Source organism: Rhinoderma darwinii, chromosome 12 (assembly GCF_050947455.1).
Source record: "Rhinoderma darwinii isolate aRhiDar2 chromosome 12, aRhiDar2.hap1, whole genome shotgun sequence".
Classification (NCBI taxonomy): domain Eukaryota; kingdom Metazoa; phylum Chordata; class Amphibia; order Anura; family Rhinodermatidae; genus Rhinoderma; species Rhinoderma darwinii.
In genome coordinates, this window is record NC_134698.1 from 53,421,117 (window position 1) to 53,565,295 (window position 144,179).

The 144,179-nt window shown below is 43.3% G+C and overlaps 1 protein-coding gene across 1 annotated transcript; it reads left to right on the plus strand.

The window, feature by feature from the left end:
- Window positions 1-4,498: 4,498 nt before the first annotated feature.
- Window positions 4,499-83,557, plus strand: CFL2 (cofilin 2). The gene is made up of 4 exons (XM_075843420.1): window positions 4,499-4,650; window positions 57,912-58,219; window positions 69,607-69,683; window positions 83,320-83,557. Exons 1-4 carry the CDS (start codon window positions 4,648-4,650, stop codon window positions 83,433-83,435), a joined length of 504 nt encoding a protein of 167 aa, XP_075699535.1. The 5' UTR covers window positions 4,499-4,647; the 3' UTR covers window positions 83,436-83,557.
- The last annotated feature ends 60,622 nt before the right edge of the window (window positions 83,558-144,179 follow it).

The window sequence follows — 144,179 nt, forward strand, 5'->3', positions numbered from 1 at the left end:
GTGTTGGAGCAGTGGACTCCCACTCATATGGCAAACATGCATGAATAACAAATAAAATGTAAGTTTGAAAAATTTCAATAAAGTTAATAGTATTAAACATGTATTGAAATCTCTTTCTCATACGATTTTGCATTTTTTGCAGATAGCGTACTTGTAATATATTTTGAAACAACCAGATTACCTTGTATACACATTTGTTATAGTATAATAGCATGGTTACATCTGCTGTTTATTTTTTGGAGAATTTCTGTATTTAGTTTACTTGATATGCAGCATATTCTTCTATTTAATTAATGTCATTTCGGTACATGTATTTTATGCATCTTTGTGATTATGAAAAATATTCTATACTGCTTATGTTACCTTTTTTGAAAAACAATAAAAACAGTTTATAATAAAAAAAAAAAAGAAAACACAATGAAAAATAGACTTATTAAAATAAAAAAGAAATCTATTAACCTAATTTCCAAAGGCACATGATATATTACATGTGTAAGCACCTAAAACGTCAATAAGTCATCAATATATCACTCCTAAATAAATTCTATGGGTTGTGCAGGAAATAACTACAATCTCTTGTGCTCTTTTAATGCTTCTGTCATCATGTAGTTATCTAGTTTTATTATTCTTCCCTGGGTCTGTTTCACTGAAGAGTGTCAGGGCTGAAATGAACCATCGGCTGACTCGTGGAGGAGTGGGGAACCTATGAGATGGAGGGAGGATTGGCATGGACAGCTGCATGACCAGCAAGGATTATTACCAATACATAACATTCCCCACACTCATCCTCTCCTACTGTACTGCACAGTACTTCTCTGGGCAAAACTTGCGGGAAGGGCTGTGTTTCTGCGAATCTGGATCTCTTAGGGTATATTTACACACGGCGGATTTGTTACTGAAATTTCTTTGAAGGTCTCATTCATTTGAATGAGTTTGCAGAAATCCATGTGCCTGCTGCAAAAACAACCCAATTAAGATGTATAGAATGGATTTTTCAGCCCCAGAAATGTCTTCAAAGAATCTGCCATGTGTGAACATGCCCACTCTGTAAATAAATACAGTATATATGTGTGATGAGATATTGGGCTAAAAAAAAAAAAATTGTGGTAGACATGTAACTAGCCATATGAACAGTATTATGTTCCGTTTATTTTGTTTCTAATTATTTGTTCAGAATTTTGCTTATACTCACCACATTCTCTATGATACTTTTATATGTGTATCATCCTACAGGAAACTATATACCAATTTTATACAAAGTATAAAATCCCCCCCCCCCCCCAAAAAAATACTATTTTAGCACATTTTATCTTATTATAATTACATAGTTAATAAGATTGAAAAAAAGACACAGGTCCATCAAGTCGAACGTATAATCCTATATGTGCTGTCAGGATTTGCAGTTTTCTCTGATCTCAGTTGCATTGTTGCTGGCTTAACAAGGCACAGAAACTGAAGAATCTTCTATGTTTCACAAGGAAGTATGGGCTTTTCCTATGCCCCTGGAGGTGCCTGTGATCACCGGTGTCAAAGTAGGTAGTCAGGATAAGGTACAGGTGGCCATGTCACCCGCGGGCTGCTCACAAATCACGGACCGTGCACAAACCATGGTCGTGTGCATGGGCCCGTAGAAATGAATGGGACCGAAATTTACCCGCAGATATGCGGGTGAATTTCCCGCCGCAAAAACACATTCGTGTGCATGAGGGCTAGAAAAAATAATAATCATAATAAAAAAAATATACCAAATTGCCAGGGAAGGTTGTGAAGAGAATGAAAAGCTTAAGTTTGGGCTGACCAAGTTCAAGCAATGCAGGTCATTATCATAACATAAAGTATAGGGTTGGAGGTGGTTAAGAAAGGATGGGTCCAAAGCTTAGGCTTGGGCAGGCAATGATCAAATGCAGAGGCAGAGCAGATCAGAAACAATGTTGTGGAATGGCAAAAATCACCAAAATACAGCGGAGTGTGCAAGGAATGTCTTTGCTCAGGCACTGCGATATGACTTTTAGGCCTCATGCCCACTTCAGTTATTTTCTTCAGTATGCTATCCGGTTAATTTAACGAATAGCACACTGACACATTAATTTCTATGGGGCCATGCACCCTCCCATTGTTTTAACGGAACTGTGTGGCCGTTCCAACAAAAATAGGACAGGTCCTACAGCTGTCCATTTTTGACAGAACAGTCTCGGCCATGTCATTAATTTGGTCCGTTGAAACATTGGACTGCAAATAGAAGCCATCCTTGTGTGGTCCGTGTTTCAGGGATCCGTCGTTAGCGGCCGTACGCCGGCCAACGGAAGTGTGCATGACGCCTAAGGCACAGACATTTAGTGACACCAGCAGAAGCCTAAGAACTAGTGCCTCTAAAAGGCCCTGAACTCAGTCCCGTCCCCCCCTTCCTCTGTTATTGAACAGGTTTTATGCAGGATTTCCACTCTAAATAGCTAAACTACTTGCATAAAAAAATTGACCAGGTGAAATTTTATTTGTCCATTTAAAATATATAGCGTTGGTTTAATCCTAGTGACCCCTCCTTAGCGGCATAAATAAAGGGATACTGGATAGCTGAAGCCACGTGCCCAGACCATACCAGTGGTTTATTGCATCATGATTTCATTGGGATCAGATGTGTTCATGTTTCTAGATGTGAATGTTCTGATAATACTCAGAATAATGTTTGTCTTTCAGCAGCATGATAAAAACCAATGTGATGAGGCAATTGTCAACTATAAGCAATCGTGTTAATGTTTCAGCAATCTACTAAGTGATCAGTTTTGAACACTAAAGTTCGAGGCAAAAACACCTCTGAATTTAAAGTGATAGTCTGGAATTAGAAAAACATGCCTGCTTTTTTTTTCTCTCCAAAAAAGTGATGAGCTACAAAACCAGACAGAACCCATAGACAAGAATGGTGCTGTTTCAGAGGAAAAAAAGCAGCCCATGAACTAGGGCAGTGTGGTTTTGGATAAAAGAAAGCAGACTATTTTGTAATTTTGTACAACTCTTTTAGGCTGGATTCACACACAGAGTTTACTTGCATTTCCAGTGGTGTTTTTTGCAGCTTTTTTGGGCATTTTTTTTTTTGCCCAAGTACGCTGCAGCCAGATGTAACTTGGAAGGCTATGTACACTTTTGCAGGCATTTAAAAAATAAATAAATTATATTTTATGTTTTGAACAGTTTTTTACTAAAAACGTTTTGACGTTTTTAAAATACAGCTTCTATGTATCCTGTATACATAGAAGTTGTATCTTGCGGTCAAAGCCAAATCCGTCAGATCAATGGGACTGATGGCTTCAGTGAGCTTAATTGTGATCGATAACAGGTGGATCCTGCGTATCAAAAACACGCAGAATTTGCGCTCACCGAAGTCGTCAGTTCTGCTGACCTGATGGATTCAGCTTTGACCGCAAGATACAGCTTCTATGTGTACAGGATACATAAAAGCAGGTATACCAAGTAATGGAGCTTCAATGTAAGAAAGGCCTAAATGGCGGGTGCTCGCTTCCAGGAAAAAGACCACTTCACATATAGCATAAATCCAATTCCAGGATATAATCCAATAAAAAGCTTTTATTCACCCAGTGTCCACTTTTCAAGCCCTTCAAAATGAAAATGCTCTCATTGAGAGGGTGAAATGTTGCTTCAGTGGACACTGGGCGAATAAAAGTTTGTTATTGGATTATATTCAGTGCAGCTTTCATTTGTGGATTGGATACATAGAAGCTGTATCTAAAAAACGTTAACATTATTTTCATTTAAAAAAATTCAAACGTTCAAAATGAAATAAAACATTGGTAAAGAAAATTGCCTTCAGAAGTTTACATAGCCTTTATAGTCTTTAGTCAAAATATGAGAACGTTGTGAGCTTTTTGTAGCATTTATGTCGTCGCGGGTGGTATTTTTTTCCGGTGTTTTTTTATTTTTTTTAAATTCAACAGGCTCTAGGTATGGTGTTTTTTGCATAGGTCTCCCTATATAAGTTCAAAATATGCATGGAAAAATATCACAAAATAAAAAACGCCATTAAAAATGTTTGAAACGCATGGTGGTTTTTACATGCGTTTACAAATTATATTTAGCTATTTCTTGGTTTTGTCTGTTTCTAGAAAAGCTGGGTATTGTAAGATAGGCCGTATTGGTTGTTTCCCATCTACTAAACTGCCTAGTTATGCAGCCAGACATCCTTCAACCACTTGACTGCATAGATTTACATTCAGTACTGTATATGGATTTTAAAATAAAAAATTTTGATACAGGAGGGACATGCTCTTTTAATGATAACCTGCCTATAAAGAGTTAAGTATGTCTTGGTGTAGATGACCTAGGCACAGTGCAGCTGTCAGTACAGCATGTGTGCTATGAGCATGAGCAGGGCATTGAGTGACTGGCTGCCTGCCTTCTCCAATGACCCACCCTCCTCTGAACTATATTACACTTGTGTTCATCAGACTACCCTCTCTTTGCCTTTCCTACTCTTTGTGACTCTCCACGTTTTACTTCTGCTCTCCTTTCCTGGTCGCCTTTTCTTTACTGCCATTATCTAACAATTGTTTTGGCATCATTTGCTGGAGTTCTTGGAAAATTTGGAAATAGGAGCAAGTCTCGGACACATAGAGCTCCCCTTACACAAAGCCCAGCATGGTAAGCAACTCAACATACAATTTGTTACTCTTAATTTTTTTGTTTGAGTCGTTTTTTGGGAATAAAATATGGCGAGATGATCAAAAACTCATCATCACCATTACGTATTATTTCGATGAAGTCTTGAACTATTTGTTGACTGACCTAAAGTGATTTTACCTCCATTTATAGAAGCATTCTACATGCAGAGGTGACGTAAAACGTATATTTGGTGTTACATGGATTAGACATTACCCCATGACTTTCTTTGAAATGTTTACATAATCTACATTAAATATCAATGCCATTTTTCCCTCTATTACCATAAAAGCTTCTGCCGAAATAGTTCTTTAGGGGGAACATTTAGAAGGGAACATTTTCCGGGTCCCTCTACTCCCATCAGTTACATAAAATTATTAGCTATAAACTTCTAGAATATGTATCTCATCTCGAGAGATGTTATCTTGAATATTTGTTTTACTTGCATTAATACAAATGCTAGCATTAATTATACCTTGAAAATCAGGTTGTAATAAAACAAATATTCGTTTATGAAGTTCACTTAGAAATCACAATATGCTGACCCTGAATGCATATTGCAAACTTTCCTAATTCAGTGAGTAGCAGGATAATGTATTAAGTTGACCCTTACATTAGTTTTACTCTCACAATGACTACAGCATATGTGAGAACGCCTTAAATGGTCAAGTAATGGAGAATAATCCTTACCATAGTTATTGTTTGACAGGTGGCGTAGACACAGAGAGAGGGAGGATCTTCATTTCCTTTCTCCTATGTGTGAGATTTATAGTGCATTTGTATTAAAGCCGATGTTATTCTGATATATATGTGCGGTTTAATATATATATATATATATATATATATATATATATATATATATATATATTTGTACTTGTGTGATTGTTTTGTATTTGAGTTACGTTAACTTTAAACACAGCTTATTTTATCGCTTGCCATCTGTAGTAAATGCACACTGAAGAATGGTGAATTTGTGAAATCATATTAATAACATTAATATATTTGTGTGTGTATGTGGAAGGGAAATTAGATGGTAATCTGCAGTGGCACAGTGGATGATGTACATTTTCTGTACAGCAACACAGAGTATACTCATAAATGTACGCTCATTCTATTACAATCATCTACTATGGTAAAAGAAAATGGCAATATGAAACCTTTGATTTTAACAGAATTGAAAAAGTACCAAAGTACCTTGTTCATATAGCGGTGATAATGTTTCACTTATTAAAAGGTTTTTACACTAAAAAAAACTTTTAAGGCAAGCCAATTAGACGTGGCATTAAAGTAGTTTTCCAGTCACTAAAAATGTATGGCCTATCCTCAGGATAGGCCATCAATAGCTGATGGGTCGGAATCCGACTCCCAGGACCCCCGCCGATCAGCTGTTTTGAAGGGGCTGCAGTGCGCGTACAAGCGCTGCTTCCCCTTAATTTCTTCTTGCTCACTGTCGTCAACACGCATTTAGCGGCAATTCACAGGTATTGGAAGAATGGGAGAAAAGGCTGCAATACCTGTGAATCGCCGCTAAATGCGTTTCAAATTCACAGTGAGCAAGAAGAAATTAACGGGAAACAGCCATCGTATAAGCGCTGCGGCCGCTTCAAAACAGCTGATTGGCGGGGGTCCCGGGAGTTGGATCCCGACTCATTAGCTATTGATGGCCTATCCTGAGGATAGGCCATTAATTTTTAGTGGCTGGAAAACCCCTTTAAAGTGTGACTGATAGGGTCCAACTGCTGAGACCTCCGCCAATCCCCAAGACAAAGTGACGTTCACTTGACCATTTCTGCAAATCCCATTCATTTTTAATGAAGACTGATCATGAATGCAGGGCTCCTCTCCAACGTCTAATTGAAAACCCCTTTAACCTTACAGAAAAAACATTTGTACAGTTGACCGTTGCAGCAACTATGATAACATGACTTTGCTTTTTTTTTATTTTTGAGATACACGTCTATTAGTTGTTCCTGCAACAGTTTCTATTGAAATTGCATGTTTAATACAGTTTTCATAATTGAGGGTAAACCCAATAGAAGTTTATTGGGGACTAAATGAAACCAATTGGAGATTGTTGGAGTTTCATGTTCTAGGCTACTTAACTAATGCACTGTATGAATGATGACTGACATTGCACACAAGGCCAATACAGCAAGATACCACAGTTGAAAAATGACTACAAAGTTGTCCTGTGTGAGTGTAGCCTATGAGTAAATATAGGAATCTATCTATAGCGGAGGCTTTGAGATTTTACAAGAGCAAATCATCCACACAGATGGCCATGAGATGTGCAAATACCTTTTTATATCAGCTTTATCATTTCTTCTAGGACCTGCACTTTCTTATACTACACTTCTTGACATAAATACACTACCCCACCAGGATCCCATTTCTAGTATATGTATATTGACTAAGGCTTCGTTCACATCTGTGTCAGGGCTCTGTTCCGTCTGAGCTTTCTGTCGGAACAGAGCCCTGACTGACACAAACTGAAACCAAAGGTTTCCGTTTCCATCAACATTGATTTCAATGGTGACGGATCTGGTGCAAATGGTTTCAGTTTGTCTCCGTTGTGCAAGGGTTCCGTCGTTTTGGCAGGATGAATACCGTAGTCGACTATGCTATTCATCCCGTCAAAACGGGAGACAAACTGAAACCATTGGCACCGTATCCGTCACCATTGAAATCCAAGGTGATGGAAACGGAAACCTTTGGTTTCCGTTTGTGTCAGACAGTGCTCCGTTCCAACGGAAAGCTCAGACGGAACGTCGAAACAGAGCCCTGACGCAGATGTGAACATAGCCTAAATTTTTTTTTATTATTCATGGGCACGTTTACAAATATTCTTAAAGTCTACATGCAAACCTTGCAATGTTGCAGAAAGTGTTAATTAGATATCTCCTACAATTTTGTGTATACAGCTCCCATACAAGCCTATGCGTCCTAGGTTGATGCTGCTCAATTAAGAAAATGCAAACAAAACCATGTTTATAGTCATATTACACCCCATACTGCAGTCATACAATGCTCTCCTTTTTTTCTTAACCTGCTACTAAGCATTGTCGAGTGCAGGTCGGTATTATTCAACGCATTTTATTTATCCCTAAGAAGAATTCAGCATTTTGTTAAAGAGATAACAGCTTGCACAGCCATATCAGTGTGAGAGAGGTAGGATGAGTAGATACTGGCACATAGGCCACAGTATTTGTAGAAGGGAGGGAAGGAAAGAGTGTAAGCTTCAAAAGAAACCCCCACTGAGCTCTGAACTTCCAGCTCCACAAGCAAGCATGTTCGAAAAATCCTTGGGAAGAAGAAGAAAAAAAAAAGAAGAAAAGCAATACAGAAATCAGCCAACAGCAAAGTGCATCTCCAGATGCATATTATATATGTGTATATATGTGTATATATATATAATATATATATTGTGAGACAGTGACAGGTAAAGTCATTGAGGGAAGGTACATTTCCCCTAGAATCCTGTCATATGTATCCTAGGCTCCAGGGAATGAGTAATTTTTTGCAATAGAAAGCTCTAGCTTTCCAATCTCGGCTTAAGGAAAAGCCGGGAAAAGGGCCTGGAGTTGGATTGGGAAAGAGCAGGACGGGTTCCCCAATCCCTAGTCCATTTCTGTTTGTAGGATAAGCCTGCTGCTCAATTAGCTGCACCTGCAGCCGGTATATAAAAAGGTGCAGACACAGTGTGTGAAGGCCCCCTCCCACCGACTCAGATCGGTGACTACTAAGTCTGGAGTAGTCTGTATTCTATGTGAGTACAGACCTGTGCTATTTTGTGTCCAGTGCCTGGTAGGAAGGCACTTGGTATAGTTAGATAATATCTTGTTTAGTTAGTGCTCAGACGAGCAGGATTTATTTAGTATTTTGCCTTGTTGTACAAGAGGCTGTTTTTCTTTGACAAGAATAAAACACAGGCAAAGCCCTGTTATGAACTTTAATGCACTGTGTCCCTATCTCTGACTGCTAAGAAACCGTTGTACCAACCTCTCCGGATGCTAAACCCTCACATATGGTGGAAGATGCGGGCACAGTCTTAAAGAGACATACACCTATTTAAAAGGACTTTTGCAGCTCCAAGCGGAAAATCGTTGCTAGGGGCAACAACACAATTTTTTTTTCTCCCCCCCACGGGAGTGCTTGGAAGTGTATGTCTTGGGTGACGGCGGCAACAGGGCTAGAAAAAGAGACTGTTAAAATGGATGAAATAATTAAACAGCTGATTCAGGGGAAGATAAGCACAACTCTGCAAGAAGCCAGCGCGACTCAGCGAATGGTGCATGAGGAAGCCATGCGTGCACAGGCTGAAACCAATATTCTGCTGGGTGAAGCCCACAGACTGGCCTTAAAAGAACAGCAGCAAATTAATCGCCATTTGCAAGACCAAATTCAGGCCTCAGTGGAGAGGTCAGCGGGGCCTCATGGTTTGCGCCAAACCACTCGTGCAGCGGTACAGACATCTCTGCAGAAGATGACACCCACCGACGACGTTGAGGCCTATCTCATGGTGTTTGAGCAAGTGGCAGAACGAGAGAAGTTATCTTCAGATCAGTGGGCAGCAGTGGTGGCACCTTTCCTAACCGGAGAGCCGCAAAAGGCGTACTTTGATCTCAATGAGCAGGATGCCAAGGATTACTCCAAGCTGAAGGGTGAGATCCTTGCCCGTCTGGATGTTAATATGAATGTGCGTGCTCGACAGGTGCACAACTGGACTTTTGTGGAACACCTACCTGCCCGGTCACAAATGTATGATCTTGTCCATCTTGCAAGGAAATGGCTACAGCCAGAGGAATCAACCCCTGTGCAGATCGTGGAGAGAGTGGTGCTTGACAAATACATCCGCTCCTTACCACCGAAGGTTCAGCGTTGGGTCGGTCAAGGAAATCCTACAGATGCGGAACAGCTGGTGAACCTGATTGAAAGGTACAGAGCTACTCAGGATCTACTCCAAGAAGTACCGCCTGGATGTTCTAACCCCAGGAACAGCAAATCGTGAGGAGCACCCGGTAAGACTGTTCCATTTACTAGAGGGGTGAGAAATGTCTTTAAGGGAGGTGGCTCAGAAGGGGAGCAGACGGAGCGAAGAAATCCCAGAGAGACACTGAAGGCCAGACCAGGGTCTCAAGTTGGGGACCGGGGGCCGCATACAGTGCTGGCGGTGTTATGGACCGGGGCATATTGCTGCCAATTGTCCCCTGACTACTGAGCCAATGGAGTGTGATGCAGCAAGGCGAATATCCTTGTTTGCACGTCCTGTTTGTTCTGCTGAGACGGTTTACGAGACTGAACAACAAATGTGTGTCATAAAAGTGGAAGGGTGTACTGTGAGTGCCTTGCTGGATTCTGGGAGTCTGGTTACCCTGGTGCATGCCAGCCTGATAGACCCTGGAACATTCAGAGGACATAGTATAGGGGTCCTGTGCATTCATGGGGACACTAAAGAATACCCCACCGCTTTGGTCACTCTAGAGACTTCCTGTGGAACCGCTTGCCATGAAGTGGGTGTGGTCAAGTCCCTGATGCACAGTGTGATTCTGGGGAGAGACTTCCCAGTGTTCTGGGACTTGTGGAGGAAGAAAGATGTAACCTCCACTGTAAATGTTAATGATGGTATTAATGGGTGCGCTGTGATTAGCCCAGAACCCTTTAACAAGGATGCTGAGGTGCCAGCAGTAGGGGTGACCACTGAGCCTGATAAATTTTCCCTGGCTGTTTTTGCTGGTGAAACGGATGAGCAGGAGGAAATTTCTGATATACCAGAGTTAAATGTATCACGTGACAATTTTGGGACTGCTCAACTTAGAGATCCCACATTGTTAAAAGCCAGGGAAAATACTAAGGTATTAAATGGAGTGCCTCAACATCCAGGGGCTGATAAGGTGTTTCCACACATGGCGGTTAACCAGGATTTGCTGTATCGGATAGATAACATACGTGGGGAGGTTGTTGAACAGCTGGTGATACCCCAACCGTATCGTACAACGGTGTTGGACCTGGCTCATAAACACGTACTGGGTGGACATCTAGGATGCGAAAAGACCAGAGAGCATATCTTACAACGATTCTTCTGGCCGGGGGTATATACGGAAGTTCAGAGGTATTGCGAGCCCTGCCCGGAGTGTCAGATAACGGCTCCTATGCCACATTTTAGGAGTCCGCTGGTGCCTTTGCCTATCATTGGGGTCCCTTTTGAAAGAATTGCCATGGATCTGGTCGGCCATTTAGTCAAATTCTCTAGAGGACATCAATATATCCTAGTGGTGTTGGACTATGCCACACGCTACCCTGAGGCAGTCCCTTTGCGAAATTCCTCTTCAAAAGCCATTGCAAGAGAGTTGTTTTACATGTTTTCCCGTACTGGTTTACCTAAGGAAATCCTTACCGATTAGGGAACTCCCTTCATGTCCAAAATCACCAAGGAATTATGTAAACTGCTGAAAATTAAACACCTGCGTACCTCTATATATCACCCTCAAACTGATGGTCTTGTCGAAAGATTCAATAAGACATTAAAAGGCATGTTGAGGAGGGTGGTTAGTAGGGATGGGAAGGATTGGGACTGTCTTCTGCCCTATTTGATGTTTGCTGTACGTGAAGTTCCTCAATCATCCACAGGGTTTTCTCCTTTTGAGCTTGTATACGGCAGACAACCCCGTGGTCTCCTTGACATAGCCAAGGAAACCTGGGAGCAAGAGTGCACACCTTATAGGAGTGTAATTGAGCATGTCACGTTGATGCAAGACCGAATCGCTGTGGTCATGCCTATAGTTAAGGAACACTTGGAGCAAGCTCAGGATGCTCAGAGCAGGGTGTATAACCGAACTGCTAAAGTTAGAAATTTTAACCCTGGTGATCGAGTGTTGGTCTTCGTGCCAACCGTAGAAAGCAAATTTCTTGCTAGATGGCAAGGGCCGTATGAGATAATTGAAAAAGTGAGGGATGTAAATTATAAAGTTTACCAACCAGGTAAAAGGAAGACAGTGCAGTTATACCATGTAAACGTAATTAAGCCATGGAAAGACAGAGAGACCCTCATGGCAGTAAGTACCCCCTATAGTCTTAACCCAGATGTGTATGCGTCAGAATCCCTCGCAAAGCCACAGAAACAGGAGACAAAAGAGTTTGTGCAGAGAAACACAGATGTGTTTTCAGAACTGCCAGGACAGACTAGTATAATAAAACATGACATTGTGACCGAGCCTCAGGGTCGGGTCCACTTGAAACCCTACAGAGTCCCTGAAGCTTGCAGACAAGCCATATCTGAGGAGGTCAAGAAAATGCTAGACCTTGGGATTATTGAAGAGTCAAAAAGTGAGTGGTCAAGTCCCATTGTATTGATTCCGAAACCAGATGGGTCATTACGTTTCTGTAACGACTTCAGCAAGTTAAATGAGATGTCAAAGTTTGACGCATACCCAATGCCAAGAGTTGACGAGTTAATAGAGAGACTGGGCCATTCAAGGTATTTTTCAACACTTGATTTAACCAAGGGCGGCAGGGAGAAAACTGCGTTCATCACCCCGGATGGTCTGTTTCAATATATTTGTTTACCATTTGGGCTACATGGGGCTCCAGCGACCTTTCAAAGGTTAATGGACATAGTCCTCAAACCCCATCGTCGGTATGCTTCGGCATATCTGGACGACATTATAATCTTTAGTGATGACTGGAAAAGCCACTTACCAAAAGTACAAGCAGTACTAAACTCCCTCAGAGCCGCGGGGTTAACAGCAAACCCAAAGAAATGCTCCTTAGGCTTGGAGGAAGCACGGTATCTGGGGTACATAATTGGGAGAGGGGTGATAAAGCCACAGGTCAACAAAGTTGAGGCTATCCAAAACTGGCCCCAGCCCTCAACCAAAAAGCAGGTCAGAGCTTTCCTAGGAATTGTAGGTTACTACCGCAGGTTCATTCCAAACTTTGCCAGCACAGCAGCGCCCCTGACAGATCTTACCAAGGGAAGTAAGTCTGTCATGGTCAAGTGGGACACGAAGGCTGAAAGCGCCTTTCAAGAGTTGAAACTGGCCCTGTGTAACCAACCAGTCTTAGTCACTCCTGACTTCAAAAAGGAGTTTGTTGTCCAAACTGATGCTTCTGATGTGGGGCTCAGAGCAGTTTTGTCACAAGAGGTGGGTGGTGAGGAACATCCTGTGACCTATTTAAGCAGAAAACTTACCCCGGCTGAGAAAAACTATAGCATAGTTGAACGTGGGTGCTTGGCAATTAAGTGGGCACTTGAGTCCCTGAGATATTATTTATTGGGTCGTCGGTTTAGGTTGGTTACAGACCACTCTCCTCTTATGTGGATGTGTCAAGCTAAAGAGAGAAATTCAAGAGTTACACGGTGGTTTCTTACTTTGCAGAACTTCAAATATACTGTGGAACACAGGTCAGGAAAACTGCAGGGCAATGCTGACGCTTTGTCTAGGACACACTGCCTTGTAGCTAAATGTGTCCGATCCCACGGGCTCGAACAGAGGAAGAGGGTATGTGAGACAGTGACAGGTAAAGTCATTGAGGGAAGGTACATTTCCCCTAGAATCCTGTCATATGTATCCTAGGCTCCAAGGAATGAGTAATTTTTTGCAATAGAAAGCTCTAGCTTTCCAATCTCGGCTTAAGGAAAAGCCGGGAAAATTAGCTGCACCTGCAGCCGGTATATAAAAAGGTGCAGACACAGTGTGTGAAGGCCCCCTCCCCCCGACTCAGACCGGTGACTACTAAGTCTGGAGTAGTCTGTATTCTATGTGAGTAAAGACCTGTGTTACTTTGTGTCCAGTGCCTGGTAGGAAAGCACTTGGTATAACAGGATTTATTTTGTATTTTGCCTTGTTGTACAAGAGGCTGTTTTTTCTTTGACAAGAATAAAACACAGGCAAAGCCCTGTTATGAACTTTAATGCACTGTGTCCCTGTCTCTGACTGCTAAGAAACCGTTGTACCAACCTCTCCTGATGCTAAACCCTCACAATATATATATATATATATATATATATATATATATATATATATATATATATATATACACATACACCTTAAAACCATTAGGCCAGTTAACACAGAGTTTTTTGACGCTGAAACGACCGAAAATGCCTCCCATTTATTTCAATGAGAGGCGGAGGCGTTTTTTTCCCGCAAGCGGAAAAACCAGCTCGCAGGAGAAAGAAGGGACATGCCCTATCTTCGGGCGTTTACGCCTCTGACCTCCCATTGACATCAATGGGAGGCAGAGAAAGCGTATTTCGCAAGGTTTTATGCCCGCGGCGCTTAATGGCCGTGGGTGAAAAACGCAGCGAAAATCGTTGTGAAGGCAGAGGAAAATCTTTCTTTGATAAATAAGATTGTGTTATTGTGGCTGATTGTAAGGCTGGGTTCACACGTAACGTAAATACTGCAGATTTTCTACAACAGATTTCCTTGCGAAAAATCCGCAGTATATTACAGTAGCAGCAAAGTGGATGAGATTTGAATCAATCTCATCCACACGCTGCGTAAAAAAACAGCCGAAAAAAAAGTTACAAAATTAACCTGTGGTGTGGTTTTTTAATCCGCAGCATGTCTATTTATGCTACGGGATCGCTGGTTTTCAGTTGCAGGTTTTCCCCATTGAATTCAATGGGGAGGTAAAATCTCTGCAACAAAAAGCAGATGTTGCGATTTTTGGGGCAGAAAACCTGCGATTCCACTGCAGAATCGCAACTCAGACAAAAAAAAGGTCTATACTTACCCAGATCTCTCTGCTCCTGCTTCGAGCCTGGCCTCCAGATATAACGTTTCATCCCATGTGACTGCTGCAGCCAATCACAGGCTGCTGCAGTCACATGGGATGAAACGTCATCCCAAGAGGCCGGGCTGCAGGATGTCAGAGGGACGGGTCGCCATGGCTACAGGTAAGTATAGATTTTTTTTACGTGCTGCTTTCCGCAGTGGACATTCAGGCCGAAAAATATCACCACAATTTGGTGCGGTTTATCGGACCTAATTCCCTCCGGCGTCCAGGGCAGATACGCTGTGTAGCTTTACGCAGTGTATCCGCCATGTGTGAACATACCCTTAGTGTCATCTTTCATTTCCTTGTACAGAATTAAATATTAATATAAAACTAAATAAGAAAAATAAATGATAAAATATACCTTAATTTGCATTAAAGAAAATGTATTTAAATTAAACTGTTTTTACTCAGGATTAGGTAATCCCAACACTGAAATCTTAGGACACAAGGTTTGTATTTTTAATTTCAAAATAACAGATTACACCTTCAAATAAAATAATTTTGGGAGGATAAGATGTTCAAGCCATAATAGACATGGTATGGTCTGGATATAACTTGTAATAGAATCGGTTATTACAGATCGCATTTTTTATGTCATTGAATGCTGTCAACAGTGATTTTTATGGTCTAGTTGAAGTGGTTTTCCTGCCAGTAAAAATGGATGGCCTATTCTCAGGATAGGCCTTCTATAGCTGATGGGTCGGGGTCCGACTCCCGGCATCCCCACCGATCAGCTGTTTTGAAGGGGGTGCAGCGCTTTTACGGATGCTGCTTCCCCTTCTTTTTTACTTGCTCACTGTGAATCTTCGACACACATTTAGTGGCGATTCACAGGTATTGTAGATTTTTCTCCCATTGAAGTGAATGGGAGATAAGGCTGCATTACCCGTGAAATGCCGTTAAACAGCTGATCAAACCCCTTTAACCCCTTAAGGACACGGTCAATTTTTTTTTTTTTGTATGGCGTAGTTGTATGAGACTAATTATTTTTTTTGCGGGACGAGTTGTACTTTATGTAGGTGAATTTTTTTTTGTACAAATACATTATTGTTTAATTTATATAAATTTATATTTTCGCGAAAATGCAGAAAAAAAGCAGTTCCGCTGCAGTTAATTTTTTTTTTTTTGCACCGTACACCGATCATGATAAGTTGATCATCATATAATGTTAAAAAAAGACAGCAACACGAATCAGAAATACATTCATATGCAACTCTTGACTGGGGCCCCCCAGGTGCCACACGCAGTCCCCCTTATAGATAGTGCCGCCTGTAAATTGTGCCTTACAGTCCCCTGTAGACAGTGTCACACCCCACTTGTAGATAATGCCCCACACCTCCCCATTATAAAAAGTGCCATACAGCCCCCTGTAGATAACGCTATATAGCTCCCACTGTATATAGTGCCACACAGCCCCCTCCCTTGGATATAGTGCCAAACAGCCCCCCTTAGTAGATAGTGCCATACAGCCCACCTTAGTAGATAGTGCCACACACAGACCCTTGTAGATTGCGCCACACACAGCCCCCTGTAGATAGAGCCAAAGCCCTCCGTCTTGTAAATAGTGCCATACAGCCACCCTGGTAGATAGTGCCACACAGCTCCCCATGTGTATAGTGCCACACAGCTCCCCATGTGTATAGTGCCACACAGCTCCCCATGTGTATAGTGCAACACAGCTCCCCATGTGTATAGTGCAACACAGCTCCCCCTTGTGTATAGTGCCACATAGCCCCCCTTGTGGATAGTGCCACACAGCCCCACAAGTAGTACAAGGCAATGGCGCATCCGAGAAAGTTGTTTCAGCCAGTGGGATGTCAATCAAACATGGAAAGGTGGGTTTGGAGGCAGGACTATGTGACTCTTCAGGATAGCGGCACTGCCCCATCACCCTTTAGTGAGTAATTAGCATATAGTGTGAGACATTTTAAAAGTTGATTTTAAAGATTTTGCTGCATCTAAAACAAAACTATACATTTGGAAATATTGTCAGGTCATGTATTACTGCATGGTGGCGGTTCAAGGGGTTAAAACGACCAGACAGGTTCCCATGAAATATACAATGAATTGAAAACAATTCCATCTGCCCTGCAATGTTGTTATTATAAATATATCCTATATAATTACAGCTCCAGAACCAAGCTCACACATATATACAGTACCACAACCAAGCTCAGTACATAAATACAGCACGAGAACCAAGCTCAATACATATATACAGCACCAGAACAAATCTCAGTACATAAATACAGCACTAGAACCAAGCTCTGACATATATACAATACCAGAATAAAGGTCAGTACATATATACAATACCAGAACAAAGATCAGTACTTAAATACAGCCCCAGAACCAAGCTCAGTACATAAATACAGCACCAGAACAAAGCTCAGTACATGAGTACAGCCCCAGAACCAAGCTCAGTACATGAGTACAGCACCAGAACCAAGCTCAATACATAAATACAGCCCCAGAACAAAGCTTAGTACATATATACAGTACCAGAACCAAGCTCAGTACTTAAATGCAGCATCAAAACCAAGCTCAGTACATATATACAGCACCAGAACAAAGCTCAGTACATATATACAGCCCCAGAACAAAGCTCAGTACATATATATATATACAACCAGGGCTGGCCTTAGGAGTGTGCGAGCGCACAGGGCGCTGCCTCCTCCAAGCATGTAGGGGGCGCCACTGGGCTCTGTCTGTGCTCTTTTCTTAGTTACACACACAACGTAAATAGGAGCAGAGGAGGAAGCTCCGCCCACAGCTGTCCTGCACGAAGCCTGTGATCCTATCAGCATGGAGAGATGGTGAGTGTCTGTGTGTCTCTGTGTATTTGTGTGTGTGTGTGTGTGTGTCTGTACAGTATGTGTCTCTGTGTTTGTATGTGTATGTTACAGTGTGTGTGTCTCTGCATGTGTTTATGTCTCTTTGTAAAAGTGTGTGCAATATTAAAGTAGAACAGATAAAACAAATATCTGTGCTGCCCCTTATATACCATGCTGCCCCCTATATACCATGCTGGCCCCTATATATCCTGCTGACCCTTATATAACCTGCTGCCTCCTATATACCCTGCTGGCCACTATATATCCTGCTGCCCCTTATATACTCTCCTGCCGCCTATATACCCTGCTGCCCCCTATATACCCTGCTGCCCCCTATATACCCTGCTGCCCCTTATATACCCTGCTTCCCCTTATAAACCCTGCTGCTCCTTATATACTCTGCTGCCCTTATATATATGCCTCTGTGTGTGTGTTTATATGTGTCTGTGGGTATAGTTATCATCTACGAAATTATCTGTATCACTGTTATCAGAGGTGTTACATAGGACTGCAGGTAACATCTACGACATTATCTGTACTCAGAGAATTATCACTGTGTTATCTGTGGTGTTACATAGGACTGCAGATAACATCTTCTACATTATCTGTACTCAGAGAACTATCACTGTGTTATCTGTGGTGAAACATAGGACTGCAGGCAACGTCTACTACATTATCTGTACTCAGAGAGTTATCACTGTGTTATCTGTGGTGGTGTTACATAGGACTGAAGGTAACATCTACATTATCTGTACTCAGAGAGTTATCACTGTGTTATCAGTGGTGTTACATAGGACTGCAGGCAACATCTACTAGATTATCTGTACTCAGTTATTACTGTGTGTTATCTGTGGTGTTACATAGGGCTTCACTTGAAATCTACGACATTATCTGTACTGGGTACATATGTGCCTGTGTGGGTATACATTACCGTTCAAAAGTTTAGGGTCACTTAGAAATTTCCTTATTTTTGAAAGAAAAGCACAGTTTTTTTCAATGAAGATAATATTAAATTAATCAGAAATACACTCTATACATTGTTAATGTGCTAAATGACTATTCTAGCTGCAAACGTCTGGTTTTTAATGCAATATCTACATAGGTGTATAGAGGCCCATTTCCAGCAACCATCACTCCAGTGTTCTAATGGTACATTGTGTTTGCTAACTGTGTTAGAAGGCTAATGGATGATTAGAAAACACTTGAAAACCCTTGTGCAATTATGTTAGCACCGCTGTAAACAGTTTTGCTGTTTAGAGGAGCTATATAACTGACCTTCCTTTGAGCTAGTTGAGAATCTGGAGCATTACATTGGTGGGTTCGATTAAACTCTCAAAATGGCTAGAAAAAGAGAGCTTTCATGTGAAACTCGACAGTCTATTATTGTTCTTAGAAATGAAGGCTATTCCATGCGAGAAATTGCCAAGAAACTGAAGATTTCCTACAACGGTGTGTACTACTCCCTTCAGAGGACAGCAAAAACAGGCTCGAATCAGAGTAGAAAGAGAAGTGGGAGGTCCCGCTGCACAACTGAGCAACAAGACAAGTACATTAGAGTCTCTAGTTTGAGAAATAGACGCCTCACAGCTCCTCAACTGGCAGCCTCATTAAATAGTACCCGCAAAACGCCAGTGTCAACGTCTACAGTGAAGAGGCGACTCAGGGATGCTGGCCTTCAGGGCAGAGTGGCAAAGAAAAAGCCATATCTGAGACTGGCTAATAAAAGGAAAAGATTAATATGGGCAAAAGCACACAGACATTGGACAGAGGAAGATTGGAAAAAAGTGTTATGGACAGATGAATCGAAGTTTGAGGTGTTTGGATCACACAGAAGAACATTTGTGAGATGCAGAACAACTGAAAAGATGTTAGAAGAGTGCCTGACGCCATCTGTAAAGCATCGTGGAGGTAATGTGATGGTCTGGGGTTGCTTTGGTGCTGGTAAAGTGGGAGATTTGTACAAGGTAAAAGGGATTTTGAATAAGGAAGGCTATCACTCCATTTTGCAACGCCATGTCATATCCTGTGGACAGCGCTTGATTGGAGCCAATTTCATCCTACAACAGGACAATGACCCAAAGCACACCTCCAAATTATGCAAGACCTATTAAGGGAAGAAGCAGGCAGCTGGTATTCTATCTGTAATAGAGTGGCCAGCGCAGTCACCAGATCTCAACCCCATAGAGCTGTTGTGGGAGCAGCTTGACCGTATGGTACGCAAGAAGTGCCTATCAAGCCAATCCAACTTGTGGGAGGGGCTTCTGGAAGCATGGGGTGAAATTTCTCCCGATTACCTCAGCAAATTAACAGCTAGAATGCCAAAGGTCTGCAATGCTGTAATTGCTGCAAATGGAGCATTCTTTGACGAAAGCAAAGTTTGAAGGAGAAAATTTATTAGTTCAAATAAAAATCATTATTTCTAACCTTGTCAATGTCTTGACTATATTTTCTAGTCATTATGCAACTCATTTGATAAATATAAGTGTGAGTTTTCATGGAAAACACAAAATTGTCTGGGTGACCCCAAACTTTTGAACGGTAGTGTATAGTGTATGTTATGTATTCATGTGTATATATAGTGTATGTGATGTGTACATGTGTGTGATGTGTTCATGTGTGTATATAAAGTGAGTGATATGTTCATGTGTGTATATATAGTGTATGTGATGTGTTCATGTGTATATATAATGTATGTGATCTGTACATGTGTGTGTATATATAGTGTATGTGATGTGTACATGTGTATATATAGTGTGTGATGTGTACATGTGTATATATAGTGTGTGATGTGTACATGTGTGTGTATATATAGTGTGTGATGTGTTCATGTGTGTATATATAGTGTGGGATGTGTTCATGTGTGTATATATAGTGTGGGATGTGTTCATGTGTGTATATATAGTGTGGGATGTGTTCATGTGTGTATATATAGTGTGTGATGTGTTCATGTGTGCATATATAGTGTGTGTGATGTGTTCGTGTGTGTGTGTATATATATATATATATATATATATATATATATATATATAGTGTATGCGATGTGTTCATGTGTATATATAGTATGTGATATGTACATGTGTATATATAGTGTGTGATGTGTTCATGTGTGTATATATAGTGTGTGATGTGTGCATGTGTGTATATATAGTGTGTACATGTGTGTGTATATATAGTGTGTGATGTGTACATGTTCATGTGTGCCTGTATATATAGTGTGTGATGTGTACGTGTTCATGTGTGCCTATGTCTTTCAACGATATTTGCTGCAGAAATTTTCTGCAGCAATTCTGTTGTGTGTGTGGACAAACCCTATATCCACAGTGTTAGGGTATGTGCACACGAGAACTGGCTTTTACGTCTGAAAAGACAGACTGTTTTCAGGAGAAAACAGCTGCGTCGTTTCAGATGTAAAATCTCCTCCTCGCATTATGCGAGGCGTCTTTGACGGCCGATCATTTGAGCTGTTCTTCATTGAATTCAATGAAGAATGGCTCAAATTACGTTTCAAAGAAGTGTCCTGCACTTCTTTGACGAGGCAGTCAAACGACGACGCGTAAATGACAGGTCGTCGGCACAGTACGTCGGCAAACCCATTCAAATGAATGGGCAGATGTTTGCCGATGTATTGGAGCCGTATTTTCAGACGTAAAACGAGGCATAATACGCCTCGTTTACGTCTGAAAATAGGTTGTGTGAACCCAGCCTAAGGGCTTCTCCACACGTATTGGAATTGCTACAGAAAGTTTCTGCAGCAACTAGCAGAAATTCTGCTGTGGAAAAACAGCACCATTTCTTGTGTTTTTGCTACATAAAATGGTGCGGAATTTGCTGCGTTTTTCACAATGCTGGGGGATGGTGACATCTCTGAAAAACACAGCAATTCAGTCCACTTTCCGGAGCAGGAATTCACATGCTGCGGTACGAAAAATACGTACCGCAGGTCAATTTCTGGTTAGAAATTTTACGCAGCGTGTGGATGGGATTTGATAAGTATCACCCACTTTTAAGTACGCAGCAATTCCATTACGTGTGGACAAGCCCAAATGCAGTAGCAACAAAATGGGTGAGATTTGAAAAATTCTCACCCACACGATGAGCGGGAAAAAGGCTCAGTAATTGACCTGCGGTCTCTTTTTTTAAGCCGCAGCATGTTACTTGTATTTGCGTAAATGCTGCTTATTTGTTTCGGGTTTTCCCCATTTAATTCAATGGGGAAGTAAAACTCGCAACAAATAGCAGATGATGTGTTTTTTTGTGGTGAAAATGCAGCGATTCCGCTCCAAAAAACGCAACTCAGGAAAAGTTTTAATCTTATACTTACCTAAAATTCTCTTTCTTTTTCCGGGCCGGCCTCCTGGAACAACGTTTCATCCCATGTGACCGCTGCAGTCAATCGCAGGCTGCAGCGGTCACATGGGATGAAACATCATCCCAGGGCTGCAGGATGTAGGAGGGAAGCGTCGCCATGGTAAGTATCCATTTTTTTTTCTGCTCATTTTTCCGCAGCGGCCATTCCTGGCCGAAAAACTGCACCACAGGGCAGTGCTTTTACACAGCGTATCTGCCCTGTGTGAACATACCCGTACAGTATATGCACATATAGTAGCTGCTGTCTTACAACGACACAGCTGCAAACCACGTCAAAATGCTGCATTCCCACGAGTCAGCGCAGTTGTCAAATGATTGTAAGGCTGGGTTCACACGTGGCGGAATTTCACTTGAATTCCGCTGCGGACACTCCGCAGCGTTAATCCGCAGCGGAGCCGTTTCTGCATTGACTTCCACTTCTATTTAGAAGTGTTCGCTTAGACGATGCGTAAAATTCCGCTGCGGAGCATAGGCTGCGGAGCGGAATTTGGTGTCCGCAGCATGCTCTGTCTGTTGCGGAGCAGTGGCGGACTGGTTGCGGACTCATGGCGGAATTTATCCATTGACTTCAATGGAGATTCTAAGTTCCGCAATGAAGTCCGCAGCTGTCATGCACATGTTATGTGTGCTGCGGATGCGTCTTGCTTTTTTGCCATGACATTTCTTCATTCTGGCTGGACCTATGTATTTCTAGGTCTACAGCCAGACTGAGGAAGTCAATGGGGCTCCCGTAATTACGGGAGCGTTGCTAGGCGACGTCAGTAAATAGTCACTGTCCAGGGTGCTGAAAGAGTTAAGCGATCGGCAGTAACTGTTTCTGCCCCCTGGACAGTGACTACCGATCCCAATATACAGCAACCTGTAAAAAAATAGAAGTTCATACTTACCGAGAACTCCCTGCTTCTGTCTCCAGTCCGGCTTCCCAGGATGACGTTTCTGTCTAAGTGACGGCTGCAGCCAATCACAGGCTGCAGCGGTCACATGGACTGCCGCGTCATCCAGGGAGGTCGGGCTGGATGCCGAAAGAGGGACGCGTCACCAAGACAACGGCCGGTAAGTATGAAATTCGTTTATTTTCACTAGGGAAAGTGCTGTCCCTTCTCTCTATCCTGCACTGATAGAGAGAAGGGAAGCACTTTTCCCGCAGTCCGCAGCAGCTAGTCCGCATCAATTTACTGCACATTTTGGGCAGATCCGCAGCCGTAATCCGCAACCCGGATTAGGTGCGGCATTGATGCGGACAGTTGCGGAGGAAATCCGCCACGTGGGGGCATGCCCTTAATGTCCATGGAGTTTTTTGCAGACATTAACAATCATTTAAAAACTGCACAGACTTTTGGTAAAACTGCATGTTCTACATGTTGTACAGGACAATGGTGGTTACGATCTGATTGTTTGCATTAAAGATTAAGTACACCTTTGAAAGAGATTTTTTTTAACCCCTTAACGACCGGCGTATAGTGTTTTTACGTCGGCCGTTCAGGGTAGTTCTTCTGAAGTGTCGGCTTTTCACGTCAGCACTTCAGAAGAACTTTTCTGTCATTGTGCGGGGAACTCCTGAAGACCGGACTGTTAGTAACAGCCTCGGGCTTCAGGGCAACGACCAGAGACCACTAGCAGTGGTCTCCGATCATTTTTAACCCCTCAGATGCGGTGCTGAATAGCAAGTGCCGCATCTGAGTGGTTTGGGAGGGAAGGGGCCGCATCGGAGCGGTTTTCACGGGGATCTCCTGTAGTCCGGGCTGCTGGTAACAGCCTCAGGCTTCAGGGCAATGATCGGAGACCACTAGCAGTGGTCTCCGATCGTATTTAACCCCTCAGATGCGGCACTCAATAGCAAGTGCCGCATCTGAGTGGTTTGCGAGGGAGGGGGCCGCATCGGAGTGGTTTTCCCGGTCATCGGGTAATCTGCCTCTGAAGCCAAGGCTGTTAGCAACCGCCTTGGCTTCAGAGTGATGATCGGAGACCAATAACAGTGGTCTCCGTTCATTTGATCACTGTGAGAACCATTCACAGTGATCACAAAATAAAAAACGAAGTGTTTCTCCTACCTATCTCTCTGTCTCTCCTCACACTTGTTACTTTGTATGAGAAGAGACAGAGGGAGAATTTTACTGTGACACCAAAGACACTAAATTACAAAAAATCTAATATATAAACTTTATATAAACTTCAATTGTATACTTAGGCTAGGGTTATCCTTAGGGCCCGTTCACACCTGGCTGAGTTTTTCCGCTGCAAATGTTGGTGCAGATTCTGCGAATCTGCACCAGCATTTGCGTATTTGACAGGTAGTTCAAACATTGCCGAAATCACAGCGGACTTGCCACAGATTTCAGTTTTTGCATTGTAAAGGCTGAAATACGCTGTGAAATTCCGCTTCTTCTCCGCAACAGACAGTGCATGCTGCGGACTGAAAATTACGCACCGCAGCCTATGGTCTGCAGCAGAGATTTCCGCAACGTCTGAACTAACTTTCCTAAAAATGGATAAAACAAATTAAAAAACGGGCGCTGGAGAATTCCACTGCGGACTGTCCACAGCGGAATTCCACAGCAATTCCGCCACGTGTAAACGTGCCTTTAGGGTTAGTCTAGGGTTATTCTAGGTTGTATTCTAGAGTTAGTCTAGGGTTAGTCTAGGGTTATTCTAGGTTCTATTCTAGGGTTAGTCTAGGGTTAGTCTAGGTTTAGCCTAGGGTTTTTGTGTAGCGTACGTGTGTGACGTCTGTGTATTTTGTTTTTGTGCAAAATAAAAGTTAAAAAAAAAGTTGTATAGTCTACGTGTTTGTTCGACATCAGTTTTTTGTGGAGCGTGCTTTTGTGACGTCCGTGTATTTTTGTGAAGTAAAGAAAAAATAATAAAATGTGTCTTCGTGTGCGTCTGGTTACAGTCTTTGTTGTACGTGTGTGTAAATTACAATGAGCCATAGAAGGTTCATGGTGGAAGAGGCATACGCCATGTTAATGTCTGACTCTGATGAAAGCGATGCAGAAACCGCGTCCGAGGTAAAAAGTTGTCTACCAGTGATAGCGACGACAATGATACGCTTTCTGCAATTCAAGTGTCGCTGCAGAGTCCACAAGCACAGGGCATGTCGCAGAAGTACCACAAAACACGACCCACTCTATTCCCCCAGAATATATTGAGTCATTTTCCCCTAATATCCCAGAATTTATTGCCACATCAGGGATAAATATTAATGTGGAAAATTTTACAGCCCCCGATTTTTTCAAAATATTCATTACAGATGAATTATTGGAGCTGGTTGTTAACCAAACCAATCTGTATGCTCGCCAATTCTTTGCTGAAAAGCCAACTTCCTCCTATGCAAAGCAGTGGCACCCCACAAATACTGGCAAACTTTAAAAAAAATTGGGGCTCATCCTCAACATGGGGTTAGTGAAAAAGCCCTCAATCAGGTCATATTGGGCAACAAGCCCTACACATGCCACACCTGTTTTTCCAGCCGTTATGACCAGAAGCAGATATGAAGTGCTAATGCGCTTACTTCATTTTAACGGCAATCACCAGCCCCCCCCCCCGTAGTGATCCAGGCCGTGACCGCCTGTATAAAATAAGGCCCCTGATAAAAACGTTGGAGAAGTCATTTATGTGTACAACCCCGAAAAAAACCTAGTGGTGGATGAATCGCTGATGAGTTACAAAGGCAGGCTCTCATTCCGCCAGTACAGCCCCTCAAAGAGAGCAAAATATGGGGTTAAAAATCGACAAGCTCTGTGAGAGCGGTGCAGGCTACACATCTACCTTTAGAATCTATGAAGGCAAAGACCGTGATATTACCCACATTATTAACTCATTTATTTTCACACTGTTTTTGTAGGGAGAACCAAAAGGGAGGGTTGCTTATTGGATAATGTTTCACTGTAAAAACACAGCAATACTGTATTTTCTGGAAAAACCTATTTTTTATTTATTTCCACCTATTAAAAGTACTCACTATACCACTAGATGAATATTAGCAGGACATTTATACTTGTCAAAATGACCTGCAGTACCACGGAAAATATAGCGTGGTTCCCTAAAATCAGCTCTGGCGAAAAAAGGCCTCCAAAAGCCAAAATGGACTCCTTCTATGATATGCACTATAACGGATCCATATAATAGATTAGACACACATATTTGGCACCACCGTACACGGGAGAAATAGCAGAATGTGGAAGGGTGTCACTTTTACCAATATGTCATATGGTGTTTCGAAATGGCTTAAGAAAATTTACACTTTTGTAAAAAAAAAAAAAATGCAATTTACATTTTTTTGGCCCAAGTTTGGACAAATTCGGTAAAAAGTGTGAAGGGTTAAAACAGAAATTGAACCGCTAGAAATAGACTTTAGAGTGTCTAGTTTGTAGAACACAATGTTTTTTTTACCATTATTTATTGGACTTCAAGTCCATTACCCATACATTAATACTATGGTGTAAAAAACAAAATGAAGACATTTTAGTGCGCAATTGAAAAAAGGGGCACTTGTGTTTTATACTATATTTCTGGTCAAAAAAAATAAACTACACCTCCAAGTCAGGTGTCCTTATGATCAGGATAAATGAAAAAATATATTTCAATACATTTGTATGATACAATTACTTTTATTTTCAAACTGTTACATTTTAAATGATGAAAAATCCCCAAAAAATTCTGTCTGTCCGCGGCTATAAAAAAAAGTAACAAAAATGTTACCTATACATATATACCACAAAAAGGAAGCATTACATGTCCCAAGAAAACAGTGCAAAATTCAGATCGATACATAAAACACATACAGAATTATACTGCGTTACATCTGTGAATAGCAAAACTGCGAAAATTGCTCTGGTCACTAAGGTTTAAAACACCTTCGGTATTAAGGCATTAAATGTCAGTCAGTGTGTTTTGTGCAACTTTATAATTAGTTTTTATTAAAAAATTGTTTTACTTTTTGAGATACAGCTCAGAGCAGCTGTATCTTACGCTGAATCCTGAACACGTCAGGTCTGTGGGACTGATGGGTTCAGTGTCAGCGGGTCCTGTGTGTCTCTGACACGCTGGGTCCACCTCTAATACATCACATCTAAGTTAGATGTGATAGATTACAGGTGGATACAGTCGACTACTCTATTGATACCGCCAATAAAACGGAAACCTTGTGAAACGGAGACAAACAAACCATTAGTAACGGAAGCGTTACCATTGAAATGGTAATGGAAAGCTATGGTTTCTGTTTGGTTTCCGTTCGTGGGTTCCCCTGACGGAAAGGTCTGATGGAAACCATGAACAGAATCACGACGCAGGTGAGAATGAAGCCTAATTATTAACTGTATGATCTTTACAGATGGTGAAGGGTACTATTTTTTGGGGTATAAGCAACTCCCAGTATATGATTACCATTATTCAGGTCATACTGGAAGCTGCTAACCTTACTTTGCAAATGATCTCTGTACTGAAATGTATTTGTACTGAGCTTTGTTCTGGTGTTGTATTCATGTACTGAGCTTGGTTCTGGTGCTGTGTATATATATCATGAGCTTTTTTTCTGGCACTGTATATATGTAATGAGCTTGGTTCTGGTGTTGTATATATGTACTGAGCTTTGTTTTGGTGCCGCATATATGTAAGGAGCTTGGTTCTGGTGTTGTGCATAGAACTATATTGCTTGTAAAATGTACAAATGTTTTTATGCTCGACACGTCATTGATTGGTAGAGAAAACAAACATGGCGACGGGGAAGGAAAGAGGTTGGGGGGGGGGGCAAACTGAATCTTTGCCCTGGGTGAACCTAGCTACGACTCTGCATAGTACTCCAGAACTGGTCTTTGTAGACAAGAAGTTGAAATCATAGTCAGACGTTTTGAGCTATGTACCCGAGTCTTCTGGTCTCATACAAACATTCAAGCACAGGGAAAATTCCCTTATATATTTTGCCCTCTGCTCATTAAGTTTGCCAATCTTTTATATGTTCTATCCATTGCCATGCCCCCTCCTAACTTGGATTAATGCACAAGGGGAAGGCACTGCTTTACTCCAGACTGGTTTAATTAAAAAAAAAAAGGGTCTCTGGGCAACAAGAAAAGAAGGCCCATTGCCACACTTTCCCTACTACCATATTTAGATCTCTAGTTGCTCTTGTAATTTTGATAAGAAAAATAAATTTAAAAAAAATCAAGAAAGATTTATCCACTGAAAGTAAACAATTACGGTTCTTATTGAATCACAGCAAACAGATATCTTGCAAACCATGAGGAATTGGTGCAGAAACTATTTTGGAAAATGTGATCATTTTTCATAATACAAAGAATACTTTTACTTCTTGAATTTGCACCACCCCTTCAACAAAAATTCAATGGATAAAAACAAAAATATGTTTTTATAGATTCCTGTTTGTGCTACTTTGTTCCAGCTGTACTTTACTGGGGCTTCTAACTTTTACAGTGTTCTGTCACCCACGTTTTATGCTGTTACAGTTTAGTTCCAGTTTTATCTTGGCTTCTTTGCACATCTACTTCATCTGCTGGCTTGTCCAGTCTATTAGCTGACAGCAAGTGTTATATTATAATATGTTTGATTAGCATTGGCTGACATACTAGTGTACAATCCATAGTCTCCCTCCTGACTACCATTGCCAAATCAGAATCCGGACACACTTCTAGCACATGGACAAGATTAGAGCAGCTCATGTCATGGCATGTCTCTATGTTGCTTTACTGTAAATGGAGTAAGTAAATGTTAAAATATCTCTTCTGTGCTCTATTGCAAGCTGCGTGCAGCCTGTATCGTGGATGCAGATTGAATACAGAACAGACACATTCACATGATGTTTTACATGCATACAAGAGCATGTCACATGACGTCCCTCAGCAGTACTGATTGACAGAGAACGCACATTAAGGTTGGGGAAGTGGCCACATTTTAACGGTCCGTTTAGTAGGTATAAATAACACACAATATGCAGCCTTGGTCATAATGGCTTGTATTCTTTAGTGAAATGCACGTGCTAAATGTTCTAAATTTCTGAGTAAATGTCTCATGTGTCAAACTGGATTCGTCTAATTTGGCGATGCTCTAAATTAGTGTTTGTCACCCTTTCTAAACCTGGTGCTTCCAAGTCAAAGAAATTTAAACCAAGACAGCAACCCCAAAGCTATGGTCCATCGCAATCTTAAGCAAATGTTCTCAGTTGGCAACAAATTACACTGCAATGTTGCCAGTAGAGCAAATGAATCAATCAATCACAAAAAATGTAAAACAATACGTGAAAACAAGCGAAATTTAATGTGGTTCACAGTTTGCCACCAACTTATACTGCCATACAGTGCCTACTTGGTATCCCAATACAGTGGTCAATCAAACTCACCAGACAATTATTCAATGAACACCACCATTCAGTGTCCAATTATTGCCATTTGCCACCAGTGCTCATTTAATTCTGCTATCAACAGTACCATAAATGCAGCTATTTAGTTATCAATTAATCTGGCCATGCATGGCTCAATTGATGCCACCACACACAGTACAATTAAGGTCACCCACTCCCAGTAGAAAAACATTTTTCCAAGAAAAAGTGTTGCTGCCTACATACAGTTCAATTAATGCCGCCAGCCACCTCCAGTACAATTCATGCCGCCAACCTCAGTTCACGTTTTTTTTTTTTTTCTTATTTCTTCCCCACTTGTGGGTTGTTAAGGAATTGGTGGAGTTATTTGGAGTTACATAAGATTATATTTTTATCTTCTTTTGTACTAGGTTTATAAAAATAAAATGTATGTGCACCTTTTGAAAATAATGTTCTTTGTGCCAATGTATGTAAAATTGAAAAAAAAGAGGAAGAAACAAGTCTTGATTAAAAAATAGCCTGTTGTTTGGTGTATACAGCTCCTATCTAGACCTATATGAACCACATTGATGCTTCGGCTACTCCCTAGTAACAGGCTACAAACAAAGCTCTGTTTTTTGGCTTAAAGTCACTAATCATGCAGGATGCCATATTTGCAACTTTTCTCATTACCTGCCAGTTTTGAGAGTGCCAGAAAAAAGTGGGCAGGGTTTACCAGGATTGGGCATGGTCTCCTACAGATTTCTTAATACTAAAGCCAGAAAATGCTACAAATTGTATGAAGCGCCAGTCTTAATAAAACTACCCTTTTGTGTTTTTCTGATCTGTCTTGTATTACTCCTCTCCCTTTGGCCCCTGCTTCTTCTAGGCTGGGGCATTGAGAGAATAAAGTGGAAGATAGTGATTCATGGTGCAGCGCTCTCAACTCTGAACTTGCAGCTGCACAAGCTGGCATGTCAGAGAAAGCAGGACTTTGTTTTTGGACGATTTCTATATGGTCCTTTTATTTTAATAGTACCTCTTCAGGTACATAGTCACATATATACATATATACATATATTTTTTCCTTGACTTTAGCATTCAACATTAAAAGACAATCTGGGACAGGCACCTTGACCATTGTGTCTGAACATAATATTTATATCTATGCTTTTGCAACCATACGTTAGTCCCCTCTATGTAGTTTCATATGTGACCATGTATTTGCACTTCCAGCATATTTTGACTTTGTTCCAAAATCCTTGTGTAACAAATATGTAATGTATTTCTTTGGTAAGCTCCGCTGTTTGTGCACCAGATCTCTCCTGCTTTCAGTTTATAGGATGTGAAGTAGCTGTCTGATATTAGCCCGATGGGTTTTTCTGTCACTCAGATGGCCCCTAAATTTTTCTGGTCTCCGTGTCAGTTTATTACAGTTAATGAACCATCCCCCTCCAATCCTCTCAGTGTGCAGAAACATTCTTGGCTGAATCTGCGCCTGTCCATTATGACATGATCTGATATCAGTGACCCCAATATTTGTCCATCAGGGAAGTATAAAAAAAGACAAAGCTATGGTCACATAGGTGAGGGAGAAAAGGCTAGTTTTTCTCCTATGTTAAAGTGAGGGTATGTTCAAATGGCTTATTTTCGGCCATTTTTCAGGCCGTAAACAGCCGAAAAATTGGAAGCAGAACGCCACCAAACTCTTGCCCATTGATTTCAATGGGAAAAATGGCGTTCTGTTCGTTCCGACAGAGCGTTTTTTTGCGTGGCCGTTTTGAAAAACAGGCGCGTAAAAAAACGTCTGTGAAAAAGAAGTGCATATCACTTCTTGAGCCGTTTTTGTAGCCGTTTTTCATTGACTCTATAGAAAAACAGCTCCAAAAATGGCCGTGAAAAATGTGACTTGCTTAAAAGACGTCTGACAATCAGGAGCTGTTTTCCCTTGAAAACAGCTTCGTATTTTCAGACGTTTTTTAGTAAACGTGTGAACATAACCTAAGAGTTGGTATAACTGCCAGGCAGGGTGGTAACGTCTAGTCCACTTGTAGATCACCCAACTACAGTATGACCAAATTATTGCTTCTAAGATGGCTGATGAAACCCCTGTGGGAGCTGTAGTAGTGGCCATTTTATGTTGTCACCAGCTTTAAAAGAAACAAAAAAACTAGTAAAAATCTGAATAGAATGTTTTAACCGTTTAACTCCTAGTGTTTGGTATTCTTATTTTAGAAGAAGTTTTTGCTTATTGTCATTTTTAATAGAAGACAATTTCTGCAATAGGTTTAGTTGCCATTACTGTACCTTACTCAACAATTATTATTAATAGTCAACAATTAACAAGCACTATTTTATTTTTTTTCATTTCATCAGATTGTGTCCTGTTTGGTATATGACATATTCAGAATGACATTCTAGAAGACTTGAATGATTTCATTCTCTATTTTTGGAGGGATTATTCAGTCGAGTTTTGAGCATAATGAAACTATTAGTCATGGTACAGTTATACTGGGATTATTACTAAAGTAGTTTTCCAGGACTTAAACATTAATGTCCTATCCTCCAGCCAGTGCCACGGCCCCTCCTCATTGTTTACACAGTCACAGACATACCTCCCAACTTTTGAATTCGGAAAAGAGGGACATTTTAAGCCACGCCCCCTAACCACGCCCAATATCCCGCATAATTCCATCAAATCACGGCCAGATTCTTCTTCAAATAACAAGCGCACATTCTAACTGCGGATCTCTAGAATGTATGGATATCACAGATATTATATTTCAGGTTATATCGTCTTTGTGTTACTTTTCCTAACTTGGGTATAACATTTGCTCATCACGGCGGCAGCAGCTGCAGGACAAACCAACAGGCTGAGAACAATGAAAGTCAAGAGGCAGACCCTGTGGTGGATGACTTTTCAGTTGACAGGTAGCAGAGTTACATGATGGGGAATTGTTTTTCCTGTTGTATAACTCTGCTACCTGTCAATGGAAAAATCATCTGCCAGAGGGAAAAATGTTTGCCCATAACTCTGCTACCTGTCAATGGAAAAATCATCTGCCAGAGGGAAAAATGTTTGCCCATGTCGGAGTACCACAAAGAAACACTGGGGAATCAGACATGGTGGGGAAACATTTTTCCCTGTGGTGGATGACTTTTCAGCTGACAGGTAGCAGAGTTACATGAAGGGGAATTATTTTTCATTGACGTCTAGTATATATCGCAGCAAAGGGAAGAAGACAGAAGTCGCTAGAGGTGAGGAGAAGTATTTTTATTCTTCATATTACGAACCTTATTTTGTTTTGCAGGTTCCGCTGGACTGTTTGGACTACCTCGTAGATTCGTTGGACTACTGCGATGATCTACGGTTTTTTAAAAATAAAATGGTCAAAGAGGGTTTTGTGGGGGAGTTCTTATTTCAATAAAAAAAATATTTTCTTATGTGTCTGTGTTTTTTTTAATCCTTTATTAGCTCCTTGGTAATGGCAGTTGTCTGATTGACTGCGTCCATTACTAAGGTGGGGCTTAGTGTGAGCCAGTAAAAAGGTTGCAACTAACCCCCCCTTATTACCCTGGTGCCCACCACCACCAGGGGTGTCGGGAAGAACCGGGTACGATCCACTACCCGACCATCTGTAGTGATGGCCGTACACTGAGGCGGCCGCAGGCTGATATTATTAGGCTGGGAAAGGCCAGAAACTGTGGCCCTTCCCACCCTGGTAATGCTAGCCTGCTGCTGCTTTGTTGAACCTGGCTGGTTAGGAAAATGGGGGGAAAGCAATGTCGTTTTTTTTTTGTTTATTTTGTTTTAAATCGACGTGGGGTCCCCCCCCATTTTCCATAACCAGCCAGATACAACACAGCAGCAGCCTGGCATTACAAGGGTGGGAAAGGCCAAGGTTTTTGGCCCTTTCCAGCCTCATAATACCAGCCTGCTGGTGCCCAGTGCCCGACCCTCACTACAATTGGTCTCGTACTGGATCACACCCGGCTCTTCCCAGCACCCCTGGTGGCGGTGGGTACAGGGGTAATAATGGGGGGTTAGTTGCAGCCATTTTACTAGCAAACATTAAGCCCCACCTTAGTAATGGACGTTGTCAATCAGACTGCTGCAATTACTAAGGCGCTATTAAAGTATTAAAGAAAACACAGACACATAAGAAAATATTTTTTGATTGAAATAAGAACTTCCCCACATAAAAAAAATACGTAGATCATCGAAGTAGTACAACGAATCTACGACCTAGTTAAAACAGTCCAGCGGAACCTGCAAAACAAAAAAAATAAAAATAAAGTTAGTCGTTTGAAAAATAACAAATATTATACTCCCCTCCAGCAGTCTTCTGTCTTCTTCCCTGCGATGCAATAGAAACTAGACATCAATGAACTTCTGAAATGTCATATATTACAAATTAAAAGGGTTTTCCCCACAAACACATGTATCCCCTATCCACAGGATAGGGGATACATGTATGATCGCTGGGGGTCCGACCACTGGGGCCCCCAGAGATGAGAACTGGGGACTGAAAGTCCCCCGAAGTGGCCAGCGGTCCATTAATTTCTAGGGACTTAGGGGACCACTATCTCCGGCAGCTCCATAGAAATTAATAAAGCAATGGTCGAGCAAGTGCACTAGTGCTCCATTCTCATGGAGCACTTCGGGGGAATTTCGGTCCCCCGATCTCATCGTTGAACCCCTGACGAAGCACCAGCGAAACGCGCGTCGGGTCCAGCAGCGGTCTCCCCCCTTGGTCTTGATCTCTTACTCACTCTCCACTGCGTAGGTATAGGTATACTGCTCTGTATGCTATATTTAAACTAGGACTGCACTTTGCATTTATTATATTTGGATATCTATCTGTGCAAATGTAGTATGCCTAGTACCTGCCTAAAATTATTGATTTATGCACTTTAGCTTTTTGAGGGATCGTTTGACCAGCTTAACATCTGGGGGGCCAGTCTGCTTGTATGTTCGGATTCCATCCTTTTTAGAGGGTCCATGTTATTTTATTGTGTATAGTTGTTATGTGTGTTTTTTCTGTATTTTATTGATTGTAATAAAGATTGTTTGTAATTTTTCAAATACTTGGTCGTGACTTGCTTCTTTTTCTGGTTTTGTTATATTAGTCACTAAGACCACTGGTATAACTTGGGGCATTGTTCGGTTTGCCAATTCACTTCAATGTTAGAAAGCTGCAATACTGTGAATCGCCACTACATCTGTGTCGAAGATTCACAGTGAACAAGAAAAAACGAAGGGAAAGCAGCGCTCGTACGAGCGCTGCACCCCCTTCAAAAATGCTGATCGGCAGGGGGTCCCGGAAGTCGGACCCCGACCCATCATCTTTTGATGGCCTATCCTGAGGATAGGTCATGAATTTTTAGGGACTGGATAACCTTTTTAACTCCATATGGAGCATCCATTTAGGCATTTTTATACTTAAAGTGTTTGGTAAACGTTTAACAAACTTCTGACGTGTCATAGTGACATGTCAGAAGTTTGCATTGGTGGGGGTCCGAGCACTGAGACCCCCACCAATCGCGAAAACGAAGACGCTGAAGCGCTCGTGAGAGCACTCAGCTGCTTCGTTTCTGTTCTTTTACTGCTTTTTGTCTATAGGGACAGTGATCAGTTCCCTAAGGCTTGCACCCCCTTTCATTTAAGCCTGTGCTGCAGGATTCTATTTTTGTAGATAGATTAGATAGATTAGATAGATAGATAGATAGATAGATAGATATGAGATAGATAAAATAGATAGATAGATAGATAGATAGATAGATAAAGATAGATGTTTAATGGAGAAGTGTGGGTATTTTTTATTACCACTATTCTCCCTCTCCTGCCAGAAGTTACAGCAGTCCAGAGAGGGGGGAGGGGCACGGGGGGGGGGGGGAGCTGCAAAAAGAATGTGCAGATTTATCTAATCTAATTTATTTTATGATTTTATAAATGCTAGTGTTCCCAGGCACTAAATAGTTTAATCTGTGTACTCACCAGTCACCCTTGTCCTGTGGCTTCGTTCTTCTCCTCTCCAGCGTTCCGCTTCAGTGTGTCTGCTGCACTCTGCTCCCTTGCTCCAAGCAGACTGCTGTGCAGGCAGCGTCGTTGCAGGGCGGCGTGGCTGGCAACAGGGAGAGTCGGGGCAGGGCGGGACATTGCTCAGACCGCCGGGACAGCAGTCAAAAACCGGGACTGTCCCGCCGGATTCGGGACGGTTGGGAGATCTGGTCACAGCGACTTGTCCATACGAGAGGATGTGCCTGATACTGCAGCTCAGTCCCATTCAGAGTGAGCTGCAGTACCAGGTACAGCCATGCTCATATGTACGAGGCCACCAATCAAACATTCAATGCCTATCCTTAGGTTTAAGTCCCTTTAAACTGTATTACCATGATAAACTCTATACCTGTTGTCACCTAGGAGACTAAAAAAAATGTCTTGCCCAGACAGAATATTTCTTATACTTGTATCATTTTGCTGACAGCAATAAATCAATGCCCTAGGCCAAATTATTTATTATCTGATGAGCTGCGGTTTGCCCCTTATTTTCTTGAAAAGCGACATTATGGTCTGTTGATTACGAAATTTCAGCAGGGGGACTCATGTATAAGCAGGGTTGGACCTGGGGAGGGCAGAAAGTGCCACAGGCGCAGTTAGGTAGAGATGTGGACAGGACACAGTACGTGGTTCTCTGGCCTCCTCTTCTTCACTTGTAAAATCCTCCACACAGTCTTCCCTCTCCTGCCTGTATTGCATTAAGTTACAACAGCCAGTGTCCGGCCCAGACTGGCCATCTGTCTGGTCTGTCACTCACAGCCTTGTGAGTACACAAGTGTCAGTGCACTGGTCAGCCCATTGAAACTTGAGCTCACTGGCGTAGCTATAGGGGTCGCAGCGGTCGCAATTGCGACCGGGCCCCGAAGCCAGGGGGGCCCACGGCCCCCCGCACTACATCAATAAAAAGTTACTATAGTAACTCGGGCCGCGGGCCCCTGTTACTATAGTAACATACTTTACTTACCTTCCTGGTTCCGGATGGCAGCGGAGGTCCTGACGTAAAGCGCTGTGCGCAGCGCATGACGTCACCACGCTATGCGCCGCGCACAGCATCGAGACTACAGAACTCCCGCCGCGGCCGAAGAGGAAGGTAAGGTTAGCCCTGACTGGCGGGGTCTGACTCCCGGGACCCGCCAATCAGCTGTTTTGAAGGGGCCGCAGCACTCGTACGAGAGCTGCTCCCCTTCATTCCTGTCACTTCATTCCGGTCACACTGTGAATCCGTGTCGGCGATTCACAGTGTGAGCGAGTAGTGAAATGAAGGGGAAGCAGCTCTCGTACGAGTGCTGCGGCCCCTTCAAAACAGCTGATTGGCGGGTCCCGGGAGACACATAAGCTATTGATGGCCTATCCTGAGGATAGGCCATCAATGTTTAGGGACTGTACAACCCCTAAGCCTACGATGTAGCAGGCTTAGGGGGCCCATGAGACAGGATCACAGATTGTGTGATCCTGTCTGCTGGGCCCTGTATCTAAGCCAATCACATGGTAGGCTTAGATACATGGCCCATGCGTGATCCTGTCTGCTGGGCCCTGTATCTAAGCCAATCACATGGTAGGCTTAGATACATGGCCCATGCGTGATCCTGTCTGCTGGGCCCTGTATCTAAGCCTACCACACTGTAGGTTTAGATACAGGGCCCCAGCACACAGTAATCTTATACTGTATAACATTACTGTCTGCTGGACCCTGAATCTAAGCCTACGTTGTGGTAGGCTTAGATACAGGGTCCCACAGACAGTATCACACATGGGCCCTGTATCTAAGCCTAACACACGTGTTACTAATCATTTTTTGTGTGTTTTCTTACAGGTTCGGTCGTTGGACTACGGCGGATTCCAGGACTACTTCGATGAAGGCTTTTTTTTTATTAATAAAATGGTTAATGAGGGTTGTGTGTGGGTTTTTTATTTCAATAAAATATTTTTTCTATGTCTGTTTTTTTTTAAACTATATTACTACCGCCTTAGTAATGGCCGCCGGCTGTTTGACAGCATCCATTGCTAAGGCGGGGCTTAGTGTTAGCGGATGCAGAGGCTAACACTAACCCCCATTATTACCCCGTTACCCACCACCACCAGGGGTGCTGGGAAGAGCCGGGTACGATCCAGTACCTGACCATCTGTAGTGATGGTCGGCCACTGGGGTGGCCGCAGGCTTGTATTATCAGGAGGGGAAAGGCCAAAAACAGTGGCCCTTCCCACCCTGGTGATGCTAGGCTGCTGCTGCTTTATTGTATCTGGCTGGATATGAAAAATGGGGGGGACCCCACATTATTTAAAAAAAAATAAAAAATTGGAAAGAACGATGTGGGGTCCCCCCCAATTTTCATAACCAGCCAGATACAACACAGCAGCAGGCAGCATTACAAGGGTGGGAAGGGCCACTGTTTTTGGCCTTCCCCAGCCTAATAATACCAGCCTGCGGCCACCCCGGTGCCTGCCCGTCACTACAAATGGTCGGGTACTGGTTCGTACCCGGCTCTTCCCAGTACTCCTGGTGGCGGTGGGTACCGGGGTAATAATGGGGGTTAGTGTAGCCTTTGCACCGGCTAACATTAAGCCCCGCCTTAGTAATGGAGCTTGTCAATCAGCCGGCGGCCATTACTAAGGCGGTGATAATAAAGTTTAAAAAGATACAAGCACATAGAAAAAATATTTTATTGAAATAAAAAAACACAACCCTCATTAACCATTTTATTGAGAATAAAAAAAACGCCGTCATTGAAGTCCTCGTATCCGAAGTCTAACAACCGAACCTGTAAAAAAAACACAAACACACAAAAATAATCAGTAACACATAAAGAAGCAAAATTATTATTCTTACCTATCCTGGGTCCAGCGCTGGAGCCGCAATGTCAGCGAGCTGGGCCCTGTATCTAATCCAATCATGTGTGATACTGTCTGCTGAGCTGTGTATCTAAGCCAATCATGTGTGATACTGTCTGCTGGGCCCTATATCTAATCGTATTTTGTGTGATACTGTCTGCTGGGCCCTATATCTAATCGTATTTTGTGTGATACTGTCTGCTGGGCCACTGTATCTAATCCAATCATGTGTGATACTGTCTGCTGGGCCCTATATCTAATCCTATCTTGTGTGATACTGTCTGCTGGGCCCTATATCTAATCGTATTTTGTGTGATACTGTCTGCTGGGCCCTATATCTAATCCTATCATGTGTGATACTGTCTGCTGGGCCCTATATCTAATCGTATTTTGTGTGATACTGTCTGCTGGGCCACTGTATCTAATCCAATCATGTGTGATACTGTCTGCTGGGCCCTATATCTAATCCTATCTTGTGTGATACTGTCTGCTGGGCCACTGTATCTAATCCTATCATGTGTGATACTGCCTTCTGAGCCACTGTATCTAATCCTATCATGTGTGATACTGTCTGCTGAGCCACTGTATCTAATGCTATCATGTGTGGTACTGTCTGCTGAGCCACTGTATCTAATCCTATCATGTGTGATACTGTCTGCTGGGCCACTGTATCTAATCCTATTATGTGTGATACTGCCTTCTGAGCCACTGTATCTAATCCTATCATGTGTGATACTGTCTGCTGAGCCACTGTATCTAATCCTATCATGTGTGGTACTGTCTGCTGAGCCACTGTATCTAATCCTATCATGTGTGATACTGTCTGCTGGGCCACTGTATCTAATCCTATTATGTGTGATACTGCCTTCTGAGCCACTGTATCTAATCCTATCATGTGTGATACTGTCTGCTGAGCCACTGTATCTAATCCTATCCATAGTTTATAGGGTCGTAGTGCTATAGATATGCTATGCTGTCTCATATACACACTTTTTTTTGGGCGGACACATATGTATTGGGGCTATTTCCCAGACATTTTAAGCCTTGAGGGTATGTCCACACGGCAGCGTCTGTTATGGCTGAAATTACTGTGCTGTTTTCAGGAGAAAACAGCACCGCAATTACAGCCGTAATGGCATATGCAGGCGTCTTTCGCTGCGTCCATTATGGACGTAATTGGAGCTGTTTTTCTATGGAGTCCATGGAAAACGGCTCCATTTACTTCTGAAGAAGTGACAGGCACTTCTTTGACGCGGGCGTCTTTTTTACACGCCGCCTTTTGACAGCGGTGCGTAAAAAAAAATGACCGTCGGCACAGAACATCGTAAGACCCATTCAAATGAATGGGCAGATGTTTGCCAACGCTTATGAGCCGCATTTTCGGACGTAATTCAATGCTAAAACGCCCGAATTACGTCCGTAAATAGGGTGTGTGAACCCAGCCATAGTGACGCCCCGGCTGCTAGTGCTGCATTGTTGGGTCACTTAGGAGACCCAGCGATGCAGCTGACAGCTGCGGACCGTCGGCCATGAGAAGTTTGCGGGGGGGGGGGGCCCAGTAAGAATTTTTGCATCGGGGCCCATGAGCCTTTAGCTACGCCCCTGCTTGAGCTGCTTATGCATATAATAGACTATGTATTGTATGCTGCAGCGCTGGGGCTGCTGGATGCAATACACATAAGAGGCTAAGCCAATCAGAAAGATTAGGAGCTGGCAGTTGCGCCAGGGCTCTGTGCAGGGCAATCAAGTTCTTCTACACCAAACTCACAACCATGTCTTTATGGACGTAATAGGTGCACAGTCATGTTTTCACACTATGTTAGTCCTGGTTTTTACTAGCGAAACAGACATTTATTTTGGGAGGTTCTCTCTCAGTAGGTTGAAATTGGAGTGCAATGTTCTACTGCCAGCAATACACCACTGCTTAACCCAGCCATACACATAAGACAATGCTAGGATGCAATGCAGCCAATCAATTGTCCATGGGATCGTTCATACGAACAACCCCACCAGCAACACGAGACTAAACTGGCCAAAAAATAAAAAATTACTCCCTTGGGCTTGCGCAAAGTGGCAAATAATCAACTGACTTTGGCCAATCATACCATACGCATGTAGTTTTGGTTCACAACATTTTCAGCAGACAGAAGTTAGCCATCGCGAAAGATTGTTTGTATACATTTTTTAAATAATAGTCAGCCAAAACAGGCAAAATCGGCCATTTCGACTGACTTTTCTCTAATGTATGGCCAGCTTTTGTCTCTTTGCTAATCAGACGACTTGTCTGAGTAGCTGTACTTTTAGATGTTCCCCTATAAATGACCTCATCGTAATTGCCTCTTACCTTTTAAAAGATCCAGTATTAAAAGTTGAAAAATCTGCAACATGCCTAGAATTCGCGGTAGTGAATGGGCTTTGTTAAAACCTTATTAACCAACATTGTTCTGTCATTTGTTGCGGAATTTCAGTGTGGATTCTGCAACTGAAGAACTAACCTCAGATTACTGTGTGATGGGGGGCCTGCGTCAACCCGAGCTACAGTGACCAGTCTGTTCACAGTCTGAGACATCGAGCTGCTTTATATCCGCCCGGGGAAGCTCCAGTGATGTAATCATCATCATCATCATATATGGACAATCACCATATATGGACAATTACGCCACTGGAGCTTCCCTAGGGAACTAGAGGACAGTGTATGTGGCCGGAGTAAGAAGTATACACAGGTGTTTGTGCAAGTACCAGAACAGAGGTAGGGGGTATTGTTTGTACAGTGGGAGATGCCATTGGGATACTAGTGATTAAGAGGCAGAGATCAGCGGGACCGCTGGCCAGAACCCATCCCAAGAGAGAGGGACATTGGAAACGAGTGGAGTTGGGGTGAAGGACAACAGAGGGGACCGTTTCTTCTTGTCTTCTGGCCAAGCCTGCAGCAAGTAGCAACTCTACAGCTACACCCTCTCTCCTGAGACACCGACTTCAACCTGGGCTTGCCTTGGGAACCCAGCTCTGCCCACCACTCACAGTCATTAACTGATGTGGGTACTAAGGTACAGTGCAGGGCTGTGGACTGGAGCCAGGGCAGGTGGGAGAACCAGTGTGTGGCCATATGTATAATAGAAACCGGCTGTGGGGAGAGAAACACCGAAGAAGAGCATCCATAGCAAGACCGCATAGTTACCACAACCCAAGTCTGGAAAACTCCTGTCATATACGTCTGACGGAGGCCTGTGACAGATGCCATACAGTGGCCACCCATAGGCTCCCGGAAAAAAAAAAGTGTATACCAGCCCAATGGAGACCAAAATGAAACTCTTTTGGCCTGTCGCGGTCTAATGGAGCCCTGAGGATATGCTTAGCGTGTATGCTGGGAGCTTTCATAGTGTACATTCGTGATGTGAACAGGGCCTTAAAGGGGTTGTCCCATGAAGACAACCCTTTTTGAAAAAGAGGCTTCCTTCTCTCACCCCCAGTGTTATTATCAGTGGAAGCTGCAGGGGAAATGTGGCATTATATGCTGGGCATTCAAATAAATGCTTGTTCATGTAATGCAAGAACTTGCCAGGTCCACCAGCACGGGAGCCTCTCTTTACAGAGTGGCTGTTCGTTCTGGCACTTAGAGACCCAGCAGGGGACCTTCCTCTCTAAAGTCCATATGCTCTAAAATGGCATATGGACAGGGTTTGTCCTCATAAGACAACCCCTTTTAGGATGTGTTCACATGAGCGTTGTCTTCCATTGAGGGGTTCTGTCAGATGTTTCCGTCGGGGGAACCCCACAACGAAAAGGCAAACGGAAACCTTAGTCGTTTGCATCGACTGCGCTATTACTTCCACCAAAAACAATGGAACCCTGTCACAACGGTGAAAAACGGAAACCAGTAGCAAAATTTTCGTCACCATTGATCTCAATGGTGACGCAAACGGAAGCTAAGGTTTACGTTTGCCTTTCCATTGAGGGGTTCCCCCGATGGAAAGCTCAGACGGAACCCTTAAACGGAAAGCAACGCTGATTTGAACAGGCCCTTATATGGCCACATTTCTGAGTGAAGTATCTGGTGTCCAGTGGTTTATTCACCACCTCCGGCTTCACGACTGCCTGATGCCCCAATTACTATTCCACAACTAGGCCTGCAGGAACTAGTAGTGCAGGGATCCTTCTATACAAACAGCCAAGAACAGGGCGTACTATCACTAACTGTCACATGGACAGTCAAGGACAGGTTCACTGTAACACTCATGTGGACAGTCAGGGATAGGCGTACACTTGCAACAAGTGCACATATACAGTATTTACACACACTTACACCATACTAGCCTACTTTTTGAGTGGTGACATCAGGGAGATTCCGAGAAACTGTGTGATAAGTGATGCATAGGATTTTTTAACATATGCCTGTCCATTTACATAGGCAATGGCCCAAATGCCGCCAACTTAATTAATTTGAATGATATATGACTGTATATGATTCATTTATTACACCCCAAAATGAAAACAAAACTCTGACTTAGACCCCAGATAAAACCCCAGAATAAATACTAACCCCAAACCTCCAAATAAAAACTGTCCCCAAAAATAGACGTGAAAATAGATCCCACACCAAGCCCTCTAAACAAATACAGACCCCAGACCAGACCCTCTAAATAAATCCAAACTCTAGACTCAAAAACACTAAATACAGACTCAAGACAAACACTTACACACACAGTACAGTACAAACTCTCTTCTCCTCTGTGGAGCCCTGGCTTCAGGACCCAAACAGATATGGTCATGAGACCATATCTGTATAGATCCTTCTAAATCTCCTGGACACATTTGTCTCTAGGAATTTGATGCACATAGCACTTTGGAGGCAGAAATGGGACTTAAACTACTACCCCTCAATAGGCTGGCGCATTCAGGGGTATATATATATATATATATATATATATATATATATATATAAAAATATATATGTACTCACATATATATATATATATATGCATACATACCATAGGATCAAGTAACGGCACCAGGACTTACTTCAAGATTGATGAAAAAGGGTGGATTTATTCACCTCAAGTGAGCAGCGACGTTTCGGTCCGTCAAAGAACCTTTCTCAAGCTGTATGTGTAAATATATATATATATATATATATATATATATATGTATATATACACACACATGTGTATAAGCATGCGAGTGTGGATGAGAGAGCTCATGTACTGATGGATAGACATGGATATCCAAATTAATGAGTAAGCGCTTTGCCCTGGGTGTTTGGACAATGGAGTACATGCCTGCCACTGTGGGTATGGAAAAATAAGCAAGTCCCTGGCCCTAGGATTTCTGAACAAGTGAGCTAAACATGGGCATAACTTTACCCGTAGCAGCCACAAGTAGCTGCTATAGGGACCAGCGGTAAGGGGATGACAGCAGTCAAGTCATTCTTTCTTGTGGGAAAAAATAAGCGAACTTCTGTGTTCATGTGGTTTTTCCTCTGATATACGACCATTTATCCCCTGTACTGTTGTCTGCAGTAAAATGTACAATCATCTATGAATCCTAGCTTGGTGTCTGGATAAGTTACTACTTGGCCCTTTGTCTGAGTGCCTGAAAGTGGGAGGATGAGTGATAGGACACCTTACTCTGAGTGTATGGGTGAGGTGGTAAATACCAGGCTTTCAGTGTCCCTATGAGTACCGTTCCTTAAATGTGCCTAGACAAGTAAGTGAGCCTCTGACCCTGGGTGTCTGCATTAGTGAGTGCCTGGCTATGGGTGTTTGGATAAGAAAGTGCCTGCCAGTGGCGTAACTACCGCTGTAACAGCCGTAGTGGGGCCTGCGGCATTAAGGCGGCCCGTGCTGCCCGCCGACATGCCCCCCATATGCCCGGTGGCGCCGCTAGCAGCCATTATGGCTGCTACAGCAGTAGCGATGCTACTACGGGGCCTGTGCCACCGAGCCTCTAACATTTATGGGCCAGACGGCACGGGCCCTCCCACGCCCAGTGGTGGTACTAGCACCGAAGGGGGCCCTGGTGCTAGCGACAGACACCCCCTCTTTCAGAAATTGTACCTCCGTCTATAGCACACAGGTACAAATACATGCATTAGCGCTGAATGGCCGGGCACGTTCTGTGCATGACCTTTCAGTGCCTTACAATGATGCTGATTGGCAGGGCAAAATGACTTGCCCTGCCAATCAGCGCCTTTCAACGATGCTTGAAAGGCGCTGATTGACGGGGCAAGTCATTCTGCCCTGCCAATTGTAATGAGAGGGGGTAGGGAAACGGACAAGTGAGCCCTAATCTACCCGCCACTCTGTCCCTGCCTACTTGCAACGACCCGCCCTAGGCGACGGGGTACAACTTGGCGGCGGTCCCTACGCTCAGTAAGTGCACGAGACAAACAGACAAGGGAACACAAAGCAAAGGGAAAGGGGCAGTTGCCCACGGCAACACCGTGAGCAACAAGAATGGTGAACGAGCCGAGTCAAAACCAGGAGTGCACGAGGTACCAAACGCAGAGCAGGAGAGTAGTCAATAAGCCAGGGTCAGTATGGAGCAGGATCAAATAGTCAGAAGCTGTAACTGGGCCAGGAAACCACACGAGAAGAATCACAAGCAAAGGAGGAACAGGAAAGGCAGGTATAAATAGACAGAGGGCGGGATCTAGCTCCGTCTGGCCAGGCTGCGATAGGCTCTCCCACTCCTAAGCCTGCCATCCTGAGTGGGGGAAGATGGAGTCAGTCTCAGAGACACAGACTCAGGTGCAGACTGATTACCTATGGGAGTATACACAGAAGTTGTGCCTGGCAGATCCTTTACAGTACCCCCCCTTTTATGAGGGGCCACCGGACCCTTTCTAAGTGGACCTGGTTTATTGGGGAAACGAAGGTGGAACTTCCTGACCAATACCCCAGCGTGAACATCCCGGGCGGGTACCCAAGTCCTCTCTTCAGGCCCGTATCCTCTCCAATGGACCAGGTACTGGAGGGAGCCTTGGACCATCCTGCTGTCCATAATCTTGGCCACCTCGAATTCCACCCCCTCAGGGGTGAGAACGGGAACAGGAGGTTTCCTCGAGGGAGCCAAGGATGGGGAGCAGCGTTTAAGGAGGGAGGCATGAAACACGTCGTGTATTCGAAAAGATGGGGGCAACTCCAGTCGGAAGGAGACAGGATTGAGGACTTCAATGACCTTATACGGCCCAATATACCGGGGAGCAAACTTCTTGGACGGGACCTTAAGGCGCAAATTCCTAGACGATAACCACACCAGATCCCCGACCATAAACAAGGGGTTAGCAGAACGTCTTCTATCAGCCTGAGTTTTTTGTACGCTCTGGGACGCCTCTAGGTTCTTCTGAACCTGGGCACAGACTGTGCACAGTTCCCGATGAACGACCTCTACCTCGGGATTGTTGGAACTACCAGGTGAAACGGAGGAGAACCATGGATTAAACCCAATATTACAGAAAAAGGGGGAGACCCCTGACGAGTTACTGACCTGGTTATTAAGGGAAAATTCGGCGAGGGGAATGAATGAGACCCAATCATATTGACAGTCAGAGATGAAACACCTTAAATATTGTTCTAGAGATTGATTAGTCCTCTCCGTTTGGCCATTAGTTTCAGGATGTAAGGCAGAGGAGAAGGACAGATCAATCTCCAACTTTTTACAGAAGGCTCTCCAAAACAATGAAACAAATTGTACCCCTCTGTCCGAAACAATATTGACAGGGACCCCATGGAGACGCAGGATGTGTTTGACAAACAAGGTAGCGAACGTCTTGGCGTTGGGTAGTTTCTTGAGGGGCACAAAGTGGCACATCTTACTGAAGCGGTCTACTACCACCCACACCACCGACTTGCCTTGAGATGGAGGCAAATCGGTGATAAAATTAATGGAGATATGGGTCCAAGGTCTCTGGGGAATGGGCAAAGAACGTAGTAAGCATGCTGGTCGGGACCTGGGAGTCTTGGACCTAGCACAAACCTCACAAGCGGCGACGTAGCCCTTAATGTCTTTAGGCAACCCAGGCCACCAATAGTTTCTGGCAATGAGGTGTTTGGTACCCAGGACGCCTGGATGACCAGATAGTGCGGAGTCATGATTTTCCCTAAGTACCCTTAGCCGGTATTGCAGGGGAACAAACAGCTTGTCCTCAGGAAGGTTCCCGGGAGCTGAACCTTGATCAGCTGCAATATCAGAGACTAAATCAGAATCAATGGAAGAAATGATTATACAAGGAGGCAAAACACAAGCAGGATCTTCCTCTGAAGGAGGGCTGGCCATGAAGCTACGCGACAGTACATCGGCCTTAATATTTTTAGACCCAGCCCTATAGGTAACCAAAAAGTTGAATCTTTATAAAAAATAGCGCCCATCGGGCTTGTCTCGGGTTGAGCCTCCGGGCAGATTCTAGGAAAACCAGATTCTTGTGGTCGGTAAGGACCGTTACCTGGTGCCTAGCCCCCTCCAGGAAGTGGCGCCACTCTTCAAATGCCCATTTAATGGCTAAGAGTTCGCGGTTGCCAATATCATAGTTACTCTCAGTGTGCGAAAACTTCCTGGAGAAGTAGGCACAGGGGCGGAGATGGGTGAGGGAACTGGTACCCTGGGACAAGACAGCCCCCACTCCCACCTCGGATGCGTCAACTTCCACGATAAATGGCTCCATTTGGTTGGGCTGAACCAGCACAGGGGCCGAGATAAAGCACTTCTTAAGGACCTCAAAAGCCTGGACAGCCTCAGGAGGCCAGTGGAGGAGATCAGCACCTTTGCGAGTGAGGTCCGTAAGAGGCTTAGCGATGACCGAGAAGTTAGCAATAAATCTCCTGTAATAATTAGCGAACCCCAAAAAACACTGTAACGCCTTCAGGGAGGCAGGTTGGACCCATTCCGCCACAGCCTGGACCTTGGCGGGGTCCATGCGGAATTCATGAGGAGTGAGGATTTGACCCAAAAATGGTATCTCCTGTACCCCAAACACACATTTTTCGGTTTCCGCAAACAGTTTGTTTTCCCGAAGGACCTGGAGCACCTTCCTGACATGCTCAATGTCGGAGGACCATTCCTTGAAAACACCAGTATGTCCTCAAGGTACACTACAAGAAATACCCCCAGGTAATCTCTCAAAATCTCATTTATGAAATTCTGGAAGACCGCAGGAGCATTACACAACCCAAAGGGCATGACGAGGTATTCGAAATGACCTTCGGGCGTGTTAAACGCAGTCTTCCACTCATCCCCCTCTTTGATGCGGATAAGGTTATACGCCCCCCGTAGATCAAACTTAGAGAACCATTGGGCCCCCTGAACCTGATTAAAGAGATCAGGAATCAAAGGAAGGGGATACTGGTTCCTTACAGTGACCTTATTCAAGTTACGGTAGTCAATGCATGGCCTAAGACCACCATCCTTCTTCCCTACGAAGAAGAAGCCAGCACCTACCAGAGAAGTAGAGGGGCGAATGTAACTCTTGGCCAGGCATTCCTGGATATACTCTCTCATGGCTTCACGTTCGGGAAAAGAAAGATTAAATATCCTACCCTTAGGGAGCTTAGCTCCTAGTACCAATTCAATTGCGCAATCGTATTCTCTATGAGGAGGTAACACTTCGGAGGCCTCCTTAGAGAAAACATCAGCGAAGTCCTGAACAAACTCAGGTAGCGTGTTCACCTCCTCAGGGGGAGAAATAGAATTAACAGAAAAACATGACGTCAAGCATTCATTACCCCATTTGGTAAGCTCCCCAGTATTCCAGTCAAACGTGGGATTATGCAACTGCAACCAGGGAAGGCCTAAAACCAAATCGGAAGTCCAAATGCATGGAGCCAACAAGGAGTTCGAAAACAGGGGTATGCTGTGTAAAATAACCATTAGCAAGAGGAGTGGAGTCGATACCCACTACCGGGACAGGTTTAGGCAAATCAATCAAAGGCATAGCTAGAGACATAGCAAATTCCACAGACATGATATTAGCAGAAGACCCTGAATCCACGAAGGCACTGCCGGTAGCAGACCTACCACCAAAAGAGACCCGAAAGGGAAGCAAAATTTTATTACGTTTCATATTTACGGGAAATACCTGTGCGCCCAAGTGACCTCCCCGATGATCACTTAGGCGCGGAAGTTTTCCGGCTGCTTATTCTTACGCCTAGGACAGGTGTTCACTGGATGCTTGTTGTCATGGGGTTCGTTACGTTAATACACAATCAACAGAGCCAGTGACGACAGGGCAACTTCAACAGGGTTTATTGTATCCAAAGTTGACAGAACAAGTCCCGTTCAATGCAGGAACAACACACAGTCCACAAGATCAGGTAGTCACAGGAACATCTTCAGAGTGCTGGCCTCAGCTTCAGCTCTCATGAAGGTCTAAATCCAGAAGATCTCCATCCTCCCCAGGACAAGCCCTTATATCCCCTCAGGGGGAGGAACATCTTTTCAGTTTCACTGTCTGTATGTGAGTCGTGGTCCTTTGTGCTATTATGTGGATTGCCACAGCCAGGATGAGGACACAATGGGGAAGATAATTGGATCTGTCTTGTTTGCTGGTCTGCACTTGATCTGAATATAACTGTGGTGCCTCCTGATGACCCCCTGTGGAGACTGGACAATGACAACACTTTATGTCTTGTGGACTTCACCTCTGACTCGTCTGATTGTCCATAGGCTGGAGACATGACCTGTGGTACTTGATTAGAGTCCTTCTTCTCTGCTCAGGACTCACAATAAACCACACAAAATGCATCATCACAACCTCTCCCCTCATATAATAAGTGAGCTGACCATGTGGCCTACACAGGCCGCTGGCCACCTCACTCATAAGCCACTTATTACAGTTCAATAAGAACAGTCCACAGGCTGTAAAGAAAGTCCAGTGCACATGTACATCCGGGGCTAAGAGCAATGTCTGGAAAATCAACCACAAAGTTCAAGACAATTCCACAAAAGTTCCACATCATCTGTTCGCTTTGGAAGAGCTGACCCGGTGGCCTCCAGGACAGTCCAGCCCGTGAGATGGAGTCTCTGGGGTCAGGGGGTTTCTTGGGACCTTTTATCCAGTTTACAGGTTTCTGCAGACTCCGTATGGTCCATGCAGACACTTTCCTCCCCACTGCATCCCACCACCATATATTGGGCAATGCAGGCCTACTATCTGACCCATCACCCAGGCAAAGATCATACCAAAAAATATAGTCACTGTTCCGAATTGTAGTGAGTCCTGAGAATTTGGTGGCAGTAGATGGGGAGATAGAAGTCAAACCGTTTTTAGAAAACAAGGGCCTTGGGCATATTTGAAAAGGGTCTGAAGTCTCACCATCATGAAGGTCACCACTGCTGTTGGGACCAGTGTCTTGTTATCCTTCGCAGACCTGCTCTTCCAATGATCCTTCTTCCACCTTAGAACTCGCTGACACTCCAGTGTCCTCCTCATCCATGTTGGAAGACTGTTTGCCTGGAGAGTCAATACTGACCGTAACATCCCCATAATCATTGGACTCAGACAAATCAGACCTCAAGGTAACAATACAGTTGGGTTCCTCAACCTCTTGGAAATCCTGGGGTGAAGGAAATGCAGGAAACACATCACCAGGAGAAGCACAAACATCATTGCTCACTAGTGGGGCTGTATCGTGTGACTTAACCTCAGTTGGGCTTTCAGAACTGGCACTGGTGATCTCAGTGCCAAAGGTTTCAGGAGGTCCAGTGCTAGCCATATTGCCTGTGTCTTCATCATCCACACCAGTGCTAGCCACATCTCCTGCATCTTCATCATCCACAGGACCCGTTTCTGCAGATACACTGACATCCCCTGTATGCACTCCTTCCGGTCCTGAATCAAGCCCAGAATCCTTTACTTCCTCCTGGTGCTCCCATGTCTTATGGTATAAGCTGCCCACAGACGTCACATCACTCACCTCAGAACACTCTGGAGCCTTCTCTGGAGATTTGCAGCGATCCGAGCCTGGAGCACCTGCACAATCCTTATACCACTGTGCTGGCCGTTCACACCATGTTTGCGGCACCTCTCGCTCCGCTGTTGCCAGACACCAATTCCAGTCCCAGTCCCAGAACTTATCATCCTTGGAGGCCAAACATCCCAGAGAATCCATGGTCTCCTGGTGCAACTCCCGAGCTCGCACAAGAACTTGTTCCTTCCTTGCCATAGTCAAAGCCTTATCCCAAGCCCAGCGTTCAATGTCTTCTGTAAACTTTGGTCCAAGGCAGTCCATTGCCTCCTGGTAAAACACAATTGCTCTCCTTACGATAGACATCCTGGTGTTCAGACCTCTGTCCATCTCTCCTGCACTCTGTTGATCCCACTTCTGACACCAGTTGTCATGGGGTTCGTTACGTTAATACACGATCAACAGAGTCAGTGACGACAGGGCAACTTCAACAGGGTTTATTTTATCCAAAGTTGACAGAACAAGTCACGTTCAATGCAGGAACAACACACAGTCCACAAGATCAGGTAGTCACAGGAACATCTTCAGAGCACTGGCCTCAGCTTCAGTTCTCCTGAAGGTCTAAATCCAGAAGATCTCCATCCTCCCCAGGACAAGACCTTATATCCCCTCAGGGGGAGGAACATCTTTTCAGTTTCACTGTCTGTATGTGAGTCGTGGTCCTTTGTGCTATTATGTGGATTGCCACAGCCAGGATGAGGACACAATGGGGAAGATAATTGGATCTGTCTTGTTTGCTGGTCTGCACTTGATCTGAATATAACTGTGGTGCCTCCTGATGACCACCTGTAGAGACTGGACAATGACAACACTTTATGTCTTGTGGACTTCACCTCTGACTCGTCTGATTGTCCATAGGCTGGAGACATGACCTGTGGTACTTGATTAGAGTCCTTCTTCTCTGCTCAGGACTCACAATAAACCACACATAATGCACAATCACACTTGTCATCCCCACAATAGAAGCAGAGACCATTCTTCCTGCGGAACTCTCTACGTTGTCGGGGGGACACGGAGGCCCCGAGTTGCATAGGTACCTCTTAGTCTTCCGTGGAAGAGCGAAGCAACGGGACCTCGGGAGGCATCATGGGGGAGTCAGAGGGGAAAACACAAAAACGTTCAAGCTGTCGTTCCCTGAGACGTCGGTCAAGTCGTACCGCTAAAGCCATAACCTGGTCTAGGGAGTCAGAAGAGGGATAGCTAACTAGCAGGTCTTTCAGGGCGTTCGAAAGACCCAACCTAAACTGGCACCTTAAGGCAGGGTCATTCCACCGAGAAGCTACGCACCACATCCTAAAGTCAGAACAATACTCCTCAACAGGTCTCTTACCCTGACGTAAGGTCACCAGCTGACTCTCGGCAAAGGCAGTCCTGTCAGTCTCGTCATAAATGAGTCCGAGAGCAGAAAAGAAACGATCAACAGGAAACCACACGAGAAGAATCACAAGCAAAGGAGGAACAGGAAAGGCAGGTATAAATAGACAGAGGGCGGGAGCTAGCTCCATCTGGCCAGGCTGCGATAGGCTCTCCCACTCCAAAGCCTGCCATCCTGAGTGGTGGAAGATGGAGTCAGTCTCAGAGACACAGACTCAGGTGCAGACTGATTACCTATGGGAGTATACACAGAAGTTGTGCCTGGCAGATGCTTTACACCAATTAGCACCTTTCAACGACGCGCCGCTTGCGTTATTCAGCTCCAGCAGACCTGCTCAGAAGAGAGCAGATCTGCATTGCCACCAGACAGCGTGGGAACGGGATCAGGGGGAGTATGTAAAGTTTTGTTTTTTTCTACTAAAACCATGAGTGGCATTGTCTACAGCGGGGCTCTATCTGCAGGGGGGTCTATATGTGGGGCACTATATATAGGGGTAGCTATATGTAGGGCACTATCTACATGGGTGCGCAATATGTTGGACAATATATATAGGGGTTGGCTATATGTGGAGTACTATCTATACGGGGAGCAATTTGCAGGGTACTATCTATAGGGGTGGGCTATATGTGGGACACTACATACAGGGGTGGGTTACCTATGGGGCACTATCTACAGGGGGCTGTATGTGGGGCACTGCCTACAGGGGTGGGCTATATGTGAAGCTCTATGTATAGAGGGAGTGATTTGTAGGGCTCTATCTACAGGGGTGGGCTATATGTGGGAAACTATATAAAGGGGTGGGTTACCTGTGGGGCAATATCTACAGGGGGGCTATATGTAGGGCACGATCTACAGGGGTGGGCTATATGTGAGGCACTATCTACAGAGGTGAGCCATATGTGGAGCACTATCTATAGGGGAAGCTGTATGTATGGCAGCACGGTGGCTCAGTGGTTATTACTATTGCCTTGAAGCTGTGGAGTCCATATGTGGGCACTATCTACAGAGGGTTGTATGGGGGGCACTATCTAGAGGGGCTTCTATGTAGGGCGCTATCTACAGAGGCTCTATGGGAGTCACTATCCACAGGGGGCTATGGGGGCACTATCTACAAGGGGCACAGTGTGTGTGTGGGACACTATATGGTACTATTATAATCAAGGACACAGCGTATGGCGCTATTATAGCTAGTGGTGCAGTGTATGGCGCTATTATATTTAGAGGTGTTGAGAGTTTTATCTTTGTTTATAGGTGCAGAAATGTTTTAAAAGCGAGAAGCTGAAGTTATCTGAGCGGAAACTGCAGAAATGGGTCGTGGCCAGGAGAAATCCAACATAGAGGTCTGGACCGGAGGGAGAAGAAAACAATTAGAATCTAAGACGTCACCAGTGAATCACTTAATGTAAATGTTCTGCTTCTAATCAGTACTGTAGTCACTGTATGATCTGCAGAGAGATGATGGACGGTATGATTTTTTTTTTTGTGAAACAGCATCTCCCAGCATATCCTTACCATTGTTCGGGCTATGCTGGGAGCTGTGGTTTTATGCCGTACAAACCTATACGGCAGGGGTTGCACTAAATTGAGCTGTATTTATTCTGGTTTTGTATACAGGGCCGGCATTAGGTAGGATAGCGCCCTGTGCGGGACTCTCTATTGCCGCCCCCTACACAAAACAAAAATGAACCACATATATAGACACGCTGGAACATATATACTGTACATACATAAAGACAGATATTTAGACATACAGGCAAATATACATACACACACATACAGGAATATATACATACAGGTAAATGTATAGACATACAGACACATATGTACACACACACCGGCAGATAAATACACAGACAGGGACATATACAAATACATAGAAGGCACATATATACAAGCGCAAAGACACATTCACAAACAGACCCATATACACTACCGTTCAAAAGTTTGGGGTCACCCAGACAATTTTGTGTTTTCCATGAAAACTCACACTTATATTTATCAAATGACTTGGCTTCAGAGGCAGATTACCTGATCACCGGGAAAACCACTCCGATGCGGCCCCCTCCCTCGCAAACCACTCCGATTCGGCACTTACTATTGAGTGCCGCATCTGAGGGGTTAAATACGATCGGAGACCACAGCTAGTGGTCTCCGATCGTTGCCCTGAAGCCTGAGGCTGTTACCAGCAGCCCGGACTTCAGGAGATCCCCGTGAAAACCGCTCCGATGCGGCCCCTTCCCTCCCAAACCACTCAGATGCGGCACTTGCTATTGAGTGCCGCATCTGAGGGGCTAAATACGATCGGAGACCACTGCTAGTGGTCTCTGATCGTTGCCCTGAAGCCCGAGGCTGTTACTAACAGTCCGGTCTTCAGGAGTTCCCCGCACAATGACAGAAAAGTTCTTCTGAAGTGCTGACGTGAAAAGCCGACACTTCAGAAGAACTACCCTGAACGGCAGACGTAAAAACACTATACGCCGGTCGTTAAGGGGTTAAAAAAAAATATCTTTCAAAGGTGTACTTAACCTTTAATGCAAACAATCAGATCGTAACCACCATTGTCCTGTACAACATGTAGCACATGCAGTTTTACCAAAAGTCTGTTCAGTTTTTAAATGATTGTTAATGTCTGCGCTGACTCGTGGGAATGCAGCATTTTGACGTGGTTTGCAGCTGTGTCGTTGTAAGACAGCAGCTACTATATGTGCATATTACGCAAATACAATTAACATGCTGCGGATTAAAAAAACAGACCGCAGGTCAATTACTGAGCCTTTTTCCCGCTCATCGTGTGGGTGAGAATTTTTCAAATCTCACCCATTTTGTTGCTACTGCATTTGGGCTTGTCCACACGTAATGGAATTGCTGCGTACTTAAAAGTGGGTGATACTTATCAAATCCCATCCACATGCTGCGTAAAATTTCTGACCAGAAATTGACCTGCGGTACAACCATATTTTTCGTACCGCAGCATGTGAATTCCTGCTTCGGAAAGTGGACTGAATTGCTGCATTTTTCAGAGATGTCACCATCCCCCAGCATTGTGAAAAACGCAGCAAAATCTGCACCATTTTATGCAGCAAAAACACAAGAAATGGTGCTGTTTTTCCACAGCAGAATTTCTGCTAGTTGCTGCAGAAACTTTCTGTAGCAATTGCAATACGTGTGGAGAAGCCCTTACACTATGGATATAGGGTTTGTCCACACACACAACAGAATTGCTGCAGAAAATTTCTGCAGCAAATATCGTTGAAAGTCATAGGCACACATGAACATACATGAACACGTACACATCACACACTATATACACACACATGAACACATCACACACTATATATACACACATGAACACATCACACACTATATATACACACATGAACACATCACAGACTATATATACATATGTACACATCACATACACTATATATACACATGTACACATCACATACACTATATATACACATGAACACATCGCATACACTATATATATAAACACACAAACACATCACACACTATATATGAACACATCACACACTATATATACACACATGAACACATCACACACATGTACACATCACATACACTATTTATACACACATAAACACATCACACACTATATATACACACATGAACACATCCCACACTATATATACACACATGAACACATCATACACTATATATATACATGTACACAACACACACTATATACACATGAACACATCACATACACTATATATACACACATGAACACATCACACACTATATATACACACATGTACACATCACACACACTATATATACACATGTATACATCACATACACTATATATACACATGAACACATCACATACACTATATATACACATGAACCCATAACATACACTATACACTACCGTTCAAAAGTTTGGGGTCACCCAGACAATTTTGTGTTTTCCATGAAAACTCACACTTATATTTATCAAATGAGTTGCAAAATGACTAGAAAATATAGTCAAGACATTGACAAGGTTAGAAATAATGATTTTTATTTGAAATAATAATTTTCTCTTTCAAACTTTGCTTTCATCAAAGAGTGCTCCATTTGCAGCAATTACAGCATTGCAGACCTTTGGCATTCTAGCTGTTAATTTGCTGAGGTAATCGGGAGAAATTTCACCCCATGCTTCCAGAAGCCCCTCCCACAAGTTGGATTGGCTTGATGGGCACTTCTTGCGTACCATACGGTCAAGCTGCTCCCACAACAGATCTATGGGGTTGAGATCTGGTGACTGCGCTGGCCACTCCATTACAGATAGAATACCAGCTGCCTGCTTCTTCCCTAAATAGTTCTTGCATAATTTGGAGGTGTGCTTTGGGTCATTGTTCTGTTGTAGGATGAAATTGGCTCCAATCAAGCGCTGTCCACAGGGTATGGCATGGCGTTGCAAAATGGAGTGATAGCCTTCCTTATTCAAAATCCCTTTTACTTTGTACAAATCTCCCACTTTACCAGCACCAAAGGAACCCCAGACCATCACATTACCTCCACGATGCTTGACAGATGGCGTCAGGCACTCTTCCAGCATCTTTTCAGTTGTTCTGGGTCTCACAAATGTTCTTCTGTGTGATCCAAACACCTCAAACTTCGATTCGTCTGTCCATAACACTTTTTTCCAATCTTCCTCTGTCCAATGTCTGTGTGCTTTTGCCCATATTAATATTTTCCTTTTATTAGCCAGTCTCAGATATGGCTTTTTCTTTGCCACTCTGCCCTGAAGGCCTGCATTCCGGAGTCGCCTCTTCACTGTAGACGTTGACACTGGCGTTTTGCGGGTACTATTTAATGAAGCTGCCAGTTGAAGACCTGTGAGGCGTCTATTTCTCAAACTAGAGACTCTAATGTACTTGTCTTGTTGCTCAGTTGTGCAGCGGGGCCTCCCACTTCTCTTTCTACTCTGGTTAGAGCCTGTTTGTTCTGTCCTCTGAAGGGAGTAGTACACACCGTTGTAGGAAATTTTCAGTTTCTTGGCAATTTCTCGCATGGAATAGCCTTCATTTCTAAGAACAAGAATAGACTGTCGAGTTTCACATGAAAGCTCTCTTTTTCTAGCCATTTGGAGAGTTTAATCGAACCCACTAATGTAATGCTCCAGATTCTCAACTAGCTCAAAGGAAGGTCAGTTTTATAGCTCCTCTAAACAGCAAAACTGTTTACAGCGGTGCTAACATAATTGCATAAGGGTTTTCAAGTGTTTTCTAATCATCCATTAGCCTTCTAACACAGTGAGGCTGGATTCACACAAGCGTGCCGTTTTTGCGCAGGCAAAAAAATTAGCGTTTTGCCTGCGCAAAAGGCACTTAACAGCTCCGTGGGGCATCAGCATATGATGCGCGGCTGCGTGTTTTTCGCGCTGCCGCCATCATTATGACACTCCATTTGGATGTTTGTAAACAGAAAAGCATGTGGTGCTTTTCTGTTTTCATTCATCCTTTTGACAGCTGTTGCGCGAATCACGCTGTTTGCACGGAAGTGCTTCCGTGTGGCATGGGTTATTTTCACGCACCCATTGACTTCAATGGGTACGTAATGCGCGAAAAACGCCCAAAGAACGGACATGTTGTGACTTTTTTTCAGCGGACTCACGCTGAGTAAAAATCACGGACATGTCTGCACGGCCCTATAGACTAATATAGGTCCGTGCAATGCGCGTGAAAATCACGCGCGTTGCACGGACGTATTTCCCGTTCGTCTGAATAAGGCCTTAGTAAACACAATGTACCTTTGGAACACTGGAGTGATGGTTCCTGGAAATGGGCCTCTATACACCTATGTAGATATTGCATTAAAAACCAGACGTTTGCAGCTAGAATAGTAATTTAGCACATTAACAATGTGTAGAGTGTATTTCTGATTAATTTAATGTTATCTTCATTGAAAAAAACTGTGCTTTTCTTTAAAAAATAAGGAAATTTCTAAGTGACCCTAAACTTTTGAACAGTAGTGTATATACACACATGAACACATCACACACTATATATATATATACACACATGAATACATCACACACTATATATACACATGTACACATCACATACCCTATATATACAGACATGAACACATCACACACTATATACACACACATGTACACATCACATACACTATATATATATATATATATATATATATATATATATATATACACACACACACACACACACACACACACACACACACACACACACACATCACAAATATGCACATTGCATTATACCACATATAAAGAACACATTGTAAACACACATGCATGTACCTTTTATGTAGGATAATTGTGAAGAGAGTTGTGCAGTTTGATGGCCTGAAACAGTGCCGCAGACAGTCTCCTCTCCCCCTCCCTCAAGTCCCGAATGATAACAGAAGCAGCCCGAGGAGAGGTGTAAAGAGTAGGGAGTAGGGAGGGGGGCTGGAGGGGGAGATTTGTTAGCAGCATAGACTACAGCTGCTATTACAGTTGGGCGCTGCTGTGCCCTGCGCCTGAGGCCAGAAGCTCACCTAGAAGTCAGGCCGCCGAGTCAGGCCGCCGACACGGATTGTTGGTGCCCCCCCTCTAAGTAGCGCCCGGGGCACATACCCCGCCTGCCCCCCCTAGTTATGCCCCTGTACTATGCAAATGGGAACATGCCTGAGTCATATGTAGGTCTTAATATTTGGGCAAAGATTCATTTTTATTTCCTATTTATGTTTTAAACAGGCATCTGGTGTGACAGTAAATGATGAAGTTATAAAAGTTTTCAATGAGATGAAAGTGAGAAAAGCCCAGTCTCCTGAAGAGGTAAAGAAAAGGAAGAAGGCTGTACTGTTTTGCCTGAGCCCTGATAAACGTGAAATAATTGTAGAGGAGGCCAAGCAAATCTTGGTGGGAGACATTGGAAATACAGTTGAGGACCCTTACAGGACCTTTGTCAATCTTCTACCCCTTGATGACTGTCGATATGGACTGTATGATGCTACTTATGAGACCAAGGAGTCTAAGAAAGAGGATCTCGTCTTCATCTTCTGGTACATTCCTTAAAATGGTGTGGTACATAATGGAGCAGATGCTCCCACTTATCCCTAAACAGTGTAATAGCAATACATAGATAATGTTCACAAAACCATCTTAATTTAAAGATCTTTTAGACTAAAGTTGATTGGGTAGTGGGGGAGGTCCCAATAGATGGAACCTTTCTGGGTAAGGTACTGTTTGAATTGAGTGGATATCCACCAATTGTGCTTCAAAGCCGAGAGCTGTGTATGATGTGGCACCACTCAAGCTAATGGGGAAGCCCACAAAGAACATCTCCTCTATGGAAAGTAGTTGTCTAAATATCACACCTGCGTCGCTGCTTTCCATTGTTCTGCTCCATCAGAGGAGCAGAACAAGGGAAAACCGGAAGCAACAGTTTTGACTTTAATGGGTTCTGTTAGTTTTCCGTCAGGGAGTCCGTGGCTTTAATGGAGCCTCCAACACAGATGTGAACAAAGTCTCACAGGCCTATTTGGGTTCCTACATTTATGCATATTACAAAATGTTCATGTAAAACTTGACCAGTACAAGCCAGCCGGCTAGTTAAATATTTATATCTATACTTGTTGTTTGCAAGTTTGTCTAATATAACCTAATGTTGATAATATATTGCCATTGTTAAGAATATTGCTATATACTACATGTTAAAATTCCTTAAGGGACATGTACCCTCACAGCAGGCGCAGACACAAGCGCCGCTGTGTGAGGGATTCACTGTCCCTTCTCTCTATTTCTTTGAGAGAAGGAAACAAACTGCCTATCTGTTACTGAGGGGTAGAGCGATGCTTCGTGATCTCCCGGTGGACAGCATCGACACATAGTGTCTATGTGTACCGCAGGATGAGCGATTCATCGCTCCCCTAACGATACATACCTCCTGACGTCATGGGGGAGTGTCAGGGAAAGGGGAGGAGTCATCGGGTTTTAAAAGGATAGGGAATTCCCTCTAGTTTTGACGTCAAACGCCAGAAACAGGCGCCAACTTTGAACCCTTGCCATTGCAAGCACGCTCTCACCGAGGAGCATCATTCCAAATAGTCAGCCACTTTATTTTGCTCCAGCATCCTTTGAATTGGATATAGCTGTTTATGGCCCATCTCCCCTGGAGAATCACTTGGCCGTGAGGAAACGCGTTGAGAGGTATTTCTACATTGAGAGAGGTTTCCTGGTTTTCACATCAACCCAAATATGGACGACATCTAAACATCTAAACGGGTAGGAGGGCATTGAGCCCTGCTCTTCAAATACTCTATGGGTATTTGTATATAAGAAACACAGGAAAAATCTCAAACTAAACTAGGATGAACACTCTCTTTTCACTAAACCATGTATGAATTGCTGTCTAAATCTGACTATTTAATCATATTGGAAATATGCTATGAACAAATGTTAAAATCCATTATGCATGATTTCTCTATACATATATGCACTATCCGTATGTCAACATTTTTCAAGAGACTTTATATGAAAATAAAGTAAAGGTTATATTTTACATACAAAACTCCGGATCAATTTTTTTCTTTATATATTTACCACGGAGAATTGCAAAAAATACATTTAGGTGGTGGACTTTAAACGACACCATCAAAATTCATTTATATCATAGCGAAATGTCAGAAGTTTTGATCGGTGTGGGACCGAGCGCTGAGGCGCCCACCGATCTCTAAAACGAAGTGGCAGAAGCGCTTTGGTGAGCGCTGAACCACTTAATTTCTGATTGGCGTTTCTCGGAAAGCCGAGCAGTTGGTGTACGGGCTCATAGACTTTCTATTGAGCCTGTACACCAATTGCTGGGCTTTCCGACAAAAGCCGATCAGAGATGAAGCCTCTTCGTTTTAGCTAAGAAGTTTTTTTAGCGCTTAGTTACCCTTTAACTAAGCAGCTAATCAGGATTCAATAAGTACATAGAGATCAACGTACACTTCATGTCCATATAGAAATATGGTATATGTATAAGGTAACAACCACTGTACTTCCTTTCTGTCTAGGCCTTCGAGATCCATGCTTGGGAACTAAATTTTAATGTATATGATAAAAGGTAGAAAATAATAGGTGAGGTTATATGAGCCATAGTTATATTTTTTAAAAATGGACTTTGGTGAGTACCTAATTGTTACATGTTACAATAGAGATATGCTATCAATTAAGTCCTAACCAGTGGTAGTTTTTAATATTTTAGCAATATAAATATCTTGATTTATACAATGAAAGAAATTACAAAATACAGTATTTACTCCCTCCCCTTTGTATTTTTCCTGTTTTGTTGCATTACAACCTGGAATTAAAATGGATTTTAAACTTGTTTTTATGTAATGTACCTGCCAAAATCATCCAAATTGTTACAGTGGAATGAAAAAGAAGAGTTGTGAGTACATATTTATTCACCCCCTTTGCTATGAAACCCCTAAACAATGTCTGATCAAACCAATTAACGTCAAGTCACATAATTAGTTGAATAATGTCCCCCTGTGTGTAATCAAAGTGTCAAATGATCTGTCACATGAAGTCAGTATAAATACACTTCTGAAAGGCCCCAGAGTCTCTAACATCACTAAGGAAACAACATGATGACCAAGGAGCTCTCCAAACAGGTCAGAGACAACGTTGTCGAGAAGTATAGTTTAGGGTTGGGCTATAAACTATACTTCTCAAACTTTAACCCGTTAGTGACCGCCAATACGCCTTTTCACGGCGGCCACTAATGGGCTTTATTCAGATGCATAAGCCTTTTTAGCCTTTTTACAGCGCTGCATCAGAATAAGTAAACAGAGCAGGGAGCTGTCAAATCTCCCTGCTCTCAGCTGCCAGATGTAGCTGAGAGCGTCCCTGCTCGAACGTGTGAGATCGATATAAGCATCGATCTCACCCGTTTAACCCCTCAGATGCAGCGCTCAATAGCGTGCGCCGCATCTGAGTTGTTTTGGAGAGAGGGTTAAGAGGGATAAGATCATCGAGTGTCTGTGTCTCCGATGGCAGCCGGGGGCCTAATAAAGGCCCCCAGGTCTGCCTGTAGTGAATGCCTACTAGGTCATGCCGGAGGCATTAATACAGGCATTAATACACTGCAATACAAAAGTATTGCAGTGTACCATAATAGCGACCGGATGATCGTATATTAAAGTCCCCTAGTGGGACTAGTAAAAAAAAAAGTTTAATAAAAGAAAAATGTGAAAAATAATGAAAAACCCACTTTTTCCCCTTACAGACGGCTTTACTATTACTATAAAGCTATTACATTATTTAACCCGCACGGTGAACGCCATAAATGAAATAGAAAACAATGGAAAAATTGCTGTTTCCTGTTAATCCTGACTTTAAAAAAATGTGATAAAAAGTGATCAAAAAGTCGCATCTAAAAAACTACAAGTCGTCCCGCAAAAAAAAAGCCCTCATACAACTGCATCGGCGGAACAATAAAAAAAGTTATGGCTCTTCAAATCTGGAGACACAAAAACAAATAATTTTGAAAAAAAAGTGTTTTTACTGTGTAAGTAGTAAAACATACAAAATCTATACAAATTTGGTATCTTTGCAATCGTAACAACCCATTGAATAAAGTTATTGTGTTATTTATACCACACGGTAAACGACGTTTATTTAGGATGCAAAAAAAGAGTGGCGAAATTTCAGGTTTTCTTCTCCCCCCCCAAAAAAAAGTTAGTAAAAGTTAATGAATACATTATATGTACCCCAAAATGGTGCTATTAAAAAGTAAAACTTGTCCCGCAAAAAACAAGACCTTACACAGCTATGTCGTTGCAAAAATAAAAAAGTTATAGCTCTTCGAATGTGTCGATGGAAAATCGTAAAAAATGGCTTTGTCATTTGGTCATTAGGACCCAGAATGCAAGCAGGGGGAAGGGGTTAATGTCCTCCTCACTGCAATCGAGTAGTGTGGAGGAACGGGGGTTTGGGACCCCAGCAATCCAAAAATCATTGCCTATTCTGTGGATAGGGGATAATTTATGATTCTGGGAAAACCCCTTTCATACAGGGTTTACTTATGCGTATTTTACATTTTAATGCGCAAACAGGTGCAGATTATCTGCTGCATATTATGGTACGTTTTTTTTAATAAACTTGTCAGATACATTTCTGAGACAGAAACGCAAGAGAGATCCGCTCAGAATACACATTGTGTGCATGTGGCCTTAGGGTTGCATAGTTACATAGTTAGTACGGTTGAAAAAAGACACATGTCCATCAAGTTCAACCAAGAGATGGGAAAAGGGAAGGGAAAAATTTCTACACATAGGAGCTAATATTTTTTTGTTCTAGGAAATTATCTAAGCCTTTTTTAAAGCCATCTACTGAAGCTACTGTGGCCAGCTCCTGCGGTAGACTATTCCATAGATTCACATTTCTCACAGTAAAGAAGGCTTGTCGCCTCTGCAGATTGAACCTTTTTTCTCCAGACTGAGGGAGTGCCTTCTTGTTTTTTGAGGGGGTTTTACATGAAACAGGATTTCACCATATATTTTGTATGTGCCATTAATATATTTATATAAGTTAATCATGTCCCCCCTTAGTTGTCTTTTTTCAAGGTTAAATAGGTTTAATTCTTTTAATCTTTTTAACTTAGATTCTCCATGTCCCTTATTAGCTTCGTTGCTCTTCTTTGTATTTTTTACAACTCCAGGGCATACTTTCAATGAACTGGAGCCCAGAACTGAACTTCAAATTCTAGATGAGGCCACACTAATGCTTTGTAAAGTGGTAATATTATATCACCTGTCCTGTGAGTTCATGCCTCTTTTAATACACAACAATATCTTGCTGGCCTTTGAAGCAGCTGATTGACATTGCATGCTGTTATTTAGTTTATAATCTAGAAGTACACCCAGATCCTTCTCAACAAGTGACTCCCTGTCACGGCGCGGGGTGTGGACCCACTGGGCCGTACCGCGTAGCGGGATAACAGCTGGCCAAACAGGTACAATACAAAGTCTATAGTCCAGAAAGGGTTCCTGAGGCAATGTAGACAGTAGCGGTGATTCAGGATTAAGATGAGGCTCCGTCAGTAGACAGACACCCGGCGGGTGTAACACAATGGATGCAGCGGAAGACACAACTCGACTCCAACTCTGGACGGCACAGAGGCACGGTAGCACGGGATACAGGGTACAGACAGCCGGAACGGGTAACACTGGGAACTGGAAAACACTAGGAGACCATTTGCAAGACAAAATTTAGGTACACAACAATGCTCAGGCAATGATCAAGAGGGCAGAGCCCTTTTTTATAGTCCAGCAGCATTCTGGGCTAATTGCAGATTTCTTGCAATTGTGCGCGCACTGGCCCTTTAAGGCGGTGCACGCGTGCCCTGCGGGAGACAGTCTCTGAACCAGGAAGTGAGTGCCGGCGTCTCCCAAAAGGGAGATGCAACCGAGGACTCACACTTCCATGGCCGCGGCCATCAGAGGGTAAGTCAGAACGACGAGCCGCAGCCATAGATGTTACATTATCCTGCCTCTTACACCCCCTCTTCTTGAGGCCAGAGCGGGAGAAAAACTTTTTCACGAGGACAGGGGCATCAATGTTCTCCTCTGGTTCCCAAGACCTCTCTTCTGGACCAAATCCCCTCCAATCCACCAAATAAAATGTCCTTCCTCCCACTTTCTTAGTGGCCAGGATCTCCCTCACTTCAAAAGTCCTGACGAGCCGCCAGGAGCCACTGCGGAACTAGGAGTCCTGGAGTAGCAGTTCAGATCCACGGGCTTCCGCAGGGAGACATGGAAGGAGTTAGGGATCTTGAGGGTAGGAGGCAACCGAAGCTTGTAAGAACCAGGATTAATTTGCAGCAGAATCTCGAAGGGTCCGAGGAACCTGGGAGCAAATTTGCAAGACGGCACCCTAAGCCGGATATTCCTGGAAGACAGCCAGACCTTCGTACCTTGAAGAAACTGGGAAGGCTCTCGTCTTCTAGTGTCTGCCTTTCTCTTCATGCAGTCCACCACCAGCAGAATAGAAGATCGGGTCTGTTGCCATATCTGCAGAAGGTAGAGTCAGCTGCAGGCACCTGGGACATAGTAGAGACAGGAAGAGGAATTCAAGGATGTTGGCCGTAGACGATGAAAAATGGACTGGAGGTGGTGGACTCAATAGTATGGTTATTATAGGAGAACTCAACCCACGGGAGCAGCTGCACCCAGTCATCATGCCGCCTGGAGACAAAGTGCCGCAGATAGTTCTCCATAATCTGGTTAACCATCTCAACTTGACCATTGGAATGGGGACGGTAGGCCGAGGAAAAGTCCAACTTTACACCGAGGAGACCGCAGAGTGCTCTCCAGAACTTCGAGGTGAACTGGACCCCTCGATCCGAGACAATATACAGAGGCAAGCCATGCAGACGGAAGATGTGTTGATCAAAGAGATCGGCCAGTCGAGCAGCAGAAGGCAGGCCAGTCAGGGTAACAAAATGAGCCATTTTGGAAAATCGATCAACCACCACCCAGACCACACTACATCCAGCAGAGAGACATCGGGCACAGGGAATAGTTGGAGCAGACCAGCTGGTTTGGAGTGGGCAACTTTATTTGCTGAGCATACTGTACAGGAGGAGACAAAGTCCATGACATCTTTGGGCAGCGTGGGCCACCAGAAATCACGGGCAATTAGGTCTCGGGTCTTACAGGCACCCGCGTGACCTGCCAGATTGGAACTGTGACCCCAGTGAAGGATTCTTCCTCTGTATTCCAGACGTACAAAATTCCGTCCCGGGAGGAAAGTCTCTACCTTGCATAGGGTTGACAGAGAAGATGCAGGAAGGATCAATAATATTCTGTGGGGACTCCACAGTGTCCTCTGTCTCAAACGACGTAGACAAGGCATTGGCCCTCACATTTTTGTCAGCAGGTCGGTAGTGGAGTTTGAACTGGAACCAAGCAAAGAACAGCGACCACCTTGCTCGACAAGGATTCAGCCGTTGAGCCGTCTGAAGATAGGTCAGGTTCTTGTGGTCCGTGAAGACCAGGATAGGATGAGCTGCACCTTCTAGTAGGTGTCTCCACTCCTGCAGGGCCAGCTTGATGGCCAGTAACTCCTGATCCCCAATCGAGTAGTTGCACTCTGCGGGAGAAAACAGCTTAGAGTAGTAGCAACATACCACAGTCTTGCCTTTTGAACCTCTCTGGAACAAAAGTGCGCCAGCACCAACAGAGGAAGCGTCCACCTCTAACGAAAACTGTAGGGATACATCAGGATGATGAAGAATAAAGGCTGACGTGAAGGCCTTTTTTAAGGTTTTGAACGCGGCTTCTGCTTCCGAAGTCCACACCTTGGCATTCATGCCCTTTTTGGTGAGGGTAGAGATGGGAGCTGTCAATGAAGAGAAGTTGGGAATGAACAGCCGGTAGAAGTTCACGAATCCCAGGAAGCGTTGTATGGCCCTTAAGCCTTGGGGGCGTGGCCATTCCAGGACAGCCTTTACCTTCTCAGGGTCCATTTTGGGGCCCTGATCGGAGATGATATAGCCCAGGAAGGATAGAGATTTTCTTTCAAACACGCACTTCTCCAGCTTGGCATAAAGATGATTCTCCCTTAATCGAAGCAGAACCTGGCAGACATGTCTGATGAGTTACAGGATCTGTGGTAAAAATAAAAATGTCATTGAGATACACCACAACACAGACATAGAGGTGATCACGAAAAATGTCATTGACAAATTCTTGAAACACCGCGGGGGCGTTACACAAGATGAAGGGCATGACCAGGTATTCGTAGTGCCCATCACGTGTATTAAATGCAGTTTTCCACTCGTCACCCTGACGAATCTGGATTAGATTGTAGGCCACCCGCAGGTCTAGTTTAGAAAAAAAAATTGCCCCCCGTATGCGATCAAACAGTTCAGAAATCAAAGGCAATGGGTATCTATTCTTCACCGTGATCTAATTGAGACCCTGATAGTCAATGCAGGGTCGGAGGGATCCATCTTTTTTCTTGACAAAGAAAAACCTGGCTCCGGCCGGGGATGAGGGTTTATGTATGAAGCCCCTCTCCAGATTCTCCTTCATGTAGGCCGACATAGACTGGGTTTCAGGTAAGGAGAGAGAGTATACTCTACCACGAGGAGGGGACGAATCAGGAACCAAGTCGATAGGACAATTATATGCTCGATGTGGTGGCAATGTCTCTGCTTCCTTCTTGTCGAAAACATCTGAGAACAGAAAGTAACAAGGAGGCATCCCTGCCAATGACTGATGCGGAGAAGACTGAGGCGGATGGATATGCCCCAGACAGCAGTTGAGACACTTGGGACCCCACTGGAGAACCTCTCCGGAGTTCCAATCCAGGACAGGGGCGTGTAGATGGAGCCAAGGCAAACCCAGCAGTACGGGGTTGATGGCCTTGGGCAGGACAAACAGGAAGATGAGCTCAGAGTGAAGGGCTCCCACTTGAAGCCTCAACGGCTTGGTCACAGACAAAATTGGGTCAGTCAGCGGCTGTCCATCTACCGAGGCAACGATCAATGGCCTTTCCAGCAGAACAGTGGGCAAATGAGCCAGAGTCCAGGTAGGCAGAGACCGGATGGGGCCTCTCGCCAGCGACGATGGTCACAGGAATGAACAGTTTGGAGGAGAGTTCTCTATTACATGCTGTAATACCCAGGGTTGTCTCTCCAACCAATCCTAGGCGTTGGAATTTTTTGGCTTCTGGTGACACAGACACACGACATAGCCAGCGAGGCCGCAATATAGACAGAGTCCAGAGGTGCGCCTGCGCTGTTTCTGCTGAACTGACAGTTTAAGCCGATCCACCTGCATTGGGACCTTGGGTGGAGCTGTAGAAGGAGGCAAGAGGGGTTGCTGGAAGTTGGGCGCCAGTCTCTTGTCGAACTTCTTGAGATCTCTCTCTGAGCCTTATGTCCACTCGAGAAGCAAGTAGAATCAGGTCGTCAAAGGTAGATGGCAGATCCCGAGCAGCAAGTTCGTCCTTGATCTCGAACGATAGGCCATGCCAGAAGGAAGCTACCAACGATCCTGAAGGCTCAAAATAGCCCGGTCCTGAACTGGTTAAATACTCCGCCACCCCAGCTGGAATTCTCTCCCCCAGCACAGCAGACCCCCTTCCATTTAGGTGCAAATCATCTGCAGAATACAGTTTGTACCCCAATGAAAAGTCAGCCCAGTGCTCTAGGAACCCAAAGTCTTCTCCTCTACACCAAGACTTAAAGAGGCTCTGTCACCAGATTTTGCAACCCCTATCTGCTATTGCAGCAGATAGGCTCTGCAATGTAGATTACAGTAACGTTTTTATTTTAAAAAAACGAGCATTTTTGGCCAAGTTCTGACCATTTTTGTAGTTATGCAAATGAGGCTTGCAAAAGTCCAAGTGGGTGTGTTTAAAAGTAAAAGTCCAAGTGGGCGTGTATTATGTGCGTACATCGGGGCGTTTTTACTACTTTTACTAGCTGGGCGTTCTGAAGAGAAGTATCATCCACTTCTCTTCAGAACGCCCAGCTTCTGCCAGATCACGCTGTGACGTCACTTCCCCAGGTCCTGCATCGTGTCAGACGAGCGAGGACACATCGGCACCAGAGGCTTCAGTTGATTCTACAGCAGCATCGGCGTTATCAGGTAAGTCGATGTAGCTACTTAACTGCAAACGCTGATGCTGCTGCAGAATCAACTGAAGCCTCTGGTGCCGATGTGTCCTCGCTCGTCTGACACGATGCAGGACCTGTGAGTGACGTCACAGCGTGATCTGGCAGAAGCTGGGCGTTCTGAAGAGAAGTGGATGATACTTCTCTTCAGAACGCCCAGCTAGTAAAAGTAGTAAAAACGCCCCGATGTACGCACATAATACACGCCCACTTGGACTTTTGCAAGCCTCATTTGCATAACTACAAAAATGGTCAGAACTTGGCCAAAAATGCTCGTTTTTTAAAAATAAAAACGTTACTGTAATCTACATTGCAGCGCCTATCTTCTGCAATAGCAGATAGGGGTTGCAAAATCTGGTGACAGAGCCTCTTTAAGCCATGCATTTAACTTCCTGAGCTCCCGCTGTCTTTCCTGTGATGCGCATACAGTATTCCTAAGAATACTACCTTGGAGGTCCTTCCCTTCACTTGTAGCCTAGTTCTTTAAAATTATTCTTAAGGCTCCTCCACCTACCATTTATTCTGTTGTTGGTTCCCACATGGACCACGACAGCTGGATCATCACCAGCCCCTCCCAGTAATTTACCACACGTTCCACCACATGCCGAACCCTGGCATCAGGGAGACAACATACCATTTGGTTGGGACGGTTTTGGCGACAAATTATTCTAACCGTCTTCCTGATTATAGAATCCCCTACAACTACCAATTCTCTTGCCTTACCTGCATTACTAGCCCGCCGACTAGTAGCTGGGCTGTTCTCCACTAGGGCTGCCATTTCTGACACGGATACCCTCGCATTATCACCCAACTTGGCAATTTTGCTTGGAATAACAGAAACAGGATTGGCTGTCCTTTTCTTGGACCCCTTTCTACTGCCCCTAACTACATTAACCCAGCTACTTGCCTGGTCCTGCTGACCCATGCCTTCACCCTCCAGTTATACCCCCCTAACTGCTTGCTCAGTGAGCACCATGCACCGCTCAAGATTGTCTATCACCCTCAGTGTTGCATTTTGCTCCTCCAGATCTCTAATGCGAGCTTCCAGATGAACAACATGCTTACATCTGTCATAGAGATATTCACCCTGGAGCTCCGACTCCAGTCGTGCATACATATGGGTACTTTCACATGTGCAGTTTTGGTGCATTTAAAATTCGCATGCAGATACTGGTTTTAAAAAACGCATGCATTTTTTTGTTGTGTCTTTTTCATTGATGCTGTTATTTAATTAATTAGGTTTTTAAAAGTATGCATTTTTCAAAGCTATGATCTGCATGTGTATTTGAAATGCACCACAATGGCACATTTGAAAGTACCTTAAAAGTGGAGCTGTTGCTGTAACTCCAGAAATTACATTGGCATGATAGAGAATTTTGCAAACCAGTGTTGGAGTGGAACTAATTCTGAGGGCTTACTCTACAGCTGTATAGATAATAGGTTACTTGTGAGATAAACCCCCCAAAAAATTATAAACCTCAGCAACATGTGATCTGTTTTTACTGTAGCTCCTAATGGGCTTAAATGTTGCAGGATACCATTGAACCCCATTATGACATATTTAGCAATCCCATTAACAGTGTCCTAGAAACTGTGCCAGTGCCCACATAACAGTGTCAAGAATGGCCTCATAAAACAGTGTTAGTCAGTAAGTTTCAATTTATAAAAAGTATTATGATGATAGACCAATTTCCTGATTTTCACGGATTCTATTTGATACACAGTCAATGATTTGTTATATTACAGCTGGCTTTTGGTTTTTATGTTGTTTTCTAGGGCGCCTGACAACGCACCTCTAAAAAGCAAGATGATATATGCCAGTTCAAAAGATGCAATTAAGAAGAAGTTCACAGGTATGTGCTATAGTACTTCCTATACTTCTGTCAGCCTAATACGTTTATATAGTAAATATATCCAAACATGTTACATTTTTGTTAATAAAATAGCTATAAATACTGTGTGCTCATCTAGCCAATTCCCAATAAGACCCACGCTCTTCTTCCCAGCATGCAAATATATAATAACATATTCATGAAGAATAAAATGGCTTTTAAAGAACTTTAAAAAAAACTCGCTGACCTGAGCACCGCTGTATGTAAACATTGAAGCAGCGTTCAGATCCGTACATGCCCTTGTATAGGACACTGTGCAATGTACGGCAAGGAAAGGGTATCCCCGATGCAGCCGTGTCACATACAGACAGTGAGAGGGGTCCCCCATGTACGGTCAACGTGCGCTGTAGGGAGGTGTTTTTTTGTTTGTTTTGTTTTTTAAACAAGTAGTTGAAAAGCACTCTTATTCTTCTTGAATAAAAAGGCCTAAAATGAATAATAATAAAAAAAAGAAGAGCCCTTTTAAATAGTTGCCTTTAGTGTGGCCATAAACATAAGCTATTCGACCAATATATATCAATGCCGACCCCCTATTAACAGCTACCTCTGGAGTTGCTTTTATCCAGGGTAACAAGGGAAAGTTTGCAACATTTGATTGGGAAGCTTAGTTTATGGCCAGCTTAGTATGTAAAATCAAAACAGATCATTAATTTTCTATAGAAAACCATGTTTTGATTGGGAAGCAAGCAACTAATATAGGGAATCTAACAGGTGCCTTAATATAAACCAGCTAGCAGGAACTTCTTCACTCATTGAGCTATCCCTCCTGTTCAGGGTACCACAAAAAAGTGTGTCTTTTAGGGGTTGTTCCACAATTAAATATAAAATTTTCTGTTAGGCACACGAACGTGCTTTTGCGTCCGCAATTCCCCCGAAAATCCACGGGAGAATTGCGGCCAATGTCATTCCTATGGGGCCATGCACACAACCGGGGTTTCTACGGTCCATGCATGGCCCAGGAGCCCGGACCGCAGAAAGAACGAGGCAAGTCTTATTACAGCCGTGTTCTGCGGTCCAGGCTCATAGCAAATAATGGCCGCGGCTATGTGCACGTCCAGCGATTTGCGGTCGGCTTGCGGGTGACACTCCGCCCCCGGCCGACCCGAAAATCACAGCCGTGTGCATGAGGCCTTAGATCATGAAAAACCAAAACATTTTCAATTGTAATAATTGTTAACAATTTGCTTGTGTCAAGATATTTATGTTACATACTTGTTATGGCACCCTTTGATGCTGTTTTAATTTCCTCTCAGAATGTCCATCCAACGTGCTCAGGATTGGTGAAAAACTGCTTCTTGCCTGACAGTTCTTATATTGAATCAAATATATACAAAAAACTGCTACCAGCAGATAAATCCCTTTAGCCCAACTATCATAAATAAACTTTATTACGCTTTATTAAGCAAAAGACTAACTACATATATTGGATTAAAAATGTTAACATATCCTCCGTTTAGAAAGTGACGCTGTTAGTTTAACAGGGGAGGGTAGGTTCAAGTGCTAGTTAATCCGGTGAGTCCAGGGTTTTGACTCTTTCCATTTGTGCCTTTTAGTTGTTTACTGTATTTGCGTGACATTGTCTTCTACATCGCTGTCTTTCTTCGCTCCCCATTAGGGTCCCGTGTCGCTGTGTCGTGGTCGGAGCGATTTTCTCTGAGGACGACATAGCCCACGTTGAGTAGTGGAGGGAATTTGTACTCCGATTTTAGAGGGATAGTGTTGCTTCTTAGCTCCTGTACTTTGGTTTTCTGTGCAGGAGCCTTTCTCTTTCCTTTATTTTTCTGTCTTTTTGCCCCTTCCCTCCTCTGTCCACCCTTCTGTCCACTATGACTGACCTTACCATTGTCTCCCTAAATGCACAGGGTCTGAACATTCCGGAAAAGAGGTCCTCCATTCTCCGACTCCTGTGGAAAAAGAGGGCACACATGGCGTTCCTGCAGGAGACCCACTTTCGGGCCGACTGCATACCAAAGCTTACGGAATCTCGCTATGCGGAAGGGTTTCATAGTGTGTCCCCTGATTCCAAGACTAAGGGCGTCTCCATCCTGATTTCTCGCTCTCTTCCCTGGGAGCATGTGGAGACTCGCACAGATGGGGCGGGACGATACCTCTTCGTGAAGGGTAAGCTGGATAACACTCTGTACACACTGGCCTCATATTATCTCCCTAACACGGGTCAGGTTGCCTTCTTGGAGAAGGTCCTTGTGGATCTGGATGACTTTCTGGAAGGCACTCTCATACTGGGGGGAGATTTGAATGCCACTTTAGGCCCTACATTAGATTCCTCCCGAGGGCATTCCTCCTTGCCTAGGTCGGCACACCGTCGCATTCGTCGGCTGCTGCATGAGCATCAACTTGTTGACACGTGGAGGCTTATGCATCCCTCGACCAAAGACTACTCATTTTTTTTTGGCCCCCCATAACTCATACTCTAGATTGGACTACTTCTTTCTACGCCATCCCCACCTCTCCAACCTCACGTCCGCCTCCATAGACGACATCACTTTCTCGGATCATGCCCTTATTACGCTTAGTCTAGCTTGCCAAACGGCCAGCCCGCGTCCCTGGCAGTGGCGACTGAATGAATCGCTTTTACAGGATCCGGCAGTGGTATCGGACATTCGCAGGGAACTAGGGGAGTACTTCGACACGAATGTCTCGCCGGGAGTTGACCCTTTTTGTATCTGGGAAGCCCATAAATGTGTAGTGCGTGGTTCCTTTATACGTATCGGTTCCAAACTAAAGAAGGAGCGGGCGGCACACCACCGGGACTTATTGACCCATAAGGTGTCTCAGGATCGGCTTGTGGGGGCAGAGTTGGGGCAGCTGAGAGAGCAGGTACGTTCGCTCTGTCTTTCTAAGGCTCGGGCCGCCATAGTTAAGTGTAGGAGGCACTTCTACGAATTTAGTAACAAACCAGGTAGGACTTTGGCGCGGGCACTTAGGAAAACACATTCAAGTACCTATGTCCCGCACATTCTCGGCTCCCACAATAGGCACCTACAGCTTCCACAGGATATCATGGAGGCCTTCCGTGCCTACTACCACTCGTTATATAATCTCCCTCAAACACCTTCCTCCCCGGGTGGCGGCAGTCACTTGGAAAAGATTGAGCAGTACCTCCGGTCCTTGGGGATGAAAAGCATCCCTTCGGAGGTGATTGAAGCCTTAGAGGCTCCCATTTCCTTGGACGAGTTGTCGTGGGCACTGAAGGACTCACCAGTGGGGAAGGCCCCGGGTCCGGATGGCCTGCCGTTACAATATTATAAGACCTGTTCAGACGTACTCTCGCCCCACTTCCTGCTTGCATCCAATTCACTCACAGAGGGAGGCACCATTCCCCGGGACACGTTGAGGGCACATATCACGGTGATACCAAAGGAGGGTAAGGACCCCTCCATGTGTCAGAATTATCACCCTATTTCCCTATTGAATGTCGACCTTAAACTCTTTGCTAAGATTCTGTCCCAAAGGCTGTCCCCGCTACTTCACAATGTGATACACAATGACCAGGTGGGCTTTATGCCCTCACGGGAAGCACGGGATAATACCACACGAGCAATTAACCTGATGAACCAAGCGGCCGCTTCAGCACTTCCCACTTGCTTTCTGTCGACGGATGCGGAAAAGGCCTTCGACAGAGTCAATTGGGAATTTATGTTGGCTACCTTGCTCCATATAGGGTTGGGGACACATATGATGAACTGGATTTCGGGTCTCTACTCCTCCCCATCAGCTCAGGTTAAGGTTAATGGACACCTCTCCTCTTCACTCGCAATCTCTAATGGAACGAGGCAAGGCTGTCCCTTGTCTCCACTGATTTTTATCTTATGCCTGGAGCCCTTCCTGTGCCACATTCGCTCCAATCCGGATATTATGGGTGTAACCCTGGGAGGTAGGTCCCATAAGGTCGCTGCCTTTGCGGACGACCTTCTCTTTTTTATCACCGCCCCCAGGATTTCCTTGCCTAACCTGATGGCGGAGCTTGGTGAATACTCGAAACTGTCCAGTTTCAAGATTAACTACTCGAAGTCACTGGCGCTTAACATATCATTGCCACAAACTCTTTTGGCCGATCTGTCAGAGTCATTCTCCATTAAATGGGCTAGGGATTCGCTCAAGTATCTGGGGGTCAGGCTTCCGAGTGCCCTATCTCGCCTTTATGCGGTGAACTACCCTTCACTTCTTCAACGGGTAAAGAGCGATTTGGACTCTTGGACGTCGGGCACCTTTACCTGGTTTGGTAGATGTGCTATATTTAAAATGAACATCTTACCACGGATCCTGTACGTTTTTCAGGCGCTGCCGATACATATATCACGCCCCTTCTTTCAGTCTCTGTTGTCCATGCTTCATAAGTTCATATGGGCGGGGAGTCCGGCGCATATTGCCCGATCTATGCTCTTTCGTGCAAAGTGTGAGGGCGGTGTTGGTCTACCGGATTTTGTGTCCTATCATCAGGCCTCCCACTTGACACGAATTATGGATTGGTTCAGACATACTGAGACTAAAGAATGGGTGTCCATGGAACAGGCCTTTATGGAAGTTCCGCTGCAGGCCTTACCATGGTTGGGCAATCATGTCCCTCTGGCGGCAAGGACACATCCGACAATTGAGCCCACTCTGGCGATTGCGGCACGGATCTTTCCTCGGAAAGAGATCTCTCCCTCCCCGATGTTCCTGGTTTTGGGAAATCCCGCATTTCTACCGGGGCGGGAAGGAGGTCCCTTCCAGCACTGGTTGAAGGCAGGTAAAGGACGTGCGGCCCATTTTTTACAGGATGAGGTGTGGATGAGTAGCACTTAGCTGGAGTCCTTGTCAGATCCGGTCTCTTTCTCTTTTTGGCAGGTTACTCAATTGAGACACTTCCTTGTGTCCCTAGCTGACCCAGCGGCGTACTCGCGAGATAACTCCCCCTTTGAACTCTTATGCACGGGCACAATTCGTCATGCACTGTCTAGACTCTATGCCCTCCTGATCTCTCCCTCCACCCTGTCCACACCTTCATACTTGCTTAGTTTGGAGCGGGACTTAGGTCTAACATTTACCTCGGAGCATAGGGATCGCCTGTTCCACATGACACATAAATCATCTCTGGCTAGCAGATTTCAAGAAGCAGGGTATAAGATTTTGTCTCGTTGGTATAGGGTGCCTTCCAGATTGCATGTGATGTTACCGGCGGTTTCGCTGTTGTGTTGGAGATGTGGCGACCACGTGGGTACTCTCTTACACATTTTTTGTGACTGCACCATGCTGACGGACTTTTGGTCTGAGGTATGGCGCATTTCCTCGAAATTTACGGATTTCCCCCTCCCGAGATCACCGGGCCTCTTCCTGCTCCATCTGTGTGAGGTGCCTTTATCTGCTTACCGACGGTCAGTGGTGCGCCATCTAGTGAATGCAGCCCGGGCATGTGTTCCCGCGTTGTGGAGACAATCCTGTCCCCCGACTGTGGGCATGTGGTTTGGTAAAGTTCAGGAAATCATGAGAATGGAGGACCTCATGGCATCAATGAAAGGATCCCATGCCGCCTTCCTCAAAATGTGGCGTGAATGGATTCGCTTTCAATCCTCAGAGGAATACAAGACCGTCATGGCTTCCTGAGCTTACCCAGTGGGTCCCATGGGTCAGGTCAGTTCTTTCTCCCATCTCTCTTTTTTCTGCCTTCTTCCCCCTCTCGTTGCTCTGCAACACTTTACTGCTCTTCCTTACGGATATATATATATATGCGGGTTCAGGGTGCATACCAGAGCTTCTCTAATCTCAATATTTTCAGAGTTTTGTGATATTTTTCTCTGTGATTATGGTGCCTATGTACTCCCAGTTGTTGGCCTGCGAGACGATGTTGGTGCAGCTTTGCTTTACACCTTAACACAATGTTCTTATGAAAACGGAAAATAAAAGAATTTGAAAAAAGAAAGTGACACTGAGCTGTGCAGGTATAATCATGTATGTATTATGTCAATACTGCCCGGCGGCTGCAGAACGCCCGGCTAAGCAGACAGTATGTCAGTGAGAGCTAACGGAGGCACACATTAATTTAAAATTGAGAGTGTCAGAGCCCCCCCGACATGTTTCGCTACACGAGGCAGCGTCCTCAGGGGTTCAGGGGCTAGCTCATTAGCCCCTGAACCCCTGAGGACGCTGCCTCGTGTAGCGAAACATGTCGGGGGGGGGGGGGGCTCTGACACTCAATTTTAAATTAATATGTGCCTCCGTTAGCTCTCACTGACATACTGTCTGCTTAGCCGGGCGTTCTGCAGCCGCCGGGCAGTATTGACATAATACATACATGATTATACCTGCACAGCTCAGTGTCACTTTCTAAACGGAGGATATGTTACAATTTTTAATCCAATATATGTAGTTAGTCTTTTACTTAATAAAGCGTAATAAAGTTTATTTATGATAGTTGGGCTAAAGGGATTTATCTGCTGGTAGCAGTTTTTTGTATATATATTGTTCTAAATTCCTGCCAACTATCAGGGTCGTTTTCTTTCTATTGTGAATCAAAGGAACACCAGGGGACGCCTTAACAAGTATCAACAGCAATATCTACACTTCTCAACATTGAAATTGCAACACCAAGAAGGAAAAGTTTGGAAATTGTGGAAAACACAGGATCGATAGACATGTTAATGATATGCAAATGATAAAAAAATGGAAACAAAATATTCCAAACATCTTTCAGTATCGAGTATGAGTGCCACACGCAGAAATACACGCACTTACATGCCTTGGCATGCTATCAATGAGGTTATTAATGGTTGTTTCAGGAATGTTATGCCACGCTGAATGCACTTGGGCACGCAAATCATCAAGATTTGCTGCTGGCAGCTCCCTTTGCAACTGCCGACCAATGACGTCTCAGATGTGCCCGAGAGTCCAGAGACGCTGCAGGCCATTCATGTTTAGTTCACACAGGCTACTCACAGTAGCACGAGCAACATGCGGCCTGGCATTGTCCTGTTGAAGAACAGCTTCTGGGACACTTTGGTTTCAACTGTATTTTTATTGAAAATTTTCTAAATATACATATGACATAAGGATGCATGGGAAGGCCATGCAATCCACTTGACATAGCAGTAAATTCCAATAGACAAACAAGACATCAGGGAAAAGACACAGGGGGGAAAGGGGGGGAGGGATAGTCAGAGCTCAATCTACAACCTAATCTTGAGATATCTGTAACCAATGCTTGTCCCACGGATCCCACACCACTTTGAACCTGTCCAGTTCATTGTCAATAGAGGCCGTCATATGCTCCATTGTGCGAATTTCCCCGATTCTAGTCATTAAGTCGATGTGAGAGGGAGGGGCGGTCTGTCTCCATTTCCAAGCTATCAACGTCTTAGCGGCGGTGAGAAAGTGTCGAAAGAGTCGGGCTAATGGTTTCCCCAAAGACCTAGGAGGGACATTCAGGAGATAATGAAGAGGGTCTAGAGGAATATCCTGCTGCAACACCGCCAACGCCAAATTCCTAACCTCCAACCAAAACTGTTGTACCAGTGAGCAGCTCCAGAAGATATGGAAGAGGTCACCTCTCTGATTTATACATCGCCAGCAATCCGAAGGAATACCCGGATTGAAGCTATGCAGAAAGGCAGGGGTATGGTACCAAAACATAAGAATTTTGTATTGATTTTCTTTATATGCAGTGCAGATGGAGGTTTTAGCTGCTTGTGACCAGATAATCTGCCACAATGAGAGAGGAATAGATTTATTCAGCAGGGTCTCCCACTTCAACATATACCTATGCCCATGCGGAGGGGAACCATCCGGGGATATCAGTATTGCGTAAATGGCGGATATAAGCCCCTTAGTGGTGGTAGTATACCTACACAACCTTTCGAAGCTTGTAGATGTAGTGACCCGCGTGGATCTGAAAGTTTGTGCATGTAATGTCTGATCTGAAGATAGTGGAAAAATGCAGAAGAGGGGACATTATGATGTCTTTGAAAGTATGAGAACGGGTGAAGCTCTAGCGTGTGGGGATCAACCATGTCAGCCAAGTGAAATACCTCAATTCCCGCCCACAATCTGACTGTTCGGGAGGTAGCCCTGCCCGGAATAGTGGGAGTGTAGAGTATTGTAGTCAAGGGCGGGCAACCCGACGCCAAATGAAAGGGCTTTTTACAGGTTTTCCACACCTCTCTTTGAAATCTCATGGGACCAAACAGAGATGAAGATGGCATTACCAGCGGGTCGCCCCTTATCAAGTAGTTTGTGTGAACTGGGGCCATCCATAGCTTCTCTATTTCGGTCCACTTGTTGTATGCCCTTAAGGACACCCAACAGGGTATGCGGCGGAGATGTGTCGCCCAGTAGTATTTCACCACATCAGGAACTGATAGCCCACCCGCAGATCGACCAGACAATAAGACTGATTTCGGGATTCGATGTCTGCCGGAGTGCCATATGAACCTGAGGATGGAAGACTGCATAGCCCGCAATTCCCTCATTGGTACTGCCACTGGCAGGGTCTCAAAGAAGTACAGTAGTTTAGGGAGCAAGGTCATTTTGACCGCTGCTATACGTCCAAAAAATGACATGGGAAGAGGATCCCACCTGGCCATTAGCTGACGTAATTCCACAAACAGAGAGGGGAAATTAGCCTTGTAGACCGACGTATAGGAGGGAGTGAGTTGGACTCCCAAGTAGGTCAGGGAGGTTTCCTTCCAGTTGTAGGTGTAGTTGTATTTGAGGAGCATGAGCTCCTGGTGTGGGTCATTGAGAGGGAGCGCTTCTGTTTTAGATGTATTAGTTTTATACCCTGATAGCCTCCCATACCTACGGAGAACAGTAGTAAGGGTAGGAAGGGAGGTATGAGGTTTAGTGATAGTCAAGAGGACGTCATCCGCAAACAAGGAGACCTTGAACTCTTTATCTTGTACCTGGACCCCCGCTATATCGATGGATTTCCGTATTTGAGCTGCTAGGCGTTCAATACAAAGCACAAACAGGAGAGGGGACAGGGGACACCCCTGACGTGTACCATTCCAGAATTGAAATGGGGGAGAAGTGGAGTGCGGAAGTTTAATTGCCGCTGTTGGGGTGGAGTAGAGACCCCGCAGCGCCGTCAAGAAAGGAACCGAAATCCCAAATGAGTTTAGAGTTTCAAACATAAATGGCCATCCCAAGCGATCAAACGCCTTCTCTGCGTCCAGGCTAAGAAGGATCGCTGATTCCTTTTGCTTGTGGAGGGCATCAATGAGATCAAGGGTCCTTCGTGTGCTATTTCCCCCTTGTCTAAGAGGCACAAAGCCCACTTGGTCCTTGTGGATCAAAGATGGGAGCCAAACATTGAGTCTATTAGCAAGAAGACGAGTGAAAATTTTGAGATCAGAATTCAGAAGAGCTATGGGTCTGTAATTGGAGCAATCAGCGTGGTCCTTACCTGGTTTAGGGATCAGCGTAATGTGGGAATGCAGAAACGTTTGAGGGATGGGAGAACCCTGCAGGAATTCGTTAAATAACAAAGCCATCCGTGGAACCAAGATCTCTGCAAATGTCTTATAATACTCATACGTGAAGCCGTCGGGCCCAGGGGCTTTAACACCAGGGAGGTCCTTCAGTATATCGGGCATCTTTCAATCTAGGGAGAGTACAGGAAGAGAGATAGGCTTGCAGCGTTTCCCGCCGGCAGGCTGGATCAGGTGGTAAGGTAGTCGGTAAATGATATAAGGATTTATAATAGTCGTGGAAGAGTGTGGCTATCGTGTCTGGATGATGCTGGAGGATGCCCGCACTATCCCTAACCGCCTGTGGAATATGAGCAGCCGCCTGATCCCGCAATAGCCTGGCCAGAAGCGAATGCGCCTTATTACCTCTGTCATAATATTTCCTTTTCGTGTATAGAAGTGACTTTTCTACCCCCTTCATAGCTAAATCCTTAAGTTGCGCTCTAGCCTCTATCAATTTCCGTAATGTCGGCACCGCCGGCTTAGTCCCCATGTCCCTCTCCAGCTTAGCAATTGTCCGATGGAGAGCCACCTGCTTGGCTCTTGAGTCTCTTTTCAATCTAGATCCCATTACTATGCATTGCCCCCTCATCACCGCTTTATGCGCCTCCCAAAGAGTGGATATAGAAGGAACCGATCCCTCATTAAGTGCATAAAATTCCCGCATGTGTCCGGTCAGGCTATCCCTAAGAGCAGGAGACTTAATCAAAGTTTCGTTTAGGCGCCAATGACATATTCTCGTGGATGGTTTCCCTATTTGCAAAGTCACAGAGACTGGTGCATGATCTGACCAGGATATGGGGTCTATAACCGTCCCATGAAGCAAACGAAGGGCTGGGACATTACCAAAGAAGTAATCTAAGCGCGTGTGAGTGTTGTGCGTATGGGAGAAGAAAGTATAGGAACTATCACCTGGATGATCCACCCGCCACAGGTCATAGAGATGGTGCTCCCTAACTAGTTGCCTAAAGCGTGTAGAAAGTCCTGCAAGGGTGGGGGACGGAGTAGCGTGTGTAAGAGAAGCCCTGTCCATGGTCGTGGAGAACGGGATATTAAAATCTCCTCCCACCAGCCATGCACCCCTAGGAAGCTTTTGGAGCTTGGAGAGGAGTCTGCGTAGGAATGGAATCTGCGCAGTATTAGGGGAGTAGACGTTACATAAAACAATGGGCTGGCCCAACATAGTCCCCTCCAAGATAACATACCTGCCCTTCGGATCTAAATGTGAGGTGTGAACCTGTATGGGACAGGTTGCTGCTATCAGAATGGCCACCCCCTCCCTCTTACGACCTGACGAGGCAGAGTACACAGCAGGATACGCCCCTCGAGCAAATTGGAAAGATCCGGAGGAATCTAAGTGTGTTTCCTGCAGAAAAGCGACCTCCCCTCCAAGCGATTTCAGCACCCTGAGAAGCAAGCGTCTCTTCACATTAGAGTTGAGGCCCTTGACATTAAGTGTTACAAATTTAACCATGATCAAAGATGTAGGAAAGAGCAAAGAAGGATGTGGAAAGTGCGGATGTGTACAGCTCACAGTTATGTCGGGGCCAGTCCCAGTCCAATCTCAAAGCAAGCAGTGTTCTATGGCGTCCTTCTACCTTGGAGGTTCTTGGAGAATTCAATGTCGTCTCGGTTGTTATCTCGGATGAAAGTAGGAGGGAAGGGAAAGACACTGGGGTAAAGATGTACCAGGGAGACAATACACATATCTGCAGTGAGAACAAAGAGAAATACATGAGATCAGTGTACTTCAAACAAACACAGAAATTACAACCAGGGAGAATACTATACCCTGGGGCGGGTGATATTAAAGCAAATAAAAGCTGGCAATACAATATTACCCTTTGCAACTCTCTCTAAAAACAGAGGGAGAACTGCAAAAATTTTACCCCTATCAAAAGAGGGGGTCAGGTCTCAGCAGTCAAAGAACCTAGTACACAAGTACATATAAATACGTAAAGGCCAAAAATCAAAAAGGGGTGAATGAGCCAAGTGTATCCAGGCCAATCGCACCCTGCCACAATTTACGTTAACGAACTAAAGAGAAGCAACTAAAACAAGAAATATATTCCTAAATGCATTTTAGCCTAGGATAGTGCAACTGGTGAAGATAGCTTCCGGTATAGGTGACTAGGCTCCTTCACATATATCACAGAGGTGCCATGTAACAGCGCAGCGTCCCTGGGACACTTTGGATAAATGTTTGTACCACTGTTTCCACGACCAAATCAATGTAACGCCAACCTGTTATTGTACCTAAAATGTAGACTAGAGGGGTCCGGCTACTGTAGATTATGTCAACCCACACCATAATCTCGGAAGTAGGACCGGTGTGACGTTCCATTGTCAAGTCCTCTTCATGGCGTTGCCCATGTGGTCTCCAGACCAATCTCCGCCTATCATTGCATACAAGACAAAAGTGGAACTCATCATTGAAGAGAATAGATCTCCATGGACGTCTGGCTCACAGCCCAATGTCTTGCAAATACTCTCTAATGGTTTGTGTCGACACTGGTTGCAGTCTTAGGCTTGGGATGTGACGTACAATTTCACTTGCATTACAGAATGGACCATTCTTCCAATCAGACGATCCGTCCGTGTAGAGATTGGCCTTCCCGCACCTCTTGCTTTCATTCCCGTTTGTTGTTGTTTTCTCCCAACCTCCGGGACAGGCAACGTTGAACATTGCTGGCATCTCGGCGCGTAGTGTAGCGGTCTGCTGGAGTGATAAATCAATGTTTCTCGGTTCAAGGATTCTGTCCCCAACAAGTGGCGATAACTGGCAAGTCGACAAACAGGTGGCATCGCACAATCATCCCACACCACTTGATCTGATTTTTGAGGTTTTCTTGTGGCTAAAAAACTTTCCTTTCAATCTGGCCTTTATGCCTCTCCCACATGCCACAGATTGGAGCTAGGTCCCTGAAAATGTGATCATTTGCATATCTTAGCAACACCTGCTACTTCCTCGATTTGCATAACCTTACAACTTGCCCTTCTTGGTGTTGCAATTTCAATGTTAAGGAGTATTTACACAAGTATTATTTTTTTTTCAATTCCAATTTAAAAACGGTTATGTTTTCTGTGACCTAACAGAAAAATTTAATACTTTAATAGTTTTTCACTCCCTAATTTTCCTTAAGTTTCCCTTTAGTGCCAAATTTATATAATGACATAATTATTAAAATAATCGTTGCATAATTTCCTTCTGTCTAAACGGTATGTACAACTTTCCAACCATTTTTATTGCATCAACAGATCAAAACCAAAAAATTAAGCAACTTTGGAAATTGTATTGATTAAAGGTATCCCACCATCCGTGTCTATAGCTCATTTTCAGACCTATGTGTCTCCATGGTAACAGACTATAAACCCTGTATAGTCTCATCTTGCAGCCATATTTCCTTCTATCTGTCCCCTAGTTCTTGTTAACCTTTCAAAAGTAAGCGAATATAACTACAGTTTTTTTTTTTTTTATTGCATGCGAGCATGGAGAATCATAGGGTGTAGAAAAGGGTAGTGGGGAGAAATAACGAAAAAATATTCATGAATTAACATAAAAGAAAAAGCATGTAAGTCCAATAAAATACTTTATTTTAGATGTATTGGAGCAATATTAAAAATTGCTTGACATTGTTTGATTAGAAAAATATCTAGTTCAATATATCTGTACATTATATGTATTCGGCTTCATTCACATCTGCGCTAGGGCTCCGTTCCGACGTTCTGTCTGAGCTTTCCATCGGAACGGAGCCCTGACAGACACAAACGGAAACCATAGTTTCCGTTTCCATCACCATTGATTTAAATGGTGACGGATCCGGTGCCAATGGTTTCCGTTTGTCTCCGTTGTGCAAGGGTTCCGGCTTTCTGACGGAATCAATAGCGTAGTCGACTACGCTATTGATTCCGACAAAACGACGGAACCCTTGCACAACAGAGACAAACTGAAATCATTGGCACCGAATCCGTCACCATTGAAATCAATGGTGATGGAAACGGAAACCTATGGTTTCCGTTTGTGTCTGTCAGGGCCCCCGTTCTGACGGAAAACTCAGTCAGAACGGAGCTCTAGCACAGATGTGAACAAAGCCTTATGTGGATTTTTTATAATCTCACGTGTTTACTATTTCTAGGTATCAAACATGAGTGGCAAGTGAACGGCATGGATGACATTAAAGACCGATCAACCCTTGGAGATAAACTAGGAGGCAATGTAGTTATTTCATTGGAAGGTGTTCCATTAAAATGAAGGCAATTCCTATATTTTAGAAGCTTACAGTATTTAAGTAGCAATTCCTTTAATGACCATAGGAAGTGTTTGATTTTCTTTAGTTTTTTTATTTATTGATTTTTTTCCCCATTTCCCTTTACCTCTATGAACTGAATAAACCATTTTGGTGCTTGATACATGAAGTCAAGAACTAACAAAAAGTATAAAAGGTTACCATAATCAAACTAAATGGAACAGCATTAAAAAGATTGTTCTTGGTAAAGGATAATGCTATCCGTTAAATTGGATTTCTCTTATTTTAACTTTAAAAAACTGAGCTGTAATATGCAGGTGCAAATAAAACAACGTATAATTGAAAGTAGATTCCTCTGTCTTAAAGAGATTGTTCTTTTTCTAACACCAATATAATTTTTAGGTCTAACATTGAGTGCTCAGTTAAAGGATAACATTCTAGATGCCTGAAGCCACAACTAGTTTCGGAGCTTACTGGATAAGGTTTTTTTTAAAGGGTTCAATTTATACCAGTATGCTCCTAAACTCCCCATAGAGGTTTCTGAAGTCAGCCAGAATTTCATTATTTAAAGTGGTCGTCTCATGTCGACAACCCCTGTCCTATGGACACCATAGAGGGGGGGGGGGTCCCCTGATCAGTACCCACCTCTATGTGCCAGAATGGGGAGCCGGTCTGGCGGACCTAATGCATCCATGCATTACATGGACAGCCATTCGTTGAAATGGCCATCATGTAATCTTACATTTTCCCTGTAATGTCAGAGGAAGCCTAGATGCAGCTTCCTCAGTGATAATGGCTGATCACCGTGGATTAGAGAAGAGGACCCACTGCAATCAACTTCTTGCTGCACCGGCATTGTTTGATTTTTTTATTATTTTTAAGGGTCTCTTCATGAGACAATCCCTTTAAAGGTTTTTTTTTCATATAAAGATCATTTATCATCTATCCACAGGATACTTGATGTGGGGGATGCAGTGAGGCCCCTAGTGATCAGACAATTGTCACCTGTGGCTAGGTGAGAGTTGTCGATTCTGGGACAGCCCCTTTAAAAACAAATCCTACAAGTATGATATCTTTATACTATTGTAGGATTCAAATCTCCTAAATAGCAATGTACACAATACATTTCTTATGGACAATGTCAAACTAGAGTGTGTGTCAGACACACACACAAAATATCCAGTTACAAATAGATTATATGAATCACTTCTATTTTATATTATTGTGCATTCATATTATAAAATGTATGTATTTAGTTTAATAAGTCATCAGAGTGAGTAAAAAAATAATTTTTTCCAATGTGTTCCCGATAGAAACCATAAAGATAATAATTATCCTTACATTTATGACCAGCTTTAATTGTTAGCATTATATTCATAGTACTAAAATGATTGGTTCCGACCAATGCAAATTTGTTCCATCAGTTATAACATGGTATTATTTTCTTGGTCGTTACCACTTTAATTTAGTGGGAACTAGTTTTGTCAGGTAAAGAAATTCTCATTGTAACATAGAACTTTCAATACACAGTATGCCTATTTAATGAACAGTGTCCTGAAAAATATCAGAATGATGGTCGGAACTGGGCAAATCTTTCTGTCTGTGGCTAGCTTTAGCATTGAAATGAATGTCCACTCTTGAACACCATTTAGTTTCTTTAAAAAAAATAGGTAATCGATTCTGTGCTGATTAATTTCATAATATGTTTATAGCAGTCAGAGTTCCATTTTTCTGATACAGAGCTCCAAATCTTTTGCATAGACAGATAAATTGTAAAGTTCTATCTACCTGCAGTCACCACTAGAAGAAGCCGATGAGCATACTGTTTATATAATAATAAATCCCTATGCAGTAAGCTCCTACATTCCCTAAATATGGAATCTGGAAGTATGAATCAGAAAAATGGAGTTCCGACACCTACGGTATATAGATATATTAAAAAGCACAGAATGTGGTCTCTAAACGGTATTAAAAAAATTAAACATTTGCCAGTCTAGCACCAAACACCAATAAAGATTTTGTTTGCTCTGCTTATAGAATGTAAATATTATGATCATATGGATGTAGCCAAGTTTATCTTGACTCTTGATCATTTGCTGCAGCATGATATCACACAACAAAAGCAATTGAAAAACTCTTGGGATTCTTGGAACTGTGTACTTAATATATTAAAAGTCAAGAAAAAGATGGCTACATCTGTACATACAATTATGAAAAGTACTTCAGGTATGAAAAATTACTAAAAAACAATGGACATTTTATATTATGTCAAAGAAGCACTCCAGTTTTTTTTTTTATTGCATTCTCCATTTGTACATTGGTGTTTCAGTGCGGTGCTGTGTGCAGAGATACTTTCCGATCCCCACATCTTGTCTTTTTCGTATCCAGTGCCGCTCACGTGATCTTCAGTCTGACTTGTCTGGAGTCACTGAGCTTTTGAGTAAACCGGAACTCAGGCTCTCAATGCATTCTTATGAGAGCCAGAACGAGGCTCCATCGGAATGCATTGAGAGCCTTACTTCCGGTCTTCTGAAAAGCCGAAAAACGACAAGATGCGGGGATCGGTAAGTATTTCTGCACACAGCACCCCACTGAAACACCAATGTACAAATGGAGGGTGCAATAATAAAAAAAAAAGTGTAGTGCTTCTTTAGGGGTCAGAGTAATCTGCTAGTTATCACAGATTTATAAAAAAAAAAACCATACAAATAGTTGTACAGTGTCACGTCCAAAAATAACTACACAGTAATAAGATATTCCACAAAATAGTCCCATTTTTTTTTCCAAATAGTGTATTATTGCTGTCTACATTAGACCAAACATGTGCCTTTATAATTCCTTTAGATCAACAGACATTTTGTACAACACACATTTTCCTGCTGTTTCAGATTTCAATGTTATTAGATACAATGCCAAAGACAGTTAAGAGTTTGGATTGCATCCATCAGTTATTAAACCAAAGCAATGTTTTGTTGAATTTTCTGCCAAACTATAATAAAATATGTTTGATCATTACACAGAAGCTTTGTTATAGGTTTATACTTTTTGATACGCCTTACTTATAAAAGTACTAGTCTCATCATAGCAGGGCCAGACTGGTACTGAAAACCCCATATTCAATACCGCTGCCCTCCCCCATAGGGTATGTTCACACGCAGTCAAAAACATCTCAAAATACGGAGCTGTTTTCAAGAGAAAACAGCTCCTGATTTTCCGACATTTTTTGTGGCACTCGCGATTTTCGCTGCGTTTTTCATGAAAAAAAAAATTAAAAACCCACTTTTCCCACTTACAAACTGCTTTATTATTAACAAACAAAATAAAGTAAAACTGTTACACACATTTGGTATCGCCGCTTCCATAACGACCCCAACTATAAACTTCTTACATCATTTAACCCGCACTGTGAATGTCATAAAATAAAAACATGCAAAAATAGCTGTTTTCTTTGAATCCAGCCTAAAAAAAAATTTGATAAACAGTGGTCAAAAAGTCGCATCTACTCCAAAATGGTACCGATAAAAACTACAAGTCGTCCCTCAAAAAAAAAGCCCTCCTACAATTGCATCGGCGAAAAAATAAAAACATTACGGCTCTTCAAATATGGAGACACAAAAAGAAATAATTTTGAAAAAAAAAGTGTTTTCACTGTGTAAAAGTAGTAAAACATACAAAAACTATACAAATGTGGTATCATTGCAATCGCAACAACCCACTGAATAAAGTTATTGTGTTATTTATACCACATGGTAAACGGCGTAAATTTAGGACGCTAAAATGTGTGGCGAAATTGCTGTTTTTTTTCTATTCCCCTCCAAAAAAAGTTAAGAAAAGTTAATCAATAAATTCTATGTACCCCAAAATGGTGCTATTAAAAATTACAACTTGTCCCGCAAACAACAAGACCTTATACAGCTATGTCGATGCAAAAATAAAAAGGTTATAGCTCTTTGAATGAGACGATGGAAAAACGTAAATAATGGCTTGGTCATTAAGGTGTAAAATAGGCTGGTCATTAACCTCTTCACGCGCTGCGCCGCAACTGTACGTCCTGCAGAGGGCTTGCTTCCTGCATCAGGACGTATAGTTGCGGAGTAGTTCCCGGCGCACACTGTCTTAACGGACAGTGTCCGGGAATCGGGAGGTCAACTGTCCCCGACAGCTGACACTCCAGTCTTGCCGGTCAGCGTACCATCGCCGCTGATTTAGGCAATTAACCCCATAAATGCGGCGACAGGTTGCCATGTACTGTCACGTCATAATGACAGGTAGAATGCATTACACTACGTAGGTAGTGTAATGTACTCTAGCAGCGATCAAAGCTGCAAGTCTAAATGTCCCCTTGTGGGACAAGTAAAAAAAGTAATAAAAATGTTTTTAAAAAAAGTGTAAAAATAAAAGTTATAAGTTATATAAACAAAAAATGCTTTTTTTTTCTATAATAAGACTTTCATTATAGGAAAAAAATGAACACATTAAAAAAGTACACATATTTGGTATCGCCGCGTTCGTAACGACCCAAACTATAATGTTATTTTTCCTGCGCGATGGACACCCAAAAAAAAAATCTGTAAAAAAACTACACCAGAATCGCTATTTTTTTGGTCACCACCCTTCCCAAAATTAGAGAATAAAAAGTGATCAAAAAGTCGTGTGTGTTAGAAAATAGTACTGATAAAAACTACAACCCGTCCCGCAAAAAACAAGCCCGTACACAACTTATTTGACTAAAAAATAAAAAAAAGTTCTGACTCTCAGAATATGGTGACACAGAAAATAAATGATTTTATAAAAAAGTGATTTTATTGTGCAAACGCTGCAAAACATAAAAAAAGATATACATGTGGTATCGCCGTAATTGTACCGACCCGCAAAATAAAGTAAAACTGTCAATTATAGCACACGGTGAACGCTGCAAAAAATAAACTAAAAGACATTGTCAGAATTGCTTGTTTTTGGTCACCCGGCTTGAAAAAAATTTAATAAAAAGGGATCTAAAAAATCGCATGTACCCCAAAATGGTACCAATGAAAACTACAGATTTTCCCGCAACAAATAAGCCCCCACACAGCTCCGGTGGTGAAAAAATAAAAAAGTTCTGGCTCTCAGAATATGGTGATGCAAAATGTGCTCACATGCTGAGCCCGCTCCATATGCTGCGGGTGTCAGCTGTGTATTACAGCTGACACCCAGGACTAATGGACAGGAACAGCGATCGTGCGGTTACAGAAGCCTGTAAAAATAACAATATACTGCGTTACATTAGTTTTGCATTATCCAATGATCGCTGGTTCAAGTCCCCTAAGGGGACTAATAAAATGTGTAGAAGAATTAAAGCTATTAGTAGTGAGAAAGAAAAAACGTTAAATTTAAAAAACCCCCCTTTTCCCATTTTTCTTCTAAAGTAATGTAAAAAAATAAACTAAATTGGTATCGCTACGTTCGTAAAAGACCGAACTATTACAATATACCATTATTTAACTCGCACGGTGAACACCGTAAAAAACTTAAATAATTTAAACCGCCAACATTGCTGTTTTTTTTTGTCACTTTAGCTCTGAAAAAAAAAATTAAATATAACTTTTGGATCACTTTTTATGTAACAAAAAATGGTACCAATAAAAACTACAGTTCGTCCCACAAAAAATAAGACCTCCCACCGCTCAATCAACCGAAAAATAAAAAAGTTACGGCTCTCAGAATGTGGTGAAACAAAACAATTTTTATTTTAACAATTGGATTTTTCTTTGTAAAAGTAGTATAATATAAAAAAAACTATATACATTTGGTATCACCATAATTGTATTGAGCCGCAGAATAAAGTAAAGTTTTAGTTTTTACCGCACGGCGAAAGCTGTAAAAACGAAAACCCCAAAAAGTGGAATCAGATTTTTTTCCTATATCAGCCCGCAAAGATTTTTTCTTCAGTTTCCCAGTACATTTTATGGCACTTTAAATGGTGTCAATAGAAACTACAGCTCCTCCCGCAAGAAATAAGCCCTCACACCACTCTACTGATGGAAAAATTAAAAAGTTATGGCTCTAAGAACGTGGGGAGTGAAAGCAAAAAATGGATCAGTCCTGAAAGGGTTAATTCATTTCTAATGAAAAAAAATGTATGACCCCCATGTGGGGTGTTTCCGTACTCGGGAGAAATTGCTTTATAAAATCTTTTTTTTTTTTCTCCTTTATCCCTTGTGAAAATAAGAAAATGCAACATTTTAGTGGAAAAAAATTGTGATATTCATTTTCGCGACCTAATTCTAATAAATTCTGCAAAAGACCCGTGGGGTCTAAATGCTCACTTTACCCCTAGAAAAATACCTTGAGGGGTGTTTCCAAAATGGGGTAACTTTGGGGGTTTCCACTGTTTTGGTCCCTCCAGGGCGTTGCAAACGCAACATGGCACCGAAAACCATTCCAGCAAAAATCCAAATTGCGCTCCTTCCCTTCTGAGCCCTGCTGTGGGTCCAATCAGCAGTTTATTACCACATATGGGGTATTGCCGTAACAACATTGCTTTACAAATGTTGTGGTGCATTTTTCTTTGTTATTCCTTGTAAATATTATAAATTTCTATGTTTTTTCAGAAAAACAGTAGATTTTCATTTCTACAGACTAATTCCAACATATTTAGCGTAAAACTTGTGTGGTCAAAATGCAAACTATACCACTATATAAATTCCTTGAGAGGTGTTGTTTCCAAAATGGGGTCACTTTTGGGGGGGTTCCCCCTGTTTTGCTCCCTTCAGGGCATTGAAAACGCGACATGGCACCGAAAACCAATCCAGCAAAATCTGTGCTCCAAAATCCAAATGGCGCTCCTTCCCTTCTGAGCCCTGCTGTGGGTCCAATCAGCAGTTTATTACCACATATGGGGTATTGCCGTAATCTGGAGACATTGCTTTACAAATGTTGAGGTGCATTTTCTTCGTTATTCCTTGTAAATATTAAAAATTTCTATGTTTTTTTCAGAAAAACAGTAGATTTTCATTTTGTGAAAACTTGTGTGGTCAAAATGCTAACTATACCCCTAGATAAATGCCTTGAGAGGTGTAGTTTCCAAAATTGGGTCACTTTTCGGGTGTTTCCACTGTTTTGGCACCACAAGACCTCTTCAAACCTGCCAATGTGCCTAAAATATATTATAAAAAAAAAGGAGGCCCAAAATCCACTGGGTGCTCCTTTGCTTCTGAGGCCTGTGTTTCAGTCCATTAGCACACTAGGGCCACATGTGAGATATTTATAAAAATTGCAGAATCTGGGCATTAAAATATTGAGTTGCATTTCTCGGGTAAAACCTTCTGTGTTACAATTTTTTTTTTATTAGAAATGAATTTCGGCAAAAAAAATAACATTTGTAAATTTTACCTCTACTTTGCTTTAATTCCTGTGAAACGCCTAAAGGGTTAAAACACTTTGTGAATGCTGATTCGCATACCTTGAGGGGTGCAGTTTTCAAAATAGGGTGATTTCTGGGAATTTTCTAATATATAAGGCCCTCAAAGCCACTTCAGAACTGAACTGGTCCCTGAAAAAATAGCCTTTTGAAATTTTCTTTAAAATATGAGAAATTGCTGCTATAGTTCTAAGCCTTGTAACGTCCTAGAAAAATAAAAGAATGTTCAAAAAACAATGCAAACATAAAGTAGACATATGGGAAACGTTAAGGGTATGTTCATACGAGGTCATTACGTCCGTAATTAACGGACGTATTTCGGCCGCAAGTACCGGACCGAACACAGTGCAGGGAGCAGGGCTCCTAGCATCATATTTATGTACGACGCTAGGAGTCCCTGCCTCGCTGCCGGACAACTGTCCTGTACTGTAATCATGTTTTCAGTACGAGACAGTTGTCCGGCAGCGAGGCAGGGACTCCTAGCGTCGTACATAAGTATGATGCTAGGAGCCCGGCTCCCTGCACTGTGTTCAGTCCGGGACTTGCGGCCGAAATACGTCCGTCAATTACGGACGTAATGACCTCGTGTGAACATACCCTTACTAGTAACTATTTTGCGTTACTATCTGTTTTACAAGCAGATATGTTTAAATGTAGAAAAATGCAAATTTTTGGAAATTTTTTCTAAATTTTGGTGTTTTTCAGAAATAAATACCGAAATTATCGATCACATTTTTTCACTAACATAAAGTACAATATGTCACGAGAAAACAATCTCAGAATCGCTTGGATAGGTAAAAGCATTCCGATGTTATTACCACATAAAATAACACATGTCCGATTTGAAAAAATCGTCTGTGTCCTGAAGGCCAAAACAGGCTGGGTCCTGGAGGGGTTAAGGGGTTAAATATGTAAATCACATCAACACAAGAATAATAATAATAATAATAATAATAAAGTTTTAGCAAATACTTGTATTCCATGAAATAACATTTCTGAAGCATAGAATTGTTATAACTCTGTAATGTGCCATTCCTCTGTTATTCCTCCTGGAAATGTATGAATAAATTGATAACAGAGTGCCCTTGTTAAAGGCTGTGTTTTTACATGCTTACAGTGCCCAATCATTGCTGACAGTATCAGACTGTGTAGTTACATAACTTATTGACAAGGGGAATGGCATTACCCAGTTGTCAATTAGGCCTGGGCTAGACAGAGACTTTCTGTAGCACTATGGATTGATTTTAACAAGTGATAGTTGCAGTCCATAAGTTTTAGCCCAATAGTTAAAAACAGTTATTTGTGTCACAAAAAGTCTCCATGTAGGCCAGGCCTTATTCACACATTTCAGGGAGGAATAATAGAGGAATGTCACAACACAGAGTTCTAAGTAAGAATGCTCCACATTTTTCTCATGGGAAATTCAAACATTTACTATGACAGATGTCAGGAGAGGTGACAGATTCTCAATCATTTTAGTGACTTATAGGGGGCATCTGTTCATATTGTTTACGTTCTCTTTCCTTTTCGTCTCCATCTGACCCGGACTTCTTCTGGCTGCAGAGTTTGCTGCTGAGATGTATTTGATTCCTCGCTTCTGCAGTCATTCCCAGCCTCTGTAGCAACACAAATAGATTCAGACCCCTAAATTAAATTAAACCCCAGATCAGACCCCCTAGACAAGTTATATCAAATAAAGAAGAGTGCACCACAGAGTAAAAGTGTCATCATTTGTACCCCACACAGTCAGGGTAAGTTCCCATAATTTGCCTAAATACTGCAGATTTTCTGCAACGGATTTAGTTGCGGAAAATCCGCAGAATAAGGCTTTTTTCACACGAGCGTTAAATACGTCCGTGTGATGGCCGATAAAACAACGCAAGTCACATGGCCGTCACACGAACGCATGTTTTTCAATGGGGCCGTTTACACGGCCATTGTTTCAATGGACCGTGTGAAGGGTCCGTTGAAAAACAGAACCTGTCCTATTATCTTCCGTTTTACGGATCCCTCCATAAGCTCAAGTCTACTGGGATCTTTGAAAGCAGGACCCGCACGGAGGCACCTCGTATGTGAAAAATTACAAGTTTTTCACATCCGGTATTCCACACGGTCGTGTAAATCAAGCCTAATAGAGTAGCAGCAGAGTGAATGAGATTTGAACAAATCTCATTAACATGCTGTGTAAATGATAAGAAGAAAAAACGCTCAGAAATTGATCTGCGGTGCGTTTTTTTTAATCCACAGCATGTCAATTGTATTTGCGTAATCGCTGCTTTTTTCTTGTGGGTTTTACCCGTTTGAATTAAAAAATTAAAACCAAATTGCAGATTTTGCAATTTTTGCGGCGGAAAAGCTGCGATTCCGTTAGCAAATATTGCAACTCAGGGAAAACAAAATATTATATTTACCCAGAATTCTGTGCTTCTTCATACAGGCCGGGTTCCTGGGATGACGTTTCATCCCATGTGACTGCTGCAGCGGTCACATGGGCTGAAACATCACCTCAGGGCTGCAGAACGTCAGGATGTCGGGGAGATGCATCGCCATGGTAAGTATATCCTTTTTTTTTTTTTTCATTGCAGGGTTTCGACAGCGGACATTCCGAGCGAAAAACTGTGCCACAATTTGGTGCAGATTTTCATCCAGAATTCCCTGAGGGCAACATGGCAGATACGCTGTATACCGTTACACAGCATATTCGCCCTGTGTGAACTTACCCTCATAGTGATATTCTCAGTGCCCCCAAATAGTAATAGTGCCCCATTCAGCCCCCAAACAGTGATAGTGCTCCTCTCAGTGCCCCCTATGTGCTCCCATACAGCAATAATAACTTTTTTGTGCCCCACACATAGTAATTATGTTTACCGTTGTGCCCCCAACAATGTAATGATGCCCCCTTTGTGCCACCTAGAAAGCAATAATGCCCTGTGTGCCCCCAAAGAGTAATGTCCCCTAAAAAGTAGTAATGCCCCCTAGAAGGTAATAATGTCCCTAAAATTCATAATGTCCCGTGTGCTACCTAAAAAGTCATGCCCCTTATGCCCCTAAACACTAATGTGTGCCCCAACCCCACAAACTTTCACCCTTGTGCCCCCTGATGGGTAATAGTGCTCTCTTTGTTCACACAAAAAATAAAAAAAATGTTTACTCACCCAAACTGGCCGATCCCACCATATACCAAGCGGCTAAGGCCTCTTCTGAACTTTTACAGCCCAGGCGGTGTGTGATGCACTGATGTCATCGCGCCGCCTACGCCGGGAGACTAAGGATGTGAATAGAGTTGAAGGTTGTGCTCACCTGGTGGTCCGGCAGATTACCAGTCCTGGCCTGCATCACAGACATTGGTGGCATATAGCATAGTGGCAGCGGCACTAGGAATGTGCAATGTCAGTTAGTCTTCTGTCGGCTCTGCTTGTGTTTTTGTACATGTTAGGGATGGCTATTGACAGGAAATCTCGCTTACTGTATATATTTTTGACTGGAAGAGATCCATAGAACTACACTATATGGACAGAAGTATTGGTACACTTACGGGAGTTTTGTGACATCCCATTCTAAATCCATAGGCATTAATATGGAGTTAGTCCCCCCCTTTGCAGCTAAAACAGCTTCCAATATTCTGGGAAGTCTTTCTACAAGATTTAGGAGTGTGTCTGTGGGAGTGTTTGCCCATTCATCCAGAAGAGCCTTTGTCAGGTCAGACATGGACGATAGGGCCTGGCTCGCAATCTCTGTTTTAGTTCATCCCAAAAGTGTTCAATGGGGTTGAGTTCAGGGCTCTGTGCGGGCCAGTCAAGTTCTTCCACACCAAACTCATCCACCATGCCTTTACAGACCTCGCTTTGTGCACTGGGGCACAACCATGCTGGAACAGAAAAGGGCCTTCCCCAAACTGCTCCCAAAAAGTTGGAAGCATAAAATTGTCTAAAACGTCTTAGTATGCTGAAGCATTAAGATTTCCCAACACTTGAAAAACAACCCCATAGCATTATCCCTCCTCCACCAAACTTTAGTTGTCACCAGGGTCGGATTGGCCCACCAAAGAACCAGAGGATCCTCCGGAGGGCCCAGGCTCTAACATAATGATAATGAGTCTTAAAGCTCCAGAAAAAGACAACCCCATTTGGAGACAATCACTTTCCACTAGGATTTATTTCTTATGGGATTATTCACAAGTTACCTATTAGAACTTATTGATGATATATCCTGTGTGTACAATGATAATAACAAGGACTATGATGAAATGAAAAGTGGACATGTACATTTTCTATATAGATGGGGTGGGCCCTCAGAATCATCTCCTCTGGTGGGCCCAAGGTACCCCAGTCTGACGCCGGTTGGCACAATGCATTAAGGCAGGTAAAATTCTCCTGGCATTCGCCAAACCCAGAGACTGTAACACCACTAAGCAAACAACATGAAGACCAAGGAGCTCTCCAAACAGGTCAGAGACAACGTTGTCGAGAAATATAGGATGGGTTTTAAAGAAAAATATCCCAAACTAAAAGGGGTTGTCCAGTTTTTATATTTTTTTTTTTACTAATTTATAGAATAGGAAATCATACAGTTTTCTAATATACATGTATTAGAAATTCTGCTCATATACATTTGTAAGAGTGAATAAGGCCCCTGTCACAGTAAAATGGTATAGCCCACAGATTAGTCTAAGGGTATGTTCACAAGCAGTGAGCAAAAACGTCTGAAAACAGCTCCTGATTTTCAGACATTTTTTAACAACTCGCGTTTTTCGCTGCGTTTTTGGAGCTGTTTTTCAATGGAGTCAATGAACAACGCCTCCAAAAGCGTCCCAAAAAGTGTCCTGCACTTCTTTTGACGAGCCGTCAAATTACGCGCCATATTTTGACAGCGACGCGTAAAATAAAGTCTCATGGGAATAGAACATCGTAATTCCCATTGAAAGCAATGGGCAGATGTTTGTAGGCGTATTAGGGGCGTTTTTTCAGGTGTAATTCGAGGCGTAAAATGCCCGAATTACGTCTGAAAAAAGTGTGTGTGAACATACCCTAAGGGTATGTTCACACGCAGTAGCAAAATATGTCTGAAATTATGGAGCTGTTTTCAGGCAAAAACAGCTCCTGAATCGCAGACGTTTTTGCAAGTACTCTCATTTTTCGCTGCGTCTTTTACGGACGCTATTGGAGCTGTTTTTCAATGGAGTCAATGAAAAACGGCTCCAAAAACGTCCCAAGAAGTGACATGCACTTCTTTGACGCGGGCATATTTTTACGCGCCGTCTTTTGACAGCGACACGTAAAATTACACCTCGTCTGAACAGAACATCGTAAAACCCATTGCAAGCAATGGGCAGATGTTTGCAGACGTAATGGAGCCGTCTTTTCAGCCGTGTGAACATACCCTAATACATCCACAGGCTAACTGAATATGACTAAACATGGCGCAAGTCATGTGACCCCCCACCCACACACACACAAACATATTGTGTTGAGGCCACATAGAGGACACATCCATAGGCTAAGTGAATAGGACTAATGGTGGAATAATGATAAAAAACTGATTCGCTGTACGTGTATTCACTGTCTCTAGATGATTTATAAAATGGCCGCCAATCTCTAGGGGGATGTTGTCATATTGTTAATAAAGTTAAATTTAAAAAAACACACACACACACACACACACACACACACACACACACACACACACACACACACACACACACACGAGAAAATTAGAAGAATGTAAGAGCTGCTCCTCACAGACACTGATACATGATGAGATGTTGCTGTAGGTAGAAATACTTTATAACTTCTGCTCCTCAATAATCTACTATATACATGTTAGATATCTGGACAGTGTTACCTGAATGTCACATGATGTGGGTCACAGGACTGGCACCATCTTTAGTCCATTCAGTTATCCCATGGGTGCATTACTATAAACTGACCTGTGGACTATACCATTATTATTGTTATTTCAAAAAAAAATTACAGCGCCAACCACACTGATAAGAGATGTATGTGAGCAGAATTTTAAATATATGTATACACCGCATTCCAAATTATTATGCAAATGTTATTTTTCGCTGATTTTCCTAAATAGTCGATGCAAATGATAGTCAGTATAATCTTCAAGCCATCAACCGTTGGAGTATAATGCAAATTTTATTGAACAAATCTCCTAATGATAACAGATTTATTTTTAGAAGTAAAAAACTCAAAATGCACTGTTTCAAATTATTATGCACAACAGAGATCAAAATATTTTAAAGGTTGTAAAGAGAACTAAAATGGTAATTTGCTGAATTTGCAGCATCAGGAGGTCATATTTACAGAAATCAAAAGCTCTTTCAATAAAAAAAAAACTTAACAGGCTAAGTTACATGTTAACATAGGACCCCTTCTTTGATATCACCTTCACAATTCTTGCATCCATTGAATTTGTGAGTATTTGGACAGTTTCTGCTTGAATAACTTTGCAGGATGTCAGAATAGCCTCCCAGAGCTTCTGTTTTGATGTGAACTGCCTCCCACCCTCTTAGATATTTTGCTTGAGGATGCTCCAAAGGTTCTCAATAGGGTTTAGGTCAGGGGAACATGGGGGCCACACCATGAGTTTCTCTCCTTTTATGCCCATAGCAGCCAATGACACAGAGGTATTCTTTTCAGCATGAGATGGTGCATTGTCATGCATGAAGATAATTTTGCTATGGAAGGCACGGTTCTTTGTACCACGGAAGAAAGTGGTCAGTCATAAACTCTACGTACTTTGCAGAGGTCATTTTCACACCGTCAGGGACCCTAAAGGGCCTACCAGCTCTCTCCCCATGATTCCAGCCCAAAACATGACTCCGCCACCTCCTTTCTGACGTCGCAGCCTTGTTGGGACATGGTGGCCATTCACCAACCATCCACTACTCCATCCATCTGGACCATCCAGTGTTGCACGGCACTCATCAGTAAACAACACGGTTTGAAAATTAGTCTTCATGTATTTCTGAGCCCACTGCAACCGTTTCTGCTTGTGAGCATTGTTTAGGGGTGGCCGAATAATAGCTTTATGCACACTTGCAAACCTCTGGAGGATCCTACACCTTGAGGTTTGCGGGACTCCAGAGGCACCAGCGGCTTCAAATACCTGTTTGCTGCTTTGCAAAGGCATTTTAGCAGCTGCTCTCCTAATCCTATTAATTTGTCTGGCAGAAACCTTCCTCATTATGCCTTTATCTGAACGAACCCGTCTGTGCTCTGAATCAGTAACAAATCTTTTCACAGTATGATGATCACGCTTAAGTTTTCTTGAAATATCCACTGTTTTCATACCTTGTCCAAGGTATTGCACTATTTCACGCTCTTTGGCAGCAGAGAGATCCTTTTTCTTTCCCATATTGCTTGAAACCTGTGGCCTGCTTAATAATGTGGAACGTCCTTCTTAAAGAGGCTCTGTCACCAGATTCTCAAATCCCTATCTCCTATTGCATGTGATCGGCGCTGCAATGTAGATAACAGTAACGTTTTGTTTTTTAAAAACGTTCATTTTTTGCCAAGTTATGAGCTATTTTATATTGAGATTTCCAGCAAGGGAAACGAAATCTCGTTTACCTCCGTAATCTCGCGAGATAACGAGTGGCTTGCGGGAATCTCACAGAAAAGATTCAGAAGTGTCAGGATTCTGAATACACATGACGTCCAGGCTGGATTTCATGTGTAGTCATTATCAGGACACTCGATTAACGTTAATCTCTGTGTATGCGGCTGCACATTGCTGCTGTGTAAATCAATGGAGATGAGTGTATGACGCTGACTGGTCATTGATTGGTCTACGTCATACACGTAAACACGCCCAGTTAAAAACACAATACACGCCCAGTTGGACATAACGAAAAGAAACGCACAATTGTCCATTTCAAAGCTCATTTGCATATATATATATATATATATATATATATATATATATATATATATATATATATATATATAAAATAGCTCATAACTTGGCCAAAAAGGAACGTTTTTAAAAAAACAAAAAAACTTTACTGTTATCTACATTGCAGCGCCGATCACATGCAATAGGAGATAGGAATTTGAGAATCTGGTGACAGAGCCTCTTTAGGTAATTTTGCTTTGATTGGGCACACCTGGCAAACTGATTATCACAGGTGTCTGAGATTGATTACAATGATCCAAAGAGCCGTAAGACACAATACCATCCATGAGTTTAATTGAAAAACTAATAATTAAATGTTTATGACACTTAAATCCAATGTGCATAATAATTTGGAGCACGGTGTATTAAAAAACTGTATGATTTCCTATTCTATAAATATATTAATAGAAAAAATAAAAAGTGGACAACCCCTTTAACCCCTTCCCGCAAATTGACGGGTCTGGTACGCTTCATCTTCAGGGGGGGGCAGCTGTAATATACAGTTGACATCCCACTGCAACGGCAGCGGTCATGGTTAGTGCCGATCGCCGCCATGTAACCCCTTTAATGCGGCGGTCAATGGCGTCCGCCGCATTTATGTGGTTGACAGAGCGAGGAGGCTTCCTCTGTACTAGGGATGCACGATGCATCGAAAATTCGATACTGTTTCGATACGGTGCACCCCCAAACGGTTCGATACTGTTATTTCATGTATTTTGATACTAAGCTGTGCTGCCGCACAGCTTAGTAAAGTAACACATTAATGTATGAGAGCGGGGCTGCGGCTGTGTGATACATGTGTGATACAGTCATTGCCCCGCTCTTGAGTCCTGACAAGTGCGTCCCGTCAGGATGATGCAATGCGGCCAGTACTGCACTAATGAGCGGCGGCACTGAAGACTGAACATCACGGGCGCACTACAAAACACCCCCATGTTCTGTGTTTAGTGCCTGAACTGCCGCTCATTAGTGCAGCGCAGGCCGCATCACCTCGTGCTGTCCGCACGTGCACTTAATGTCAGGAGCGGGCAATGGCTGTATTACACAGCCGCAGCCCCCCTCTATAATGGCGGAGAGCAGAGAAACGTCTTATATCCGCCGTTATTCCCCTGAATGCTGCGATCAAAGCTGACTGCAGCATTCAGGGGAAAATGAGAAGGGGATGCCCCTTGGATCGCATAACAGGAATCCCTGTGATGCGATTGAAGGACATACCATATATGGGCAGACAGCCCAGGGTCCATTGAAGGACCCCAAGGGCGGTCTGACCATATTTCCTGTTAGGACATACTTAGGTATGTGCTAACAATTGCCTGTGTGCTATCCGTACACAGGCTAATGTACATTAAAGTTTAAAAATAAAGTAAAAACATAAAGTAATATTAATTTTGAAAAAATACAGGGGGGGTCTGTATGGCGTTATCTACGGGGGTTTGGGGGGTCTGTATGGCGTTATCTACAGGGGGGGTCTGTCAAGTATGCTGGAGGTAATGTGATGGTCTGGGGTTGCTTTGGTGCCGGTAAAATGGGAGATTTGTACAAGGTAAAAGGGATTTTGAATAAGGAAGGCTATGACTCCATTTTGCAACGCCATGCCATACCCTGTGGACAGCGCTTGATTGGAGCCAATTTCATCCTACAACAGGGCAATGACCCAAAAGCACACCTCCAAATTATGCAAGAATTATTTAGGGAAGAAGCAGGCAGCTGGTATTCTATCTGTAATGGAGTGGCCAGCGCAGTCACCAGATCTCAACCCCATAGAGCTGTTGTGGGAGCAGCTTGACCGTATGGTACGCGAGAAGTGCCCATCAAGCCAATCCAACTTGTGGGAGGGGCTTCTGGAAGCATGGGGTGAAATTTCTCCCGACTACCTCAGCAAATTAAGAGCTAGAATGCCAAAGATCTGCAATGCTGTAATTGCTGCAAATGGAGCATTCTTTGACGAAAGCAAAGTTTGAAGGCCAAAATTATTATTTCAAATAAAAATCATTCTTTTTAACCTTGTCAATGTCTTGACTATATTTTCAAGTCATTTTGAAACTCATTTGATAAATATAAGTGTGAGTTTTCATGGAAAACACAAAATTGTCTGGGTGACCCCAAACTTTTGAACGGTAGTGTATACCCTGATGTACTCCACCCAGCTTAAATATACCCTAATGCACACCGCCCAGCTTACTTATACGCAGATGTACTCGGCCCAGATTACATATACCCTGATGTACTCCGTACAGCATACATATACCCTGATGTACTCCATCCAGTTTACATATACCCTGATGTACTCTGCCCAGTTTACATATACCCTGATGTACTCCGCCCAGCTTACATATACGCAAATGTACTCCGCCACGCTTACATATACGCAGATGTACTCTGCCCAGATTACATATACCCTGATGTACTACACCCAGATTACATATTCCCCCACATTATAAGCTGAAATACCAGTAAAACCACAAACAAAAATACTACCAAACAAACTCTGCACTCTAAAAGCCAAATGGCGGTCCTTCTGAGCTTGACTGTGTGTCCAAACAGCAGTTTATGACCACATATGGGATATTACTGTATTCTGGATAACCCGCTTAACAATTTATGGTGTGTGCCCAGTCGCACAAGCTGGGCACAACAGATTGGTCACTGAAATGGCATATCAGTGGAAAAATGGCAATTTTCAATCTGCAACATCCACTGTGCACTAATTTCTGCAAAATGCAAAATGCTCACAATACCTTTAGATGAATTTCTTCAGGGATGTAGTTCCCAAAATGGGGTAACTTTTCGGGGCTTTCCACTGTACTGGTACCTTAGTTCAATGCAACATGGTGTCTGAAAACTAATTTTGTAAAATCTCCACTCCAAAAACCAAATTGCGCTCCTTCCTTTTAGAGCCTTGCTGTGTGTCCAAACAGCATTTTATGACCACATATGGGATATTGCCTTACTCGGGAGAAATTACTTTACAAATGTTGGGCGGCTTTTTCTCCTTTAGCCCTTGTGAAAATGAAAAAAAATCAACTTTTTAGTGGAAGAAAAGATGATATTAGTTTTTATGGCCTAATTCCAATAAATTCTGCAACAGACTTGTGTGGTCTAAATGCTCACTATACCACTAGATAGATTCTTTAAGGTGTGTAGTTTCCCAAATAGGGTCACTTTTGGGGGGCTCCTACTGTTTTGGTCCCGCAGGGGCTTTTAAAATGTGACATGGCACCCGAAAACCATTCCAGCTAAATTACCTGTGGGGTTAAAATGCTCACAATACCCCTCGATAAATTCCTTCAGGGGTGTAGTTTACCAAATGGGGTAACTTTTGGGGGGTTTCCACTGTTTTGGTCCCTCAGGGGCTTTGCAAATGTGACATGGTGCCGCAAACCATTTCTGCAAAATTTGAACTCCAAAAGCCAAACGGTACTCCTTCTCTTCTAAGCCATGCCGTGGATCCAAACAGCAGTTTATTGCCACATATGAGCTATTGCTGTGCTCAGAAGAGGTTGCTTTACAAATTTTGAAAATTTTCAAAAATTTTTTTAGGGACCAGTTCAGATCTGAAGTAGCTTTGAGGGCCTTATATATTAGGAACCCCCACAAATCACCCCATTTTAAAAACTGCAACCCTTAAAGTATTCAAAACAGCATTTAGAAGGTTTCTTAACCCTTTATGCGTGTCACATTAATTAAAGCAAAGTGGAAGGGAAATTTGCAAATTTAATTTTTTTTGCAGAAATTCCATTTTAATCCATTTTTCCTGTAATACTGAAGGTTTTTTTTTACAAGAGAAACACAACTGAATAATTATTGCCCTGATTCTGCAGTTTTTAGAAATATCCCACATGTGGCCCTGGTGTGCTACGGGCCTGAAACAAAGGCCCCAGAAGCAAATGAGCACCTAGTGGATTTTTCGGCCTTCCTTTTCTTAAATTATATTTCAGGCACCATGTCAGGTTAGAAGAGGTCTTGTGGTGCAAAAACAAAGGAAACCCCCCAAAAGTGACTCCATTTGGGAAACTACACCCCTAGAGGAATTCATCTAGGGGTGTAGTGATTTTTTTTGACCACACATGTATTTCTTAGATTTCATTAGAATTGGGCAGTGAAAATGAAAAATTACATTATTTTTCAATAAGATGTAGATTTACCTCAGAATTTTTAATTTTTTCAACAAATAAATGAGGAAAAGCACCCCAACATTTGTAAAGCAACTTCTCCAGAGTACGGAAATACCCCATATGTGGTAATAAACCACTGTATGAATACACATCCGGACTCAGAAGGGAAGGCACGCCATATAGCTTTTGGAGTACAGATTTTGCTGGATTAATTTCTCGGCACCGTGTCTCATTTGTAAAGCTCCTAAGGTACCAGTACAGTGGTAACCCCACAAAAGTGACTCCATTTGGGAAACTACACCCCTAGAGGAATTCAACTAGGGGTGTAGTGAGTATTTTGACACCCCAGGTGTTTCATAGATTTCATTAGAATTGTGCAGTAAAAATTAAAAATTACATTTTTTTCCACTAAGATGTAGTTTAGGTCAAAATGTGTCATTTTCTCATCAAATAAAGGAGAAAAAGCACCGTGACATTTGCAAATCAATTTCTCCAGAGTACGGAAATACCCCATATGTGGTAATAAACCTCTGTATCAATACACATCAGGGCTCAGAAGGGAAGGAGCGTCATTTGGCGAGCAGATTTTGCTGGATTGGTTTTTCTGCACCATGTCGCTTTTGTAAAGCCCCTGAGGTACCAGTACAGTGGAAACTCCCCAAAAGTGACTCCATTTGGCAAACTACACCAATTGAGGAATTAATCTAGGGGGGTAGTGAGCATTTTGACCCCACAGGTGTCTCATAGATTTCATTACAAATGGGCAGTGAAAATGAAAAATTACATTATTTTCCAATAACACGTAGCATTAGTTCCAAATTTTTAATTTTCTCAACAAATAAAAGAGAAAAAGCACTGTAACATTTGTAAAGCATTCTCTCCAGAGTAGCGAAATACCCCACATGTGGTCATAAACTGCTATTTGGACACACAGCAAGGCTCTAAAGGGAAGGAGCGCCATTTAGTATTTGGAGTGGAGATTTTACAAGATTCGTTTTTTGACACCATGTTGCATTGAGCTATAGTATCAGTACAGTGGTACTCCCGAAAAATTACCCCATTTTGGAAACTAGATCCCTCAAAGAATTGATCTAGGGGTGTAGTGAGCATTTTGACTGCACAAGTGTTTTGCAAAAATTAGTAAACAATAGATGTTGCAGATTGAAAATTGCTGTTTTCCACAGATATGCCATTTCAGTGCCCAATGTGTTGTGCCCAGCTTGTACCACCGTAGACACACATCCCATAAATTGTTAAGCAGGTTCTCCAGAATACAGTAATACCCCATATGTGGTCATAAATTGCGGTTTGGGCACAATGCCAGGCTCAGTTGGACCACCATTTGGCTTTTGAAGCACAGATTTTGCTTGGTGTTTTACTGGTATTTCAGCTTATAATGTGGGGGTATATGTAAGCTGGACGGAGTACATCAGGGCATATGTAAACTGGGCAGAGTGCAACAGGTCATAATAGAATGATGTAATAATGGGGTAAATGAATAATCCATGGATTGGTGTGGTACGCTTTGAACCAATCCTTTATGCACAGGTCGGGTTTATTGGGTATTATGCAAAAGATCTGCGCTCCAGTATTGCCTTATATTTGACTTTTTCACTAGCCCTATAAGCCGCACAAGGCCCTAAAGTTTCCTCATCTCCGCTGCATCTACAGGGTCCACCTGTGGGGTCCAGCAAATGAAGATGTGGGATATTTTGTGAAATTCTACTGGACCTAAAAAATGAGTCTGGGCCGTCATTTAGCATCATTGCGTTTTGAGAGTCATAACGTGTTATTTTTCCGTTGATGGAGCTGTGTGAGGGCTTGTTTTTTGTGGAACGATCTGTCATTTTTATTGGTTCCATTTTGGGGTAAATGTGATTTTTTTTTTATCACTATTTATTCCACTTTTTGGGAGATGAGGAAACCAAAAAACAGCCATTCTAGCAAGTTTTTTTTTTTTTTTTTACAGTGTTCACCGTGCAGTATAAACAACATGTTAACTTTATTCTGCGGGTCCATACGATTACAGCGACACCAAATTTATATAGTTTTTTTTACGTTTCACTACGTTTCCACAATAAAAAAAATCATGTTTTAGTGTCGCCATTTTCTGACAGCCATAACTTTTTTATTTTTTAGTTGATATCGCTGTGGGAGTACTTGTTTTATGCGTGACAAACTGTAATTTCTATTGGTACCATTTTGCGTTACTTGAAACTTTTTGATCACTTTTTATTACATTTTGATGGAGACTAAATGACCAAAAAATAAAATGCTGTCATTGTTTTTTATAAAAAATTTTTACGGTGTTCACCGTGCGGTAAAAATAATGTGACATTTTTATAGATCAGGCCGTTCCGAACGTGGCGATACCTATTATGTATAGTTTTTTTAATGTTTTCATTTTTATTATAATAATAACTGAGTTGATGAGGGAAACAGGGCGATTATTATTTTTATTATTTAAAACTTTTATTTATTTATTTTTCTTTAACATTTATTAGTACTTTTTTCACTTTTTCTTTTACACTGACCTGGGGACTTGAAGATCTGGTCTTCTGATCCCCGGTACAATACACTGCACTACTTATGTAGTGCAGTGTATTGTAACTGTCATTCATCATCTGACAGTTAGCCTATTAGGTCCTGCCTCGGACAGGACCTAATAGGCTTCCGTACCTGGGCAACCAGGAACGGCTTCCTGGTTGCCATAGCAACCATCGCTCCCTCCCTCTGTCAACCACTTCAATGTGGTGGAAGCCATTGACAGCCGCATTGAAGGGGTTAAATGGCTGCAATCGGCAGTAACAGCCATCGCAGCCATTGCAGCGGGATGTCAGCTGTGTATGACAGCTGACAGCCGCTGAAGATAAAGCGCGCACAGCTCCTGTGCTTGCTTTATCTACAGGGCGTAATTGTACGCCCGTGTGCGGGAACGCACGTTGTATCTGGATGTACAGTCACGCCCAAAAGCGGGAAGGGGTTAAACCGAACATGGTGCCTAAAGTATATTCTAATAAAAAGAAGGCCCCAAAATCATCTAGGTGCTCCTTTGCTTCAGTCCATTACCACACTAGGGCCACATGTGGGATATTTCTAAAAACTGCAGAATCTGGGCACTATATTGAGTTGTGTTTCTCTGGTAAAACCCCCTGTGTTACAGAAAAAAAGGATTAAATATGAATTTCTGCCCAAAAAATTTGATTTGTAAAAATTTACCACTACTTTGCTTTAATTCTTGTGAAACACCTAAAGGGTTAAGAAACTTTCTTAATGGTGTTTTGAATACTTTGAGGGGTGCAGTTTTTAAAATGGGGTGATTTATCAGGGTTTGTATTGTATGGGCCCCTCAAAGCCACTTCACAACTGAACTGGTCCCTGAAAAAATAGCCTTTTAAAATGTTCTTGAATATGTGAGAAATTGCCCTAGAAAAAGAAAAGAACGTTCAAAAAACGATGCCAACATAATGTAGACATATGGGTATGTGAAATAGTAACTATTTTGTGTGTTATTACCATCTGTTTTACAAGCAGATACATTTAAATTTAGAAAAGCGTAAACATAAAGTACAATATGTCACGAGAAAACAATCTGAGAATCGTTTGTATAGGTAAAAGCATTCCAAAGCTATTACCACATAAAGTGACACGTGTCATATTTGAAAAAAAATCGACTTAGTCTTTAACCCCTTGAGTACCCAGCTCATTTTGGCCTTGAGGACCAGACCCATTTTTTCAAATCTGACATGTATCACTTTATGTGGTAATAACTCCGGAATGCTTTTACCTATCCAATTGATTCTGAGATTGTTTTCTCGTGACATATTGTACTTTAGTTTAGTGCAAAAATTTGGTCGATAAATTCATTGCTTATTTGTGAAAAACACCAACATTTAGCGAAAATATGAAGAAATTATGATTTTTCCAATTTTAAATGCATCTGCTTGTAAAACAGATGGTAATACCACACATAATAGTTACCAATTAACATCTCCCATATGTCTACTTTATGTTTGCATCGTTTTTTGAACATCCTTTTATTTTTCTATGACCTCACAAGGCTTAGAACTTTAGCAGCAATTTCTCATATTTTTAAGAAAATTTAAAAAAGCGATTTTTTCAGGGACGAGTTCAGTTCTGAAGTGGTTTTGAGTGCCCTATATATTAGAAACCCCCATAAAACACCCCATTTTGAAAACTGCACCCCTCAAAGTATCCAAAACAGCATTCAGAAAGTGTTTCAACCCTTTAGGCGTTTTACAGGAATTGAAGGAAAGTAGAACTGAAATTTTCAAATTTCATTTTTTTTTACAAAATTCATATGTAATACATTTTCTTCTGTACCACAGAAGGATTTACCTGAGAAACGCAACTCAATATTTATTGCCCAGATTCTGCAGTTTTTAGAAATATCCCACATGTGGCCCTAGTGCGCTAATGGACTGAAACACAGGCCTCAGAAGCAAAGGAGCACCTCTTGGATTTTGGGGCCTCCTTTTTTCAGAATATATTTTAGGCACCATGTCAGGTTTGAAGAGGTCTTGTGGTGCCAAAACAGTGGAAACCCCCAAAAGTGACCCCCATTTTTTAAACTAGACCCCTCAGGGAATTTATCTAGGGGTATAGTTAGCATTTTGACCCCACAGGTATTTTGCTATATTTTCTGGAGTTAGTCTGTGAAAATGAAAATCTACTTTTTTTCTGGAAAAACGTAAAAATTTCTAATTTTTGCAAGAAATAAAGGAGAGAAAGCACCCCAACATTTGTAAAGCAATTTCTCGCGATTACGGAAATACCCCATATGTGGTAATAAACTGCTGTTTGGACCCACAGCAGGGCTCAGAAGGGAAGGAGCGCCATTTGGATTTTGGAGCTCTGATTTTACTGGAATGGTTTTCAGTGCCGTGTCACGTTTGCAACGCCCTGGAGGGACCTAAACAGTGGAATCCCCCCAAAAGTGACCCCATTTTGGAAACTATACCCCTCAAGGAATTTTTCTAGTGGTATAGTTATCATTTTGACCCCACAGGTTTTTTTGCTGAATTTATTGAAATTAGTCTGTGAAGATGAAAAGAGACTTTTTTTTGGGAAAAAACACAGAATTTTCTAATTTTTATAAGGAATAAAGGAGAAAAAGCACCTCAACATTTGTAAAGCAATTTCTCCTGATTACGGAAATAACCCATTATGTGGTAATAAACTGCTGTTTGGACCCATGGCAGGGCTCAGAAGGGACGGAGCACCATTTGGATTTTGCAGCTCAGATTTTGCTAAATTGGTTTCTGGGGGCCATGTCGCATTTGCAGAGTCCCTGAAGTACCAGTACAGTAGAAATTCCCCAGATGTGATCCCAATTTGGAGACTATACCCCTGAAAGAATTAAATTAGAGGTGTAGTGAGCATTTTGAGCCCTCAGGTGTTTTATAGATTTTATTAGAATTGGTCCGTGAAAATTAAAACATTTTTTTTCCCAATAACCTGTAGCTTTAGCTCAGAATTTTTCATTTCCACAAGGAATACAGGAGAAAAGACACCCCAAAATGTGTTACACAATTTCTCCTGATTACGGAAATACCCCATATGTGGTTGTAAACGGCTATTTGGACATACGGCAAGGGTCTAAACGGAAAAAGTGCAATTTCGTTTTTGGAGTGGAGATTTTACAAAATTTGTTTTTGACGCCATGTTGCATTGCGCTGAGGTACGAGTACAGTGAAAACTCCCGAGAAGTGACCCCATTTAGGAAACTACACCCCTCAAGGAATTCATCTAGAAGTGTAGTGAGCATTTTGACCCCCAAAGGTTTTGCAGAAATTAGTGCACAGTGGATGTTGCAGATTGAAAATTGACATTTTCCACATATATGCTATTTCAGTGCCCAATGCGTTGGGCCCAGCTTGTACCACTGGAGACATACGCCCCATAAATTGTTAAGCGGTTCTCCAGAGTACGGTAAGACCCCATATGTGGTCATAAACCGCTGTTTGGGCACACTGCCAGGCCCAGAAGGAGCGCCATTTGGCTTTTGGAGCGCAGATTTTGCTTGGTAGTAGTTTTGTTTAGTGTTTTACTGGTGTTTCAGTTTATAATGTGGGGGCATATGTAATCTGTGCGGAGTACATACATTTTTTGCGTGACACACTGTCGTTTTTATTGGTACCATGTTTGGCTACGCGCGACTTTTTGATCACTTTTTATTCCATTTTTTTGGAAACAACGTGACCAAAAAAGGAAATTCTGCCATTGTTTTTTATGGTATTTTTTTTACGGTGTTCACCGTGCGGGATAAATAATATCATATTTTTTTAGGTCAGGCCGATACGAACGCGGCGATACCTATTATGTCTAGTTTTTGTCTTTTTTTTCATTTTTTTTTTCTAATTATAAAGGGCTTGATCAGGGAAACAAGGCGATTATTGTTTTTATTACGTAAAACTTGTATTTATTTATTTATTTATCTAAAACTTTTTTTTCACTTTTTTTTCACTTTTTATTTTACACATACTAGGGGACTGGAAGATCTGATCTTCTGATCCCCTGCACAATACACTGCACTACTTCTGTATGTACTTGTGTAGTGCAGTGTATTGTAACTGTCACTTTACAACTGACAGTTGAGCCTATTACGTCCTGCCTTGGGCAGGATCTAATAGGCTCCCGTACCTGGCAACCAGGAAGCCGTTGCTAGGCTTCCTGGTTGCCATTGCAACCATCAGAATCCCGCGATTTTTCGCGGGGGGGGGGGCAATGGGGTGCAGAGGGAGCCCCCTCCCTCTGTATCAATCACTTAAATGCCGCTGTCGCTATTGACAGCGGCATTTAAGGGGTTAAACTACAGCGATCGGAGAGGACAGTGATCGCTGTAGTTGCAGTGGGATGTCGGCTGTATATTACAGCCGACATCCGATGAAGCGTTACTCCTGTGCCCGCTTCATCCTCAGGGCGTTACTATACGCCCATTTTCGGGAAGGGCTTAATAAAAAGTTGTTGTTTTTTTTTACACCACTTTCTCTGATCTCCTCACGTATCTCACAGAAGTGAGGAGATCAGAGAAAGTGACAGGAGCTTTCTCCTGCAGGCGACGTCACAGACGGCTGTGATTGGTCAGTCTTCAGAGACTGACCAATCACAGCAATCGCCGGCATTGGGGACTGCTAATTGGTCCCCAGGCCGGTAGCAGAGACGGTTAGCTGTCAATGACAGCTGCCGCCGCTGTTCTGTCACTATGTGATTTCACATAGTGACAGTTTATTCCTGCGCCGTAATAGTACGTCGAAGGTACGCTGGATTAAGCGGCCAGCGACGTACTATTACGTCGAAGGTACGCAAGGGGTTAAGGCCAAAACAGGCTGTGTCCTGAAAGAGTTAAACATTCCACAGAATACCATTAAATCCATTATAACAAAATTAAAAAAAATATGGCACAACTACAAACCGGCAAGAAATGGCAGCTCATCAAAACTCACAGACTGGGCAGGGAGGGCATTAATCAAAGATTCAAAGACACCAACAATAACACTTAAGGAGCTCCAAAATATCCACAGCAGTGATGGAAGTATCTTTTCATAGGACCACTATATGCTGTACACTCCACAGAGTTGGGCTTTATGGAAGAGGGGCCAAACACATGGAAAAGGGTTCTCTGGTCAAAGGAAACTGAAATGGAACTTTTTGGTCATCATGGAAAACGCAAAGTGTGACGCAAATCGAACACTTCCAACCACCCAAAAAAAAACATTCCCAGAGTGAAGTATGGTGGGGTCAGCATCATGCTGTGTGGATGCTTCATCTGCAGAGACTGGAAAACTGATCAGGATTAAAGAAAAGATAGATGGCAGTAAATACAAGGCTAGAAACTACGGCACTCGCTTAGAAGGTGCATGGGGTAGGGTTCCACTCTGTAGTAATATATAGGAAGAAGACCCGACACTCAAGAAGATGTCTTATAAATACGAAATACGTCTTTTATTTGCAATCCACAGACATAAGTGGTAAAGTTTCGGTCACTCAAACGACCTTTCCCAAACCTTCGGATTGCTTATATATCAAGATGAGAATGACAGCGCTATGCTGCGATGTCCACCGCTAGAAAGTGAATGAGCGCTCAGTGAGCACACAGTGTAGAAACCCAAAGAGATACAAGTGAGTAGCACTCATTCACTTTCTGGCGGCGGACATCGCAGCATAGCGCTGTTATTCTCATCTTGATATATACTAAATTCGACGGTATGAGAAAGGTCGTTTGATTGGCCGAAACGCTTCTGTCTGTGGATTGCAAATACAAAAATGAGTTCGTATTTATAAGAAATCTTCTTAAGTCTTCTTCTATATAGTAAACTAAAAGAGAGTAAAAGAGACACTGCGCCACATAGTGCAATAAAAGCAGGGTAACAAGGGAGCAACCAATACACAAAAAGTGCTCACCTTGAAATATGGACACTGGTAGGTGTCAAAAAAGCATGAGAGCTGCTGCCGGGTCCAAACACAAACAAACAGAGTTTGCTGTCAAAGGTATAGTAAACCAGAGTAAAAACGGACCAGAGGCGCTGCTAGAAACATCAATATCACGGCTTAGGACAAACATAGGTTCAAGGGTATTTAATAACACAAGGGAGGCTACGCGTTTCAACGCCGGAGTGGCGTCTTCATCAGGCCAATACAGATTATGCGGTTAACACACATTTAAATACACAGAGGAAATGAATAGAGGAACACACATTTCCTCTGTGTATTTAAATGTGTGTTAACCGCATAATCTGTATTGGCCTGATGAAGACCCTTGAACCTATGTTTGTCCTAAGCCGTGACATTGATGTTTCCAGCAGCGCCTCTGGTCCGTTTTTACTCTGGCTTACTATTCTATATAGTAAATACAGGGCAATTCTTGAGGAAAACCTGTTTCACTCTGCCAGAGATTGGAGTCTAAGGCTATGTTCACACAGAGTTTTTATGACAAGTTTTTTGACGCGGAAACTCGTCAAAATCGGCCCGAAAATGCCTCCCATTGATTTCAATGGGAGGCGGAGGCGTCTTTTTCCCGCGAGCGGTAAAACTGTCTTGTGGGAGAAAGAGGGGACATGCCCTATCTTCGGGCGTTTACGCCTCTGACCTCCCATTGACATCAATGGGAGGCAGAGAAAGCGTATTTCGCTGCGTTTTATGCCCGCGGCGCTCAATGGCCGCGGGCGAAAAACGCAGCGAAAATCGGCGTGCAGGGAGAGGAAAATCTGCCTCAAACTTCCAAACGGAATTTTGAGGCAGAAATTCCGCCTGCAAAAAACTCTGTGTGAGCATAGCCTAAGACGGAGGTTCGCCTTCCAGCAGGAAAACAGCAGGGAAGAGGGGTGGGAAGTGAATACCTTTGCAACGTACTGCTAATATATCTATTTGTTTTTTTTTACACATACATATACAATTATTTTGACTACAAAGAGCTATTTAAAAGTACTACAAGGTACATCAAAATAGAATCTGCTTTATGATTTTATAATATATTCTCCGTAAGATACAATTTAGGATACAGAACAAGAAATATGTAGGAACATTAGCTTGTAATATGATACGGCTTGCAGGTCCTTGGACACCAGTCCTATTAATAGCAAAACACATTCCCAATCTTGTCATCGCCGGACAGAAATGGTAGCGCTCCACACAGTGTTGGCTGTGTGGTCAAAATAGTTTCAAACTTCCGAACTAAAATATTTTGAGCCCCTAGTCAGGCACAAAAGTTTTCTTTATCCATCATTTCTACATATTTACATATTAGAAAATAATTTAAAGAAAAGCATAAAATGTACACAATACTTAGTGCCATGTGCCAATAACAGTCATTGGGCAACTACTATGACTCAAGCATCAACAAATTAACAAATCTCATTCACACGCTGTGCAGAAATTTACCTATGGTGTAGATTTTTAAATCCACTGCCAAAATTGACATGGCTGAGCATTTGTTATAGAATTCAACATTGGGATTATTGGGGAAGTCAAAAGACGCAACAAATGTCAAAAGATTATTTTTTTTGCAGCTATTCCACAGCAAAAATTGGAACTAGAAAAAAAAAATAAAACCCCAAAATGTTCCGACTAAAATATAAAAAAAAGACCATACTCACCTTCCCCGTCGGCTGTTCTTTGTTGAGCCAGCCTTCCTGGACGAACTTTTTGTCCCATGTGACCAATACAGATAATCACAGGCTGAAGCGTCATATGGGACGAGAAGTCATCCCAGGAGGTCGGCTCAGTAGAGACATGCCAATGGGAGAAGGGATGCAGTACTATGGGAGCTCCAGTGGAGAGGAGTATGTTCCTTCCCTTTCTAGCCCCTTTTCTTGTTTGCACTTGAAAATCTAGCCTAAAATGTGCCCAAAATCAAACAAGATTTGGTACAGACTTTCTTACAGAATTGCCTGTAAAATCTGGGTTGGATTTTCTGCGCCATCATCATGACATACTATTATGTCAGTTCACGGGTATGACGAGCTTAACATGACGTAATAGTACATCTTAGGATGGAAATGGGTTAAAGTAACATCTGGCCACTACGTTTTAGACCTAAAAAAATGCAGCAAAAAACGTAGATGGAAACCTCACTAAAAATGCAGCAAAACGCTGTGTTTGAATCCATAGATTTTCCTATGATGCCGTGGAAAGATTTATGAATGGGTACTAATCATACCAATGTTTCATTGTAGGTAAGAGATCTCAGCTTGGAGTCCAGGACATGAGATTTTTGCTGTTGGGTTTAGCTAACAGAGGATTGGCTACACAGATAAATTGTAACACTCTGTAGGCATGAACGTAGACAAAAAAAAGTTCCATTCACTGACAGCAAGTAGAAATCCTGAAATGGGTGGGGAACTGAAAAACAAAAGGGGAGATTTATTATGCCACCTCTGGGACACACAGCTATCTCTGGATTGGCGCCCCCTAAACCCCGTTCTAGCTTTTTGTGCTCTCCCGGCCACATAATGATTACATAGCCGAGAGTTACGAAAATAGCGTAACTCGCTGAGCTATGCTGTTTCCGTAACTCCCATAGAACTGAATAGTAGTTACGGAAACCACGTAGCTTGCATGCTATGCTGCTTCTGTAACTGCCATTCACTACTATGGCAGTCATGGCAGCCCGGGGGCCTAATGAAAGCCCCCAGATCTGCCTTCTGTCTGCCTCTGCTAAGCCATGCCTCCGGCAGGGCTTAGCGGGAGCCTGTAAAAATAACGATCGCTGCTTCAAGTCCCCTAGGGGAACTAATAAAATGTGTAAAAAAAAAAGTTGAAGGGGTTGTCCAAGATAAAATGACTATGTGTTCATGCTAATTGAAGATCAACACAGCGGCCAGAGAGTGACGTCACTCGTCAAGTACCCCATGGCAGGATCTGGAAACGGGGCCACTTTGGAAAATGTAAGTATATTACAAATGTATTTACATTAATAAATTACAAGCATTAACACATAGTGATTTTATCTCGGACAAGCCCTTTAGATCAATTTTCAAGAGTGTAAAAAAAATGTTAAAAAATTAAAAGTAAAATTAAAACTTTTCCCATTTTACCCCAAGCATAATGTAAATAATAATAAAAAAAGAATCATTACTTCTGCGTCCGTAAAAGTCTGAATTATTATAATACACCATTAATTAACTCGCACGGTAAACGTCGTAAAAAAAAAAATTAAAACACCAGAATCTTTGTTTTTTGGTCACCTTGACACTGAAAAAAATTAAATAAAAAGTAATTAAGAAATCATATGTACCAAAAAATGGTACCAATAAAAACGACAGTTCATCCCGCAAAAAAACAAGCCATCACACCGCTCAATCGATGAAAAAATATAAAAAGTTATGGCTCTCAGAATGTGGTGAAACAGAACAATTTTTTTTTAACAAATAGGTTTTTTTTCTTTGTAAAAGTAGTAAAATATGAAATATTTTTTCCTATTTTCTGTTGTCTAAAACCTGGGTGCGTCTTATAGTCAAGTGTATCTTATAGTCAGAAAAATACGGTAATTATGTTATTTCATAGTCATAATAGGTCATTTAAAAAAAACTAACAGCAGCAGAGCAGGAAGAACTTTTCCATCCCTTCTTGCTAACTTTTAAAGTGTAAAGAGGAGGGGTGAGTATAGCCTCTTTTGTTATGTTACAGCTATCTCTGCATGCATCCCCCTCCCTACCTATTTTATGACATCCCATTATTATAGATCTATGGTAGAACAGTATTAATGGGATCTCTTAAAATAAGGGGGGTAGATCATCTACCCCTTCCCCCAGTAGAGAGTGCCCCACACAGTGTCCCCTGTATATAGTGACACATACTCCCGTATGGTGTCACATACAGTCCCAGTGTAGGTAGTGCCACACACACTCCCTGTAGATATCCTTTTTACCCCTGACGAAGCCTGGTGGCGAAACGCGTTGGGTGTAAGTGGGCTCCTGGCACATCGCTACTCTTTACCCCATTGTATATCTGCATGGTCAACTTCTATTCTATTATTTTTTTACTACCTTGCCACTTCTGTCTATCGATTCTGATGGTCTATTTCACAGTTGTTTATTTTTGTTATGTGACTCACCATGGCTGTTTATTTACAATGTACTTGTGTATGGTATAGATGTTATGGCCAGTAGCCCACTCAGTATTTTCTTTATTGTGAGGACTTATATTTTAATCCATTTTTGATGCTATTTACTGTATTTTGTATTTTTATCATGTCTCAATAAAAACTTTTATTTTGAAAATGTTTGAGTCATTTAACACTGATTTTCTGCATATGTATTTACACACTCCCTGTAGATAGTATCACACATACTTTGTAGATAGTGCCACACACAGTCCCCCTGGTAGATAGTGCCCCCAAGCAAAAACAAACAAAAAAAACTTACCTAGCCCCGTTCCCATGACGAATGGTGCTGCACACCCTCCTCAGACCTGTAGCCTATGATACGCCAAGACGAACCCTTGCATAGGCTCCAGTGATGTAATTGCACGGCCTGCACAGTGATCCCGTCCAAGCATCTTATAGGCTGCAGGCCTAACGTGGTTGTAGCCTAGTGAATGGCAGAGCAGGGAGTTGATTGCTCCCTCCTCTGCCATTGTATTTCATTATATTAAAACAATAACTGAATGTGGCAGTTGCCTGGGGGTCTGAAGCTTTGGCCTCGAAAGCCTGGTGCTAGCAAAGCCACTGTGCCGAGCCAAGCAGCACGGGCCACCTCATACAGCGTGCCCCGTAGCCGCTGCTATGGCTGCTATAGCGGTAGTTCCGCTACTGCCGTCATCCCCACTTGACTGCAAAACAGCAACCAGATCGAGTAATCGCCTAGTTTGATCAGAGGATTGTTGTTCAGGAACAAATCCAACTTGGTAACCATGTATATACGAGGACAGGAAATAATTGATCCTTGGCGACAGAATCTTGGTAAGAATTTTGATATCAGTATTGATCAGTGATATTAGTCTATAACTAAAATATAATATATATATTTTTTTTTAATTGGTCCAGTGCATCTAATAAAAAATATGAAGCAACTTTGCCAATTATCTTCCCGCACGGCACAGTAACGGCATGGGCTCAGGAACTGTGTCCCAGCCATCATCTGAGGGAGTCGACTGTTACTGGCAGCCAACCTCTCCTGGTAAGGTGACATGTAGTGGGGAGGCTTCACTGAATAAAGTGCTGAGATGGGAAAACCCCTTAACCCCTTAAGGACACGGCCAATTTTGGCCTTGAGGACAGAGCAATTTTTTTACATTTCCCCTCTTTGCATCCTGACGCTCATAGTAGTTGTATGAGACTTTGTTTTTTGTGGGACGAGTTGTACTTTATGTAGGTACCATTTTTTGGTACAAATACATTATCATTTAATTTCTATAAATTTTTATTTTGGTGAAAATGCAGAAAAAAAGCAGTTCTGCAGCAGTTTTCATTTTGTTTTTTTACACCATACACCGATCATCATAAATAATGTTATACATTTGTTGTACAGGTTGTTACGGTCGTGGCGATACCAAATATGTCTATATTATTTCATGTTTTGGGACTTATATTTTAAAAAGTTTATTTATTATAAAAAAAATTGTGTTTCTGTGTATTTTTTTAAACTTTTTATTTATTTATTTATCATTAATTTTTTTTACATTCATTTAACTTTTTTTTTAATCCCATAAAGGGATTTATCATTTTGATTTTTATTTTGTAACTGTAATGTACTGGCATAGATCTATATGCTAGTACATTAGCCTGTGTACTGATTGTACACAGGCAGTTGTTAGGGCATACCTCAGTACCTGGGCTGCCTGGCCATACGAGTTGTGGGCTTTGATCGCGTCACAGTTATTTTCTGTGACGCAATCAATGTGCAGTCCCCTCTCTTTGAACGCTGCAATCAGATTTCATCGCGGCGTTCAAAGGGTTAACGGCGGAGAGAAGATGTTTCTCTCCTCTCCTCTGTCAGAGCGGGGCCGTGGCTGTCTATTACAGCCGTTGCACCGCTCTCGATCGTGCACAGAGACGCGCACAGACGGCTGTCACACAGGACGAGTATGCTCGTCCTAATGCGTGAAGTGCTCGCCGCTCAGGACGAGCATACTCGTCCTGTGTCGGCAACCAGTTAAAACAGGTTAAACATTGTACAATTTTGTGTCTTAAACGAATGTGCAGACCTGTGTGTCCCTATGGTTACCTACTACAAAGAAACCCGGTGTAATCATATTGCCATCCATCTGTCTTCTTCTTGATAACATATATTTGATAGGTTAGCCAGAAGTAGATGACAGATAGAAGGGAGTTTGACAGAATGATCTGACTACACTGGGTTTATTTGTAGTGTGCAACATTTTATGTCTACTGTTACAAAAGTGTATACAAAATGGGCAATTAAAGATCAGCCAGTGGGTTTGATTCCCGACATGGGGACTTTTTTTTAGCGCAGGAATAAAAAAAAGAGTCCAATTTTAAACAAATGTTGTGCCCTGAAGTTTCTACAGACGCACTTTTTGCCTTAAAATAATAGCTTCCTCCTTAAGTTCCGGATGTTTCTGATGTAGTTCTGTTGCGTTATCTCCTGCACACAGCACAACACAGACTGGTTCAGTGTGTCCCTTGCCATAACTAGTTTGCAAAATAGCTCTCCTGCAGAAGAAAGAAAACTCCCTATTGCCACCTATAGGTGACTACCCTGTAAGTCAATGTCCTACCATTAAGGGGGGATTCACACGAACGTGTATTCGGTCCGTGCGGGCCGCGTGGTTTTCACGCGCCACGCACAGACCAATACAAGTCTATGGGCCAGTACAGACAGTCCGTGCTTTTTGCGCAGCGTTTGTCAGCTGCGCAAAAAGCGCGACATGTTCAATATCTCCGCGTATTTCGCGCATCACGCACCCATTGAAGTCAATGGGTGCGTGAAAACCACGCAGGTCGCACGGAAGCACTTCCGTGCGAACCGACTGAAACAGCGCACCAGCTGTCAAAAGGATGAATGTAACCAGAAAAGCACCACGTGCTTTTCTGTTTCCAAACATCCAAATGGAGTGTCTTTGAGATGAGCGAACCCGGACAATCGAACCGAACTTCACCGGGTTCGGCCGAACTTGTTTTGGCCGAACCCGGCAAAAAAATTTCCGGTACGCGACGTCAGGAGATAGTCACTGTCCAGGGTGCTGAAAGAGTTAAACTGTTTCAGCACCATGGACAGTGACTACCGATCCCAATAAACATGAACCTGTAAAAAAAAACTAAGTTCTGACTTACCGATAACTCCCGGCTTCTTCCTCCAGTCTGACCTCCCGGGATGACAATTCAGTCCAAGTGACAGCTCCAGCCAATCACAGGCCAAGCACAGGCTGCAGCGGTCACATGGACTGCCGCGTCATCCAGGGAGGTGGGGCTCGATGTCAAGAGAGGCGCGTCACCAAGGACGCGTCACCAAGGCAACGGCCGGGAAGTTCTCGGTAAGTACGAACTTTTTCTTTTTTTTTAACAGGTTTCTCGATATTGTGTTCGGCATTCACTGTCGAGGGTGCTGAAAGAGTTACTGCCGATCAGTTGGCTCTTTCAGCACCTTGGAGAGTGACGGGCGTCGACTAGCCTCATCTCTATGATGGCGGCTGCGCGAAAATCACGCAGCCGCACATCATACACGGATGACACGCGCAGCTGTCAAATGTTTTTTGCGCGCGCAAAACGCAGTGTTGTTTGCGCGTGCAAAAACGCAACGTTTGTCTGAATCTGCCCTAAGGCGAATTGTACACATCGCAGATTTTTATGCGGGAAAATACACATCAAAACTGCAGATAAACACAAGTAATTCCGCAGGTAATTTATACTTAATATTGCGGGGGTTTTTTTCAATGTGTTTTTTGGTGCAGATTTTAAATTTTGATGTGGAAAAAGATTTTATGCTGTCGATTTTGGTGTATTTTTTTTTAAAATAAACTTCTTAGATACAATTCTGACCTGGAAACCGCACCGCAGGTCCGTTTACGTGCAGAAAAATTCTGCAACGTGTAGCTGAGATTGCTTGAAGACTCATTTACTTTGCTGGTACTGTATTACGCTGTGGATTTTCCGCACCTTGTTCATGTAGCTTTGTACAACATAGATACATGGCTTGGGTTAATAGCAAACTCGGGGTTGCTGCTCTTCATCAGTACAGTGTAGGGTTCTGGTTGGATGAATGAGATGCCTTTGTCATAACTAGGAAGCTATGTACACCTTTGCAAGGCAAATTATTATTATTCCTTTTTTTTTTTATAAATAGGTGTATCAGTGTGTTTGGTGCAACTTTACAAATACTTTTTATGAAACATTATTTTTACTTTTTTAGACACAGCTACTCTGTATTCATCAATATCACGGCTTAGGACAAACATAGGTTCAAGGGTATTTAATAACACAAGGGAGGCTACGCGTTTCAACGCCGGAGTGGCGTCTTCATCAGGCCAATACAGATTATGCGGTTAACACACATTTAAATACACAGAGGAAATGAATAGAGGAACACACATTTCCTCTGTGTATTTAAATGTGTGTTAACCGCATAATCTGTATTGGCCTGATGAAGACCCTTGAACCTATGTTTGTCCTAAGCCGTGACATTGATGTTTCCAGCAGCGCCTCTGGTCCGTTTTTACTCTGGCTTACTATTCTATATAGTAAATACAGGGCAATTCTTGAGGAAAACCTGTTTCACTCTGCCAGAGATTGGAGTCTAAGGCTATGTTCACACAGAGTTTTTATGACAAGTTTTTTGACGCGGAAACTCGTCAAAATCGGCCCGAAAATGCCTCCCATTGATTTCAATGGGAGGCGGAGGCGTCTTTTTCCCGCGAGCGGTAAAACTGTCTTGTGGGAGAAAGAGGGGACATGCCCTATCTTCGGGCGTTTACGCCTCTGACCTCCCATTGACATCAATGGGAGGCAGAGAAAGCGTATTTCGCTGCGTTTTATGCCCGCGGCGCTCAATGGCCGCGGGCGAAAAACGCAGCGAAAATCGGCGTGCAGGGAGAGGAAAATCTGCCTCAAACTTCCAAACGGAATTTTGAGGCAGAAATTCCGCCTGCAAAAAACTCTGTGTGAGCATAGCCTAAGACGGAGGTTCGCCTTCCAGCAGGAAAACAGCAGGGAAGAGGGGTGGGAAGTGAATACCTTTGCAACGTACTGCTAATATATCTATTTGTTTTTTTTTACACATACATATACAATTATTTTGACTACAAAGAGCTATTTAAAAGTACTACAAGGTACATCAAAATAGAATCTGCTTTATGATTTTATAATATATTCTCCGTAAGATACAATTTAGGATACAGAACAAGAAATATGTAGGAACATTAGCTTGTAATATGATACGGCTTGCAGGTCCTTGGACACCAGTCCTATTAATAGCAAAACACATTCCCAATCTTGTCATCGCCGGACAGAAATGGTAGCGCTCCACACAGTGTTGGCTGTGTGGTCAAAATAGTTTCAAACTTCCGAACTAAAATATTTTGAGCCCCTAGTCAGGCACAAAAGTTTTCTTTATCCATCATTTCTACATATTTACATATTAGAAAATAATTTAAAGAAAAGCATAAAATGTACACAATACTTAGTGCCATGTGCCAATAACAGTCATTGGGCAACTACTATGACTCAAGCATCAACAAATTAACAAATCTCATTCACACGCTGTGCAGAAATTTACCTATGGTGTAGATTTTTAAATCCACTGCCAAAATTGACATGGCTGAGCATTTGTTATAGAATTCAACATTGGGATTATTGGGGAAGTCAAAAGACGCAACAAATGTCAAAAGATTATTTTTTTTGCAGCTATTCCACAGCAAAAATTGGAACTAGAAAAAAAAAATAAAACCCCAAAATGTTCCGACTAAAATATAAAAAAAAGACCATACTCACCTTCCCCGTCGGCTGTTCTTTGTTGAGCCAGCCTTCCTGGACGAACTTTTTGTCCCATGTGACCAATACAGATAATCACAGGCTGAAGCGTCATATGGGACGAGAAGTCATCCCAGGAGGTCGGCTCAGTAGAGACATGCCAATGGGAGAAGGGATGCAGTACTATGGGAGCTCCAGTGGAGAGGAGTATGTTCCTTCCCTTTCTAGCCCCTTTTCTTGTTTGCACTTGAAAATCTAGCCTAAAATGTGCCCAAAATCAAACAAGATTTGGTACAGACTTTCTTACAGAATTGCCTGTAAAATCTGGGTTGGATTTTCTGCGCCATCATCATGACATACTATTATGTCAGTTCACGGGTATGACGAGCTTAACATGACGTAATAGTACATCTTAGGATGGAAATGGGTTAAAGTAACATCTGGCCACTACGTTTTAGACCTAAAAAAATGCAGCAAAAAACGTAGATGGAAACCTCACTAAAAATGCAGCAAAACGCTGTGTTTGAATCCATAGATTCATAGATGTTTCCAAACATCCAAATGGAGTGTCTTTGAGATGAGCGAACCCGGACAATCGAACCAAACTTCACCGGGTTCGGCCGAACTTGTTTTGGCCGAACCCGGCAAAAAAATTTCCGGTACGCGACGTCAGGAGATAGTCACTGTCCAGGGTGCTGAAAGAGTTAAACTGTTTCAGCACCATGGACAGTGACTACCGATCCCAATAAACATGAACCTGTAAAAAAAAACTAAGTTCTGACTTACCGATAACTCCCGGCTTCTTCCTCCAGTCTGACCTCCCGGGATGACAATTCAGTCCAAGTGACAGCTCCAGCCAATCACAGGCCAAGCACAGGCTGCAGCGGTCACATGGACTGCCGCGTCATCCAGGGAGGTGGGGCTCGATGTCAAGAGAGGCGCGTCACCAAGGACGCGTCACCAAGGCAACGGCCGGGAAGTTCTCGGTAAGTACGAACTTTTTCTTTTTTTTTAACAGGTTTCTCGATATTGTGTTCGGCATTCACTGTCGAGGGTGCTGAAAGAGTTACTGCCGATCAGTTGGCTCTTTCAGCACCTTGGAGAGTGACGGGCGTCGACTAGCCTCATCTCTATGATGGCGGCTGCGCGAAAATCACGCAGCCGCACATCATACACGGATGACACGCGCAGCTGTCAAATGTTTTTTGCGCGCGCAAAACGCAGTGTTGTTTGCGCGTGCAAAAACGCAACGTTTGTCTGAATCTGCCCTAAGGCGAATTGTACACATCGCAGATTTTTATGCGGGAAAATACACATCAAAACTGCAGATAAACACAAGTAATTCCGCAGGTAATTTATACTTAATATTGCGGGGGTTTTTTTTAATGTGTTTTTTGGTGCAGATTTTAAATTTTGATGTGGAAAAAGATTTTATGCTGTCGATTTTGGTGTATTTTTTTTTAAAATAAACTTCTTAGATACAATTCTGACCTGGAAACCGCACCGCAGGTCCGTTTACGTGCAGAAAAATTCTGCAACGTGTAGCTGAGATTGCTTGAAGACTCATTTACTTTGCTGGTACTGTATTACGCTGTGGATTTTCCGCACCTTGTTCATGTAGCTTTGTACAACATAGATACATGGCTTGGGTTAATAGCAAACTCGGGGTTGCTGCTCTTCATCAGTACAGTGTAGGGTTCTGGTTGGATGAATGAGATGCCTTTGTCATAACTAGGAAGCTATGTACACCTTTGCAAGGCAAATTATTATTATTCCTTTTTTTTTTTATAAATAGGTGTATCAGTGTGTTTGGTGCAACTTTACAAATACTTTTTATGAAACATTATTTTTACTTTTTTAGACACAGCTACTCTGTATTCTCTATACAGAGTAGCTGTATCTAGCGCTATTCACTTCATCCGTCAGTTCCGCAGACCTGACGGGTTCAGTGACAGCGGGTCCTGTGTGTCTCTGACATACAGGATCCACCTGTAAACTATCACATCTAAGTTCATAAGATGCGATGTCTGCCCGTGTAAAACCACCTTAAGGCCCCATTCACACTTGCACATTTTGTATTTTCTCATTAGTATTTGTAAGCCAAAACCAGGAGTGGTACATAAACAGACCCCCCCCCCCCCCCCACCCAGAAGAGTCATGTGGAAAGTGCTAAGAGGTGCAACTTTCAAATCTGCTAAATGTTCATTTATGCTGCATATTCTGTGTGGAGATGCTGCTTGTTTGGCCCATGGACTTCAATGGGAGCATAAATTCTGCACTAAAATACGCAAGTTGAGTTTTGTACAGCGTTTACAGCGTAAATCCACAGGTGCACATAACATTTACTATAATCAATGCTACTCACTAAATCTGCAGGTAAAACCGCAATGTTTCTGAAGCAATATGCACCATTTTCTGTGGATTTCTGTGACTGAATTACCTAAGGATTATTGCGATTCTGCTGCAGATTTTCTGTTGCATCGTATCCTGCCTGTGGGAACATACCCCCATAGTAAAAGGGAGGTAGAATTGTTGCAAAATACTGATGAACCATCTACACATGCACACAGGGGCAGATTATAATGGGGCAATCTGGGCAATCGCTGGTTCAAGTCCCCTAGGGGCACTAAAAAAAAGTAAAATGAAGTCTTCAGTAGAAAAAAAAAAACACCAAACAATACATTTTTTTTTTTTTTTAAATCCTTTTTCCCATTTTCCTCTGATGTAATGTAAAAACAAAAAAACAAAAACAAAATTGAAATCATCTCGTCTGTAAAAGTCCAAACTATTACAATACAACATGATTTAACCTGCATTGTAAATGGCGTACATTTTTTTAAATTTTTTTTTATAACACCTGAATCACTGTTTTTTGGTCACCTTAGCGCTAAAAACAAAATGGTACCAGTGGACGTTTTTACCACATGGTGAAAGACGTAAAAACGAAACCATAAAAACCATGGAGGAATCACAGTTTCTTCCAATTCAACCATTATATGGTACTTTAAATGGTGCCAATAAAAATTAAAACTCCCCCCACAAAAAAATAATCCTTCACACACCACTACATTAACGTAAAAATAAAAAAGTTATGGCTCTAGGAAGACAGGGAGTGAAAAACGACAAAACAAAAAGTGGTTTGGACTTTAAGGGTTAAATGACAGAGACTGGTTCGTAAGGCTGAATTCACACGGGACGGATACGCTGCATAAAAGCACGCAGCGTATCCGTCCTGTGCGCCGCAGGGAATTCCAGGCGAAAAACCGCACCAAACTGTGGTGCCGTTTTTCGCCTGGAATGTCCACTGCGGAAAACTGCAGCACTTAGCTGGCTGACCTCCTGGGATGACGTTTCATCCCATGTGAACCCCGCTACAGCTTCTGATTGGCTGCAGCGGTCACATGGGATAAAACGTCAACCCAGGAGGCCATGCTGGAGGGAGGAACAGAAACTTCTGGGTAAGTATCAGACTTCTTTTTAACAGAGTTTCGTTTTTTGCGGCAGGATAGCTGCAAACCCGCCACAAAAAAACGCAACAACTGCTATTTGATGCGGGGTTTGGCTCCCTATTGAATTCAATGGGGAATACCCACAACAAATAAGCAGCGTTTACGCAAATACAGGGCCCAGCACACAGGATCAAATGCAAATACAATTGATATGCTGCGGAATTAAACTCGGCACCGCATGTCAATTTCTGAGCGTTTTTTTCCGCTCAGTATTTCCGCAGCGTGTGGATGAGATTTGTCCACATCTCTGCAATTAATTCCGATGCGGAAAATCAGCAGTATTTACGCTACGTGTGATCTCAGCTTTAAGGTTATATTCACACACAGCAGATTTGTTTTCCAGAAACCACAAACAATATAAAGCTCATGACCAATGTATTCTGCATTTTATCTTCTGTATGAATCATTCAGCTTTTACAGTGAATTCTAAACTGTGCCAGATCTATGGCCGCTTAAACAGAAATCTGCATATATATTGTGCAGTGTCTTCAGCGTTCGTAGGGGCCCACACTTTTCCACACTTTTTCAACTGCCCGGGGCCCATGATACCCTTAATCCGCCCCTGCATACACATAAAGTGTATTTATATGTTATAGTCATATATTTTGTGAAAATTACAGCCAAAAAAACATAAGATCTCTATGTGTGAGTCAGGGGAGTAACATGAAAAGACTGGGCCCATAGCAAACTCTTGACTGAGCCCCCCCCAGGTGCCACAAACAGCCCCCCTTATAGATAGTGCCCCCTGTAGAATGAGCCATACAGCCGCCCTGTAGGCAGTGCTATACAGCCCTGCCTATAGACAGTCACACCCCACTTGTAGATGGCGCCCCCCACCTCCCCCTAGTGCCATACAGCCCCCTGTAGATATCACCATAAAGCCCCCCTGTATACAGCTTCCACTGTATATAGTGCCACACAGCCCCCCTCCCTTGTATATAGTGCCACACAACCCCCCCTTAGTAGATAGTGCCACACACAGACCCCTGTAGATTGCGCCACACACAGCCCCCTGTAGATAGAGCCACAGCCCTCCCCTTGTAAATAGTGCCATACAGCCAGTGCCGCATCTGCCATGAGGCCAGGTGAGCCGACTGCCTCAGGCGGCACCACCTACCCAAACAGGGGGGGGGGGGCGGCATTTTCATCCCGGGACGGACTGGACCGGGGAGAGACGTGCTGAACGTCTGTAATACTCCTCCTCCTCTCTGACGCTGCACACAGCACATGCAGGCAGAGAGGAGCAAGTCTGCAGGAGGAGCGACGAGCAGCAGAGGTAAGTTCCTGCCTTGCTGGGACCGGGACCCGTGACGTGAGTATACTGCAAGGGGGGGTCTGGGCATTTTACCGACAGCAGAGGGCTCTATGGGGCTGGAATAATCCACCCCATAGAGCCCTCACATCACTATAATGCAACGATTAGTGTGGGTGGGGGAGGGTCTGACTTACTGCAGAGAGCTCTATAGGGGGGGATTCTGCCCCCCCCCCTTTAGAGCAGTCAGTCAGATGCTCAGACCCCCCTAACCTTTCAGTATAGTAACTAGTCAGGGCTCTATGGTGGGGGATAATTCCCCCCTATAGAGCCCTCTGCTGTCAGTAAACACCCCCCCCCCCTTGTAGTATACTCCTGGTTTTGTAGCTTTCCTGTGCTTAATTAGCGTGGGAAAGCTACAAATAGGGCTGTGACTGGTGAGTCTCACAGTGCACACTGAATGCGGCAGCTGCGGCAGCCAGTCTGACTGAGTCTCTGACCAGTCACCACCCACACGCAGCAGAAAGACAGGAGAGACTAATAGTAAACCCTCAACTACTACAGTTTCACAGGGATTGTGTATGACAGCTTCTATAGTGTAGTGGTTAGCTTGTCTGCCTTACACATGAAAGGTTGCTGGTTCAAATCCTAGCTGGGTTTTTTTTTATATTAATATCTTGTATTGGGCTTTGTTCACACTAGCATTAATATACATTTACCTCTCTTCCGTCAGAGGGAGAGGATCGATACGTTAAACGGAAAGCAACGGTTCCGTTAGAATTACCATTGCTTTCAATGGTAATTCTTTTGTATCAGTTGCTTTCCGTTTGTCTCCGTTCACTAGGTTTCCGTTCTTTTGAACGGAAATAAAAGTTCTGCAGACTGCACTTTTGTTTCCTTTAAAAAAAACGGAAACTTAGCGAACGGAGACAAACGGAAAGCAACTGATACAAAAGAATTACCATTGAAAGCAATGGTAATTCTAATGGAACCGTTGCTTTCCGTTTAACGTATCGATCCTCTCTTCCTCTGACGGAGGAGAGGTAAACGTATATTAATGCTAGTGTGAAAGAAGCCTTAGGGCCTGTTCACATCAGCGTTGGCTTTCCGTTCTGGGGTTCCGTTGGAGGTAACCCCGCAACGGAAAGTCAAACTGAAACCACAGCTTCCGTTTCCGTCACCATTAGCGCAGTCGACTGCGCTATTGATTCCGTCACAAAAACGTAAACCTGCCGGAATGGTGACGAACGGAAACCATTAGCAATGTTTCCGTCACCATTGATTTCAATGGTGACTGAAACGGAAGCTGTGGTTTGAGTTTGACTTTCCGTTGCGGGGTTCACCCGACGGAAACCTCCCACGGAACCCCGGAACGGAAAGCCAACGCTGATGTGAACAGGCCCTAATCCTTCCCCATAAACCTGCCCCCGCTAATTAAAATAAATATATTATATAATGTATATAGCGCTGTATCCTGTAACCGTCAGGTCAGCGGGTCCTGCAGGATCGAGCTGTTACCAATCACATCTAAGTTCATAACTTAGATGTGATCGGTAATAGGCGACCTAATGGATTCAGGTCTCAGCGCTATATACAGCTGCTCTGTATACAAGATACAAAGCAGCTGTATCTCAAAAAGTACAAATCATTTTCAATAAAAAGTAATTAAAACTTGCACCAATCGCAGTAATAGATATCTTTATATATCATAGTGACATGTCCGAAGTTTTCATCGGTGGGGGACCGAGCACTGAGGCCCCCACCGATCGCTAAAACGAAGCAGCAGAAGTGCTCGGGTGAGCGCTGTGCCGCTTCATTTATGCTCGACTTTCAGCCGAGTGAGCGGCTAGACTTTCTATTGAGCCCGTACACTGCTCCAAGGAAAGCCAAACAGAATTGAAGCGGCACACCGCTCACCCGAGCACTTCTGTTGCTTCGTTTTAGCGACTAGTGGGGGGTCTCAGTGTTCGGACCCCACTGATCAAAACTTCTGACATGTCAAAAGTTTTTAAAAAAGTTGTTACACTTTAAAGAGAATCTTTCACCTGCCCACAGATTTGCATTTGAGTGCAGCATGTAATGGTCAGGGCTGCACAAACTCTGGGGCACTTTAAATTTTTTTTTCCTACCCTCTTTCCTTACTTAGATATCGGTGCCGTAATGTTTGGCGCCGATATTTAAATAACCCCATGAACTGCCAATGGGGCGGTAATTGGCAAGGGGGCGTGTAACATCGCTGTGACACTGTCCAATCAGCTACGGACAATGTCAACAGCAAGAGCTGGAGAGAGGAGAGCATGTGCGCGCGCACGCTCTCACTCTTCAGCTCTCGGCAGGCAAGTACAAGACTGTGATCTCAGGTGAGAGATCAGTCTTGTCGTCCTTGTCTGCCGAGAGCTAAAGAGTGAGAGCGTGCGTGCGCGCACAGCTCCGATGCCATGAAACAGAAGAAGAAGAATTCACACTCTTCTTCTGTTCCTTAGTGGTGGCGGAGGTGCGTGCTCGCGCGCACGCGCTCTCTGTCCGGCTCTTGCTCTGAAACTGTCTGTAGCTGATTGGACAGTGTCACAGCGATGTTACACGCCCCCTTGCCAATTACCTCCCCATTGACAGTTCAGGGGGTTATTTAAATATCGGGCACCAAATATTACACCACCGATATCTAAATAACGAAGGAGGCTAGGAAAAAAATGGAAAGTGCCCTAGAGTTTGTGCGGCCCTCACCATTACATGCTGCACTCAGCTGTAGATGTATGGGGAGATGAAAGGTTCTCTTTAAAAGAAAGGTGTTATAATTTTTTTTTTTTTATTTGATATGTTTTATTTTATGGGCCTAATTTTTCTTATTATTTTAATATGTTCCCGAAGGTAGCTATTTATTCATATGTTTGTACGTCTGTGGGGGCAGCCAACTTTATTTTTATTTTTCATACTGCTAATTTTTGTTTTGTAGGTTCCGCTGGACCATTTGGCCTACGTCGTAGATTCGTTGGACTACTTCGCTGATGTAAGCTTTTTTCTTTTTTTTTCTAATAAAATGGTTAAAGTGGATTGTGTGGAAGAGTTGTCATTTCAATAAAATAAATTACTTTGTCTCTGTTTTTTTTTTTTAAAACATTTGTTTTTTATTGATTTATCAACGAAACCACAGGTTACATATAATAAACAGCTTCCTTATCGGCAAGTTCCAATGCAATGTAGACAATCAGTCAATAAGTAATCTGAGGGGGGGGAAGGAAAGACAGAAGGAAAAAACGGGGGAGGGGGGGAAAACCAGGATACATACCAAGTATAAATTGATTAATACAACGTTATAGTACCTTCAATAATTCCTCTTTCTTAAATTAACATTTCCTGTGAACCCTGATTCCTCAACATGGGAACTTGTCTGACCACGTCTGCCATTGGGATTTGAAGCGCGCCAATCCGTTGTGCCGGAGTGCAAAGAACCTTTCGTACCCGCAATGAGATGAAACCCTATCGATCACCTCCCTTAGAGAGGGAACTATGTTAGATTTCCATCTCTTAGCCAATAAAAGTTTAACTGTCAGGCATATGTGAGATACGATAACTCTCCGGGATGTCTCAACAGATTCTATGTCCAGGGACAGGAGGGTCAATGCTGCACTGGCCTCTAGATGGACGCCCACTAACGTGGACAATAAGTCAAATACCGCTTTCCACAGTGGAGCAATAACTGGGCACTCCCAAAAAATATGCAATAATGATCCCACTTTTTCACAACCTCTCCAACACAAGGGACTAGAAGACGGGTATATCTTAGACAATTGGAGAGGAGTGTAGTACCATCTCAAGAGTAATTTGTGAAAGACTACTAGAAGATTCGAGTTCATAGTGGCTCGCATTGTCCACATAATCGCTTTGCTCCATACCTCAACACTGTAGGTGACCCCTAGCTCTTTTTCCCATTTTGCCATCTGTGGGGTCTTGGAAGCTTCCGAATCCCCCAGAAGTATATCATATAACGCTCGGGTTAGCGTAGATTCCCTCATGATGGTCTTGAAGACCAAATCATACAGCCCGGATGGCACCTGAACCTGCATATGAGAACTAGATGGAAGAAGATGACGAACCTGCCGGTACTTAAAGAGATCTGCCTGTGAGATTGCAAATTCTGCCCTTAACTCTGAGAAAGATCTTATAGAGTCATTATCAAATAAATCGGGTAGTGTAGTAACCCCCAAGGCGGCCCAGTTCCCCAATCTTAGGTTAGGAACCAGAAGCTCCAACGTATCCACCGGTAGAGGGATCGTGCGAGTGGGAGAGGAGGGAGGTATTGCTTTTAAGGCCGCTTTCCATGCCTGTATTGATGCTGTCACCGTAGGGAATCGCGGGATAATACTCTTAGGAAATTTTGTCTGGGATAACAGTAGCGAGGAAAGAGGGATATCCCCAATCAGGTGATTCAGAACCTACCAAAAAAAAGTTAGCAGTATAAAATGTAAAAAAAAAAAGAATTTGCCACAATAGAAACCCCTGCTCCGCCGTTTGCTCTTGTAGGCCACATCCTGGTTTAGGCCTGAGGCCTACAAGAGATCGGGAGCACGCTGATGACGTCAACTGCCCGGCACGATGACGTCACTGCATCATGCCGACCACGCCGGGCCACTGAACTCGGTTAAAAATCATAAGTCAATTAGGTAATAAAAAGGGGGCATAGAAGATGTTAAACCATTTTCAGTGTTAATGCTGCGTTGCTGATCTATGATACTAAAGTAATACAGTAAAAAGAGTTCTTTAAATCTTCTCTATACATTAAACAGCACTTTACATATAAACAACAAATGTTTTCCTATTTATTTTATTTTTTTATATATTGCGTGTTTGATGTGTAAAGGTAGTAATGAGAAAACTCCGATAGATTGGGGGGGGGGGGGCGCCTTTTCATAGTTCGCCTCAGGCAGCAGAGGGGCTAGGTTCACCCCTGCATACAGCCCCCTAGTAGATAGTGCCACACAGCTCCTTGTGTATAGTGCCACACAGCCCCTTGTGTATAGTGCCACACAGCTCCACTATGTCTATAGTGCCACACAGCTCCCCCATGTGTTTAGTGCCACATAGCTCCCCCATGTGTATAGTGCCACACACTCCCCCTTGGGTATAGTGCCACACAGCTCCCCCTTGGGTATAGTGCCACACAGCTCCCCCTTGTGTATAGTGTCACACAGCCCCCCCTTGTGTATAATGCCACAAGGCAATGGCACATCCGAGAAAGTTGTATCAGCCAAGGGGATGTCAATGAAACATGGAAAGTTGGGTTTGGTGGCAGGGCTATGTGACTCTTCAGGATAGCGGCACTGCCCCATGACCCTCTAATGAGTAATTAGCATATAGTGTGCGTAGTTTTAAAAGTGGATTTTAAAGATTTTGCTGCATCTTAAAAAAACATACATTTGGAAATATTGTCAGGTCATATATTATCGCATGTTGGCGGTTCAAGGGGTTAAAACTACCAGACACGTTCCCATGAAATATACAATGAATTGAGAACAATTCCATCTGCTCTGCAATTTTGCTATTCAAAATATTTTCTATATTATTACATCTCTAGAACCAAACTCTAACATATACGGCTCCAGAACCAAGCTCAATACATATATAGAGCACCAGAACTGAGCTCAGCACATAACTATAGCACCAGAACCGAGCTCAGTACATATATACAGTACCACAACTACCGTGTTTCCCCGATAGTAAGACACCCCCGATTGTAAGACGTATCGGGGGTTTCAGGGGGGTCGGCTAATATAAGCCGTACCCCGAAAGTAAGACATATGTCTTACTTTCGGGGAAACACGGGGGTATTTCTGATGCGCGGCTGCGTGATTTTCGCGCAGCCGCCATCATAGAGATGAGTCTAGTCGCCGCCCGTCACTGTCCAAGGTGCTGAAAGAGCTAACTCTTTCAGCACCCTCGACAGTGAATGCCGTGAAAAAAAGAAAAAGTTCGTACTTACCGAGAACTTCCCGGCCGTTGCCTTGGTGACGCGTCCTTGGTGACGCGCCTCTCGACATCGGGCCCCACCTCCCTGGATGACGCGCCAGTCCATGTGACCGCTGCAGGCTGTGCTTGGCCTGTGATTGGCTGGAGCTGTCACTTGGCCTGAATTGTCATCCCGGGAGGTCAGACTGGAGGAAGACGCCGGGAGTTATCGGTAAGTCAGAACTTCTTTTTTTTTGACAGGTTCATGTTTATTGGGATCGGAAGTCACTGTCCATGGTGCTGAAACAGTTTAACTCTTTCAGCACCATGAACAGTGACTATCTAGAAAATCGAGCAACGCAACGCAATATAAGACATACCCCGAAAGTAAGACATAGTGGGGATTTTGGGGATAAAAAGAAAGTAAGACACTGTCTTACTTTCGGGGAAACACGGTAAGCACAGTACATAAATACAGCACTAGTACCAAGCTCATACATATATACATCCCCAGAACCAAACTCAGTACATATATACAATACCAGAAGAAAGATCAGTACATAAATACAGTGCCAAAACCAAGCTCATTACATAAATACAGTCCCAGAACCAAGCTCAGTACATAAATACAGCACCAGAACAAAGCTCAGTACATATATGCATCCCCAGAACCAAGATAATACATATATACAGCACTAGAACATATCTTAGTACTTAAATACAGCATCAGAACCAAGCTCAGTACATATATACAGCCACAGAACCAAGCTCAGTACATATATACAACGCCAGAACAAATACCGCTCAATTTAGTGCAAGCCCTGCCGTATAGGTTTGTACGGCATAAAACTACAGCTCCCAGCATGGCCCGAGCAATAGTAAGGATATGTTGGGAGATGCTGTTTCACAAAAAAAAATCATACCACCCATCATCATGCTGCAGATCATACAGTGACTACAGAACTGATTAGAGGCAGAATAAACATTTACATTAAGTGACTCACCGGTGACGTCTCAGATTCTAGTTATTTTCTTCTCCCTCCGGTCCAGACCTCTATAATGGATTTCTTCCGGCCACGACCCATTTCTGCAGTTTTACGCTCAGATATTTTCACTTCTCACTTTTAAAACATTTCTGCACCTATAAACGAAGTTAAAATTCTCAACATCTCTAAATATAATAAAGCGCCATACACTGCACCACTAACTATAATAGCGCCATACACGGTGTCCCTGATTATAATAGTACCATACACAGTGGCACGCACACACACAGACACACACACACACACACACACACACACACCGCAAGTAATTTTGCCCCGCCAATCAGCACCATTGTAGGGCGCTGAATGGTCGGGCCATTCAGCGCTAATGCATGTATTTGTACCTGCATGCTATAGACGCAGGTACAATTACTGCAAGAGGGGGTGGCTGTCGATAGTACCGGGGCCCCCTCCGGTACTAGCGACACCCCCGGGTCACCCAGCCATACATGTTGGAGGCTCAGCGCCGCGGGCCCTGCAGCAGCAGCGTCGCTACAGCTGTAGCAGCCGCAATGGCTGCTAGCGGTGCCATCGGACATATGGGTTGCGTGTCGGCTAGCGACCCTCAAGCCGCGAGCCCCGTAGCAGCCGCTACGGCTGCTACCGCAGTAGTTAAGCCACTGGTGTGAGTATAACTCTATCCTTTAGGAGTGGGTAACTGCTTAGTATTATAATTGCACACAGAAAATACTTTTATAACGGTGCATTGACACATTGCATCATATTGCATTTTATGCAGCGATTTTAAATAAATGGTGGCAAGATCTGCAATATGAAAGCAATTGATGAATGCACCCTTAGGCCACATGCACACAATGCGTATTACGTGCGGACTTGCAGCACAGATTTTCCTGATGCAAATTCGCAGAGTAATAGAGTACTAGCAAAGTAAATGAGATTACAAGTATATATTCTCATCTAAAAATGGCAGAATTTTTATGCACGTAAATTGACCTGCAGTGCGGTTTTTAAAATATGCAGCATGTCATATCATCTTGCGCTTCCATCTCAGAATTGTATCATGACAAGTTTATTTTAAAAAATGCACCAAAATCTGCAGCATATAATCAGCACTTGTTTTTCCGCATCAAAATGTACAATCCGCACCTAAAAATGTGTGAAAAACCTGCAGGAAAAAGAAGCAGCCTGACCGATCTTTGCGCGGATTCCACCCAAAGCCTCCATTGAAGTCAATGGGAGGAGTAATCTTCCTGCTGATGGAAGGAACTATTCTGCGGCAGATTTTGCGGCAGAACCCAACAAGACAAAATCCTCCATGTGAACTGAACCATAAGGTCCTCTTACACTGGCTAGTTTCGGCCGGTGCAACAAGCGCCGATCAATGAGATATCCTGTTGATCGGCGCTGGCTTGCTCCAGTCACAAGGAGCTATGTATGGGGAGGAGCGCTCGATACTCTGATCACTTGTCCCCATAGATTATTATCATGTCGGCAGCACATCTCCCTGTTTATACAGGGAGATGTGCTGGCGACAATGATAATATTTCCGTTTTTTTAAAACAATACAATCAGCAGATGAACGTTTGGTCGTTCATCTGCTGATCGTTCCCCTGTTTACACAGGGCAATTATCCACAACGAGCGTTCTATGAACGATCGTTTGCCCGATAATTGGCCCATGTAAAAAGGCCTTAACTGATATAAAAGCAGGTTAAAGACCAGTTCCCAGCAAGCTGCAGGCAAGACACAATGTTAGATGGAGGAGCTCACAGAGGTGCCACATGGTAGGCTTAGATACAGGGCCGATGTGAAACACTGTCTCTTAGTCCCTGCAACTAAGCCTACCGCAAGGTAGGCTTACATACAGGGCCCCAGCACACAGTAATCTTATACTGTAAAAGATTACTGTTTGCTGGAGCTCTGTATCGAAGCCTACTATGTGATAGGCTTACAAACATGGCCCAGCACACAGGGTCACACCATGTGTGATCCTGTGTGCTGGGCCCTGTATCTAAGCCTACCACATGGTAGGCTTATGGTACAGGGCCCATGTGTGATTCTTTCTGTTAGACCCTGTATCTAAGCCTACCACTTGGTTGAACTTGATGGACATGTGTCTTTTTTCAGCCGTCCTAGCTATGTAACTATGTAAGGTAGGCTTAAATACAGGGCCCTTGCAGACAATAACGTTAAACTTACCCTCCTCTTCGGCTTCTGACACAGCGGACGTCCTGACGCCATCCAGCGTCGTGACGGCATGACGCAGGAAGACGTAAGAACCTCCGCAACGCTCGGGAATAAAGAGGCTAAGTATATACAAGGGGGAGCACTGTGTAGAACTATATACAAGCGGGGAAGATCTGTGTAGCACTATATACAAGGCGGGGCGCTTTGTGGCACCATATAAAAGAGGGAAGCGCTGAGTGACACTATATACAAGGAAGGGGAGCGCTGTGTAGCACTATATACAAGGGGGCGTGAAGCGCTGTGTAGCACTATATACAAGGGGGAGTGCTGTGTGACACTATATACAATGGGGGGAAGCGCTGTGTAGCACTATATACAAGGGGGGATGCGCTGTGTAGTACTATATACAAGGGGGGAGCGCTGTGTGACACTATATACAATGGGGGAGCGTTGTGTAGCACTATATACAAGGGGGGATGCGCTGTGTAGCATTATATACAAGGGGGGAGTGCTCTGTGACACTATATACAATGGCGGGAAGCGCTGTGTAGCACTATATACAAGGGGGGATGCGCTGTGTAGCACTATATACAGGGGGGAGCGCTGTTTAGCACTATATACAAGGGGGGTGCTGTGTGGAACTATATACAGGAGGGGAGTGCTTTGTGACACTATATACAAGGAGGGGGAGCACTGTGTAGCACTATATTCAAGGGGGGGGGTGAAACGCTGTGTAGCACTATATACAAGGGGGCGTGAAGCACTGTGTAGCACTATATATAAGGGGGAGCGCTGTGTAGCACTATATACAGGGGGAGCGCTGTGTAGCACTATATACAAGGGGGGAAGCACTGTGTAGCACTATATACAAGGGGGGAAGCACTGTGTGACACTATATACAAGGGGGGAAACGCTGTGTAGCACTATATACAATGGGGGAGCACATTGCGACATTATATACAAGGGGGAAGCGCTGTGTGAAACTATAAAAGGGGGAGCGCTGTGTGACACTATATAAAAGGGGGAAGCGCTGTGTGACACTATATAAAAGGGGGAGGCGCTGTGTGACACTATATACAGGAGGGAGCGCTGTGTAGCACTATATACAGTGAAGGAAATAAGTATTTGATCCCTTGCTGATTTTGTAAGTTTGCCCACTGTCAAAGTCATGAACAGTCTAGAATTTTTAGGCTAGGTTAATTTTACCAGTGAGAGATAGATTATACAAAAAAAAAAAAAAGAAAATCACAAAGTCAAAATTATATATATTTATTTGCATTGTGCACAGAGAAATAAGTATTTGATCCCCTACCAACCATTAAGAGTTCAGCCTCCTCCAGACCAGTTACACGCTCCAAATCAACTTGGTGCCTGCATTAAAGACAGCTTCTTACATGGTCACCTGTATAAAAGACTCCTGTCCACAGACTCAATTAATCAGTCTGACTCTAACCTCTACAACATGGGCAAGACCAAAGAGCTTTCTAAGGATGTCAGGGACAAGATCATAGACCTGCACAAGGCTGGAATGGGCTACAAAAACATAAGTAAGACGCTGGGTGAGAAGGAGACAACTGTTGGTGCAATAGTAAGAAAATGGAAGACATACAAAATGACTGTCAATCGACATCGATCTGGGGCTCCATGCAAAATCTCACCTCGTGGGGTATCCTTGATCCTGAGGAAGGTGAGAGCTCAGCCGAAAACTACACGGGGGAACTTGTTAATGATCTCAAGGCAGCTGGGACCACAGTCACCAAGAAAACCATTGGTAACACATTACGCTGTAATGGATTAAAATCCTACAGTGCCCGCAAGGTCCCCCTGCTCAAGAAGGCACATGTACAGGCCCGTCTGAAGTTTGCAAATGAACATCTGGATGATTCTGAGAGTGATTGGGAGCTGGTGCTGTGGTCAGATGAGACTAAAATTGAGCTCTTTGGCATTAACTCAACTCGCCGTGTTTGGAGGAAGAGAAATGCTGCCTATGACCCAAAGAACACCGTCCCCACTGTCAAGCATGGAGGTGGAAACATTATGTTTTGGGGGTGTTTCTCTGCTAAGGGCACAGGACTACTTCACCGCAAAAATGGGAGAATGGATGGAGCCATGTACCGTCAAATCCTGAGTGACAACCTCCTTCCCTCCACCAGCACATTAAAAATGGCTCGTGGCTGGGTCTTCCAGCACGACAATGACCCGAAACATACAGCCAAGGCAACAAAGGAGTGGCTCAAAAAGAAGCACATTAAGGTCATGGAGTGGCCTAGCCAGTCTCCAGACCTTAATCCCATCGAAAATTTATGGAGGGAGCTGAAGATCCGAGTTGCCAAGCGACAGCCTCGAAATCTTAATGATTTACAGATGATCTGCAAAGAGAAGTGGGACAAAATTCCATCTAACATGTGTGCAAACCTCATCATTAACTACAAAAAACGTCTGACTGCTGTGCTTGCCAACAAGGGTTTTGCCACCAAGTATTAAGTCTTGCTTGCCAAAGGGATAAAATACTTATTTCTCTGTGCACCATGCAAATAAATATATATAATTTTGACAATGTGATTTTCAGTTTTTTTTTAATATAATCTATCTCTCACTGGTAAAATTAACCTAGCCTAAAAATTCTAGACTGTTCATGTCTTTGACAGTGGGCAAGCTTACAAAATCAGCAAGGGATCAAATACTTATTTCCTTCACTGTACAAGGGGGGCGCTGTGTGGAACTATATACAGGAGGGGAGCACTGTGTGACACTATATACAAGGAGGGGGAGCGCTGTGTAGCACTATATTCAAGGGGGGGTGAAACGCTGTGTAGCACTATATACAAGGGGGTGTGAAGCACTGTGTAGCACTATATATAAGGGGGAGCTCTGTGTAGCACTATATACAGGGGGAGCGCTGTGTAGCACTATATACAAGGGGGGAAGCACTGTGTAGCACTATATACAAGGGGGGAAGCACTGTGTGACACTATATACAAGGGGGGAGCACATTGCAACATTATATACAAGGGGGGAAGCGCTGTGTGACACTATATAAAAGGGGGAGCGCTGTGTGACACTATATAAAAGGGGGAGGCGCTGTGTGACACTATATAAAAGGGGGAGGCGCTGTGTGACACTATATACAGGGGGGAGTGCTGTGCAGCACTATATACAAGAGGGCGCTGTGTGACACTATATACAAGGAGGGGGAGCGCTGTGTAGCACTATATACAAGGGGGTGGTGAAGCGCTGTGTAGTACTATATACAAGGGGTTGTGAAGCGCTGTGTAGCACTATATACAAGGGGTGGAGCGCTGTGTAACACTATATACAATGGGTGAAAGTGCTCTTTAGCACTATATACAAGGGGTGGATGCGCTGTGTAGCACTATATACAGGGGGGAGCGCTGTATAGCACTATATACAAGGGGGCGCTGTGTGGAACTATATACAGGAGGGGAGCGCTGTGTGACACTATATACAAGGAGGGGGAGCGCTGTGTAGCACTATATTCAAGGGGGGGGTGAAACACTGTGTAGCACTATATACAAGGGGGCATGAAGCACTGTGTAGCACTATATATAAGGGGGAGCGCTGTGTAGCACTATATACAGGGGGAGCGCTGTGTAGCACTATATACAAGGGGGGAAGCACTGTGTAGCACTATATACAAGGGGGGAAGCACTGTGTGACACTATATACAAGGGGGGAAACGCTGTGTAGCACTACATACAATGGGGGAGCACATTGCGACATTATATACAAGGGGGGAAGCGCTGTGTGACACTATATAAAAGGGGGAGCGCTGTGTGACACTGTATAAAAGGGGGAGGCGCTGTGTGACACTATATAAAAGGGGGAGGCGCTGTGTGATACTATATACAAGGGGGGATGCACTGTGTGGCACTATATACAAGGGGGAGCGCTTGTGTGGCGCTATCTATATGGGGGCTGTGTGGGATGCTATCTATAGGGGGCTGTGTGTGGTGCTGTCTACAGGGGGATGTGTGTGATGCTATCTACTGGGGTCTGTGTGGCTCTATCTATAGGGGGCTGTGTGTGATGCTATCTATAGCGGGTGTGTGTTGACTATCTACATGTGGTGCTATCTACAGGGGGTTGTGTGTGGCGCTATCTACAGGGGGGGTATGGCGCTATCTACATGGGGGTGTGGCGCTATCTACAGGGGGCAGTGTGTATGTGGTGCTTTACTTTACAGTGTGTGACAATTATATTCATGGGCACAGTGTTTTGGATTATTTCATTCAGGGCCGCAGTGCATGGTGCGATTATATTTAGGGGCATAATGTGTGGCACCATGATAATGTTATCATCATTTATAGGTGTGGAAATGGTGGTAAAGTCAGGAGACGAAGACATCTGAGCGGAAAATTCTACAGAAATGGGTCATGGCCAGGAGAAGTCGTCATGAAGTCTGGACCGGATGGAGAAGAAACTAGTAGAATCTGAGATCGTCGCCTGTGAGTCACTAGATTTATAGAGAATCTGTCACCTCTCCTGACATATTTATTATAGGAAAACCTTGTATTTCACAAAAAGTCTTTATGTAGTCCAGGACTGATAGACAAATTGAAGTTACCATTCCCCTTGTCAGGAGGATGTGTAGGCACACAGCCCTGTGACAAGGGGAATCGTAACACCCATTTGTTAATGCTTGCACAAAAAGGGTAGTGTTAACAATAGTTACGGCGCTGCAGGGCGGTGGTTGAGAAGGGGAGCCCAAGTTTGGGTAACAGCCCAGTGCCTATGGTCTACTTAATTAGCCACTGGATTGAGTGCATGTGGGGGCACGGACTGGCCAAACAGTGTTTCAGCCAGTGTAAGTTACTAAGTCGAAAGAAAACAGCTGATTACAGCAGCCTGCCAAAACACTTCCAAATCGCTGATTTGTAAGTGTGCCAGCCGGGCCAGCACACCAGGTAAATGATTTTGCCCAGCACACTTCCAAATCACTGATATGTAGGTGTGCTGGCCCGGCTGGCATACGTATAAATCAGAGTTTTGTTAGTGTGCTGGGCAGCCGCCGCATGAAACGAGGCCTGTTGACTGTCCAATGGAGGCTAGAGCACTTAAAGGGAATGTGTTGCCAGCAAAACATGTTTTTTTTTTTTAAATTAAACATTTAGTGTGTAGGTGATTAAACATTGTTCAAATTTTTTTTATTTTTTTCACGAGTCAGGAAATATTATAAATTAGATTCTAATTTATAATATTTCCCAGTGCTGGTCACTAGATGGAGCTATTCCCAAAATTGCAGCATTGCATGTGGTAAAGCAACCACATTGCTTTTTGCTGCAAAATTGGGAAAAAAGCACTCGCTCTAGTGAGCTCTGAGAATCCCCCCCTCCTTTATCCTGGCTAGTGCCGGGATAAATGAGGGGATTGAACGGTCTAACCTCCTACACTGTGTGTCGCCATTTTTTGAGCTAACACACAGTGTAGTAGGTTTACATACAGTAGTAAACACACACAAACACGAACATACATAGAAATCTCTTACCTGCTCCTGCCGCCGCGGCTCCCTCCGGCCCGTCCGCTCCGTCTGCTGCCGCTGGTCCAAGTGCACAAGTCCGGAAGCCGCGACCGGAAGTAGTAATCTTACTGTCCGGCCGCGACTTTCGGACCACAGGAAAATGGCGCCGGAAGGCGCGCATTTCAAATTGGACTGTGTGGGAGCGGCGCATGCGCAGTTCCCACACAGACGGCGTACACAGAAGTGGATGGGACGGGACCCGTTCGCAGTCCCTATAGGACTGTGGCTGCCGTATTCCATGTCTGTATGTGTCGTTAATCGACACATACAGAAATGGAAAAAAAAATGGCAGCCCCCATAGGGAAGAAAAAGTGTAAAAATAAGAAAAAGTAACACACAAACACATAAATTAATCCAAACGTTTTTAATAAAGCACTAACATCTTTAACATATTTAAAAAAAAATTGTGATGACACTGTTCCTTTAAAAGAGAAGAGGTCCAATGAAGAAAACAGCTAGATCCTGACTCTGCCCTCCAGAACTCCTCCTCTGACAAGTCCCACCCCCACACCGTCAAACAGTGCCATAGACTCTGTGCCGAGTACACTCTGCTACCCTCTGAGACGTGAGGATGTGACTTCATGCTTTCTGACGTTCATCAGCGGCCTGCCTGCTCGTAACTGCGGCTGCCTCCTCTCCCTCCCTAGACCTGTTGGACAGTGGACCTCTTGCCTAGCTGGACCTGGTCTGCATAAAACCTTGTGTTTGACTATGCAAGTAAGGCTATGTAAGATAAATAAAAATAAAAGTCATGGCACAATAATTTGTGTGTGTTGCAGTGGCTGAATGTGGACAAAAACTTGCCCACTATAGTATTACGGGCGAAATCATGCGGTTATTGGCCACCGCATAAAGGCATAATTTCGTCTGTATGTGGCCACCCCAACGTACAAACGCACCTTAGAGCTACAGATGAGGGTGGCACCAAACAAAATCTTTGCACCGGGTGAAGGGAAACCTAGCTACGCCTCTGCCACATGACACCCAAAATGTCCCTTATCCCAGCCACAATGCCCTCATGACAGCCATAATGCAATCCATGACACATACAAAGCCCTCAAAGGTAATGTTGTGCATGTAGTCTTTCACTCTCCCCATCTTTTCAATCTGGCCTCGACTGGAATAAAGGCTTCTTCAAGCTATAACATTCATTTGCAGAATTTGGGACCCAGGATTCTCGCTTTTACAACACATACCTCTCACATGACAGCCACAAATTGCTCCCAGGACAGCAACAATGTCCCTTATGCTAGCCACAATGCCCCTATTCCAGCCACACTTCACACATGTATACACATATTTACATTGCCACAGTCTGCATGAGAAAGGGGAGCAGTAGGTTGCAGTATATTAGCAATTTGAAGCAGAGAAGATACAGGAGCTGCCAAGAGCAGAGCAGAAAGTGCTGGTACCAGGCGCTTCTCCTGCACTAAAGTAAAGCCTCTGATTGCTTGAAGCAGGTGCCTGTCACAAGTTACAGACTTTTCCATTGATACAGGAGCCTCTCTATTACCAATGAGCGTGTGAAAGAAATTTTTACATTTTGATGTGTTTTTGGCGCGTTTTCATGCTGCGGATTGTGGTGCGATTATCCTCAGCACTAGGCATATACAATTCGCAAGCGGAAACGCAAGATAAATTTACATGCTGCAGATTTTAAAATCCACACCAATGGTCAATTTACGTGCAGTAAAATACTGCAGTGTTTATATGAGTTTTCCTGGAATTTCATTGACTATGCTGGTAATGTGTTACGCTGCGGTTTTGCCGCTCGCAAATAAGCACTGCAAAACCGCATTGTCTGCATTGACCCTAACTCCACCATTTTTGTCTCATTGTTCTATACTCCATTTTAACTTCAATATACAATTGATGCAGAGAGGAATAGGTTTCTGCTGTGTGTAGGGAAACTTTGCTGAATAACACAAAAATGACTGAAAATATTGTAACTATTATGTAAATGTTCAGGCTAAATGTTATATAAAATGAGAAAGCAGCTTGGAGTAGATGGATTGTAGAGTGTTTTACAAAGCAGCAAAGAGCCCAAGGTATCTTTACAGTAGGGATCAGAACAGAATATATACTTTAAGAATCTTAGTTATTTTGTATATTCACCGGATAGGACATCAGTACATGATCTGTGGGGGTCCAACACTCTGCCTCTGCCTCCGAGCACCGGACGTACATGCCGGAAGCAGTTGGCTCCGGCCACTGAATAGCGGCGAGCTGCCGTACTGCAGCTCTGCTCCTATTCAAGTGAATAGGAGCAGAGCTGCAGTTCGGCAGCAAGGCCACTATGCTATGTACTGCTTCTGACTCCGTACATAGCATAATGGGCCATAACATCTGGTGCACAGAGATAGCAAAGCTGCTTAAAGGTGCGGGGTCTGGGTGTTGGCACTGCACCGATTATATACTGATGACCTATCTGGTGGATAAGTCATCACTTGTTCAGTAGTAGAGAACCCCTTTAACTTCATTGAACTGGAGTAGGCTTCCGGAGGTGGCACCGATGGTGTAGCACACATGGTTTGCAATGTGCTGATGGAGTAGCTCTATCCGGGACCTGCAGCTGATCGGCTCTACGAGAGGGCAAGGGGATGCAGCCCATGCACTCGTAGCGAGGATACAGCGTGACTAACGTGATCCTCAGCAGAGATTTTTGCTCACTACCTGATGTTTTTTTCTGAAAATGAGACCGCCATATCAGCAGTGCAGGCGATGTGATGAAGTACTATGAATGACCCAACTTTCTCTCTCTCCTGAAAGGAAAAAAGAAAAAAAAACATACCACAGACATGCCTGTGGAAAGCCTTGTTTTTTACAGCAAATGTTCAAAATGTCCAAACTGAACAAGAAGGAAGTAAGAGTTGAAAATTAAAAGCGTAATCATCACTATATGAAAAACGGAATTTCAGATGTGCATCTGATCAGGTCGTATGCCCTACTCTCTGAACCTTTTTTCTGTATTTTCTTGTCCTCTTGCACTTTTTTTTTGTGTGCTTCCTTCTCTAAAATAGAAAAACGTCTTGGTATGTCTCTCAAGGAGTGCACTAGAAATAATGTGGGCGACTATGCAATAGCAACATGTACATGTTGTGAAAGACTGAGGAGAAATCACAAGCCACTTGTACCTATAAATCAAATCCTGATTTTGAAAAAAAATTCATACCTATGAACAATGCTGCTTTAACCCCTTCCCGCTCCTTGACGTACTATTACGTCATGGCAGCTGTATCGTTCGCGCTCCATGCCGTAATAGTACGTCTCGGGAGTAACGGCCGTTTCGGCCGTCCTCCCGACACATACAGGAGCTGTGACGCTGCTGTCTTGTTCAGCAGCTGTCACAGCTCCTACAGCGGGGACCGATCGCTGTGTCCCCGCTGATTAACCCCTTAAAAGCCGCGTTCTATAGAAACGCCATAAGACATAAAAAAAACCTATAAACATCTGGTATCGCCGTAATCGTATCGCCCCGCAGAATAAAGTGAATATGTCATTTATAGCGC

Coding starts and splice junctions, on each gene's coding strand:
- CFL2 (XM_075843420.1), top strand. Junction 58,220..69,606: donor GATCTCGTCTTCATCTTCTG/GTACATTCCTTA, acceptor GTTGTTTTCTAG/GGCGCCTGACAACGCACCTC. Junction 69,684..83,319: donor AATTAAGAAGAAGTTCACAG/GTATGTGCTATA, acceptor TACTATTTCTAG/GTATCAAACATGAGTGGCAA.